Source organism: Cynocephalus volans, chromosome 9, assembly GCF_027409185.1.
Source record: "Cynocephalus volans isolate mCynVol1 chromosome 9, mCynVol1.pri, whole genome shotgun sequence".
Lineage (NCBI taxonomy): Eukaryota > Metazoa > Chordata > Mammalia > Dermoptera > Cynocephalidae > Cynocephalus > Cynocephalus volans.
The window spans coordinates 59050814-59191515 of NC_084468.1; the positions used below are offsets into that span (position 1 = coordinate 59050814).

A 140702-nucleotide genomic window follows, 5' to 3' on the forward strand; every position below is an offset into this window, starting at 1 on the left:
TTTTTTCCTACAGCATTTTGAATATATCATTCCACTCTCACCTGGCCTTCAAGATTTCTGATAAGATATTCACTCATAGTCTTACAGAAGTTTCCTTTATTATACTGAGTTTTTTTTTTTTATCTTGATGCTTTCAAAATTTGTTGTCTTTGAGTTTTGAGAATTTGACTGTAATGTTTCTCAGTGAAGATATATTTATATTTAGTCTATTCAGGGATCTTTGAGCTTAATAGATCTAAGTGCTCATTTCCCTTTCCAGATTTGAGAAGTTTTCTGTCATTATTTCCCTAATACTGTCTTTTTCTCTGTTCCTTCTGAGATGCCCATAATGCATATATTGGTTTGCTTGTTGGTGTCCCATAATTCCCATAATCTTTCTTCACTCTTTTTTGTTCTTTATTCCCTTTGTTTCTCAGACTGAGTAATTTTAGATGATGTGCATTTTTAAAATTTCTTATGAATATTCATGAGGTGCAAAGCTGATTGTCACCACTTGTCCCCAAGATTTGATGGCCAGATTCATACTGTCAGCATGCCCATTACTACAAATTGTGTTTGTGCCCTGTGTTCCCCACCCAATTATCCCCAGTTATCCTCAACCTCCATCCCTCTTTCCCTTTCCCCCCAACTCCATTTTGTATCCCAATGTATGTTCTCTCCCTCTGCAATCCCAGTGAACCAATGTAGTCTTTCTTTCCTTCCTTCTTTCTCTCTTAGCTCCCACTTATGAATGAGTACATGCAGTATTTATCACTCTGTGCTTTGCTTATTTCACTCAACGTAGGTTTCCCCAGACTCATCCATGTTGTTGCAAATGGGATAATTTCATTCTTTTTTATGGCAGAGTAGTATTCCATGTTGTATATATATCAGAGTTTCCTTATACAATCATCCATCAATGGACATTTAGGTTGGTTCCATGTCTTGGCTATTGTAAACACATCTGTGATGAACAGGGGAATTGACCTGATGATTACCATTCCTCTGGGTATATACCCAGAAGTGGGACTGCTGGATCATGTGGAAGATCTATCTGTAGTTGTTTGAGAAACCTGCATACTATTTTCTATAGTGGTTATACTAATTTACAGTCCCTTCAACAGTGCAGGAGCATTCCCTTCTCTCCATACCTTTGCCAGCATTTGTTATTCACAGTCTTTTTGATTATAGACAATCTAACTGGGGTGAGGTGGTATCTCAATGTAGTTTTGATTTGCATTTCCCTGAGGGCTAGTGATTTGAGCATTTTTTCATGTACCTGTTGGCCGTTTGTATGTCTTCATTTGAAAAATGTCTATTCAGTTCCTTTGCCCACTTTTTAATTGTGATACATCACATCAGCAAAGTCAAGGACAAAAAGCATATGATTATCTCAACAGATGCTGAAAAAGCATTTGACAACATTAAACATCCCTTCATGGTAAAGACTCTCAACAAATTAGGTATACAAGGAAAGTATCTCAACACAATAAAAGCCATCTATGACAAGCCAGTATCATTCTGAATGGGGAAAAACTGAAGGCTTTTCTCTTAAAAACAGGAACAGGACAAGAATGCCTACTCTCACCACTTCTATTTAACATAGTACCATAGGTACTAGGCAGAGAAATCAGGCAAGAGAAAGAAACAAAGGGCATCCTGATTCAAAAAGATGAAGTCAAACTGTCCCTATTGGTAGATGACATGATATTGTATATAGAAAAACCTAACAACTCTATCAAAATACCCCTAGAGCTTGTTAATAATTTCAGTAACATTGCAGAATACAAAATAAATTCCCTCAAAGCAGTTTCATTTATATTTTCCAATAATGAGCTAACAGAAAGAGAAATCAAGAAAGCAAGCCCATTTACGACAGTCACCAAAAAAAAAAACCAAAAAAGAAAACCTAGGAATCAATTTAACAAAGGGGATGAAAGATCTCTGCAACAAAAACTACAAACCACTACTGAAAGAAGTTAAAGAAGACACAAATAGATGGAAAAACCTTCCATGCCCTTGGATTGGAAGAGTTAACATTGTGAAAAGGTCTGTACTCCCCAAAGTGATCTACAGATTCATTATAATCCCTATCAAATTCCAATGACAATCTTCACAGAAATAGAAAAAAAAATTCTTAAACATTCATATGGAACAGTTAAAAGACCCCAAATTACCAAAGCAATCCTAAGCAATAAAGTAAAGCCTGAGGCATAGCACTACCTGACTTTAAATGATCTGTTTTTAAGCCTACTTATTCTTTCCTCTGTGATGTTGAATCTATGTTGAAGCTTTCTATTAAATTGTTTCCTTTAGTCATTGTGTTTTTTAGCTCCAAACTATTTTATTATTTCTGTCTCTTTGTTCAAACTTCTCAATTTATTTGTGCATTGTTTTCGAGATTTAATTGAGTTATCCACCTGTGTTCTCATATAGCTCATTGAACTTCTTTAAGATAACTTTTTGAATTTTTTTTGGACAGTTGTACATCTCTAATTTATTAGGGTTGATTACTGGTGCATAATTTCATTCCTGTGGTGATGTCATGTTTCATGTGTAATTTTTGATTCTTGTGGCTATGTGTTGGTGTCTGTGCATTTGCAGAAGTAGACACCTGTTTCAGTCCTTACACAGTGGCTTCAGCAGGAAAATCCCTTTACCAGTAAGCCAATTCAGAGATTCTGGCAAGCCATTTGGCAAACTCCTTGAGTGGCCTTGCTGCTAGAATCCTTAGGCAAACTCTTCTGGTGCTTGGGTCAGAAATTGAGTGTTCATGGCACATGGTCCATAGGGGTGACATGGTGTCTGGGTGTGTGGCATCAAGCCTGAAGCATCAGACCACTGGGACAATCATGGATACTGTGTCCACTGGGGCCATTCAGTGCCAGGTCCTACTGGGGTGTACCACTAGACTGTTGTGTGAGTGGGTCTGGAGCCTGGATCCATGAAGTCAGGCCTGCAGCCTGCATCAACAGGGCTCAATCTGAAGCCTGGGTCCACAGGGGCCTACCTGGTACTGGGGCTGTCCTGAGCCTGAGTTCACAGGGATAACCCTTGTTCCTAAATCCACAGGGGAGAATCCAAAGGGGAGGATCCACAAGGAAGTCCTGGAGCTTAGATCCTCAGGCATCAGCCCAGTGCAGGGGTTTACTGAGCAGGCCTGGATCCTAGGTTCATTGCAATGGGACTGGATCCTGTGTCAAGTAGAGCCTGGAGCTGCAAGGACTAGCTTAAAGACTGGTTCCAGACTGGTGCTCCAAAGGGCCTAGAGCCTGGATTCACTAGGGCCTGTTTGGAATCTGGGTTTACAAGTACTAGCTTAGTGACTGTAGCAGGTTTGAACACTGGGTCAACAGGTACTGTTCTTGAATCTAAGGATACTGAAGCTGGCCTGGAGCTGGGATCTGTGGAGTCATCAGCATACAAATGATAATTAAAAGTATTTCACTGAATGAGATCATCAAAGAAACGAGTATAGGGGTCAAAAACATAAGGGGTCAAAAACATAAGGGGTCAAAAACAAAACAAAACAAAATTGGGCCAATTTAAATTTAAGATGTACATAAGCTTTTAAATATGTTGGTATTAATGTTGGTATTAATACATTCCAACATTCTTAAATTATTAATCAAAGAAATTATCTTCTCTCTTTTCAAAAATATTCTAGATATATTTAACTTTTACAGTTAGAAAAGAATAAATTAAATAAAAACTTTAAAATTTTTAAAAAATATTCCAAATGGTTCTTAGTAACATAATTAATAAGCAAAAAAGGGAAAAAATGAAAAGAAAAACAGAGAAATAGAAACATATAAAATGTTTATAAAATAAAATGTGTCAGTTATTGTGGTAAATGTACAATTATTGCAACTAACAATAAAAATTTCCAAGTAAAGTTTAAAACGTACGTTAGGTTAAAAAAATTCAACTGAGGAAAATCTAAATATTAGTACATGTCATCTTCCAAATACATAGAAGTTACATTGAAAAAGCACAGCAAAACAAAAATCACTCAATCAGTTTTAAAGAACAAAAGGAAGATCGAGAAATACAATTAGAAAAATGGAAAGTTTATTAAAAGATGTTGAAAATAAAATATAGTAGCTTTCATGTAAATACAAGTAGATATAAACTTTGTGTTTAGAAATTACATACAAAAAGAGAGATGTAAAAAAATCTAATTATATTCTAGTTAAAAGAGACAACTTTAAAACATTGGAACACACAAACATTTAAAGTAAATACATAAGAAATATATCACATAGGTACTGGACAAATAATGTAGATATTTTCGTATTAAGATCAGAAAATAATCAATTATAATTTAAAAAGCATAACCAAAAATAAGATATCACTGAAAAATAAGAAAAATTCTCTTTTACTAGGAAGCTATGATAATTCTGCATATGAATGCAGCTAATATTACCAACTTAAAACTTATAAAGAAAACATTGACAAAATTTTAATTAGAATTTTAAACTGTCAACTTCAGAAGAGATTTTACCACACATCTTTTAAAACTCATATATCAAGTGATTTGTTGGATTACTATATGAAGGAATTGAATGGTAAAGCTAGCAAACTTGATCTAATGGGCATATGTAGCATTTTGAATCCAATAATTAGAGACTACATATTCTTAAGGAAAATATCATAAGTTTGTTGCAAGTTTCACTAATGCCTTTTGGGGAATAAAAGAAACGCAAAATTATCTGAGGAAAATTATTCCAGCCTTCTAGAACTTAAAAATTAAAATTCACAAAAATAGGTACATTCAATATATAGGTTCATAAAGAAGAGAGTAAGAAAGTAGAAACTATTAAAGTTCATTTACTTTATACACATACATCAAAAAGCACATATTTTACACAACCTAAACTGGAATGTTCCAGGTGGTTTAGAAGAATACAAATTTCCAGTTATTTTTTCCATGGGGACTACCAACTAGTTTGGTGATAACACATGCAACAATGTACTGTGAAGAACATTATGATGAGTCATATGACTGCTTCATTGTGCTCAGAAACCCAGAGAAAACTATGATTACTCCTCTATAAAGCAATCTGGAAAAGCTAGTATGACAGATAACATACAAAGTGAGATGAAGCTTTGGTAGGATTAAAGCACAGTGTAGCAAGAGAAGGGAATTCACAGTAGAGTAAGAAAAGATCATGATATTTAGAAAGCAATCCATTGAGTATGAATCTCAGAGTGAGTGTGGGTAGCGGGTTGTAAAAGGGAATTAGGTTGACTTTGAAGACCGTCTATAGCCTTGAATGCCATATAAGGGATTCTGTTTTAATTTATAGGAAAAATAATTTAATCTAGAATTTTAAAAAGACAGTCACAAGGTCAAAATTTTCTTTTACCAAACAGTTCTGGCAGCTTAAATTAGACCAACATGTAAAGGCACGAGTTTGAAAGCATAGAAAATTATTTAAAATGTATATTAGGAAACCAAACATGAGATTATAAAGACTGAGGCCTAGATTGATAACCACAAATGTTAAGAGTAGAGTTGAAATTTCTGATTACTGACTACATCTCATACTGGAAAAATGTATAAAAGCAAAGGTACTGATGATGTGGTTGTTGCCTGAATGAATAAAAGGCTGATAATGCCATTAAATAAAATATGATGCACACAATTAGCAGCAAGTTTGGGAAAAATATGATCTACCGGTGATTTATTACTGTGGTAAATGATCTAATGTTGATCACATATGGTAATGTTTATATGTCCCTTGGAGAATCATTTTTGGGCAAAGTAATAAGCTTTAAGACAGGTATAAACAATACACAGTATCTACTAAATACAATCTTAGATGATATATATATATATATATATTTAGAGAGAGAGAGAGAGAGAGAGAGAGAGAGAGAGAGAGAAAAGACAGTATGATATAATTATGGTGGGAATTAGTAGAGAACATGACACTTCAAAGAGAAAGGGAAAAAAGTAGCAAAAATGATACGAAGAAAACAAATTTCTTTGAAGAAAATGGAGTATTTTTCAAATGTTGGACTGGAAACATTCTTTCTAAGCTGGATATAAAACCCAGAAGTGATAGGAACTAGACTACATGACTTCTGGGAAAAGCATAAATTGAATGAAAACCCCACTAATAACATCAAAAAACCAAAGTAAAGCTGGAAAAAAGATCGAAGTAGTCATTGTATCAAATTTGTAATATGTATGACAAAAAAGGGTTAATTTCACTTAGGTGTAAAATTGGATCCATTCAGGTAATCCAAGCAGGTACTTATATATGATTTGTTTTTTCATGTTTTCTTGAGAATGAGTCTCTAATATGTAGCAAATTTGAGAACGTATCATTTCCAAGAAAGCTACTAGAAGACATAACGGAAAGAACCATTGAAAGCAAAATATCAGGCCCCAAAATAAGTGCATCCAACTAAGAACCGTGTCAAAGTGATACCGCAGGTTCAGAAATGTATGTGATGACTAGAAAGTAACAAGTTTATTATTTATTTATTTATTTATTTTTGTCTTTTTTAGTGACCGGCACTCAGCCAGTGAGTGCACTGGCCAGTCCTATATAGGATCCCAACCCGCGGCGGGAGCGTCGCCGCGCTCCCAGCGCCGCACTCTCCCGAGTGCGCCACGGGCTCGGCCCAAAAGTAACAAGTTTAGATTAAAGATTGTACATGAAGAATTCTAGGAAAAAATGACTCTGGAAATAGGGATATTTGCTGTATTTACATACCTGTGATTCTTGAAATAAAGATTAAGGTATAGCATATTATATAAGTAAAAGCATAGGCAATAAGACATTCAATGAAATACTAGCAAAACATAAAGCTGCAGGACAGAAGTAACCAAAATAAAATATTAGACTCTTCAGTGAATAAAAATTTTCAGTGACTTTAGAATATAATTGCTGATTGTTGCAAAATTATGATTTAAGAAAATTAAAGGAAAAAGTGGAAAGTAGATGAAGGGATTTAAGGGAGAAAAGTTCAGGCATGGGGATATAGCTCAGTCTGTAATATGTAAACTTAAATCAAGAAAAACCCATCACAACATGCTATGTACTGAATAAAGATAAGACTATATTTTTTAGAGTCTAGATGATTTAATAGTGTTTGTCTCTGTAGATGATCTCTTCAACACTTTGATTAATTAACAATCCTCATGTATTATCATGATAAAACATTAAGAATATGCATTAAAAATATTCAGGTCTTTCAACCAGAAGTCCCATGATCAGAAATGTACCCTAGGATTTACTTATGAAATACACCTGCCAAGGGTGTCCACTGGACCATTATCATTGAAAGCACAAATGTGAAATAACCAATATGTCCATGAGTTTTCCCTGGTTAAATTTATTATGGTAAGTCTATGTGGTGAAAACTACTTGCTTATGCTTATATGGAAGAGGAGTTCATATACAGTACTAAGTGAAATATTGAGGTAGATATTTTGAATATATCTACTTGGTCGTAGTAAAGAAAATATGGTATTGAAATCTTTTTTCAATTTTCTGTATAGATATATGCACATATTTGGCTAAATTGTAAAGTATTCATGCAATGGTGAAAAGAACAAAATACAATTACACTCAAAATTGTAAATAAATAGGAAACGTATTTCAGAAGTTAGACATGGAATATTGCGTAGTCAAGTTACCTTACTGACACCCCTGCAAAGCCACACTGACTTAGCCTTATTAATCAGAAAAGCTAGAACTGATCAAGTGTTACTCTTACTATTAGAGTAACATACAGACATTTGTCCTCCTAATGCTTAGCTTCCAAGCAAGATAAGAAGACATCCACTTTCTAGTTTCTACTCTAATGGTATTTGTCATTCCATGGCATGTACAAGTATTTAATTTGCTTTTCCAAAAGCTAATTGGTAGGACCAGCAGTTACATTAAAAAAAAAAAAAAAGAAACAGTATCAGATGCAGTTAAAAAAATGGAAAATTAAGATGTTATGAAAGTTTTTAAAAATATTATTAAGTTTTAACAAAAGTTCCTAGGATTATCACAGAAGGAGGTATGGGATAACACTGATATTTTAGTAAAGTGTTAGGAAAGAGGAGAGAGTATGTGTAAAGGACTCATTTTCTTTGCTTTCATATGAATTTGGTCCTTATTTCCAGAACTGGAAATAAAAAAAATAATCCGGGCCGACCCCATGGCACACTAGGGAGAGTGTGGCGCTGGGAGCGCAGTAGTGCTCCCGCCGCGGGTTTGGATCCTATATAAGGATGGCCGGTGAGCTCACTGGTTGAGTGCAGTACAGCCGGTCACAAAAAGACAAAAAAAAAAAAAAAAAAAAAAAAAATCCTCCTATTTCATATGCCCCCTCTTCATTTACTATGAGAGGTAACTGCTATTGAAACAATCCTTTTACAACACCGCATGAGGATGGCTGAATGTGGAGAAAGATAAGTATGTACACAGATGGAGAAGATGGAATATGAAATGGTTCACAAAACCTGGACACACTGACAGTAAAACAAGAGGGGAGGTCATTGCAGGGAGCAGAGAAGAAACATGGAGTTCCAAGTCTGACAGGAAGGTTTTAGAAGTACTTCCAGGTAGAATTTGATGGCAGATAAGATGAATTGTTTTGAGTTTGAGATGAGATGAAGTGTTTTGAATATATGTAAGATTATAAGTAGCACATGGCTTGAGTTTAAAACACTTGAGTCTGCACAGAATTTGAAAGTGAAAAAATTTATACTCTGTCTTATCTCTAGGACTCAAACTGTTTACTTCCTAACCTGAATGATACAAACTTTCCTGTAAGTATAATACCTTTTCTGCTCCTCTCCTTTTACACTGACTGAATTTCTATCATGAGGTTTACTCCTGTTAAGGCCCGTCTTTCTGAAGTCCTCACCATAACTCTGACTCCTGTACTTTTCTGTATTTTCAACTTGTCCCCCATTTCTCTATCACTAAAAAGCTGTCCATTCATAAATCAGAGATATCAAACATAATTTTTAGAATTATTGAATCTGGTCTTCATCTGCTTATAGTTAATCCTCCCCAAACACTGCTCACAATATGACATTTGAAAAATTGTTTAATCTATTTATGTCTTGGGTTTCTTATCCATAAAATGTGTCTAAAATAATATTCTCTTTGTGTAATATTGTAAGAGTTAATGGACTTAGTACATTTAAAGCACTTAGAATAATTCCGAACATTTAACACTATAAACAATATTATGAAATTATATACATACATATATAAAATATATATATATTCAATATGAAATTTTATATATATATATATACACACATGTGTATATGGAGGCATGTGTATCTTGAAAAATTATCTTCGAGTTTAATGTTATCTCTTTTTCACCATTCACAACTAAATTTTATGAGAGCTGTCAATACATTTTCTCATATTCCCATAACTTCTATCCATAGATAGATGATAATACTTGTAGGTAATTTTGCAGCATTTGGGTTAGGAAGTAAAAAGTTTAAGTCCTTGAAAAGATTAAAGTTGTAATTCATTTTCTACTTTTACCATTTTATTGAAGTAACTTATGCCAGGATAAGCAACAAAATTTTCAAATTAAATAAAAAATTTTCAGTTATTTTATTCACATGATCTAGAATTTGACACAATTTTGCTTCCTCTACTGAAATTTTTACTTTGGTTTCTGACTTACCATACACTTGATGTTTTCTCCTACCTTCTCTTTGCTCTCTCTGTCTCGCTTTTAGACATGAAAGCCTCTGTCTAGTAAGTGTAAGTATTCTTTATATATTCACTAATTCTGTTAATGGTTATCAGATACCTTCTATGTGCCCATGTGACCATTAGGTACAGGGGTATGGTGACAAACAAGATAAATGAGGTCCTTGCCTTTCATTACTTTTATTTATTGATTGATTCATATCTAAGATAAAACTAAGCAAGATAAACAAAGTAGTTAGGGTTAAGAAGGGAGTTATATATGGTGGAAAAGAATTGCTTTAGGTAAGACGAAATTCAAGCTGAAATCTGAAGGATAAGATAAGAGCTGAGAAAGGTATTCTAGGGAAAGAGAAAATGATATTAAAAGATCCTGAGTGTGAGCTTCTTCTTCTTCTTTTTTTCCCCTGGTTGGAGAGACAGAAAGGGTCTATATATTAGGAGCATGATGCACTAGAGGAAAGAGTGGTGGGCCAGGTAGACTAAGGAGACCAGAGTTCCATCATGCAGGCGGCTCCTTAAGAGACATGACAATGAAATGGACTCTGTGACTAAAGAATTTGAAGTTGAACCATGACAAACTTGATTTAAAAGTTAAACATCACTGTAGTTGCTAATGTGGAAGTAGAAAGAATAGTTAGGAGCCTCTGAAGAGGTTTCCTTGAAAGTTGATGATGGATTCAGAGAGTACTTTTGTGGAGAGTCCAAAAGGTATTGAAGCCAGTGGGCATGCAAGTGTAAGTCTGAAGGAGCAAGTGGAGACAGGGTCATCATAAAATATCAGTATTAGCCACTGAGTAGAAAGTACTTCCATTTGGAATGAGAACTGTAAGGAATGGAAATGTTGATGCTGTGGATTGATGCTCCCCCCAAATTCATTGAAACTTGACACATTATAATGGTATAAATGTAGAGTGAGAAATCCAATAATGGTACTTCAAAAATGGGTACTTTAAGAGGTGATTAGATTGTGACAACTTACACCCTCGTGAATGGATTAACCCATTCAAGGAGTAAAGAGTTAATGGTTTAATGGGTTGCCATGAGTGTAGACATGGGTATATAAAGAAAGGACATGAAAGTGCTCTTGTCTTCCTTGCCATGTGGTACCTGCAACAAAGTCTAATGTCCATGAAATTTACTGATTTTACTGAGTTCCCATTACCTAAGGACAGCTCTTTAACACCTTAAGGATATGAGATGCTGTCTTAAAGGATGTAGTATATGCTTTAATAATGGCCTGATATATGATGCCTTCTTTATTTTAGTCTGAATACATGGGTCCAGAACTCAAGGGGTTAAAAGTGGGAGTGGATCTTCTAACAAGTATTTATTACTCATTCCCCTAGACAAGTTTATTTTCATTATCACAGTAGGCAGTTTGGAGGTTATAGTTCTCAAGAGAGGAATAATTCCACTCAGGGATACAATTGTAATTTGGAGGACTGAAAGCTATGAATGTTCTATGATTATTTTGACCTCCTCTGATTCTGAATTCAGTTAGAGAAGCTGTTGCTGTTCTATTTGGTGATTCTCTTCAAAATACTGAAGATAAACTAGTTTGCTGAAACACAATAAGTGCAGGCAAAATTATGTCTAGTATCTAACAGACTACTTGGATATATCTTAATTCTCCAATGTCCAATAATAAAAGTCAGTGGAAAGCTGTGAGAAATCATTAAGACAAGACATGTTACCAAATTGATATGGACTTGATGAATTTTGGATCATTCTACCAGTTAAAGAATCCTGATGAAAGAGGATGCTGCCAGAGGTTAATGCATGGAACACTCATGAAGAAAGTGTATTGAATTTTCAACTTCAGCCTCTTGAGCAACATTAAGGGAGGAGAATGTAAGAGCTGTGAAAAAGCACTTTCATTAATGTGTCCTGGCCTCTGCTTTGTTAGGATTAAGTTTTCTCATCAGAACAGTTTCACAAATGACTGCCAAGGAAAGCCCATTCTCAGCGTTTTTTTTTTCAATTTAGATACATACAGCAGTTACACTAATGCAGTTTGTATCACCTGAGAATTTTTGCCAGCTACAGCTGCTTCTGATCATATTCAGGCAAAAGAAAAGAGAGCAGAATATCACAGAGCAGGAGAGAAATCCAGGAAGCAGGGGCTATTGAGTGGCATCAAGCTTCATGTGCCATGGGTGGCCAGTCTCAGAAACCAAGAAAGTGCCTTTTCCTATGCAATGCTCAGCCCCAGAGATGGCCTTTCCACCTCTCACTGCATCTTAGCCATTTGCTGACATTCTAATTGCAGAAAACAAACTGGGTAGATAGGAAACATAAACAGCTCTTAAAATATAATACAATTGTGAAACTCAAAGTATATTATTATGCATTACCTTTTAACACAATTTTTAACACTTAACAAATACATTTTCAGCCTTCACAATTTTTTTTAGCAATTTATTTGCACTTTCAGTAATATACATATTTAAGAAATATGTGTTTGTGTCACATAGTTATTCTTTACGTGGAACTCATTTTCAATATACAAACCATAAGCCAGACTGACTAAAAAAAAAAAAAACAGAGAGAGAGAAGAACCAAATAACAAAATTAGAAATGAAAGGAAACATCACAACTAATGTCACAGAAATGCAAAGAATCATTAGAGATTACTATGAACAACTATACACCAACAAATTTGAAAACCTGGAGGAAATGGATACATTTCTAGATGCATACAAACTACCAAGACTGAACCAAGAAGACATAGAAAAACTGGACAGAACAACAGTGAGCAACAAGACTGAAGTAATAATCAGAAATCTTCCAACAGAGAAAAACCCAGGACTGTATCACTTCACTGCTGATTTCTACTGAATTTTTAAAGAGGAATTAATACCAATTGTTTTCAAACTATTCCAGAAAATTGAAACAGAGGCCACTCTCCCAAACCCATTCTATGAGGCTGGCATCACCCTGATACCAAAACCAGACAAAGATACAACAACAACAGAAAGAAAACTACAAGATAATATCCTTGATGAACTTTGATGCAAAAATCCTCAACAAAATACTCACAAGCATAATACAGCAACACTTCGAAAAGATTATTCACTGTGATCAAGTGGTATTCATCCCAGGGATGCAAGTATGGTTCAACATAAGCAAATCAATAAATGTGATACACCACATCAACAAAATCAAGAACGAAAAACACCTGATCATCTCAATAGATGCAGAAAAAGCATTTGACAAAATTTCACATGACTTCTTGATAAAGACCCAAAACAAATTAGGTACAGAAGGAAGGTATTTCAACACAATAAAAGCCATATATGACAAATCCACTGCCAATATCATCCTGAATGGGGAAAAGCTAACAGCTGTTCCTTTATGAACAGGAACAAGACAAGGATGCCTGCTCTCACCACTCCTATTTAACATAGTATTCAAAGTACTTGTCAGAGCAATTAGACAAAAGAAACAAAGGAAGGGCATCCAAATAGGAAAAGAGAAAGTGAAATTGTCTCTGTTTGCCGATGACATGATTCTATATATATGGAAAACCTAACTCTACCAGAAATTAATAAGAATTTTAAATATTTCACTAAGGCAGTGGATGTCATTTATCTACTCAATTGTATATCAAATGCTGAAATTAAAGCTTTAGTTAGACATGTCAGTATGTTTATAAGGGGTTATAAAAGTGAAATATTTAATATACTTGTTAAATTGAGGCAATTTTTATTTTAATTCAAATATGAATATTTGTCCTTAATTAATGGTTTGAATTTATAAATATTTACTATACCATATCCTTGGTCAAGCTGGTAGGCTAGTACATGCTTAGCATAACAATTAATCAGTGAATTGAAATTTGTAAAAGATAAAGTTTGTAAAATAATACAATGTTCTCAAATTTCAAGTAAATGTTTTATTTTTTGGCAGAAGGTTAAACTTTTGATTATAAATAGTGATTATAGATTATGAGCATTACTGATTTTCAAAAATAACATTTAAAGTTATCAATTATACTCTGAAATTTTCATAAAATTCTATTTTTTTCTATGTTTCTCGTTGTTATTTCCTCTAAAAATGATCTGTTCACCTTTAACATACTGCTGATTTTCTTCTTGAGAAAAAAATGACTCAACCAATATCTAATTTTTTTGAAGACAGTGCACTATACTTTCCACTAGAGGACACACGAGAATATTTGTTGGAGAAAGGCAAGAAAGTAGACCACGATTATCAAGATGTGCCCATTGGAAATTTTATTGACATTTCCTACTGTGATGAACCCCCACAGTTATATATTCATGCTCTAATCCCCATAACACTGGGCAAACAAAAGTGTTTATTTCTTTTTTTATTATTGAAGCATAATTGATTTTACATATTTTGGGGGTACAGCATTGACTACCATTACCTGTGTACAACATGTGATGATCAAATCAATACTTTTAGCATATGATTATTACAAATCATAACTATTCTTTGCTCATTAAGCCAGAAGAATTTATTTTTATTAAAAAGAAATCATTACTCTTATACATGCTAATCTCCTGTGGTGGTTCCCTGATTTGTATGGTCTATGAGAACTTGCATTTGACTCTTTTGAGTTCCCTACATCCATCAAATTCCATTGACACTTCTTGCGTTCCCCAGGATTCAGCATATTGTTAGTCAGCATATCATTTAAGGTTAAAAAATTTTAAATGTTGGCATTATGAATAGAATATGTTTTAAATTAGTAGTGTCCCTGTGTCAGGAAAGTGAAAGGAGGAGGGTAAAGCCACCTGAGAAAAGACAAAGAAAGGTCACATTCACTAGCTAATGATCATGTTGAAGTTTAGGTATTATCTCTAGGCTAAGGAACAGGAATGGAAAATTTGAAAGCAGGGTGGAAATGTGTTTTTGTTAATCTCCTTGTCGAGGGAATTAACATGATTGTCCCATTCAAAACTTTGCCAGAAATAGAAAGACTTATTCCCTCTTTATTTTATTTTGTTTTTTGATCTATTCCCTCTTTTTCTTCTTTCCAGTTTTACAAAATTTTTTATAAGAAAACAAACAACATTTTGTGACTAGGAACACAGCGGTTGCCACACAGGCTAGCAGGAACCCAATCACATCCAAAGAGTGGTACTGGACCCAGTTGAGGTCGTGGGCTGCAACCCGAAGGTGTTTAGCTCCTTTGTTGCGCATGACAAACTCAATCCAGAAGACTGCTCGATCTAGAGGCTTCATGGGCTGATCATGATGAATTCTTGATAATCTCATAGCATTCTCTTTATAACTATAAGGAAAATTAGAGAGATTTAGTTTTCATTTTTATTAAAGGTAAGTGTTTGATATACGTTATTTGTTATTCAAGTTAAAGCCCATAGATATGTTGAGGAAAAGTTTAATTCTTGCATAAAGTTTGCTAGTTGTATAAGATATAAGAGTGTGGAAGAAATATATTCTGAACACAATGTGGATAAATGCAGGTATAGGAAAAACAGAATAAGCCAGTTGTGAATGTATGGCATAAATTTTCCAAGACATAATTTTGATACTGTGTGAACTTGACACTGTTTTAAGTATTCCCGTGCAAACATTTGTATGTCTGTGCTTAAAATGACTGTCTCTATTGGCAATATCAAGATTGAATGAAAATATGTGGGTAACTTAAGAAGTGGCACATCAAAGTACATGGATTTTAAGCTAATAGGAATACCTCCCTGAAATTAGAGTTCCTAATCAATTTGGCATCACAACAGCAACAGTTACAGAGTTGACATCTCTCATGGTTTCTCAGACAACACTGGATGGAGGCCTATGTACTTAAAAGGCATGTTATGTCTTCATTTGAAGTTTCCTTGTGTCGTGAGTAAAAGTTTCAGCCTGGATTAATGGAGATAACAGAGGGTAGCGGTTTATAAAGAGATATCCTGGTGCAGGCAAGACATTGTGAGGACTGGGGAGGGAAGGATGTAATCATTATTCACACCTCAACATGGTACGCTCCATCTAGCAGCAGGAGATTACTTACATGTGCTCTTTTTTTGTGTGTAGTGAAGAACAGTTATATTGTCTTCCAACTGGATTGAACCATAGGTAGGTTCAAACCAGCAATTTTACATGGTCCACGCTGATACACTTCAGGCAAACTGAAGTGGTGATAAAAGCCTTTTTCTCCAAATCATATTTTTGTTCTAGTTTTCTCTATTATACAGAGATTTAAAATTTGAAATACACATGTATTTGGTAGATAAATTTGTACGTGTGAATCCAAGTAAAAATAAAGTATGCTTTCCCATAATGAGGTAGAATAATCAAGACTATGCTTATAAATTCATTATTTCATATTTCATTATACACTAATGATTTATAACTGATATGTTATTCTGAATTATTCAAATTACTGTGATTTATGTGTTCAAATGTTATCTATTGTGTTTCTTAATTGCTTTAAAGGATAACAGAATAGAATACAAATACACCCATATATATGTATATATTGTACACTACATTCTTCTCTTCCCATATAATTTCATGGGTAATATTAGGTTTAGGGTTAATGTGAAGGCATTTTAAATTAAATAATTTTTAGATATTTACTTGGATAATTTGTTTGTTTGCATTAATAGTTTTAAATCAATAATAAAATTTAAGAAACATTCTATGTACTAGAGTTAAAAAGAATCACAGAACTTACTTACTATGATATTTAGTAAAATGAACCAAATTACTAAAAACCTGGTAATAGTGTGACCAATTAAACATTAAGGTCAACATTTATGAAAAACAAAAGGTGATACTGAGCCTTGTTAAAGCTCTTAGCCCCCAACGCAACTCCTGAATTATGATTTTTGTAATATCCTGAAGATGATGACTTATATGATGTGTATATATTAGTAAAAGTCAATTGATCAGAATGTGGATGGGAAGTGAAAATAGACAACCAGGGTTGACTGTTTAGTACCTATCTAGGCCAAATGTTTAGTGTCTTCCCATTTGGAAATAAATACACTGCCCCTTTTGTCTAGAAACCCTGGCATAACTTTGAACAGATGGTTTTAAGCAAACTAGTTCCATTAAAAAAAATAGTTGCACCAAATTCTTCCTGAGTTTACCTTCTCCTCTACTTCCTGAATTCCAACCTTCAAGTTTGGCATTACATAAAAATAATTGAATCTGATATAACATAAAAACAAGTTTAAGTATAAAGCAGCTATATAAATTCTGAGAAAATACTGAGAGAGCAAGAGGAAAAACATGGCATGGAAACCACTTACACATAATGTGACGGCAATAAATAAATGAATGAATGAATGAATGAATAAATGAATAAAATAAATAAATTAAATAAATAAATAAATAAATACCAAGAATGCAATCAGGCATGATCAATGTCCAAAAAAGAGAAGATTAGAAGTATAATAAGAATGTGAGGGTAATGAATAAAAGACAAAAATTAGATTATAAAGAAAGAGTAGTGACAAAGAAGATTGGTAAGGAGTTTAAATAAATTGTTAAAAATAACAATTTAAAGGATTAATAAAGAAATTAGAAACAGCAAACTATGCTTATGGTGAAAAAGTGAATTTGCTAATTTGTGGACTATCTGAGGCAATGTCAATGAATTAATAATAAAAGTTGATTCGAGCAATTAGAAAATATTACAGAAAAAGAACAAATCAAAAATATTTGAACAGAGGTGCACTGACAACTAATGTTCCTGAAGTAGAGATAAGAAATGGAACTAATAAGCATTCTAATAAATAATGAACAAAAAATTAATCTTCAAAAACAAAAACTGAATAATTTATTTTTTATTCTAGATTAACAGTATTGTAAGGACACAGTATAATTGAGGGAAAACGTATAAAATAATTTATTAGGATACATGATAATCAAGTTTCCGAATTTTTTTTAAAAAAGTGATTTTTTTTCCTAGTCTGAAAAGAAAATTCTTAAGGGTCTGAACCACCCTTCCTCAACCAGGCACACTGCTCCAGGGCCTCGGGGCCCACCGAGGGACCCGGGGCATGGAGAAGGGGACCGGAACCCCTCCCACAACCAAGCACACCAAGCCAGATCCTTTGGTCCTGCCTGGTGACCTGAGGCATGGAGAAGGGGACTGGACACTCCTCCTACAACCAGCTACATGGTGCCAGCGCCTTGGGGCCTACCCAGGGACCAGAGGCATGGAGAAGGGGACCAGACACACCCTAAAACCAGGCATACCACCAGTGCCAAGGAGTATACCAAAAACAGAACCTCCATGTGGGTGGCCCACCACAGCCCACAATAACCATGGCTGCTGCGAAAGCGGCTAGATGCCACAACCACCACGCAGATGGTGTGCCAGCCACTGGAGTGCATTCACACAAGGAGAGTCACCAGCAGAGACAAAGAAAAGAAGAGGATGTCTCTTTCCACAAAACCCATTTCAGAGTGACAGAAGAAGCATCTGCTGTATGATAATATTGGGGGACCTGATCACATCTCTCAGTATTGGACAGATCATCTAGGCAGCAAATTAACAGAGTAACCATTATTTTTTCAGGAGGACAGAAGAAATCTAGGGTAATTAGAGGGGGGAGTGAAAGGGAATGGGGGAAAGGGAGAGATTGGACAAGGGGCATAAAGAATAATTACGATTTGTAACAATATATATGCTAGTAATATTGATTTGATCAACATATCTCAATATTCAACCACAAAAATATGTATAATTGATTTAGATCCAATAAATAAAATAAAATTTAAAAAAAGAAGGAAAAGAAAATTTTAAAAAGAAAAAACTGATTAGATAGAACTCAAAAATCCTACAGCAGCATTTAAAGCTAGAAGACTATGAGCAATATTTTCATAGGCCTGAAGGAAACAAATTGAGAACTAAGTATATTAGGAGTCATTCTCATAGCAAGCAATGAGCAAATATTACTAAACATAATCTCAGGGAATTCAATATCCAAGAGCCTTACTGAAAGAAAATTCAATATGAGACAGCCAAGAAATAAATCCAAAATATTTTTTAATAAAGAATCTCTGATTCAATGGTGAAAAATGATTCCCTTAAAATATATCAAGAAGACTAAATTAATGTGATAAAAATAAATGACATAAATATTGATATGTTAAAATTACAATATACATAAGAGAAATTGGGGATGAGATTACTTCCAAAGCAGGAGTTCAAATCTTAGTGGCTAATATTAAAATACATCATTAAAAATAAATAATCAAAATTACATATATATATAATTAAAATTTTACATATAAATTATATTAACTCATCCTTGGTGAGATCTTTCAGAGCAAAAATGAAAACATGAGGATATATACATAAGTTCAATATTGCATATAGTTTCATTTCAATTTATCCTTTAATTAAATCAGATTAAGTTATATTTAAAATTGTATTGAAAAATTCACCTATAGTACCAATCAATATTTATAAAATTATTCACTACCCAACATCTTTCCTCTATGTATGCATACATTTACTAATGAATGGCATACATTCAATATTAATATTTATTCTGGAATGATTAATGTTGGGCACATTAGCACTTCTATTTTGTACCTACTGAATGGTTTATAATATTTACATATTTATTTATTTATAAAATTAGGCAAGTTATTTAGAAAGAATGTGAGAATTTATATGATCAAAATGTTGTTTATTTTGAAAATATATTGATAGAATATTTAAAATCTTAGTCTTATTTTTTCCAACTTCAGCTAATCATTAAATCAGTTAGAGAAATGAAATAAATGGTTTCATGTTGGTCATATTATGGTTGTTATTTGATAATAAACCAATTACAAAGGTATGAAACACTGAACATTTCCTGTTATGATGGAGAACATAATCAACGGTAGGTAAGCCTTTAGAAGCAGTAGTACTTACGAAGGTTCATTAATGACTGCTCTCAAGGCATTGAACAAATCTTCCCTTGTCATTGTGTTCATGTTCAACTCCACAGCTGCTCCTTTGGCCTTCATATGAGCGATGTTATCAGGCTGATCAGCAAACATGGGAATTCCCACCATAGGGACCCCATGATAAATAGCTTCATAGATCCCATTAGTTCCACCATGAGTGATAAAAGCTTTAGTTTTCGGATGACCTAGTTTGGAGACAGAGTGACAATTGGGTGTAGATTTCATTATAATATATTTGCAGAATTTCAAAGACAAAAGAGAAAAAAGCTAAGGTGTAACTCACTGAAGAAAGCAGCATCTTCTGCAAAGTTAATCACATGGGGAAACCACTATCTAATAAAACTGTGGTCCCATGAAAAGGAGGTATGAACTACCTCTGCATTTTCTGGGAACACATTATTGGGGAGGCAATATCTGAACTGAGACTGAAACTTGAAGCGTGATGAAAGTTTTAACTGGAGATGCTGTTTTATGAACCAGAGGAAGCATGAGTCTAAAAAATTAATGGACAATTATTTAAATATGTCTGCCTTAAAACTGGAAGTCAAATGTGAAAATTTTAAGTTACTAAATATTTGTTGAATTTATTGGCTATTAAATACTCACAAAACTTGTCTGTCATCCAACCGTACTGCTTTTATCCCCCCAAAGTCTTACCAAGAATATCATTCTGGGGTATCCAATCGTAGAGCCGAGTATTTGTTCCTAACGTGGCTGGTTTTTTTCCTTTGTATCTCCATAAAACCTGTGAAGACGAGGCTTTAATTTTGCAAGTAAAAACACACAATGAGGGTATCTTAAGGCTGTAGAATTAAATGGAAGTCACATAGCCACCCTACCTTAGGTAATACTTGATAGGGGGTACACAGGGGTAGCTTGCCAACACTGAGATAAAAATGTTTACCTATACCTCTTTGCAAAGGTTTGCACTAATAGTCTATTACAAGGTCAACAGCACATCAAAAAGATTAAAGACCATGATCAAGTGGGATTTATCCCAGGGATGCAAGGACAGTTCAACATTGAACATCCTTGTCATGGTAATGCATTCCATCCACAAAATGAAAGACAAAACACCGTATGATTATCTCAGCAGATGCAGAAAAAGCATTTGATAAAATTCGACATTGCTTCAGAATGAAAAAATCTTGACAAATTAGATATAGAAGAAATGTATCTCAACACAATAAAGGCCATATATGCCAAATCCACAGCTAACACCATACTGAAAAGGGAAAAGTTGAAAGCTTTTCCTCTGAGAATGGGAACATGAAAGTGATGCCCACTCCTATTTAATATAGTGCTGGAAATTCTAGCCATGGAAATTAGGCAAGAGAAAGAAAGAAAGGGCATACAAATGAAAAGAGAGAAAGTCAAATTTTTCCTATTTGCAGATGACATGATCTTATATGAGAAAAACCTAAAGACTCCACCAAAAAACTCTTAGAACTTTAATGAACTCAGTAAAGTTCCAGGATAAAAACTCAATTAGTAAAAATTGGTAGTGTTTCTATACACTAACAATGAATAGGTCGGAAAAAAATCACAAAAGCAATCCCATTTACAACACCTTCAAGAAAGTTAAAATACCTAGGAATAAATTTAACCAATGAGATGAACAATCTCTGCAATAAAAACTACAAAGCATTGACAAAAGAAATTAAAGAAGACACAAAAAAATGGAAAGATATCCATGTTTCATGGATTGGAAATTTTAATACTGTCAAAATGACCACAATACTCTAAGCAATCTACAGATTCAATACAATCCTTCACAGAACAGCAAAGACATTCTTCACAGAAATAGAAGAAAAAAAAGTATTAATTCATAAGAAACCACAAAAGATCCTAAATAACCAAACCAATCCTCATCAAAATGAACAAAGCTGGAGGCATTACACTACCTGACTTCAAAATATACTACAAATTATGGTAATCAAAACAGCATGGTATTGACATCAAAACAGACACATGGACCAATGGAACAGAATAGAGAACCAAGAAATAAATCCAGGTATCTCTAGCCAACTGGTTTTTGACAAAGATGCCAAGAATGTATATCAGGGAAAAGATAACCTCTTTCATAAATGGTGCTGGGAGAACTGGATATCCATACCCAGAAGAGAAACTAGACATATATCTATCCACCATATAGCAAAATCAACTCAAAATGGATTAAAGACTTAAATGTAAGACCTCAAACTATAAAACTAGATGTAAATGTAGGTAAAACACTCCAAGACACTGGTCTGGGCAAACGTTTTATGGAGAAGCCTTGTAAAGTATAGGCAACAAAACCAAACATAGATAAATAGGATACATCAAAATCAAAACTTCTCCACAGCAAAGGAAACAATCACCCAGCAAAGTGACAACTGGCTGAATGAGAAAAAACGGTTGTAAACTATTCATCTGACAAGAGGTTAATATCTAGAATGTATGAGGAATTTAAACAACAACAGCAATAAAATAAAATAGAATAAAATAAATCCCATTTAAAAATGGGCTAATGACCTTAATAGAGATTTCTCAAAAGAAGACATACAAGTGGACAACAGGTTATATGAAAAAAAAAAAAAAAAGTTCAATATCACCCATTATCAGGGAATTGCAAACCAGAACCACAGCAGAACATCATCTCACTCCAGTTAGAATGGCTATTTTCAACAGACGAAATAATAACTAATGCTGGTTAGGATGTGGAGAAAAGGGAACTGTTTTACACTGTTGCTGGGAATGTAATTTAGCAACCTAATTATAGAAAACTGTATGAATGTTTCTCAAAAAACAAACAACAGAACTGTGATATGATCCAGCAACACCACTGCTGTGTATTTATCCACAGGAAAGGATATTTGAACACTGAAGAGATATTGGCACCTATGTGTTTATTGCAACACTATTCACAATAGCTAAAATATGGAATCAACATAGGTTTCCATCAACAGATGAATGGATAAAGAAAATGTGGTATATATAGACAATGGGATACTACTCAGCTATAAAAAAGAAAAGAATTCTGTCATTTGTGGCAACATGGATGAGCCTGAAAGGCATTATGTTAAGTGAAATAAGTTAGGCACCGAAAGATAAATACCACATGATCTCACACACATGTGGGAGATAAAGAAAAAAATAGTTGAATTTATAGGAGTAGAGAGTAGACTGTGGTTACTGGAAACTGGGAAGGAGGGATGGGAATTGGGAAGAGTTGGTTAACAGATAATAAATCTCACCTAAATAGGACAGATAATCTGTAGTTGTCTATAGTAGTTCTAGCCATTTATAATTAAAAATAAGTTGTTTGTTCCCAGTTGGCTAGAAGTGAGGAGCTCAACTGTTCTCATGGGAAAGAAATTATAAATTTTTGCAATGACAAACATGCCAATTATCCTAATTTAATCACCACACATTGTGTAGATGTTTTGAACCTCATAAATATGTACAATCAATATATGTCAATTAAAATTAATTAAATATTTTTTAAAAAATAATTAAAAAGTATAGTGTTATTATTTTGATATTTATCAGTGAAAATATTTTAGGAGTAACACTGTAAGAAATAGAAGAAATATAGGACTAGTTTAATCAATGAGAATATAGGGATTAAAAATCTGCAAGACATACATAAATATTACATAAATTTACTTTTGTAATGTTATTCAGACATCCTAGCTGTCATGTTTCAAACGTAGTGTTTTTCAAAAATAAAAGTTGCTTTAGATTTTGTGGTCTGGTTTTTGGATGATTGGTTATCTTTTTACTCCCACTGTTTCCTTCCTTCCTTCCTTCCTTCCTTCCTTCCTTCCTTCCTTCCTTCCTTCCTTCTTATCCTTCCTTCTTTTTTTCTTTCTTGCTTGCTTTTCCTCACTCTTTTCTTCCTTCCTTCTTTTCCTCCTTCCCTTCTTCCTTTCTTTTATTATTTGAGAGAAGATGAGATAAGGGGTATGCCTATATTCCATTTTTCACTGAAGCATTTTAATAATTTAACCATTTTTTACATTTTTTTCTTTTGGGGAAATAAGAAAAATTTTAGATTAAATACTAAGAGTTGGCAAACTTTTTAACAGACAAGCTTAAAAATAAAAATCCAAGTTTTTAACATACCTAATTAGTATACTTACCTTTATAGAGTTTTATGTACTTTAACCAATTTATAAATATAAATAATCCCAGGATATTTCATGAAAAGGAGTATAAAAAGAGTTAAAATATAGAATTTTAGTGATAAAAATGTTGTTATATGAATGTCACCAATTAGAAAATGCATATTGTTTTAACAGTAATATTAGAATTTCAATTGTTTCTAATTGCAAAATATTTCATTTAGAAAGACTAAGTGAATGGCCTAAATGCACCATTTTCATATTTTACAATTTTTTATTTAAAGCTGGTGACAGTTATGCTTATGGTATAATGAGTTTCAATGTTCATCTGGAAAGACACCAATAGGCATACTCCTTCCCCACTGTGGAACAGCTGCCCACTAAGATTGGAGGTTGTACTGACCTTCTGTGGAATCTGGGCAAGGGCTGAAGCAATGAGATTAGCCTTTTCTTCTGTGAGGTTTTTGACCATAGACCCCAGAGAAAACACCACAACACCATCTTCACCTGAGCTCTGGACAAAGTCTTCCATTTCCTGCAGATGAAATATTCTCTCTGTCACAAAGGTGCAGCATCACAGGGAAAAAAAGTTCACCTACACTTCTAAATAGAAAAAGTCATGAGAAGTGTCAGAGACATTGTTAAACTGGTCTGTCTTCTCACATGTAGAGCCATCTGGTCTCTATAAGAGAAAACATATTTCTGAAAGTTATGGCTTAAATATATAATCAGTGATTACAAGTACAAACATGGAACCAAACCGTCATGGAAATGAACAGGCAATACAGCACAGCTCTTCTCATAGTAGATAGAATTGTCACTCTGAAAGCTTAATTTTACAAAACAGCAGAATGTTTTGCAAACTTGTGAAAATAACCCAAGAAAGGGTCCAGAGCTAGGCTTTAAAAATTATTAGCATGCCAGTTACATCCAATAAATTATTAGTAAATTGATCCATCTGTTCCTGTTAGACAGGCATTTAGATTCATTTTCTCAAGTTTCTGCCTTCCCTAATTAATAGGGCTAAGGGGAAATTTGTTAGAAACGTGATATATAATAACATGTTTTAGAAGTTAATCTCCTACTATACTCATAATGACATTTATGAGACAGTGCTTCTCTGCCTTCCTGATGTATAAACTCCCACATGAGTGTTCCACTAGCTGTATGGCCTTAATTTGAGCCTCAGAGCAGAAGTAAAATATAAATTCCTCTGCAAACAAAATTTCCTGGGTGCCTTGGATTGAATGTCTCCCCCAAACTTAATTCCCACTATAACTGTTAAGAGTGGGAAATCCTATTATGGTAATTGAAAGGTGGGGCCTTGAAGAGATGATTAAGCAGATGGTTTAATGGTGGTAATGGCATGGTTCTGACGGCTTTAAAAGACAGCCCATGAAGAGCCATCTCTTTCTCTCTCTGCTCTGCCATTTTCTGCCATGTGAGAGCCCCGCATTGCTGTAAAGCCACCACCAAAGAAGGCCCTTACCAGAAGTTTTCCCTGGATTTTGAACTTCCCAGACTCAAATTGTAAGGCATAAAAGCCATTATCTTACAAATTACCCAGTTCTAGATATTTTGTTATAAACAACAGAAATGGATTAATACACTGGGTCATCACTTACAATTTTACAAATTGGGCACTGAGCATTCTGGGATTGAGGCCTTTCACATAATAACCTATGTGAATGATGCTTTCTGGAGATGTGTCCTGCATTTCCTGTGCAGTTATTTGTACTTGTTTTGGAATTACTGTATTTCTCAACTTATGGCTAGTAAAATTGTTATGGGAGGAATATGTCTTAAATTAAAATAGACTGCTATTTTCAGCTTAGTTACTGTCAGAAAAATCTCTCTGAATTCAAAGGAATTGGTGTTTCATCATTTCGACTTACCTACTGAATAGATGTTGACTGAATAAAATAAAACACACACATACACACGCACACTCATATGCACTTTGGATTGTTGATTTGACTGTCTTCCATTGCATTTTCATTCTGTGTATCCACTGATTGGCATAATTCTTTCATCAGACATATAATATGTGAGTGGTGTTTATGTTGCCCAAAATCTGTTTCAATAGATCAGTTTGGAATTGAATAATTTCCGTCTCTTGAAACACATGTTTGAGTGGTTTTTATGAAAGTATATGTGTGTGCGAAAAGTGGAATTGGGAGGTGAAATACAAGTGTGGCATCGAACATTATCTAGTGAGCCATGGATATGTCAAATTTCGTTCTGTAATTTTATTTACATATTGGTACATTTTCTCTCGTAATAACATCACTCAGTAAAGCTTGCCTGAAGCTGTAACTTGACTGGCAAGAAAAGCATATTCAGAATCCTGAAATGAAAATTTTAACTTAACTATACCTCTTACCTTAAATAGAAATAAGAACTCTCCCGGAAATACCATTTAACCTGCAACCTTCTAAGGAGATTATGCTCATCTGTACACAAACCAAATTAATGATTGTCTCTCTCCTCACTATTGAGGAGTTAAATATAACATTCTTAACATGTTTTTCTCAAAACTCTCTGTTGCTTCTCAATACTTTTTATGTGCAACATTTCTGGCACTCCACATCTCTTCTTTGAAGACTTTGGAATATGGTATACAATTTTCTTTTTCACTTCAAAAAAAAAAAATCTGACATCAAGTTCATAAAGAACCAATACAACACTTGAGTCTCTTAGTTTTATTACTTCTCCTTTATGTTGATGACCCCCCAATCGATTTCCAATGCTCTCTGCTGAGACTGAGACATTGTACTACCCAAATGATTTCTAGAAATGACCTGAAAATTCCTACAGTTCCACAAAGTGAATAGGCCAAAAACTAAACTCATCATCATCAACTCAAAGGAATTTTTCAACCTTTTTTTTCATATCAGTAAAAATCACCACTATCCAAGAAACCCCAAAGATTAAAATAGAGGAGCCCTACATGATTCCATCTTTCCTCAACCCATGAAGTTTATACATCAGGAAAACAGAAAAGCACTTTCTCATAAATGTCATATCTCTCAATCACTTTGATAAATGTCCCTGTTTATGACTCTATGAGGCCTGTTTGGAAAAACTATAGCAGTCTCAGTGATTTCTATGGCTCTGGTTTTCTGTGCCTTCGATCTAGTATCTACGTGATAGACACACTGATATCCTTAACACACCACTTTAAGCATTTAATTTTTCAGCTTAAAATCTCAATGTAAAGTCTAAAACACCTAATATCACTTAGAATAGACGTCCTATGGTAAGCAAAATAAATTTGAAATGGCAAATTGAAAATATTCAGCAGCATTAGTCTGTCTTTGAGGCTATAAATTTTAAAGAAAAATCAGGTAATTAAGTATTAGGTGCATAAGATCCTTGACTGTCAAAGACCTACCTTAGGTAAAGGATTGGCAGGTTTGCAATGCAGTCCTCCAACAAATTCAAAATTAGGTAAGTATGGACGAGGAAATTCAAAATCCCAGTATGTTCGAATTAGCCAAATTTCTGCTTTCCCCATAGTCTCACATAATGTAGTGGATCTTCCTAAAGAAAATGAAGAAATTTGGGTGAAGGGAATTGGCGTACATGTTTGCTGAGAAACAAAAACAAAAACAAAAACAAAAAACAAATGTATCACTAATTTCCTGATAAGCTATGAAGGAAAAAATAATTTAGGTCTTTCAGAATATTTATCATGACTATATGTTAAAAGAAAGAGGAAGTTAAAGGAATAATGAAGGAAGATAAAAGGAATGTAGGAAGGAAAGAAAGAAAAGAAAGAAGAATGGGATGTGGGAAATGAGGGAGGGAGAGAGGATTTGGGGACAGTAAAAGAGAAGTAATATGTAAGTGTAAACAACCAGGAATTTAACTACAGCTCAAACTTCTGAAGAATTTAATACTAATTTTTTTCTCTTCAGTTAAATAGCAAATGATAGATTAGCCCCACCATATCAGCAACCAGTCACCTCTCAATAGTTTTCCAGTTTCAAGTCAAGAATATATCTCTGTCTTGTTACAGTCTCTGATTCACACAGATTGCTGAAGAACCTTACCAAGCTCAATCCATCTTTCTTTTCTGCATAAAATCCATCTCTTAAAATTGTTTTGCCATTATTTTCTCAGTACAAATTCCCTGAGTAATTTATACCCTTATTTGGGGTGTGAGATGCACATGTACGTATCAACAATATCACACACTTATTTTAGCATTACTTTCAAATGATGTTATTTGAAAGAGACAGATCCTAAGTTAAGTTTAGGAGTTTGGTTGAGAAGAACAAGTATTTATTTGCAAATGAACAAGTCCATCACTTCTACACTTAGAAAATATGTTCTGCAAGTAAGGAAATAAAAACTCTGATAAGAATCCTTTCTTATTAAGAATTCTAATCCAAACTGCTGATAACAATTACCCCTGCATGAATAGCCTCTTTTTACTTTACTTTTTTTAACTTAATTTATTTATTTATGTATGTATTGTAACATAGCTGATTGTACATATCTGTGTGGAATCCCACTTGTTCATGGTGTATAATTTTTTTGATGAGTTAATTTATCAATACCTAAGTGCAATATGTTATGCTCATATCAGGATAAATACTATATTCAACATTGTACAATGTAATTATTTTGTGTGTCCCTTTATCAATTCCTCTATTAACCGCCCCCCTCTCCCCTTCCCCTTTCCCACCTCTGGTAACCTCAGTTCTGTTCTTTCCTTTTGAAAGCTCAACATATTATTGTGTTTGTTGTAGCTTTCTGTCTTTTTTATGTATTTGTTTATTTCATAGTTCCCACTTATAAGTGACGACATGTGGTATTTCTCTTTTTGTGCCTGGCTTATATCACTTAACATGATTTTCTCTAAGTTCATCTATGTTGTGAATGGCAGTATTTCATTCTTTTCTATGGGAAAGTAGTATTCCATTATGTATATATAGCATGTTTTCCTTACCCAGTTGTCCATCAATGGGCACTTAGGTCAGTTCCAACTCTTGGCTATTATAAATAGAGCTGTGATAAACACAGGGGTGCAGGTATCCCTTTGACATGATAATTTTCCTTCCTTTGGATGTATAACCAACAGTGAAGCTGCTGGATCATATATCAGTTCTATCTTTAGTTGTTTGAGAAACCTCCATACTGTTTCCTGTAATAGCAGCACCAATTTACAGTCCCACCAATAGTGTAGGAAGTTTCCCTTTCTCCACATCCTCATCAGCATTAGTTATTTATTGCCCTTTTGATAACAGTCAGTCTAACTGAGGTGAGATGATATCTGAAAGTGGCTTTGATTTTCATTTTCCTGATGGTGAGTGATGCTGAGAATTTTTTCATGTATCTGTTGAACATTTATATATTTTCCTTTCAGAAATATCTACTCAATTCCTTTGCCCAATTTTTAATTGGGCTGTTTTTCCACTGTGTATTTCTTTGAGATCCTGTATGTTCTGGATATTAATCCTTTGTAGAATGCATAGTTTACAAATATTTTCTTCCACTCTGTAGGTTGTCTGTTCACTCTGTTAGCTGTTTCTTTTGCTGTGCAGAAGCTATTTAATTTGATATAATCCCATTTGTTTATTTTTCCTTTGTTGCCTGTACTTTTGGGGTCATATTCATAGTTTTTGTCCATTCCTACTTCCTAAAGTGTTTCCCCTATGATTTTTTGGGGGGGAAGTTTTATAGTCTCAGGTTTTATACTTAAGTATTTAATCCATTTTGTATTGATTTTGGTATATGGTGACAGGTACAGATCTAGCTTCATTCTTCTACATATGGATAGTTTCCATAGTACCGTTTATTGAAGAGGTCGTCTTTTCCCCAATGTATATTCTTGGTGCCTTGTCAAAAATTGGTTAGTTTGGCACTGATTTCTTGGTTTTCTAGTGGAATGCATTGGTCTGAGTGTCTGTTTTTATCTAGTACCATGCTGTTTTGGTTACTATAGTTTGTAGTATGATTTGAAGTTAAGTAGTGTTAGACCTCGAGCTTTATTTATTTATTTATTTTTTGCACAAGATTACTTTGGGTATTTGGGGTCTTTTGTCATTGTTAGCATTGTTTTTCTATTTCCGTTAAGAATGTCACTGTTATTTTTACTTATTTATTTTTGTGTGTCACTGGGAAGGGGATCGTAACCTTTGGCTTGGTGTCGCCCACACCACACTCAGCCAGTGAGGCACTGGCCATCCCCATATAGGATCCGAACCTGTGGCCTCGGCACTCCCAGCGCCGCTGCACTCCCAGGGCCTCTGCACTCCCAGGGCCGCACTTTCCCTAGTGAGCCATGCGGTTGGCCCGTCCCTAGTATTTTGAGAGGGATTGTATTGAATCTGTAGATTGCTTTGGGTAGTATGGACATCTTCACAATATTAACTATCCAATGTAACAGTATGGAATGTCTTTTCATCTTTTTTCCTCTTTAATTTCTTTTAACATGATTTGTTTTTCTCTTTGTAGAGATCTTTCACCTTCGTGGTTAAATGTATTCCTAGGTATTTTATTTTTTGGTGACTATTGTAAATGGGCTAGCTTTCTTGATTTCTTTTTGTGCTAGCTCATTGTTGGAATACGAAAATGCTACTTATTTTTCTGTGTTGAGTTTGTGTCCTGCAATTATACTGAAATTGTTTATCAACTCCAAGAAGTTTTTTGTAGAGTTTTCAGGCTTTTTTCTACATAGGAATAAGTCATCTACAAAGAGGAATAATTTGACTTTGTCTTTTCTTATCTGGATGCCCTCCATTTCTTTCTATTGCCTGATTCCTCTGGATAGTACTTCCATTACTATGATAAAAAGGAGTGGTGAGAGTGGGCATCCCCATCTTATTCACTCTTACTATCAGGATGATAACAGCAGTGGGTCTGCCATATACAACTTTTATTGTATCGATATACTTTCCTTCCATATTTACTTTGCTGAAAATTTTTATTATGAAGGGGTGCTGTGTTTTGTCAAATGCTTTTTCCGCATCTGTTGAAATAATCATGTTGGTTTTGTCCTTGATTTTGTAAATGTGTTTTATCACATTTATTGACTTGCCTATGTTGAACTATCCTTGCATCCCTGTGATGAATCTCACAAAATTTTGGTATATGATTTTTTGATGTGTTGTTGTGTGCTAATATTTTAGTGAGGACTTTTACATCTGTGCTCATCAAAGACGTCAGCCTATAGTTTGTTTTTTGTTGTTGTTGCCTCTTTGCCTAGTTTTGGTATCAGGGTCATTCTGGCCCTATAGAATGAGTTTTGGAGAATGGACGCTGTATCAATTTTTTTGGAATAGTTTGAAGACAATTGGTATTAATTCCTCTTTAAAAGTTTGGTAGAACTCAGTAATAAAGCCATCCAATTCTTGGCTTTTCTTTGTTGGGAGACTGCTAATTACTGCTTCAATCTCATTGTTATTGGTCTGTTCATGTTTCCTATGTCATTTTTGTTCAGTCTTGGTGGTTTGTATGTGTCCACAAATTTGTCTATGTCCTCCAGGTTTTCAAATTTGTTGGCGTATAGCTATTTATAATGGTCTCTAATGATTCTTTGTATTACTGCGGTAGCAGTTGTAATGTCTCTTTTTCATTTCTAATTTTCATTATTTGGGTCTGGGTCTTCTCTCTATTTTTTTTAGTTAGCCTAGCTAATGGTTTGTCTCTTTTGTTTGCCATCTCAAAAAAAATAATATTTTGTTTCCTTGATCTTTTGTATCATTTTTTGGATTTCTATTTCATTTAGTTCTGATCTGATCTTAATTATTTCTTTCTGTCTACTAATTTGGTGATTGGATTGATTTTGTTTTCTAGTTCTTTGAGGTGTAGTGCTGTTTATTTAAAATCTTTCTATTCTTTTGACACAAACACAAAAAAGATTCAGCTCAAGTACCAGGACCCATAGAGCAAGAAACCCTTAAAATGACTGAAAAGGAATTCTGCCTTAGATACACAATTAGGCCCAGAATTGCCTTTGGAATAGTGGCTCTAGAAATCTCAATTGCTTATGCTGGATACCAAAGTGAAAAATATTTGTTGTGCAATTGAAAAGAATGCCCAAAAACGTAACAAGAAGTAGAGGTCAGTGTAGAATATATGCCCAATGATTTGTCATTTTATAACTTTTGCTTCATTTGAATTTTTTAAACATTTATATCTGTTATTTTTTCATGACATCAAAAATGAAATTATACTCATAGTGCATTGCATTTGCCTAGTAAATAAAGAACACGAAAAACTGCAGGAATGAAAATCCTCATTGCAAAATCAAATGTCTATGGTCAAAACAGAGTTAGAAAAAAAGAATGTTTACTCTTTTAAGTTTTTGTGTTCTGACTTTAATGTAATATAGCATCACTCATTAACTATGAATTAAAGATCCTCTTAGATCTTATACACATTAACAGTGAACCTCTATATAGACAGGATCACATTTTAGCTCAGTCTAATTAAAATACCAAGATTAGGCAGGAGAAAAAAGGTGAAAATTAGGAAACAAGAGGCAGCAAACATATGGTGTTAAACACTGACATACAATGGGAGATTAGGATGAAAAGACAGGTCTTAAGCCAGAATGAATGAATTATGGAGAAAATGAACATACGTTCACATTTTTTCATAAAAGCAGTAGTAGTTCCAAAAGTTTGCTATCAGAAAAGAGACCTGGCTGTACAAAAATGAGGGTCACTATCTGTATACATGCTGCTGAGTGGAAGATACTTTTTTACCCATTATTATCTTATAACATTTCTGTTTTCTCTTGCTCTTGTGTGTTCCCAGAAAGCCTTTTTCATAACCCTGTCATACTAAAGCTTCACAATGATATGTTTTTGTTCTACCTCTTCAATTTATCTCTAAAGGCAGAATAGTGGCCAAGATCCTGGTCATATTTACCTTAAATTCAAAGAGTCTAACACACTTCCTTCCTAGCACACTGTAAGACAGTGCTTACAGGTTGTTAAAATATTTAATGCAGTATAAATTCAAAATCATGTCTAAAGCTAAGAATTTTTAAACTGGGCTCCTTAACATTAGTTCAATGAAACAACATATCTATTAGAAAATTAGTATTATGGCCTGAATTGTGTTCCCCCCAAATTCATATGTTGATGCTTGACTGTATTTGGAGTTAGGGCCTTTAGAGGTGATTAAGGATAAATGAGTTAGGGGTGGGGGCCTAACTCAATATGACTGGTGTCCTTCCAAGAAGAGGAAGAGAAACCAGGGATGCACATGTGCAGAGAAAAGAGCAATGTGAGGACACAAGAAGGTGGCTATCTGCAAGCCCAGAAGAGAAGCTACAAGAGAAACCAGCCCTGGCAACACTTAATCTTGGACTTCTGGCCTCCAGAATTGTGCTAAAATAAATTTTTGTTATTTAAGCCACCCAGTCTATGGTATTTAGTTATAGCATCTGTAGCAAATTAATACAATCAAGATAGTTAACTAATATTTTTAATATACAATGTCATCTTTTGTTAGTTCATGTTCCCTCAGGATTCTGAAAAATAGTTTGAGTGGAAGCTGCTTTTGACTCTCAGATTCAGATGAGAGCTGGGTATATGAATTACAAAGCGAAACCACAGAAAAAATGTAACAACAATCAAGCTGGAGCCACTGGAGCTCAGGGGAAGAGGAGGAGAGACCTAGGGAGTGCATGAAGGCAGGAGAAACCACCATGAGAGAAAGAAAAAAACTGCTCAGAGTGTTTTGGGCTGTGGCCACTTTAAGGCTGGAGCTGCTGAGCTCATGGAGCAGGAGCACCAGAAGCTGCAGCTGTGCCCTTCAGATGGAGTTACTTGGAGGCAGCAGGGAGAGAATAGGGCTTTTGTGCCCCCAGGACAGCAAGACCACTAATAGGTTTCCCAAGGACCCACGCATGAGCAAGGAGCCAAGACTGCTGAAAAAGGGGAGCCATTCAGAGGCCTGTGAGTCATTGCAAGGGACCAATGCAGGACCCATCCCATACAAAGTGTTTGGAGCATGGGTGGTGGGTAAGACTGGCCCACCAGGAGAACACTGGGACACAGCAAGGACAGCCAAACCATCCCCCAATCAGTGCAAGACCACTCAGAGGAGACTGGTCAGGAGTGCAGAATAGCATGGGGTGCAGTTTGATGAAAAAACTCAGGTCCAGATCAGAGTTTCTACACAACCCAGGTGCACCGGGTCTCTGGAGAGCCAGAAGTACCTATAAGGTCAACCATTAAACCCTGAGATGCACAAAAAGCTCTCCCTAGGGAAACAGCAAAGCAGCACTTTAGCTGAATCACACAGCTCAAGTACTGGTCCCCACAGAAAGTTCCCCTGTTTTAAAAGTAAGCAAAGGACACAAAATTAATTACAGTCCAGGCACACCACCAGCACCTTGGGGCCTGTTATGGGTCTGGGGCATAGAGCCAGGGACCAGATCCCACTTCCAAAACCAGGCACATCACCAGTGCCAAGGAGCATACCAAAAACATTCTCTCCATGTGGGTGGCCCACCACAGGCACCACAGTAACCATGGCTGCTGCAAAAGTGTCTAGATGTCACAGTCACAACAGATGGTCCACCAGCCACTGGAGTGCATCGAAATAAGGAGAGTCACAAGCAGAGACCAAAGAAAAGAAAAGGATGTCTCTCTCCAGAAAGCTCATTCCAGAGTGACAGAAGAAGCATCTGCTCTATGATAATATTGGGGGACCTCAACACACCTCTCAGCATTGGACAGATCATCTAGGCAACAATCAACAGAGTAACCATTACTCTTTCAGAGAGAGAGAAGAAATCTAGAGTTATCAGTAGTGGGAGGGGGGAGGTAGAGAGGGATGGGGAGAGATTGGACAAAGGGCATAAAGAATAAGTACAATTTGTAGCAATATTCATACTAGTAATATTGATTTGATCCACATATGTCATGTCAACACCGAATTCTAAAAATATGTATAATCAATTATGATAGAATAAAAAAAAATCAAAAGCACAAAATAGCAGAAAAGACCCAGAATTAAAAAGAGGTGGTATAAGTATAATCAATAAAGTAAAAAATTTACTATCTCTTAACCCCTAAAAATAAAAAAAAAAACCAAAACTCTTTTTCAGCTTTCCACTGAATTTTTCAGGTTCTGTATAATACTCCCTAGAGTATAAACCATACTAAGAAACTTTCCTATATGGACAGCCATAATGAAACCATTCACATAGGACTCAGTGAAATTTCATCCCAAAGTTATCAGAAATGCAATATTGGCAGTTACCCTTGTCCAACAAGAGAATGGTACAAAATTGAGAGTCATAATCTGATTCTCAAAAATCTGTGGAATAAACTCCAGGAAAAGTAAATCATATAAGAATTGTAATCCCATGGTTAATATAGCTCACATTTCAATTTATTACTGGCATCAGGCAAGAAGGAAATTTTCTTACTTTTATGACAAACATTATACTCTCTTTCCCAGTAATAGGTTGAACTTCCTCAAATATGAAAACTCAGCATACTGAATGTATTTGAGACAACCTATGTCTGACAAAAAATACATCTCCCATTGATTTGACGATTATTTATGTGTGTCATTTTGTTTGGTTTGTTTTAAAAACAATCTATTAAGTATCAAGGTATCTTACAAAATAGTTTGATAATTGTATAGAAAGAGTAATCATGTCAAGATATTTCTGATTCCCTGCCCCCAATTAGTTATTGATAAATAGTTCATTGCTATCACTTGTAGAGTTTTATGTGAAAATTGAAGTTCTGAAAATGTATTCCTTTCATTTTTCTCTAATTTTAAAAAAACTGTCTTTTGATAACTAGATTGTATGGAAATCAGAGTCTCTTACCTAATGCTCCACTGTAAAACTGATCCCAAAAATGAAAGTCAAATTGCTGGAGCCAGAAATTTAAATAAAGTTCGAGCATTACATTTTTCACTCTTTCCATGAAGGTCATTTTGTCTACTAGTCCCCCCATGGCAACAGGCACATAGGAAGGTGGAGTTGGAAGTTGCCCACAATATTTCTCTATAGTGTTACCAATAGAGATCCTTAGCGTGTACACAAAAGGGACTGCAAGAAATTCAGCCACCAGTTCTCCACCAACAAACATAGGGTCTATAAGCATTACATCATAGTTGCTTTCCTGGAGCTTCCTCATCAGTGACTGATTGTAGACAATATTCTCACAGAGAATTCTATTAATTTCAGTTATTCGAAGAAAGAATTCTTGCAGTTTTATTGCTGATTGCCAGGGTGATAATGTTGGCATGAGAGTAACAGCTACTTCTAAAAAATCATTCAGTATATTCAAAATGCTGTTTTTGTCGTATGTTACAGGGACCACCTCGAAGTTCAGTGCAGAAGGTTTGCTGTGGTCAACGAGGAAAGTCGCTGAAGGAGTCAACACTGTCACCTCATGGCCCCTGTCTGTGAGTTCCTTGAGAATGATCTCGACATTAAGCCAGTGGCTCATATCAGAGGGCCACACCAGGACCTTCCCACAGAGTCCACAGCCAGCACAGCAGAGCTGCAGCAGCAGGAGTGCAGAAGCCCACTTCTCAGACACCATGACAGCAGCTCCCTCACATATGCTTGGCGGAGGTAGAGTGCGTGCTGGGCACAGAGTTGGAGTGGCAATTTAGACACAGAAGTTAAATATTAATTTCCAGTGATAGGAATTGACCTTTATGTGCAGAGAACTTTGTCACTGTTGTTGGCTGGGCACAGTGCTATATAAAACTTGTTCAAAAGGAGATAAGAACTATTTAAATATTTGGGAGGAATTCATTCCAGTATTCTAAGAACTCTTTTAAATATGTTAAAATACAGAAAATTTCATATTTTTGTGTTGATAATTCTTAAATATAATAGAAGAACTTATTTAAGAAAGTCCAGTAAATAGTATGGTATATCTTGTGGAACATGAAGATTGATCATTTGTGGAAACATAAAGATGTAGGTCTTGCCTAAGGCTGGTTACATACTCGTATGTTGATAGGACACATGTGTCATATAATAAAAGGCAGAATATACTATTAACAGAAGTTACACTGTTTCAGGACCCCAGAAGAAGATGCTGTCACTCCTATGTGAAAGGAATTAGAAAAAGCTTCTGTAATGGAGCAGGCATTTCAGTTGAGCAGGCATTTCAATTTGGCAGAGGTTGTCTACTCAAGATGAGTGGGAAAACTTAAGATAAAATATCAACATGCGGAAATTATAGCACACAGTTATAGTTAGTTTGCTATGTATGGAGTTCAGGGTGACACAGGAACAGAGTAGAAAAGTAAAATATTGGTTAAAACAGGAGACTTTCGAGGACCTTGAATGCTCTGCTATTGGGTCAATTTTAATCTCCAAAAAAGATGCTCACTCAGGTTCTCAAATCAGGTTCAGGAGACGATCATATGTGTCCTTTAATAAAACTACTCAGGCATCTAAATGGGCTTTAATTTGTAGAGAATAGAGAACATAAATAGTGAGATAAGTTAAATTTATATCAGGAAAATTTGATGAATATGACAAGCAGAATACAATGTTGGCTTATAGATAGAAAGCATACAATGAGAGTTCATATGACTGATGAGAAGTGAGAGGTGACCAGCAGTTAAAAAAAAGGAAATCTCAGTTTGTACTTTGAGGGGCCAGAGTATGATAATGACTCTAGCAAAGATTCTAGCAAACACAAAAGTAGAAGTGGCTATGATGAAATTTTTGGACCTGCAGTGTGTGGATTAATAATTGGATATGTCTGTGAAGGTATCTATTGGGAGTGTGAATATGTCAATCTCAGAAGAGAGGAAAAATTTAGAAATAATAGATTCTGTGTCCATGCATCCATCCATATTTCAAAGCAATTCCGATTTCTCTTGGAATCCTTTATTATTTCATACCTTAAAGGAATAATGTTTAGCACTTGGTATATGCCAGTTTCTATACTATGCACAGGGCTTAAAGAGACAACTGTGATGTAGTTCCAATTTCAAATGAGTTCACAGATTATTGCAGAAGTTAAATCTGTTAACCAACATTTATTCTACAAACATAAGAAAGATGGGTCTTGGAAGGGAGGAATTAACTGAGGAGGGGCAAAGCCCATGAAGGAGGTTGCTTGGTGGAGAAAAGAAACAACAACATAATGCTTTAGCTAAGTCTTTAAGAATGGGTATTTCAGCAGGTTGAAAAGTCACATTTAAAACAAAAAGAGAATATTGATGTGTATGTGTTCTATGAAGTGTGACATAAACTATATCAAGGGTTACATTCAATCACAACATTTGGAGAAAAAAGACCAATTATTGACATTTCAAACTCTTTGTCCTTGAGACTATTTCTGTTTTTCTAAAAAGAAGATCCACGGTAGGTTTGTTTGGAAGATGCAAAGGTAAAGCTGGCATGAAAGAATGCTGCATAATTGATTTTGCCTAATTTCTGGTGGTACCTGGTAGATAGCAGGGCCAAAACAAACAAACAAACAAACAAACAAACGAACAAACAGGAATATATGACAGGGCCGTAAAAGTACTCTAAGAAAATAGAGGTAATTTGTTATAAGCTTAGAGGATAAAATTTCTTTTATACAGGATAAATAACTTAGAAGTGATAAGAAAAAGAAAAACAATTAATAAATTTGTCTACACACATAAGGTAGATAAGTCAGGTGATAAGTTTCACGATATGCTATAGAAAACTTTAAACAAAGACAGAGAGCTAAGCTACATAGCATAGCTCAGAAATTGATCTTGAAATATATGTGCATTTAGGGAAATATTGCTAAATTATTTTATTATCTGAGAAAATGAAGAGCTTGTTCAGATTATGTAGTAGAATTTATTTTCGTAAATTAAAAAGCATAGGCATATTTTCACTTATGGCAAACTGAAACAATTAAAATCCTTGATAAAGTATAAAATTATTTTTTCAAAACTCATTTTTCTTTAGCAAGAAAATAAAAATCAGCAGACTACCAAAGCAAAGCAAAAACAGGAATCCTGAAGTACAATCTTTTACTAGAATTTGAATTGTTCCTTTGAAGGATACAAAGAGGTGGGAAAGTAGGAAAGTCTAAACGCTAGCCCAAATCCCCCCACCACACACATACACACTCCACATGCACATTTATATTATGCTGGAATCCCAAGATCCACCCTCCCTCCTGCAAATGAATTCTATAACACAGACATTTACAGCAAGGACTGCCTGCCTTCACTTGGCACAGTGTGGATGAAAAAAATCTCCCCTGAGAATAATTAGCACAGTCATCCCTCATGTGTAGGTCCAATTCAGAGAAGCTAGAAAAGCCTCTTTGGAAAGTCTTTGGCCCTAGTTTTAAAATAATTGCACATGTAAAATTCCAAGGTAAATAAGTAACTCTTAATGACTAGAGGTCAAATTTCAAGGTAAATCAGAACCTCTTGATACCAGAAGATGATTTCACGTTTGAGAACCAGCAAAAGCAAGAGAGACTAGAAACATTAGCATGATGATTTCAAATATTAGCATTACTTGAAATAACATATAAAATGATTTAGTATGCCATGTTTAAAGGTATAATAGTGAAATCTGAAAATATGAACAAGAAATATTCTGAAAAAGAATCATAAAAATTTCATAAGAACCAAATACAATTCTAGAAATAAAGAATTCAACAAATGAAACTTAAAAATCAGTGGATAGGTTAAAGAGTAGTTAGACACAGCTATAGAAAGAATAGCGACCCAGAAGAAAAATCTGAAGTTATTATTTAGAATTAAATTCTCAGAAAATAACACAGAAAAGGAAGTATGATGAATGTTTAAGATACATGGAGAGTAGACCAACATGTTTTTGAGTCTAGTTCTTGGTTTTGCCTAGTTGGTGCCTCCTAGCTCAACTCTTCTTCCCCACATACAAGCTTGCCCCTTTTTCATGCAACCAGACTGCACAGCTAAGCCCTATGGTTATGTTCTTTCAGCCAAACCTCCCAATTATCTTTAATTTTTTAATGAATAATTTTACACATAAAAAAATTTGCAAATTAACATCCCTTACATTGATCATTTCTCTGAGGTTTGCTTAATGGTGATTTTCTATTTCTATTATTCTTTCTACATTTATTAAAATTCTATTGTATGGGATTATAAAAGTATGGGCAAACATATCATTAGTATAATTTGCATACTCTCAAGATTTCTCCCAACAAAATACTTATTAATTACAAAAGTGAAAGTAGGGAAAAACCTGGAAACACCATCTTTACTAAGTGATCAAAATTACTCTCACTAGTAATCACCTATCTACATCATGTACCTCCTGATATGCCACAGGAAAGAAGATCACTTCTGTAGTATTTTTACCAAAAATGAAATAATTTCACTGTAATAGTGAGAAAATATCAGATAAATCCAAATTGAGGGATATTGTAAAAAATAACTAACCAGTACTCTTCATAGATGAAAGACTAAGATAGGCTGTAGGAACCATCACAAACTGGAAGTAAGGAGACTGGACAGATAAATGCAATTTACCTGGATTGTAAACTTGATAGAAAAAAAGATATTAGAAGGATAATGGGCAAAATTTTAATAAGATTTCCTAGTTTGATAATTTTGTTATGGTTGTATAAAATGTCAATATTAAAGAAAGTGGTCAATTAAAAAATATTTATTATTCCTTCTTTATTAATTAGAATTTAAGGGATTGATTAACGATAATTGCTCAATTAATTAATAAATTAATTAAATAAATTGAATAAATTACATATTTATTAAATACATAGTAGTATCATATAAATCTACTCCATTTTACATGTTCTATTCAATTAGTATTGCTTATGTTGTTGCATGAATCGCTACACATTTTAGAAACTTCTTCACATTGGCGCCTGTGTCTTTTAAACATGGCCCTATCATTTTTGAAAGCTTTTTACTATCTGGCAGCGAAGATGTTTTAGACTCAATTTCTATTTTCACTTCCTCAAACTTGGAATTAACTAATTTTCCAAAGAATTCTGTTTAATTTATTAGAAAATGACATATGGGGCTGGCTGGTTAGCTCAGTTGGTTGGACTGTGACTTATAACACCAAGGTCATGGGTTCACCAGCCATAAAATTAATAAATAAGAAAATGACATATAAAACTCAAGATGTGTATGTTCAGTGTGTTTATTGCTCTTGGGTTCTAGGCCTTCTTATTGGACAATTTTAGGAAATATATTTGTGTATACTGACACACACACAAACATATTTATTCTCTATTTCTAAATCCTTTCTTCAACACTGAGAAAACTGTGTCACACTCAGTGTTTACTTATTTTATTAATCTTAGTAAACACATGAAATAGTTTCAGAATAACATGCCCATAGACCTGTAAAAGACAAATTTACTAACCAGAGCATATTATTCATCTTATAAATTTGTCTCTCAACAGCATTAAGACAATGGTTGAAGACACATTTGCCCAAAGATATTACTAGACCGATATAATTTTAAACACATATTCTAGCAAAATTTCAAACATTAAACCTTTCTTTTTTTCATAGGCTACAAAAGGAATGAAGGAAGGAAGGAAGGAAAGAAAAGAGAAAGACTCTTACGGCCAACATAACGTTATCAGAAATGGGCTAAAGGAGAAATAAATTCAAAGTCCATAATCACTCACGAGTACGAAGGTAAGTTTTTCTAAAAAAAAATGAGCAAAAAGGAATTAATGATGAGCAAGGAAACTTAAAATAGTACCAAATTGAAATTAACTCAAGGGTGTAAGGAGGGCTTAAGAAGAAATTTATAAATGGCATGTACAATATTAGCAGGTTAAAAGAAAAAGGAGAGAAAAGACACTAAAATTTTATTAATGGATAAAAAAGCGTTTGGAAAAACTAACCTTCAATTTTTTAAAAACCACCTTTTTGAGGTATGACAAGCTTACAGAATGCTACACATATTTAATGTTTACAACTTGATGAGCTTGAAGGTAAGTATTCACCCATGAAACCATCACCACAATCTGTGCCATAAACCTATCCATCACCTCTTTTCTTCTGCCCTATTATTACTGTTATTTTTATTATTTGTGTAAGTGATGAGAACACTTCACATAAGATCTTCCCTTTCAGCAAATTTTTAAGTGCACAGTACAGGATTGTTAACTACAGGCACTATTCTGTACAGTAGATATCTGGGACTTATCAAACTTTTGTAATTGAAACTTTGTGCCCTTTGACTAATCTCTCCCTGTTTTCCCTTTTTCTCAGCTCCTGGCAAACACTATTCCTCTTTCTGCTTCTATGAGTTTGACTATTTTAGATTTATTATGTAAGTGGTGTCATGCAGCATTTCTCCTTTTGTGCCTGGCTTATTTCACTTTGCATAATGTCCTCCAGGTTCATTCATGTTGTTGCAATAGCAGGATTTCCTTTTTTTTAAGTCTGAATAATATTCCATTTAAGTATATACCACATTTTCTTTATCCATTCACCCATGGATGGAAGTTTAAGTTACTCTCATGTCTTGCCTATTGTGACTAATGCTGCAATGAACATGATTGTAAACCTATCTTTTCAAGACCTCACTTTCAAATTCTTTGGATACATACCCAGAAGAGGGATTGCTGGCTATAAGGTAGTTTTATTTTTAATTTTCTGAGGAACCTACATAGGGTTTTCCATAGTGGCTGCACCAATTAACAACCTCACCAACAATGTATGTGTCCCTTTTACTCTACATTCTTTGCACATTATCTTTGCTTTTTTGATAGTAGCAACCCTAACAGATATGAGGTGAGAGCTCTTTGTGGTTTTGATTTTCATTTCCCTGATGATTAGTTGAGCACCTTCTCATGTACCTTTGGCCATTTGTATATTTTCGTTGGAGAAATGTCTATTTAGTGCTTTGGCCCATTTTTGTAATTGTGTTGTCATTGTTGTTATCATTACTATTATACTATTTAGTTGTAGGAGTTGCTTATATTTTGGTATATTAACCCTTTGTCAGATAAATGGTTTGCAATTTTTTCCCATTCCATAGGTTGCCTTTTCATTAGTTGATTGTTTCCTTTGCTATGCAGAAGTTTTTAGTTTGACATAATCCCACTTGTCTATTTTTACTTTTGGTGCATGTGCTTTTGGTGTCTTATCTAAGAAGTAATTGCCAAGGCCAATGTCAAGAAGCATTTTTCCTATGTTTCTTTTTATGTGTTTTATGGTTTTAGATCTTAGGTTTGTTTCAACCCATTTTAAGATGTTAAAGTGTTCACACTATCCAAAATGATCTAAGATTTAATGAATCCATCTTAAAATCGCAATGGCACCTCCATACTGTTCTCCATAATGGGTGTACTAATTTATAGTGCCACCAACAGTGCAGGAGGGTTCCTCTTTCTCCACATCTTGTCTATATACACAATGGAATACTACTCAGTCATAAAAAAGAATGAAATTCTACCATTTGCAACAACATGGATGAGCCTGGAGAAAATTATACTAAGTGAAACAACCCACGTACAGAAAGAGAAATACTGTATGTTCTCACTCATAACTGGGAGCTGAATCCATAAATAAACAAATGGACAATAAAGAGAGAGAGAGAAAGGAACAAACAAACAAGAATCACAGAAATATGCTGAACTTTTAGGAAACTAGAGGTGGAAAGGTGAGAGGAGAGGGAGCAGGAGGGGGCTATTGGGAAAATATAGAAATGTGGAGCATTAGAAATCTTGATTCTCATTTGATTTTAGAATAGGATTTTTCGATAAATACATATATGGGGCAAAAGCCCTCAGGTAGGAGGCAATGGCCTACAGCCAGAGGGCAAAAGCCCATCTAATCAACTCTAATCACTGCTTAGGTATGGGATTGTATACTTTAATGATTTTAGAGCTAGCAGGTGGTTGTCATACTGATCCTGTTAAGAGATTTTAAGAATTGCTGAAGGAAATGATGTGAAAAAAATGTTTTACTAGAGCAAGCTGTATGTTGGGGGAAACTTTAGAGATAATTGTACTTAGATTTTACTATAAGAATGTAACTTTTGCTTAAGGAGAGGTTATTGTTTAGATAATGAGCCAGTTTGACTAACTTAGCTTTTCACTAATTGTACTTTGGAATGTCACATTGTTAATTTTACTGATATTACTAGTTTCCATTGTTAAGCTATACTTAGCCATAGAAAACTTTTGTAACACTGCCCATGTCCTTGGGTCCTTTTGTAATTATTGAATCAACTGAATTTTCTTGTGAAACTTCCTTGTCTTTACAATAAAAAACAGCAGCTAACTTAGAATGGCAGCTGCTGCACCCAGTTTGTTCCTTCTAACAGAGGAGTTACTGAGGTACATCCCCTCCAGGCTTCTCATCATATTCATGGTGCTTTGAGTAATCCTTTTTTTGCATCTCCCTTACACAGAGAGAAGTGTAACAGAGAAAAATGGTAAGGGGCCCTCAGATGTTCAGAATCTTGCTGAGTATCTGTTGTGGGCAGGGCCTGCAGCAATGTTGTGCCCCCGCCTTTCCCTTCTGACCCCTTCTACTCTGGGCTGCAGCCACCGCTGGAGGTGTTTTGGGTTACGGACTTGAGTATAATGGACTAACGGACTTGAGTATAATGGACTAACGGCTCTGATACAGGAAGCTTCCAGAGACACTCCGGGAAGCCACAAGGGCGGCTGCTCCTAACTCTGAATAAAGCCTATTGATTCTTCACCCACAGCTCCCAGGACCTTTTCCTATTGCCTAGCTTGTGGACCTGCGTGTGGAGGGTTTGTGACCCACTTGGTACAACAGCCTCGAGGGGTCTGTGAGCCCTAGCCCTGGCTTTATGTATATATTTTGTTTTAGTAAATTTTCCATAATGTTTTAGTTATTATTCTATGAATGTCTAATTCCAAAATTAATATCTTAATAGTACATATAGTATGTAGTATCCAAAAATTAATAATTTAGTATATATACCATTAAAATATTAATTTTGGAATTAGACATTCATAGAATAATAAGTAAAACATTATGAAAAATTTAGTAAAACAAAATGTATATTATGATTTCAATGGAAATTTATGTAAAATATTTTCCCTTAATCCTAAATATACAAGTAACAATTCCAAAATACAGCATGAAAATTATTTTATTTGAATTTATTTCTCAGATTTAAATGTGAATGTAAGTAGATATTGAAGATTGTTAAATATGTTAAAATTATATAGCTTGAATCCAGCCTAATGAGTTAGAACTTTCAAGAGACTGTATTCTTGTAAACATTTGTTTTTCTCTTTGTTTAAAGAGAATTTACCAATAGTAGTAGCCTCGTCTACAATAGGCCACAGTATATATTTTTTTTCTCCTGAAATTTGTGAGACGTGTTCGGTGGACCACATGGAGCAGGGCCCTTAGGCAATTTTCCTCTCTTCAGATATGCAGCAGGTCATCTTCACTCCCTGTGAGTTTCAATTTCCACTTCTTCCTTGTTATAGTCTTATCCTGACTATGCCAAAGTATCCTTTGTCATTTCTCCTGCACTGCAAGGCATGGTTTTCTTGAACTGTTACTATGCCCTCTCCCACTTGTGAATACCTTATTAGAATTTTGCAGATTTTATGATATTTACAGGTTCTACTCTTAGCTCCTACAAATCAGTATGAATATTGATGCTTCTCCAAGAAGAAAAGAGTTATAACAGAAAATGATGAAATAAGCTTCTTAAGAAAACCCCAGAGAAATGCAAATTAAAATAAGACATATTTTCAACAATCAAACTGGTCACAAAACTAAAACCATTGATTATAGGCAAGTTGTGAAGGACATATACAAATTATACACTTCAAATAGTTTATTACATTAGTGAAATGGCATTAAATACTGAAGACAAAACCACCAATACCATCCTATAGCTGGAGAAATTCCTTGTGAACTGATTCTGCCGCAGACATGCACACACACAATTGCATTATATATCAATTACATATATATTATATATGCATATACACATGCAAAAATTATTACACTGTGGTATTTATTAAAGAATACATGACTAAGAGGTGGAGATGCCTCAATTCTCTCATACAGAGAACACTGGCATAACTTTCTTTACTGTTCCCTTTTGTAAACACACTACTTTCTTATTCTGAAAAAGTAAATTAGTGTTACCCTCTGAACACCAAATTATTTTCTTTTGACTTTCTATTGACTTCTTTTTCTAAAAGCAGAGAGCTAGGGCTTGAGTTAACCATAGAACCACAGAGACCACTATCATGTTTTTAGTGAAGTTATATAGGTGAAATTTGGAGGTCAATAAATCTACATTCACATATTGTACAAAATGACGTTTGTCAATAAGAGAGTTCCTAAATTTTTCACAGCTCTCATCACTCATAAAAATGGAGTTAATGATAATATTTTGATGATATATTGTGAAAATTAGTAATAATCTAAATGCTTAGAAAAATGCATCAGTGGAGAGTTGAAGTCATCATAGATTTTAATACCAAACTGAAGATTACACAACAAGAAAGTAGGCTGTCCGCAGATTGACAGCCTAGACACTGATACTGAGAAATAGGTTAATGACTTTTCTATATTCCAAAATATAACAGAATTAATAATACTGTTTTGAAAAGTGATATGATGGCTAAATCAACAAAAATTTACAGACAAGAAAAATATAAAGCTTAGTACAGAAATTGAGTGGAAGTTAAAGGTTGATACATATTTAGCTGGCTGAATTTGGAAAGATCATGAGTAAATATCTAGAAAAATGCAAAAAAAGTTGAGTTTGGAGGGTTCTATAAAATATTTTTTTGAATGAAAAATTTTGTCTCTATGCGTGTCCCAGATTGTCCTGAGTGAAGCAAAATTGGAGAGGCTATATGGCATTGTAGAAAAAGAAGTGTTTGTTGAGTCAAAAAGGTATACAAGTATTTTTAAGGAATATACAGGAAATAAGGAGAAATTTATTTAGTATTCTGTGAATAAGAATAATTTCATGTGTTTTGTAAGGTAGTTTAAAAGAATTAATTGATTATGGCAATATATGTTGAACACACATATCATGGCACCAAGCAGTTAGAAGATGCTCAGGATATGGTGTGAGAGGACTGGTTGAGAGAGTTTGAGAAAATAAGATTGCTATTTTAAAACCGTGAATGTGTTACAAGGCATAAGTAAAAGATCCCTTGGAAATACAGAGGACTGACTATAAGATGAGAGGCTATAACCTCAAAATAGTCAGATTTTTGTGTATCCCAACCTGCCAAGCAAGGGGAAAGAAAGAGCGTGGATATGGACATTGATGGTGTCCACTAATCCACTTGCTGATCATATTAAGGTTTCAGACATTTGGGGGGTTGAAGAGAATTGACATGCTACTAGACTCCACTGGGGCAGGAATAACAGATGGGAAAACAGATGATTGGTTAAATTCAATTTCTAATTCAGGACAAGGATACCATTAGACACTATTTTTAATTAGCATTTTCATAAGTAAAAGAGGCAAAATATCAGGAAACACAAATTCTAAAGTAACATTATTAAAGAGACAACATGCGAATAGCACTATTCATATGAATCCAAAATATGCCACATTATAGTCACTGATTTTCTTTTATTCCTAAAAATTCACCTATGTGATGTATATTTTTGTCCTTGTTTTCATAAGAGATTTAAAAAATGGACCATATATGCCTTGTTGCTTATTTGGATGAATATTTGATCTGTAAATCCAAAGACAATCACATTTAGAGCAAATTTTTAAATGTTTTAAGGTATTGCGATACAAATGCAAAAAAAAAAAAAAAATTACAAAACTCAAAATAGGTTTGTCAGGTTAAAGAGGTGCCTGCATTTAAAGGTCTAGTAAAGGTCTAGTAAAATTTGTCCCAAACTGGGGAAATTATTTTCTAATTTATAAATAGGATCGTTCTAATGTTGCACCATTAAACTTTAATACATGGATCAAACTATTTCAATAGCTTGATGGAGGAAGTCATGGAGCGAGGATTTACATCACTGAAGGTCCAAATTCCGTAATTTTTTTTTTCTTTTAGCACGGAGAACTGATTGTTACAGACTTATAGCACACCACTGGATACTGAAGGGTAGAAAAGAGAGTATATATAGGAAGTGAAAGCAAAGTAGAGTTACAGGATTTATCAAATTGAGTAATTCAGTGCTACAAGTCCTTTCATCAGTTTTCCATTACTGCATGAAAAACTACCCAAATCCTTATTGTTTTAAAACAACTTCCTATTTAGCTCATGATTCTACTCACGATTCTCTTTCAGGCTAGGCAGAGCTCTCTGCACTGGTCTTGCTCATATTCATGAGAATATTTGTCAGCAGGAGGCTATGCTTTTCCTAGAGGCCACTTGCATGTTTTGCTGTTGCCTAGCTCATATCTTTATGGTTTATATCATGGGGCTATGTGTCTCTCACCATCCAGTATATATCTTTAATCACCAACATAGGTTTCCAGAGTTAAAAGAGGTTACACGTATTACATTCACTAAAGTCACACTGGCCGAATCAAAATAAATAGCAAAGCCAGAGTAAGTGTGTGGAATGACTACATATAGACATAGATAAAGGGAAAGCAGAAAAATCCACAGTAATAAACAACTACAAAAATAACCATGTAAAGAGAGTAGATATAAAGAAAACACATAAAAAAAGCTATTTCACAACATTCTAAGAAAATATATTTGACAACTTAAAGATGAATAACATTGTATGATTGATCCATTTTCTATCTATCTATTCTATATAACAATAACCCAAACTAACACAAGTAGAAAGAGAAAGTTTCTAAGTTTTAGGAAGAATAAAAATTGTGAATGACTTTCCTGCAATGAATTCTACAGCCCAAAATATTTTGTAGAAAATTATACCAAACCTGAAAAGATCAGGTAATAACAAAGCTTTTAAAGTGTTACAAGTGTGAAAGAAGAAGAAAAACATTAAAATTCTTTTCATAAAATGTCTATGGTATGGCTTTAAAAACCTTAAAAAATTGCACAAAAATGGAATATGTTTTATTTTATTTCTATCCAGTTCTTCATATGTCAATAAAAATATATTTAGCAAAATAATAGCAATGTACAAAAACATGATTATCAAATCACTTCATGAATGATCCAATAATAGGAAATTCATTCATATAATTCATCTGTTAAAGCTAATTAGAAAATCATATAATTATTGACATAGGTGGAAAAAAGACCAGTTGATAGAATTTGATGCTTAATTTTGATTTATAGCAAAAGTACTATATGAATTAGGAATTCATTGTTGTTTTCTTAACATGGGTCATAAATGAGCAAGTTAATATATGAATAAAATTTGGAATAATTTTAGCTAAATTTAAAATAAGAGACGAAGGCAACTATCTTCACTATTATTAAATACGTCTTCAGAATGATCAGAAATAAAATTAGTAAAGAGAAGGTGACCAGTGACATAAGAATTAGAAAGAGCATTATAATCTATTTCTAACAGAAGTTCATATAAATGTGGGCCTGAAAAAACTACTGCATAGCACAAGAGAATATAGACAAATGGCAGAATAAGAAATTAAATTTGAGTGATATTTAGGATGCATGAGGATACTTTTAAAAGTTCATGGAAAACTGGAATTGAAAGATAACATGAATCTTTTCATGAACTCTCCAAAGTCCTCTCATATGTATACAATGAGCAAACAAAGAAAAAATGAAGATATAACCCGTTTATAATGCTAACAGCTAAAAAAATTAAATCAGCAGGCAAATATATAACAACAAATAGGCAAAACCTATATGAGACACTGGTTAGCGCCCTAGAAGACATACAAAAAAAATGTTTTAAGTAAAAAGAAATAATATATTCTTGAAATGGGGACTTAATGAAAATATCAGCTTAAGTTAATATTCTGATTTACTTGTGTCTCAATAAAAATAGCAATTGCTATTTTCTTCCTCAGGAACTAGTTAAGATTATTTTTAACTTTCTATGCAATGTAAACAAGCAGAAGTGGCCAAGAACATTCAAGACTTCTATGCCCTTCCCTGAGGATGTAGTCCTGTACGAGGTCAGGCAAAGTCCACAAACTCAAGAACACATACCCACGGTAACAACACAGACAGTATTTGCCCCAAAATATTTACTTACAAAAAATTGTGCCAAGTTAAAACGGCGCCACAGCAGTGTCCTCAGGCAGGTTGGATGAGAGAACACTCAGAGAGTGGACACAGCAGATCACAAAGCAGAGAGTGGGAAGGAGTTGGGCAGACTTGGGGATGAGAGAAATGAACCAAAGGGTCCAGGAAAAGGGGATAGAAATTGATTCCCAATCCAGAGGTGCAATAAATCTAAGCCAGTTTCATACACGGAAAAGTTAAAGCACTTGCTTCATCAGGAATCAGCAGGATACAGTGTGAGGGTAGATTTATCATAAAACATCTATGCAGAACTTGGGAGGAACAGGAAAGGGGGGAGGATCTAACTTCTATGAATGAGCTATAAGAAGCAGGGTGAAAGCAGGAAACCATCAACCAACTGGGCTACACATCAGGATTGGGTTGCATTCTCTCTGTACAAAAATATTTAAAAGTAAGGCTTTCTTTTTGTTTTATCTCTCCATATATCGTATTCATCTATTTAGACATTAAATGTTTCTCTTGCTGTTCTACAACTTTTCCAATTTTTTTTCCAGTCAATTTATTCCCTCACATAGCTACAGTTAATGAAATATATACTGGCAATTATTCTTAATGGTAAATCTCCTTTATTTAGAGATAATCATATAAAACATAGTTTCTTTTTCTGTTCCAAATTCAGTTTGTAGTCATTAGTGCATTTTATATTATAAATATAATTGAATGTATTTGCAAACAAAATATTGAGTGAGTTTTCCTCAAATTCTTCTTGACATTATACCTTTATATGATAGAAAAGGATAAAGGTTTATCCTTTTGTTTGTTTAGAGATATTTATTACAATAAAGTGCTTTAATGATTTAAGATGCTCTGTTTTAGAGAGCAGAATTTCTAAAAGCAGATGAAATTTTTCTACAGCTGAGATGCTGGTAATTCTTATTATTTCTTAATTTTATCTTAATAAAACTGATGGAGAAGGGGATATTCCCTTACCAAAAATAAAAAATAAAAAAGCTTTAAAAATGAGTGTTCTGAATAAGTTCTAACTAGTGATAGAGTAAAAATGTAACTCTGAAATAAGTCTTGAACCAAACCTATTATTGTACATATGATAAATTAATATAAAATAGGTTTAAATCACTTGAACAAAATCATATCAGAAGCAAGTGACCGAGTAAACTAAAATATTGAAATTTTGTAAGTGTGGAATTACAGATAGTTATTGGTAAAAATAAATAGTGCCAAATGTTTAATGTAATGAAATGTTAAATTAAAAAGGACAAAGCCTAAAGAGGACAAAAAGCACTTCTGTCCCAGTTTAGATTGATTGGGCCATATAAACTTGAATACATGTGACATATATTTAATAAAGTGAGTTTTTTCTGTATCTTCATCACCTCCAATATGTAGTTCCATATTGTTCATACAAACTGAAATTTCACAATATTGATATAAGGGGAAGATTTAGTAGCTATGCAATGCTTAAGAATGTACTACAAATGTAATCATTCTGTTCATTTCTAGAACCGCTGACTAACTTATATTCCACTTCTGTCCTCTTTTCTACAAGATCTAAAGGGTGATAAATACATCCAGAATGGTTATAATGAAAATTGAAAGCAAAAAGCACAATACCAAGTATTGGTAAGAATGTGGAACAACTGGAATCCTAGTATATCACTAACGGGATTATTGGTTGGTACAAGCTCTTGAGAAAGTGAATTGTAGTGGTTTCTACTGAAGCTAAACACACACATAGTTTTTGACCTAACAATGCCACTCCCATACATACGTTCACCAAGAGACATGTACAAGAATGTTCACAGCAGTTCTTATAATAAATAGCCAGAATTGAGACAGCCTAAACGTCTATCAACAGTAGGATAGATAAATAAAATAGGATGCATTAATTCACTAGAATCTGTATAGCTATGAGAATTAATAAACAAAACCTACATGTAACGACTTAGAACAAATGTCAAAAACGTGGCTATTAAACAAAAGAAACAAAATACAGAAAAGTATGTAATGTGTGATTCATTTAAACAATATGGTATCAGAAGCCAAGAAAATGATTTTCCCATGGGTTATAGGGACTGAAATAAAGAAAGACGAGGAGCTATGGGTTGTAATAGGGTTTTGTTTCTTGATGTGGGTACTTCTTGCTAGGTGGTGGGGTTCACTTTGTGAAACTTCACTGAGATGAAAATTTATGATTTATGTTTCCCTTCAAAAGAAAGGTTACACAAAATTTAAAAATCCCACAGTACTGACTACAGAAGTTTTCTCATTTCCTCCCACCCAGGGAAAGGGTGGCAAGCTGGGAATGGTAATTAGGGTGGGGGTGGGGTACAGAGAAAACCAAAAAACAAAACACAGGGCCCAGAAATGGAACCATAACTTAAAAAATAATAATACAAATTAAATCTAGTTTAGTTAATCTAGTTTAGTTCAGACAAGCTGGATAGAGGAGGAATGTTAAGAAGTTTGTTTGTTTTTTTCCATGGGCTGGGAAAAGGTAACGCTAGTTCAAGGAATCCATTTAAAACATTATCAGCAGGATAGCAGACCAATATGGTACTAACAGTTAAATGTAGACTACAACACTGGCCATGTGGTGTATTGATTAGTATTGGGCTTTCTACTTTCCCGATCTGCACTACACTGGGGAGGATGGAGAAAGACTGCAAACCCAAAAGACACAGGCAAAATGGAGCCATCCAGTTCCCTTACCTTTTTAAACATTTTCACTGCAGTGTTCAAGGCCCTAATATTCCTATAGCTGCAGCAAAGGCTGGTCCTACCCATGTGGGAGCCACTATACGCTGTGTAGCAGGTCTCCCAGAAGTTGCAGGAGAGACTAGGCTCAGTGCAATTGAAGGTGTCATGCATAACACTTGGCATCAGCAAGATGCATTAATAGATTTACTTCTCGATATGAGTAGCAATGATTTTCTTATTTTCTGATATTCCTGTTTCACTAGGGGCTGGAAGCATATTTTAAAATAGTGATTATTTTTATTCACTTGTCCTGTAAGATTTAATATCTCACTGATATAGAAAACTGGCTTTCTGACAAGTGCAGTTAGATATGTCCTTGCTACTTACTTCTATCTCCTTTAAGAAATTTAGGGTTTTTCTTTACCACAGTTTGACACGTTTTTTGGTCTTTTTTTCCGACACAGAAGTGAATAAGAACCATTGAAATAAAACTCCACAGAAATGTGATGTTATTAAGTCTCCTTTGTTCAAACATAATAATATAAAACACAAGGTATCTGCCTTCTTTCAGTATCAATTTACACTAACCAGGTGTAGCTAATTTTCTAAGAATGTATTTGAGCACAAAAGACAAATTGGATTTTACCAATTTTTTTGACAGAATAACTCAATTTGAAATAAAATATTCAAGGTAGTTGTTTGTTGTTCAAATACATTTAGTAACATGAGAAGCATAAAGGATTTAAGTAAATAATCTATTTAATTTCTCAAAAGGTAGGATTTCTGAAACTAGAGTTTTATCCTGTAAAGATGAGAGGTTGGGAGTGTTCTGCTTTACAAAGGCTTTTTTACATATTATGTAATTATTCATGCCTTCCATTGAGAAGGATGATTTAGTACATGCCAGAGACCATTTATTTTTTGTAGATAATTACTGACTATTTTCTACTTACAGAGCCTCATGATATTGTAATCAGGGCTTTGCCATCACAGAGTGCCTGAGTAGTTTTCAGAATTCCTGAGTAATTAAATATAAGTATAATTATTTTATAATTGTCATGGCATACTTATACAAATTGTGTCGTACAATTTTCTAGAGAGTACTTTGAAATTATTAACGTCATTTTATAGAGGAGGAAACACAGTGACTTAATGAGTGTAAGTTACTTATCTGAGATCACACAGCCTGCAAAATCTGCACCCAGAACTTCATATGCTTTCCAAGACCCTTTACCATCTTACAGTTTGTAATCCCTACTATATAAAGACAATTATATTCTTTATTAAATAGAAAGTATATTTTCTTTTTTTAAGAAAAATTAAAAAGCACAGATTTTTACTTACAAAGTTTCAAATTACCATATCTTCAAAGACATAAGCCAATTTTTATTACCATGCATATGGCTTATTTATATGTGTGGTATTTTCAATATCTTCCCTCTAGACCAAATCTGTGAAGAATTTTTAAAGTTTAAGGGTTGGAAAATTGGACGAAGACATTTTCAATATCACGAAAAGAAAAATGTACATATACAAATTGCACTTGTAAAAAGTTAGATTAAGTTCAAGTTATAGTAACGGTATTTCTGTACCTATAACTTGCCATAGGTGATTGCCCTTATTCTTGCTTGTTCCTGAAATGCTTTTCCTCCATGAATCCTATTGCATCTCATCTGCACTTCACTCAGGTCTCTGTTCAAATGTCACCCTTTCATTCAAGAACTTCCTGGCTACTCCATTTAAATGTGAAACCCCACTCCATTTATCAGAACTATCTATTCTTCTTTTTCTATATAGCATAAATCACAGTCCAACATCCTATATATTTTATATACTTACTTTATTCATTGTCTCCTGTTATTAGAATAGGAATGGAATACAGATTTTTATCTGTTTTGCTTATTGTTATATTCCTAGTACCTAGAAAAGTCGCAGGCATTGGGTTGGTGCCAAATAAATACATTTTTTTCACAGAGAAAGCAGGAAGGAAGGAACAGAGGGAGGGAGGGAAGCCAAAATGCCTGTAAAAGGACAACATTCTGCTCTCTACTTCTGTGAGAAAGTATCATTCATAGCACCAACTGTTAATTCCAGCTATGAATGAATGCCCCTGGGTATTACTGACAGATCCGAAGGAAAAATCATTTGGGAAAGAAGAAAATAGAAAAGTAAAGGAAGACAGGCTCACAAGAGTCAGAAAGAGAAGTAATAAGAACAACCAACCAGAAATAATCTTGACAATTTGCATTATTTTGTTTGATCCTCAATAGGACTCTTCAAGGCAAGGAAACTTGAGGCTTGCCAAAGGATACAGAGAAATTAAGTTGAGAGGCAGTGCTAGCCCAAGCACCCAGAGAAGCCTAAAGATAGAGAAAGAGTGAGGGTAGGGTATAAACTCAGGGTTTCTAAAGCCTAACTCAATGTTTTTAAAGTGTTCTCCAGACCGAAAAAAAAAAAGAAAAGAAAAAAAAAAAAAAAAGCTGGGGACGCTTCCAGCTCAGGCACCGTTCAGTGGTTTAGGATGGTGGGGCTCCTCGTCAGAACTAGCTGCATCAGGACCATGGATGGCCTCTCTGAAGGTTAGAAATCCCAATAAGAACCTACAGGTTTTAGGGGCCCCACTCCCAGAGTAGTCCTCAAAGGTGGAAGTGAAAATATTCGAAATAAGGAACGGGGACCTCCAGAGACCATATTCCAGTCGTGGCTATGTATGTCCCAGTCAAAGCAAACGCGGAAGCACATCTTTTCAAGTATAGCATTGCAATTCTTAAATAAAATATAAGAACAAAGTGTAAAAAAGAAAAAAATACCAAAAACGATGAACAAAGGATGGAAAGTAAATCATGTATCATCTCAAATATTTGCCAGGGTATTTGGGGGCAATGTTATAATTTATCCTAGTAAAGGTAGTTTCATTTATTTTTGAAGAATGATTTACACATTGAAAAGCTATTGTCTAAATAGACCTGAGATTATTTGCATTGAGACAATAGCATACATATTCATACCACCATTTCATTTTTTAGGAATTTATCCAAGAGAATAACCAAGGGATTGCACAGAGATGTAGTAAGTACATTTACTACAGCTTGGCATATGCAGTGGAATGGAAACATTTTGAAGAAGAGGTATGAATAAGAATAAATAAGGTATCTGGAGTCATTAATAAGAGAAAATTGTAGAGACTTACCTAGAATTTTGCTGTAGTATGAATTCCATTCTCCCCAGTAGGACTGAAATATATAGTCTTGCAGAGGATAAGATATTGTATTTTTAACCCTTTCACCAAAGGTCATCTGGTCAGTGAGCTCTGACAAGGCTGCAGGAACATAGGAAGCTGGTGCTGGGATTTTCCCACAGTGTCTCTCCACTGTTGAGGCTGGAGAGAACCTCAACGTGTATATAAATGGAATTCCTAACTTCAGAGCAACTAGATCACCACAGATTGTTACTGGGTCTGCTACCAACACAGCAAAATCTCCTTTCTGAAGTTTTGCCATTAACTTGGAGTTGTTTAATACACCATTGCAGATTTGTATATTAATTCGAAAGAAAGTATCTAGAAGTTTTCCTAGTTCTTTGTAGAAAGTCCATAGTGTGAGAGGAGTTGGTCTATGATCTATCCACAGCATTATCATATGTGCAATTAAGGAATCTATATTGCTCTTCTTGTAGGAAACAGGTATCGTTTCAAAATTCACAGGAGAATCAAAATTGGAGTTGATGAATAGAGTTGCTGATGAAGCCAGTACTGTCACATTGTGATTTCTTTGAATCAACTCTTCTAGAATGATCTTAATATTTAACCAATGGCTACCATCTGTAGGCCAAATTAGCACATTCCCACTTAGAACAATTTCAGTCAGAGCCAAATGAACAATCAGCAGCTTGACAAACTTCTTAGGCATGGTAATATCCTCTAAGGAAACCATTCTACTGTAGACCCTTTAAGATGAAAAGAAATCTTCAAAGTTGATTTGGGTAGATTTTTTTTCCCAAATAAAATAATATTTAATGTGATGCTTACACTTATTCACATGTAGATTAAAAGGAAAAGAATATAATTCTAATTCTTCCATGCATTAACATGATTATGGCAACAACAGAAATGAAATCTGGTCCTATTGTAAAGAAAAAGAAGCAGGGAAGTTATAAGCCTAGAAACTCCATGCTCTTTGATAATAACTATGATTTATAAAATGTCTTCAATGTATCATTCCCAAAATAAGGTTAAAAGAAAAATAAAATTCTTTTACTGCAAAAGTCACTTTGTCAAAACTTACAGCACTTTCAAGTCAGATGTCTTCGTTATAAACTATTTTTCCATGCATTGTCTTATTCAGTCCTTTTCACAATCTTGTTTGGAAGAAGTTATTTCCTCCATTTCACGAATAACAAAACCAAATTTCAGTTTCATACCCAAAGGCATTTGACAAAGTAATATAATTGGGACTATAATCATAACATTATCTGACACATAGCTGGACCAACATTATTATCACTTCCTTTTGGCTCATATTAAAAAGAAAAATTTAAAAACAAAAATTTTAATCCTTCACTTAGAGAAGGTTTAGTCAAACATTCCAAGATGGTTTACATTAATTGGGATATAGAGTAAATCACTACACATTGCTAGAGGGAAGTTTTATTCCCTGACAATGCAAATTAATGATTGTCTCCCATTCCCTCGTTACAAGGAATTTTTCACTTTCTTCCATATAACATTTTTATACACAAATCAAGGAGACAGGGCGTGGAAACACAGACTATTTTACTCAAAACCGTGCAGTAGATGAAGTTAGGTGGACACTGGAGTTCAATGGCTCAAGATTCAAAAACTGTTCTTGAAGATTTGTGATCCTCTCAGCCTCAGTTTTCTCAAGTGTATATGAGAGGTAATGACACGGATTTGTTATAACACTTTGTGGGTTAGCAATAATATCTGCAGAACTACGTCACAAACTGCTTGATTCAGAACAGGGGTGTAGTGATGTTGGTGGCTTAACGAATTTACCTAAAGATTGATCAGTAAATCAGTGGGCTAGCGACAGAACAACTGGCCAGACATGGACATAATGCTATCAGTTGCAATTCTTAGTGACTCTCAAATTGAACAAGAGAAACTGTAAAATGATGTGATCTTAAAAATCACTGGAACCTGCCATTAAAAAGAAAAACAAGAAAAAATAAAGTGAGTTAAAGGATAGAAACCAGAAATTAAGAATGGCAATTAAGTGGTGGTCCTTCTCTTCACAGTAGGTTGTCCTTGGATGTGTAATTTCAGGGCCGTGTGTAACCAAAGGACAGGGAAGACAGAGAAAGGGAAAGAGGGGAGAGAGAAGTGATGCTTTTAGAATTAATGCATTTGTGTCTTCTCAGGAGTCAGCCTCAATTTGGATATAATATCAGCACCTTTACATTAATTAGATTTTGAAACAAAACAGCCAGAGAAGAATGGGAAGAATCGTGATGGCCATTAAAATTGGCCTACTTAAGAGATTTTTTAATATTGATAAAGAAATCTGTTGCTGTCATGTACTTCCAATGAAAAGGAGTGAAAGTACAACATCATACAAGATATAAACAAAACTTTCTCTACAAAATATTTAAATTTATCCAATTATTGAAGTCCATGTAAGTAAAATATAATAATTAATTAAAGATTACTCACTAAGGATCGTTATGATAGCGCTTAATTAATAGCTTATCAAAATATATCTCAGAATCTCAAATGCATGTAGGTACCCCTGGATTACCTGAAATTTTTTAAAAAACGAATTTCAAAGGGTCATATTGCCATTATTAAATGATCACTGTGGGGCAAGAAAATAATTATCTAATTTAATGAAGAACAATAAAGTGTGTATAATTTTATTAATTTGAAAATCCTTAAAAGAACATTTTTGTATGAAAGCTCTTCCTTAATTTTTTTTTCCCCCATAGTCAAGCCCTTGACTGAAGGTCTCCTCTTCCTGTGCACTCCCTGAGTCTTGCACTGGATGGCTAGGATTTAACTGTGCTGACTTTTTAAAATTTTCTCTCATATTAGAATTTAACTGTGCTCATTCTCTTTTCTTTTTATTCTAGAGGCCATAGAAGCCTGGAAACAAGCCTTCATACTGTTTTAGAAACATGAATGAGCAACTCCTTACTAACCTTAAAATTTTCATCTCACATCAGGATTTCAGTTTAGTTTGAGTTCCTTGATTGGTATTTAATTAATTCTTTGAAAGTTTGAAATAAGAAGTACTTTCATTTTTTTCATGTGTTTTGTTCTATAGAAACTGAGTATGTCCTAGAGCTTTCTATTTAGCTCAAGTCTGACATCAAATGATTCACCACTTTCTAGATTGTAACCTCTGGCGAGTCACTCAGCCTCCTCATTTTCAAAATGGTGAGAACATTGGCACCTCCTTCCTACAGCTGTGAAGACTGAGTGAAATAATGCATGTAAAATTATACAGAACAGCATCTGTGCTCAGTACATGTTAGCTGTATACGATATCACAGAGAGCAAATATTACTTTTAAAATGTTCAAATTAATCAGATCTCATCATCTTGATCTCCTCTCTTCCCTTCCTCCTACGATGGCAGACTGAGGTACCAGGGCTTTGGTGCAGGATTCCCCAGCACTGAGAGCTACCCTGCAAGAGTCAGTCACACTCAGTCTTAAGGCACATCACACATGATCTGTTAGTAATAATATATTGAGTACCAAAGTTCACTAATAGTGTAAGAAATACACATAAAACTCAAGATCCTCCTCATAAAAATGATAACTGCCATTCCCTTTTATTCAAATAATCTTTTCATGAATTTGAGCAAAACAGATAGAATGATAGCTATCCCTGGGAATTTTGAATGACTCACAGCCAATTTCATCTTGGATGTCATGCCTGTGGCTGTCATCTGGTTTATGAGTTGTTGTGGAAAAAGGAATGCCATGAGAGGGTTTTTGAAAGATTAATTTAAATTAAAAAATGGAGGAAGAAAGAAAAGGAGAGAGGGAAGCAAAAAAAAAAAAAAAAGATTAGGAAGAAAGAGAAAAAGAAAGGAAAGGTCTCCAATACATTTTTTTCTCCTTTAAAATTACTACTGGAAATCAAGCACCATGGACATATACACACTCAAAGGTATTTCATTTCTAGCACTTTATTTACATTAATTTCTCATGCTCAGTGAGTATCTAGTTCATGCAAAGATCTGAATATTAAGGTCACTCTTTTTGAGGATCTGCTGTTATTCCCTCTTAATATAATATATATGCAAGATTGTCTATTGTTATCATAGATGGCATTAGTTCTCAGAGATTATTCATTAATTATTCACATATAATAATGTCATATTATAAGTTTATATAAATCTAATACATAAAAATTTTCACAAGAAAGCCTGCTTATTTTTATAGTGCTCAAATAGGAAACCTGGTGGTAACAATATGTAATGTTAATGAATTATAAACATCTGTACAGTAATAAAAATGCTACATTTTTGTTGTTATTATAAAAATAGAAATAAAATTTACCTGGCTTAATTTTAAAAACACATATTTGAAATCTGCAGAAGCCTTTTCTTACTTTCAGTTAAAGATTGCTGATGAAGCTCTCTTAGAGTGAGAAAGATGTCCTCAGACAAGCCACCTGACAACAATCATGTAGGGACCTATGCCTTAAGGAATAGTAAATCGCCTAGTAATTACATGGCCCAATTAAACTTCATTCAGCAAATTAAAAAGAGGCAAAAAATAGAATAGCAGATTTCAAAAGCTAAATACATTGGAAGGAAGAAAAATACCCAAGAAAGTATAAATCTAAAATATGCTGAATAATTGATAGATTTCCACAGGCAATTTAAAAAGGAGAGGGAAAAGAAAAAGTCTAGAAGTAGGAAATATGACATAGAAGCTTGATGTGAGAAAGATTTTCATTTGAATACTTTTCCTATACTAGTAGCTGTATGATTTTATTTTAACTTGCTTGATATTCCCAAGCCTCAATATTCTCAAGTGTGATAATAGTTTTTTCTTTGCAATAAGCTACAACAAATTCATTTCAAGTATTAAGTGACAGAACATATGTACAGAACTCATCACGCTGTCTAATTCATTGGAAGAGATTAATAAATGCTAACTGCTATTGCCATTATAATATCCAAGAGTCTGAGCCAAATACCCATGATCTGAAATAAAATAAATAATTTCGACATTGTAATTCCAATTCCTAGCAATCAGCAGACATTAAGGACTCACTCTGGGGTTCTTATTGCATTCCATGGCAGAGAAGTAATCTTCAGGAAAGTTCTATTATTTACTCAGGTAAATAATTTGAGACCTGAGTGGACATGGATTTGTTGCAATGCCTTTGATTAGAGCATTTTTAAGCAAAAGTAAAAGGTCAATTCAAATTACCAATTGGAAAAGAGTTATTTTTAAAATTCAGTACCATTTATCATTCTCATTTATATTTCTATATCTACAACGTCTTGCACAAAAACGAGTTACTCTATCATGTCAGTACTTTTGCTTCTTACCTGGTCTTTTGAATATGAGTGTTCATGTCCCTGGCATCAACAAGAATATTGTGTTTTTGTAAAGAAAAACTTAAATAGTCATTCCAAGTCAGAAGAGTGTAATTTGATTAGAAATATGATATATCAAAATCGGAGTGTAAGAACATCTTTATAAATCTTCATTACGTTCCCATGAACAAATTAAAAAAGATTAGTCGCGTATCTTAAGACTAGGAGAACAGTGTGCTTTTGTTATGAGTATTAACTTACAGGCAAAATACATTGGAGCATGTAATTCTGAGACTGACAACCTTGGGAAGGTAAACCGGCAGATAACCTCACAAATATGAATCAGGAGCATCGTAATCGTGAGAATTATAATCCCAAGGATGAAGATGAGTGTTGATAAAAACAGAAGTGATGGTATAAAAATCTTAACATATACTGTGACCAAGGAATTCTCCATATAAGTTCTGCTCGTACACTAATGGCGATGCTGCATGTATTCAGATGTCACTGTTAGTTATTATATTCAGGAAAACATGAAGGAGTTTTTGAGATCTTGACAGCTTCATTGCTTCACAAAATTTCCATTTCTTCTTCTTTCCCTTCATTTTTATTAATATCCAGTTTTAGCCCTACGATGTTCACTTCTTTCTTCATTTCTGTCTTCACAGGACATCTGTAGGTTTATCTATAGTCTTTGTAGCTATGCTTGTTTTCTGTGAATCACAGAACGAGTTGGTCTTCCTTTATAACCCAGGATATAAAGATTTGTTTTTGAATTTTGAGCCATCTAGTTAATACTCCCAGAAGAGATGATGACTTTAACTATCAGTGTTAGTTACAATTGGCTCACCAGTTTTTTGTCATACATATCCACCTTTAGTATATCGTATCCTCATCCACACACTAACCTACTTGTACTTATTTTGATTAACATAGATCAATTTTATAATTATTTTAGAAGATAGGTTTATAGAAAAGAAGCCCAATTGTTAATAGTTATCACTACATAGAAACCTCAAATTTTCTCTTTTCAACATTCATTCAACCCACTATTTTGCACATTGCACTTTATCATCTTTATTTTTATTTATTTTTATTTTTTTGTCTTTTTCGTGACCAGCACTCAGCCAGTGAGTGCACCGGCCATTCCTATATAGGATCCGAACCCGTGGCAGGAGCGTCGCCACGCTCCCAGCGCCGCACTCTCCCGAGTGCGCCACGGGTTCGGCCCCACTTTATCATCTTTAAATGATTTTTAATGGCATTTAGGATTTTCATTCATTAGTAAACTTCTCTAGACTTTAAAAACTGCTAAGCAGACGATGCGATCTCTACAGTATGTGTATAACAATATTCAATTCTTTGAATATTCTTTGAAACTTTACTTTAGTATTTGGCTAAAATGAGTAAAAGCACAAAAATGAAGTGTTGATGTTTATGGTGAAAAGTTAAAGCGTCAAAACTTAATAGCAATTAGACAAATACAACTTGCCAGTAATGATAAACAGCTCACCTCTATCTGATTATCTCTGGATTTAGGTCTGTGCTTATGAGGTTTACCATGAAATCAAAGTAAAATATTGAATACATAGCATCTAAGACTAAGTACAAAGTATGAGCTGTAACTATGTGTTGTGAAATAAACTTAGCTTCTTGGGAGGATAATCATGTTTACAACGTGTAAGTGCATAGCTTGACTTTAAATCATTTGATTGCTGACAGTTTCCAGAATATATTATGTATGAAAGCAGAAGAATAGCAAGAACATGCATGTAACAGGAAAATAGAAGACACGGAAATGAGGTTACCTTCAGAGAGACAAAATTATTTACATATCATCCTTAGGTGGATGACACTTAAATCTCTAACCTATGGCAATTCCTATCTTTCTGGACTTCTGTACCAAATCTTCCTAAAAGCACTTCACACACAACATGTCCAAAATGAAATGCATTATTCCCACTTCCCACTTTTCTCTCTCCCATATTTACTATCTCAGGTGACTGTGCCATTTATGATATACTGAAGTCAGTAAACCCTCATCCCTCTTAACACTCCTCACAAATCAGCCATCATCTTCTATTAATTTTACCTGATAAACAACTAACACTAATTTAATGGCTGCTCTCTCCCAGACACTCTTCTAAAATCCTTTCATTTCTTAATTTAGTCCTCTTACTAGCCCTATTACAGATTAAATAAATGAAATGCAGGCTCAAGGAGATTGAATTACTTTTCCACTGCTGCAAACTGGTAAGCAGAAATTGTGTATCAAGAGCCTGCTCTCCTCTATGTATTCTCGCACAGCATTATTTTTCTCCATTTATTAGCTACTTCCCTAGTACATGCTCTTACCACAGTTTGCCTGGAGTGAAGGAGTAGCCTAGTATCACCTGGCTCCACACTACCACCACATCTGTCTAAGTGTTTTACGTAAAATGGAAATCTAATCATAATATATCACTTTAAATGATTCCCAATTGATTATTAGATAAAAACCAAAGTTCTTAGCCTAAGATACAAGAGACTTTGAAAATATATATTGAATTAATTTATTCATTCTTTCAATCCTGACATCACCACAGTTTTTTGTTGTCCTTTTCCATGCCTCCCAACCTTACACTTCACCCTTCAGGACACTAAATCATCAGTAATACCCAGCACACCTGAGCTATTTCAAGTCTTCAGCTATGGGCACACTGCTTCCTTTTCCACATTTACTTTGCAGAAAAACTTATATTCACTGTTTAAAAACTTGCTTATGCATCACGTCAACTCTGAAGTTTTGCAGAATGCCTCTTTCTCCTGGTCACACAGTGCCTTTCTCCTCTACACTATATCTGAACTTTGTACATATTTCCTTTACTCACATAATTCACATTATAAATATTCCTTTTCATGTCTGATATCTCTGCTTGTCTGTGAAATCCTCAAAGCTAGGGACTTCATCTTAGTCTTTACAGTACCCTTCCTAAGAGAACGCCTAGTAAACAGTAGAAAGTCTACAATTAGTGAAGAATAAAAAATAAAATTTAGAGACATGAGAAATGGACAAAGCCAACTTGAATTTTAGACTAATATGTGCATAAACATATCAACATGACCAATATAGATTTTTTGATGCTAATAAACACTGGTTATATTTCTATCCATCAAGTAAACACTGTATCACACTTAAGCAGTTCAAATAAGCTTAACATCAATAAATTTTCCTGATCAATGGCAGTGTTTTCTCTTAAACTCATGTCTTACAAGTAAAGGTGATACTGCCTTAAAGTATTTTTGTTTACTTCTTAGCATTAATCTTTATTAAGCAGTGATCAGAGATTATTCATATACATGTATGTTCTTAAACATACACACACATATATCTGTAGTGATAATGGGCTTACAGAAAGTTTAACCTCTTCCAGCTTTCTCCGTAAAACACTGCAATTTCTGGGAAATTTCAACTTGTGCTGTAATAACTAAATAAGATCCAGTCCTATTTTAAAACTAAAGTATTTGTAACTATATTTTAAGCATAAAAAAACTTGGTTGGTATTTTCAAGTTCATAAAATTAGAAATTGGCACACTTTAGTTTTGAAGTATAATGTCATTTATGTTATTTCCTGCTATCAAGTGATAGTAGCAGATAGTATATCAATCAATACACAGAACTGAAAAAAATAAATGTAGGGAATTAAAGAGGTGACAAAAAGTTCTTTTTGTTCAAATCCAAATAAAACACACATTATTACATACCTAAAGCCTCACTGTAGTAGGAATCCCATGATTTCCAAAGAGTTTCAAACATGTAGTCCTGCAGATGGTAGGAGATGAAATTTCTGATTCTGTCAGAGAAAGTCATCTGGTCGGTGAGTTCTGACAAAATAGCAGGAACGTAGGAAGGAGGGTATGGTACTTTTCCACAGTGCTTTTCCACTGTTGAGGCTGGAGAAAACCTCAAAGAGTACATAAATGGAATTCCCAGTTTTAAAGCTACTATATCACCACAAGGAAATATTGGATCTGACAACAGGACCTCAAACTTACTCTTCTTCAACTTTTCCATCAGCTTTTGGTTTTCAAGAACAGCATCACAGATCTCTCTAGACACCATGTGGAAGTCCTTGATGACTATGGCCATCTCCTGATAGAATCTCCAAATGGTTGAAGGAGATGGTCTATTTTCCAGCCATGTCAAAACAAAGTTCCTGATCACTCCTTCTATTCTTTCTTTGCCAAAGGACACCTTATATATTTCAAATGTCAGAGATGAGTTAGAGGTCGGCGTAATGAAAAGTGCACCAGATGCAACTAGCACAGTCACATTATGCTCTTTTTCAATGAGCTCATCAATAATTATCTTAATATTCAGCCAATGACTACCTTCCATTGGCCAAATTAGAACATTCCCACCAAGAGTGGTTCTTAGGAGGCTTATCTGAAGAGACAATATGAGAATGTTGTTTAACATGATGTGGCTTGATGCAGAAGATGATGAGATGTGAAAGAGTTCTCTGCTGTCTAAACAAAAAGGAAAGGCAAAAATATTTCTCAGTTTTGTTGCAAACCATTGAAACCCTTAAGAGCCTTCTCTTTGCCAAACGATATTAGTCATAGTAGCTCCATATTTTACAGTTATTGTAGGTTTCGGGGTAATGCGTCTTATGTCTCCAACTGTTGCTTTATCTTTGGTTGAGTTCTGCTCTCTAATCCTCCCTTTGAACTTGATCCTTCAATCCTTTCTCTGTGTCTCATAGTTGTTCATCTTTTACCATTAAATTGTTTGAAGCCACTGTATATCTCAACTCTACACTCAAGTCTAGTTACTGAAACCTCATCTAGGACCAAAACTCCCTAAGAAATGTTGGTATGCTAATTCTATGGGTTTTTTTCTTTTTAATATTGAATACATTTAAATAATTCTATTAGCAACAATTAAACTACTATAATAGCTATTTATAAATCAGATTATTACAAAGAATATTTATAAAATGTAAAGTACAAACATATATAGTAAATGTAATATTTATTACTACTTTAATAATATGTTAGGAAAATGTTATTCACTGAAAAAATGTTACAAATAAATGAAGAAAATATGTATAAGTAATATACACAAGAGATTATGGATAATGTTATTAGTGAATAGGGGCTATTTGAAGAGAACTGCTAATTCAAGCCTACTTCTACCAAATGTGCTTCTCAAAAGCCAGCTATCCTGTGTGAATAATAGCTACTGTACATCTAGAATTAGTCTTTAATGTTTGATAGCATTTATTAAGTCCTGGCTGTATGTCAGACATTGTGCAAAGAGTTATACATGTGTTGATCTCATTTTTTCTCATTTTAAAAATATCCATTTAGGTAGGTACTCCAATTTATTTCCACATCAAAGAAGAAGGAACCACTGCATAAAGAAGTTGAGTAACTTGCCAAGTACATACAGCAAAATGATAAACTTGTGGTGGCAATCTTAAGGATCTCTGCCCCCCAGAGCCTACTGTATTAACCACTAGGATAGATTACCCCAGTAGAGTTCATCTTATCCCTTATCCACTGTAAGAGACTGACATAAACCACAGACTGCCCAAAACAGGTTGACACAATATAAAATTGTGCAGCAGACATTAGGTAATACAGGATCAAGTGATACAAGCAGATGTTCTGTATGAAAATCGTGCATGCCTATGCATATGTCTATGAATAAGCAGAGATGACAGTTTTTTTGTTAATAAAGCTCTTAAAATTAGAAATTCTATACTTTTTAGTGTTGCCTTAAAATTGTCTCTTCTGAACTCTCCTATTACCAAACATAATCTGTAGTAAATGAATAGTTTCATTAAAAAAGTTACTTGCACAAAATACTGTTCAAAGCTTAGCAGAGTGGTCTTAAAATTCCTGTGGATGGGTTTTAATTCAAAGCTCTCTGCAGAGAGGGTGCAAAATTTCTGCCTGCTGGTGCCATCCTGGTCAATAGTTACTTGGCAGGAAACTTTAAAATAGTTGTCATGATCCACTAGGATGGACAACTGGTCATGATTCACTGTTATGATTTTATTCATTCAATTACTATCATGAAATCAGATCTAGTTGTTGACAATTACAATGTAGTGTTTTTATTTAGCTACTATGTGTTTATTGGGTACCTACCAGGCACAGAGCTTCCTACAAGGTGGAAGATAAATTCAAGAGATATTTCTTCCATTCATTTTATTGTTTATCAGTGAAAGATAAGAAAAGTACACACATAAGTGTAACAAAAATCAGCACTGTTTATTAGAGTTAACATGATATTATGAAGAAAAAAATTAGTTTAGAATCAATTAGACCAAGGAATCCTACCTTAATGTTATGCTGCTTAATGTTTATGAGACTCAATTTTCTCATCTGTAAAATGGAAATTAAAAACAACTTGAGTTCTTGTGAGTATAAATTAATACTATAAAATAAACAGCATAACCATATTCCTTAATATACAAAAATGAATGACTATATAATAAATACAACAAATTATTATATAATAATGCATATACCATATAAGATAAATATATTAAATTAAAAATTTATATTTAAACCACGATTATAACTACCGAAGTAAAAGACATTTCAAATTTATTGTCTTTCTCATGTAATCCTCTCCCTTTTTCTACCTAGAGAAAGTGGCAAGTGCCTTCAAATAAAATGACACAGGTTAGATGTTTTCAGAGTAATAGTATGGAGTAAAGATTTCTTTCAGCTTGTTAGGAGAGACAGAGGACTGGAAAGGGTTCATGAGAGATGTGACATCTGCCATTTGATACTCATCTTGGAGTATGGTGTACCTGGACATATGTGATGAGTAGTGCGCATAAAGGTGAACAGTGTCATGCCACAAATACATTTTGATCTTTTTGGAAACATCTCAGAAATGTGACCAGTATTAAGAAATTCCTCAAACTGTTGAGGTTGAATTTTAGATTGATTTGTGTTCTTGAATTTAATAGAAAATGAAACAAAGAAATCACATTGACAATATAGACTGAAAGATGTTGTAAAATAAATTTTTGCCCGAGAATGAGGGTCTGAATATGTGATTTTAATAATTCTGAACTTAAGATCACTGAAAAATTAATCTGTTCTTTCCAGAAAATTTTTGAGGCTATCGCTAAATATGATTAATATATCTGTGAATTCTAGTGAGTTCAGAAAAAAGCAGAAATGTTTGAAACAAATCTAGCATATTCAAATATCTTTATGATAAACAATGACAAAAAATATATACTTTGCTTAATTTCAAACAAAGTGAGCAAGCATGCTATCTACATTAATAAAGTTGCTTCTTGCTTATACAGTAGGATTTTCTTTAGATAAACATTGTTTCCTTTCTCTTACCAAAAAACATTTGACTTTGCAGAAGACTTATTTGATATATGTTTAAATTATATAAATTTTAAAATATGTAAATATTAAAAAAGGAATTACACAATATTAAGAAAATAAAATATCCACCAAAGAATGACATCTCGTATCCACTTATGTACACGTTATCCTACAGACCATAATGGTCACTCCTGAGAATCATCCTGTCTTTGCACACTTCATTACTATCAGTATAAATCTTCAAATTTGTTATTTTATGTGTCACCTAATGAAGAAACACATTAACGCTCCTCTAGTAGGAACTACATGTATAAGATCAAATTTTCAAGAGGCCAATAAGCTCATACTCAGACGGAGCTCTCAGTTTGCTGCTCTATAATTCAGTTCCCTCAGCGTCTATAAAATTATTCTGAAGTATAGACTCTGGAGAGAAAGAAACCCTAAATTATTTTAAAATAGAACTAAAAACTTTTTTCAAGGGCAAGCAATAAAGCAAACTAAAAGTTAACCCACACTCTTGTAATGATTGGTTTTTCTTTTAGATTAAAATATAAAATAAAACCAAGTGTACGTTATGTATTGACTCTCGTAGGTTTTCAAATTTCTTACCTGGAATTTCCAGCAGAAACTTCAACAGCACTTATTTGCCATTCAGAAGAATTTGAACATAAATCCTAACGGAGTAAGAGGAATATTATGAAGATTCTGATCTTAAATGGAGAATAGATTATGCAGGTTTGTTTACACTTAGCATTCCTCACCCATTAATATATGAAGCGGATTAATCTTTTGCTAAAGGTGCTTTAATCCGTTGTTTGCCAGGCATCTGTTTGCACTGAATGTTGTCTTTGCGTCATGGTCTCTGCTGCACACCCCCAACTACCACCAGCACCACCAACCAGCCACGTACAGATTTATCTGAAATAATGACTGATAACAACTAATAATCTTGGGATTATTATTAAAAAGTATGTGAAACTAATATTTCTCAAATTCATGCAGCATAAAATTATAATTTTATTATTAATTATAAAAATATTTTTTAAAAAATTAAAGTTTCTTTAATTAATTTATTTTGCTGAATGTTGTAAGATGAGAATGGGTGTTTTTATTAATCTTTGTCATTTATATATAAATATAAATATAAATATAGTTATGAATATATAAATAAAGATAGTAATATAGGTCACTAAATAAGTGTTTTAAAGTTGTATACCTTCGTTATTCAGCATCCTTGGATATGAAACTTACCGTTATGTTTCTTTACGAAACTGTTTTGAAGAAGTAAAAAATAAATTGATTTAGTATGTATTTTGGCATGGTGTGCCAAATATGTCATATTTATTAATAACTAAGTACTAGTGTAGAACATTACCAGTCATTGTTTTATTGATAAACAAAAATGACAATAAAATTCACACAGTTCGTAAGTAGGGAATAGTCCCTCAGAGGCGCACTTTGTGTGATGATACTGGAGAGGAGACGGAGGAGAACATGGAGGCACCACACAGCTCAAGTCAGCTTGGACTGCACACACGTGACTACAAAGATTGCTTGGTAATTCATGAGGTGCAGATTCAGTTTAGATAAAAGAGAATCAGTGCCTGTTTTACAGAATGATTTCTCCATCTTTGAATTGCTAGTATAATTTACTTATTAGCTAAATAGTATAAGTCTTTAATACATATTTCAGCACGAGCCCTCAGATAAAAACTTTTCTGAGTCTTTGAACATCTAGTAATCTATCTTTTGCTTTCACACCTGGAAGCCAGCATGAGTGATAAGTAATTTCTTTGATCCCTATATTTTTCACTGAAAATCTGTTAGACGATACACTATTGATTTTTTACAATCCCTATCTTTGTGATATTGAAGTCAATAACTTTTTTTCTGCCAAAATGCCAGTGAGTGTGAGTGTTTGTGTATTTGATTTATATTACTGCTACAAATTCTTTCTGTCACAATGTGTCTAGGTAATAAAACTCATTTGATACTTATGTATCCTTTTTTTATTATTGGTTATGAATAATCATGGGGTACAAAGCTGACTGTCACCATCGTGCCCAAGATGTGATGGCAATATCCATACTGACAGCATGTCCATTCCCACAAATTGAGATTATTTCCCATGTCCCCCACCCAATTATCCCTGATCACCCTCTCTATCCCCCTTTCCTCCACTCCACTTTGTATCCCTAGTTATGCTTTCTCCCTCTATAAGTCCAACACACTGCTATGGTCTTTCTTTCCTTCCTTCTTTCTCTATTAGCTCCCACTTATAAGTGAGTACATATGGTATTTATCCCTTTGTGCTTTGCTTATTTCACTCAAGAGTCTAGAAGCTCATCCATGTTGTTGCGAATAGGAGAATTTCATCACTTTTTATGGCAGAATAGTATTCCATGGTGTATATATACCACAGTTTCTGTATCCAATCATCCATCAATGGACATTTAGGTTGGTTTCATATCTTGGCTCTTGTAAACAGAGCTGTGATGAACTTGGGAGTGTCAGCATCACTTCGACATGATGATGTCTATTCCTTTGGGAATATACCAAGAAGTGGGATTGCTGGATTGTATGGAAGGTCTATCTGTAATTGATTGAAAATTCTCCATACTGTTTTCCATACTGGTTGTACTAATTTACAACCCCACCAACAGTGTAGGAGACTTCTTTTCTCTCCACATCCTTGCCAGCATTTGTTATTCTCTGTCTTTCTGATTGCAGCCAGTCTAACTGCGGTGAGGTGATATCTCAATGTGGTTCGAATTTGCATTTCCCTGATGACTAGTGATGTTGAACATTTCTTCATGTACCTGGTGGCCATTTGTATGTCTTCCTTTAACAAATGTCTGTATAGTTTCTTTGCTTAGTTTTTAATTAGGTCATTTATTCATTTATTATATATATATATATTTATTTATTTATTTTTTTACTGTGTAATTGCTTGAGTTCTTTTATATTCTGAATATTAATCCCCGGTTGGATGCATAGTTAGCAAAAATTTTTTCCCACTCTGTAGCTTGTCATTTCACTGTGTTGATTGTTTCCTTTGCCATGAAGAAGCTTTGTAGTTTGATATACTCCCGTTTGTTTATTTTTTTCTGTTCCTTATACTTTCAGGCTCCTGTTCATAAAGGCTGTGCCCGGACCTAGTTCCTGAAGTGTTTCACGTATGTTTTCTCTTAGTAATTTTACAATTTCAGGTCTTATACTTAGGTCTTTAATCCATATTGAGTTGATTTTAGTATATGGTGAGAGTTGCCTGTCAGGTTACATTCTTCTGCATATGGATATCCAATTTTCCCAGCACCACTTATTGAAGAGGAGGTCTTTTTCCCCATGTATGTTTTGGTAGCCTTTGTCAAAAATCAGACGGCTGTAAGCCTGAGGGGTGCTTTCTGGGCTGTCTATTTTGCTCCACTGGTTCTAGTGTTTATTTTTATGCCAGTACCACGCTGTCTTGGTTACTATATAGCTTTGTAGTGTAATTTGAACTCAGGCAGTGTTATGCCTCCAGCTTTTTTGTCCTTGTTCAGGATTGCTTTGGCTATTTTGGATCTTTTTTTTGTCAAATATGAATGTTAAGATTGTTTTCTCCATTTCTGTGTGAATGCCATTGGTATTTTGATGGGGATTGCATTGAATCTATACATCGCTTTAGGGAGTACAGACATTTTCACAATGTTAATTCTTCCAATCCAAGACGATGAAATATCTTTACATCTTTTTGTATCTTCTTTAATTACTTTCAGTAGTGGTTTGTAGCTCTCACTGTAGAGACCTTTCACCTCCTTGGTTAATTTGATTCCTGGGTATTTTCTTTTTTTTGGCAGCTGTCGTAAATGGGCTTACTTTCTTGATTTCTGTTTCTGTTAGCTTATTATTGGAGAATATAAATGCAACTGATTTGAGGGCATTTACTTTGTATCCTGCAATATTACTGAAATTATTAACCAGCTCTAGTAGTTTTTTGATAGAGTCTTTAGGTTTTTTCTATATATGGTATCATGTCATTTGCAAACAGGGACAGTTTGACTTCATGTTTTCCAATCTGGTGGCCCTTTATTTCTTTCTCTTCCATGATTGATCTGGCTAGAGCCTCCAGTACTATGTTACATAGAAATGGTGAGAGTGGGGATCTTGTTCCTGTACTTAAGGGAAAAACCTTCAGTTTCCCAATTCAAAATGATACTGGCCATGGGCTTACTGTGGATGGCTTTTATTGTGCTGAGATGCTTTCCTTCTATACCTAATTTGTTGAGAGTTTGTATCATGAGTTTGATGTTGAATTTTATCAAAAGCTTTTTCAGCATCTATTGAGGTAATCATATGGTGTTTGTGCTTGATTTTTTTTGATGTGATGTATCACATTTATTGACTTTTCTATGTTGAACCATCCTTGCATCCCTGGGATGAATCCCACTTGATCATGGTGTACAATTTTTTCGATGTGTTGCTGTATTCTGATTGTTAATATTTTGTTGATGATTTTTGCATCTATATTCATCAAAGATATTGGTCTGTAAGTTTCTTTTTTTGTTATGTCTTTATCTGATTTTGGTATCAGAGTTATGTTAGCCTCATAGAATGAGTTTGGGAGAAAGGATTCTGTTTCAAATTTTGGAATACTTTGAAGATAATTAGTATTAATTTATCTTTAGAGATTTGATAGAATTCAGCTGTAAAGCTTCCAGACCTGGGTTTTTCTTTGTAGGAAGATTGCTTATTACCTCTTCAATCTCATTGCTTGTTATTGGTCTGTTCAGGTTTTCTATCTTTTTTTGGATCAGTCTGGGTAGTTTGTATGTGTCCAAAAGCTTATCCATATCTTCCAGATTTTCATATTTGTTGTCACACAGATGTTTATAATATTCTCTAATGATTCTTTGTATTTCTTTGGTATCAGTTGTAATGTCTCACTTTTCATTCCTGAAATTTGTTATTTGGGTTATCTCTCTTCTTTTTTTTTTTTTTTTTTTTTTTTTTTGCTAACCTAGCTAATGATTTGTTTATTTTATTATTCTTCTCAAAAAACCAACTTTTTGTTTCGTTGATCTTTTGTATCATTTTGGGGGTCTCTATTTCATTTACTTCTGCTCTGATCTTAATTATTTCATTCCATATACTACCTTTAGAATTGGATTGTTATTGTTTTTCTAGTTCTTTGAGCCATAGTGTTAGGTCATTTATTTGAAGTATTTCCATTCTTTTGATGTGAGCATTTATGGCAATAAACTTTTCTCTTAGCACTGCTTTTGCAGTATGCCCAAGGTTTGGTTTGATGCATCTTTATTTTTATTAATTTCAAGAAATTTTTGGATTTTGTTTTTAATTTCTTCTTGTACCTATAGGTCATTCAGAGCCTATTGTTTAGTTTCCATGCATTTGTATAGCTTCCAGGGTTTTGCCTGTTATTAAATTCTGGTTAGTCCATTGTGGTCTGAAAAGATACTTGGAATGATTTCAATTTTTTAAAATTTGCTGAGACTAGATTTGTGACCAGGAGAATGTTCCATGTGCTGATGAGAGGAAAGTTTGGTTGTTGTGTGAAATGTTCTGTATATATCTGTCAAGTCCAATTGGTCTAAGGTGTAATCTAAATCCTGTGTCTCTTTGTTGATTTGTTGCCTGGAAGATCTGTCTACTGAGAGAGGGGTATTCAGTTCACCCACTATTAATGTATTAGGTCCTATTTCTCTCCTTAGTTTTAAGAGTGTTTGCTTTATATATCTGGGTGCTCCAGTATTGGGTGCATACATATTTATGATTCTTATGTCTTCCAGTTGGATAGATTCCTTTATCATTACATAGTGGCCTTTTTGTCTCTTTTTGTATTTTATGTTTTTTGGTTTAAAGTCTATTTTATCCAATATAAGAATAGCTACTCCTGCTCATTTTTGGTTTCCATTTGCATGGTATATATTTTTCCATCCCTTCACTTTTATTCTGTGTGTGTTTTTACACGTGAGTTGGGTCTCTTGAAGACAGCATATTTTGGGGTCTAGCTTTTTAACTCAATCAATAAGTCCATGTCTTGTGAGTGGGGAATTTAATTCATTCATATTTAGGGTACTTATTGACAGGTACTGTTTAACTGCTATCATTTAATTCCTTTCATTTAGATGTTTTAAATATCTTTGTATCATTACTTCCCATTTTATTTCTCTTCTTCAGTGTTAGTCTGAATTTTGAGGTGGCATTATTTAGCTTCTTTCTCTTTCTCATTAGTGTTTTTGTTTCAATGGCAAGTTTTGCTCTTTTTTGTGTGTCAATGCTAGTAATCCTAATTATTCAGAGTCCAGATGAAGGACTCCCTTGAGGTTTTCTTGCAGGGCTCTTTGTGTGGTGGTGAACTCCCACAATTCCTGTTTGTCTGGGAAATACACTATTCCTCCCTCATTTCTGAAGAGTAACCTTGATGCCTCTTATCCCTCTTAATAAACTTTCTTCCTGATTAATTTGTCAATTCTTTTGTTTTAGAAAGTGTATTTACTACATTATATATATATATAATATATTATATATTGTATTATATTATATATCATATTATTCTTATCTTATTGCACTGACTAAAACAGCCAATTCAGTATTAAATTGGATTGATTTGGCTGTTTTAATCAGTGCAGTAATGTAATAAAGAATAGTATATTTGAACTCATAAAACCTTGTCAGCACTATCAGCCAGTGGCCACAAGAGGGCAGCACATCCTAACACCAGATAAATAAAAAGAAGTCCTGAGTGGATCCAGCTTTAACCTAAATCCTAACATCTACAGCTGTCAAAGGATACACATTTGTATATTATGATTTTTAAAGGGCTTTTACACACAGTTTCTAGTTGAATCCTTGCAAAATTTATGTGACCCTATTTATTTTATCGATGAAGAAATAAAGATCAGAGAAGTTGAGAATTTCCTGGCAATTTATTTCCCATGACATTGTATTTTGACTCCAAAATGATAGTGACAAAAGCATGGGAAGAAATTTCTGTGGATATTTCTCTAATCCACTGCCGTGAATTAGAGATGGCATCTATACAAAAAGCAATTTTCAGGGGAAAATGAGACTTGGAAACTACTATTCAAAACAACAACAAAAAAATCCTGGTCTGAGAAATTCCACGGTGTCAGTAGCTTTTGATTTCTGCTGTAACAGGGCAATCCCAGCTACATGAAGGAATGTATTGCTCGCAGTTTTCCATTTCTTATCCCTCTTAATAAACTGTCGCATTACCCAGCCAGAAGATTAAAGGATCCGTTTTCTGCCTTCATTTCTTTCCTGAACTCATTGGAATGAACAGGCCAGTAGCTTTCCAGCAAATGTTAAACTGCAGGTTTCAAACACTTGAGTTCCTTGTGTTCCTGAGGACTTTCACCATCGTTCAGCTAAAAATAGTATCACTTAGGTGAACAGTCCTTCTATTCAGGCCTTCAATTGCAAAAGCATGATGTATTCTGATGTTATGTGAAAATCAGGTTAATGATTATCGCCAGCAGTTCTAATGAAAAGAAGCCTTAAAATATTCAAATTAATTGTTTCAGGTAGGAATCATATCTATAGGAATAGAGAAACTTCACATTTGGAAGGTAAATTTACAGTTTATTTCAGAGAAAATTGAAAACTTCTCTTTATTAAGTTGTGTATTTCCTAGGTCATTTTCTACCTAAATCTTATATTTTCCTATGCAAATACTCATGGCTATAGAACTTAACAACTCTTCAATCCGTCTTCTTATATAGTTCAGAAAAACAATATTGCATCTAGGCATGAAAACTGGAGAATACTTGTAAAAAAAAATGATATTTTTACATTAGTATTACAAGATTTGCATATCCCAAAAATAGATATTTGAAGACAGATCATTTCTTCATTTGTTAAATTTCAAGGTGAAGGTGATTTTGCTTCCACTTTTAATAATTCACGTTTAATAATATTGCACTCAATCAGAGAAATATAGTCTTTACTATTTCTTAATTTAGAATATATTTTCATTTTATTTGATTTCAGAATTATCATAAGATTAGTTTAGTAAATGCTGAGTGGAAGGACTGTGTATTCTTCTTAAGAAAGTTTTATATCATTGAATTGTGTCAAGCACATTACATAATATTATTAGATCTTTAATATCCTTATTTTTATTTTTGGAATTTCACAGTATAATTTTAGCTCAAAGTTTCATGTTTATGACTTCAATATTATTGTGTATTTTCTGTCATTAAAAATGCTCGTTTTATCTGTTTTTAATACTAGCTTTTTCTCTCCTTCTGTCTCTCTCTTTCTCTCTCTCCTTTGTTTTTCTTTTTTTCTTTCTGCCCAGACCACTCTTCTTCCTTTTTAGCTTGCCTAGTGTTTTAAAAAGTATTTTTATTCATATATTTAGTTTTTAAAAATTATTATTTATTGCTTAATTCATTTTGTTCGTCCAGGTCATTTGTAAATTCCATTGCTTTATGTTTCTTTCTTTTTATAATGCAATTTTTATTTTAACATTTACTTGTACATGTCTGTGGGGTATGGTGTGTTTCAATACATATTTCTACTTATATGAATATATAATGCAAAAGTTTGATTCAAATTAATCAGATATATAAAATTCCACCCATCAAATAAATTATTGACCTCCATGAGAGGAAATTAGTATAATTTTACTTCTTTATTCATAACTGCCTCTTTCATACAATGACAATGTTAATATGATTTTTCGTCTCATTTTCCGCCCCTCCTCTAACTCTTGGGTTTTATTGGAAAACTTGGGGATTCCTGGTCACAGAATATAATTACGTTGTTTCTTAGGCCTATAATTTTTTCTTTTTTTTTTGTTTTCATATTTTACTAGCTTTCTCATTCAGATTTGATAAGTTTTTCTTCTCCTTTTGTCAAGGTTTTTCCATTCCTCTATCCCCCTGGCTAATGTTCATAATTTCTCATGTATTTTTCTTCCCTTCTTTTCACACTTGTACATATACATATGTGTATATATATATATACCCACACACACTCTAATATGTGGGTGTGTATGTATGTAAACATGTGCATATTTATACACACACATATATACAATACATTTCTAATTTGCTGATGTTGTTTCTGTGTATGACATGTTTTTGTAAAAATGATATCACATAATGCAAATTAAATTAAGAGAATGGTAGCCCTGACAGCTGTCAGCTAGTAACTCTGGCACTGTCACCTTGGCCAGCGTCTCAGAAGGAAGAGAGACAAAAAATATTTGAAGAAATAATGTCTGAAAATTATCACATTTGATGAAAAACATATACCCACAATTTCAAGTAACTTAATGAAGCCAAAGTGTGCACACATGCACACACACACACACACATGAAAATAACCACACCAAGGAACATCATAATTCAAATTGTTCAAAAGTAGTGATGAAAAAAAATCTTAGAAGCAGACAGAGAAAACAGAGGCATTACCTACAGAAGATCAAAGGTAAGAGTGAGAGATTTACTGTAAAAAAAAAAAAAAAACGAGGTACAACTTCACTGATAATGATGAATGATGGATTTATTTTACCTTAAATCAATTTTCTAGCATATTTCTGTGAAATTATTTTTAATTCAAAGTAAGATGTGAATTCTCACTTTTTTCCAAATCTTTCACTAATGACCTTTGTACTGCTTGTCACTGAGCTAATTGCCGCTCTTGCAAACTACAGCTGTAGTCCCACAAAACTGCACTTTGTACTTGGATCTCTGTGTACTCAGTATGTTAAAGTCATTTTTACTTTGTGTCATATTGCGGTATCTTATAACATTAGTTACTCAAATTCTGACTTTTATTCTTTTAATTTTTCCGTGGTTTGATTGTTCTTAAATAGTCTATTAAGTATTTGTAAAATCTGGTATAAAAATGACTTCCCCAAAAGATGTCCTGAGAAAAAATCTGAAGATGGTTCATGGCTATCCCATGATCTATATTTTTGTGACCAACTGGGAAAGGATTAAACAGTTCCTCAGCAGGCCAGGTGACACTGTGATAGGCACTTACTAAATCAAGTGAGTTCTGTGGCCTGACAAATACAGATCTGATTTCAACTTTTGTTCCCTGGAAATAAATTCCTCTATAAAATCACTATCATCCTAATTAGTGTTAATATTCATATCATTTAGTGCAACCATATACTTCTAGTGCTACATTAAAATGGAATATAGAAAGGGAACTTGCAAAATTGTATTGCTTCTAAGAATGCATTAAGATGGCAGGCTTCCAATTGATACTCCTCCCAAGATTTGGGAGATGATTATAAAAATGTTGCCTTTTGTCACAGGTAACACTTCAGTTAGTGAAATTGTCGACATGGTTCTTAAATGACGGAGATATTGAAAAATCTAAGTGAGATTTTATTCTCATTAAAGTTCCAAAGTCGGAAGTGGCTGTCCCTGGACTAAGAATATCAGGTAAATTTAAACGACCTGGTAATTACAGTTTTGTAATATTATTTAAATAACATAAGCACTATTGTATTTTGACTTCCATTTAATGAAAATGGCATAGAGTTGGTAACATAAAAATGGAAGTTTGTTGGCAAGCAATACAGTAACCAAGGCATACAATGAAACTATAGTTTGGTTCATTGCATATCTAGATATATAGGTATGACACCAAAGATGAAAGAGTTTTCTTGTAGAAAACAACTGAAATGTGGTTAATAACATAATGTTCCTTATGTTTTATTGTATTTTGTTGTGTAAAATTTGGCAGATAGAGCAATAAGTTCCTAATTTGGGACATTGTTGTAGTGAAATAAATGAGTAAAGAAGTACCAACTACTTTTAAAACACAGAATTTGTTATTAATATAATTAATATAATTCACTTTTTATTCCATAAATATTTATTATGTGCTTCTAGATATGATTAGTAAATTATATATCCTATCCCTAGGGAGCTTACAGTAATAATTAAAAAAGCAAATAAACTAATAATGTCAATGTTAATGGTCTTACGTATACAAAGAAAGGCTCTGCAAAAGAGAAAAACAGGAGAGTTTACTTTAGATTGAATATTGTGGGGTGTGTACTCTGAACTGAGACCTCAAGCCATGAACATAGTTGAGGAAAGCATACTCCGGGAAGGTGAAGTATTAGTTAGGAAGGCCATGATGCAGGAAAGACCTTAGCGTAGTCCACAGACTGAAAAAGGACCAATGATAGAAAGGAAAAGCGGGATGCAAAACAGTTGGAGACTAGGCGAAGAAAAATTACGTAGGGCTTGTAATTCTCAAAAGATTCTTTAATGTTACTCTAAGAACAGTGAGAATGACATCGAAGGACTTTAGGCAAGGAAGAGTTAGAGAGTTTTTTTTTTTTTTTTTTGATGTTGTTTTAAATACAAAGACTCCACTAGCTGCTGCGTGGAGATGGCATTGGGGATGCTAGAGAAGATATATTTTGGACTTTTGAACAGACTGTACAAGAAATATGAGGAAAATGAAAGAATCAAGGTAGACCCCCAGAATTTTATTTTGATCAACCAGGTGGACTATGGGTCTATTTACTTACATGGAAAATGCTTGGAAAAGAATACTTTGGGGTATAGGACTATAGATATTTCAGCTTGGAAATATTAGGTTTGAGGTGCCATTGAATATCATAATCATTCAAAATTATGATATTTAAAGCTTGTTGAAAGATATCCATTAGGCAACTTTCAGCATAATTGGACAATGGAATCAATGCGATTACTCAGGGAAAGCCCGTAGAGAAAAATGAGAAGAGCAGGACTGAACTGTAAAGAACCCCAGCATGGAGAGGCTTGGTAAAGCTCGCAAAGGAAACTGAAAAGAAATAGTGAGCTAAGAAGTACTGAAGTACTGAAAGACTATGGCATCTTGTAGGCAGGTGAGAGGGGTATTCGAGAAGTGAAGCTTGGCTCCCAAATGCTACTGGAAATCTGGGATAAGTAGATGGAACAATGGTGGTCAATCGGTTTATCAACTTAAAGAGCAGTATTCAAATCCTCTCCTGTAGTGGAGATGCCCCTCAGCAGACAGGCTGAACTAGTCACTTTCCTAGGCAGAGAGGGATCAACTGAGAGGGTGTCAGTCCTTCTGCGTGGTGGCCTGAAGTCAGAGAGCAATGCTACAGTTTGAAACCGAAGGATCATGCTAGTGGTAAGCAACCAAAATTAATTCAAGAGTGAGTTAAGCCTTCAGACCCACAAAAAAGTATGAAATGAAAAAGTGGTAGAACCAAAGTAATCAGGAACAGGGAGTCAGGGATTACTGGTGAGAGGCAGGGTTGGGGGTGGACAGGGAGGTTGCATAGCAGTGCCAGAGAGTGAGCGCCTGAGGTCCAGCAGGTAGACGAGGATAAACTGTGGCAATTATATTTATTCTACAGCCTGAATAAGAATACTTGTGATGTCTTTATGTATTTCCAACATTCATACTTGCACATATAAAAGGTTCATTTAAAGGGCCTCCAATAGCAAAATGATTACAAGACAGAGGAGGCTGAGAAATCTTTCAGAGAAGCTGAGGAAAGGATGAGGAACAGCAGATATGGGAAGGACTTCATAAAAGAAACAGGCATAAATTTATGCCATGAGCATTGAAAGTAGTGAGTTTGAAAGGTTACAATTTCTCATTTCCATATGCTGGGTAATGTAGCTGTATTTGTTAGCTAGCAGATCAGTAGAAGAAAATGAAATCCTTGGTGAAATTTTATAGGCCTGTAATTAATGTTTCCAAATAAAATATAGGATACCCAATTAAATTTCAAATTTATATAATCACCTTATTTACTACAAATATGTCCAAAATATCACATGGGATATACTTATACTAAAAAGTATGTTATTTATATGAGATTCAAATTTAACCAGGCATCTTGCATTTTTATTTTCTAAGTCTGCCACCCTATCTATATTGATATTAAAAGGTTCTTAATACTAACCATGTACTGTGCTCTGTTCTCTACTAGATGTTCATTGGTGAACAAAACAAACAATACCCTGCTCTTATGTAATCTCCATCTAGTGTGTTTGGGGAAGTGGGTGGGGAAAGTGCGTGAGAACAGACAATAAAACACATAAGTAAATAAACTATTAAACAGAAATAAGTGTTATGTAGAACATTAAAAAATGTTATAATAGCTATAGACTGAATCGTCTCTTAGCAAATAGAGTAAATTGTTATAAACAATTGAAAAAGATGATTGTTTTGAATGGGTATCAGATAGAATTAGTGTGGGTATGCATTCTTATGCAGAAAGTGGCAAGATTATGTAGGACTAGTAGGTAATCTAGAGGTTAGACTACCGCTGGATATAAGTAATATTGGGGAGGCGGAAGAATGCATCAGACTTTAATATATATTGGAGGAGAGACCTGAAGGAGGAAACAACAATAATTGAGATTTTAGGGTTTGGTGACTCTAAAGGTGATGACATTATCAACAGATATAGCTTAGTTGTGATACTGGCCACTGAATCCATTGAGAGAATACGAAGTTCATAGGGTTACCCCAGATCTTCCTAGTTTATGTCAAAAATTTTCTGAATATTCCTTTATCCCCAAAGTGCCTTCAGACTGGCCAACTGATGATGTAGTGAGATCCAGACTTTGAATGTAGAAAGGAAATGAATACTTTCTGCCTCGGGGAAGTTCATATATTCCCCTGTTCAAAGACCTTAGTTCAAAACCAAGTCTACAACATATTAATTGTATGAATTTGGAGCTTTTGGCTAGCACCTAAAGATTACACATTTTCATTTTGCACACACACATATCTGAGTGTATGCATGTGCATATTTATATACAACAATAAAGGAAAGAGTGAAAATGCAGATGCAACAGTTGTTACTATATACAAAGATAACATCCTCTATGCTACAGTAGCTGACACAACATAATAGCCAATGTTAGAATTACTAGTTATCAATATCTCTTTGGCATATAGAAGACATTTTAAAAATCATTTATAGTAATGCACAGGTTTGAGAAAACTCCACATTACTAAAGTGGGTATTATTATCTGCCATTTTGTTGATGGAGAAAGTGAGCACAGTGACTCTGAGATACTTTCAAAATGTCTCATAATAAGTAAATGATAGAGTCAGGATTTGAACCTGGGGAGGCTAGCACAGAACACATACCCTTAAATATTACACAGTATTGCCTCTTGGAATCCAGAAAAATGCTCGTGATTGGTTCCAATTTTAACTGCGTTATGTACTGCTCAAAAATGTCTTGAAAAATTGTTTGGGAAGATGAGAAAGTGGAAGATCCTTGGACTGTAATATTTCATTACACCAAACTAAAATTTTCCAGGTATAACACAATTGGAGAAGAATCCATCATCGTGGATTGTGAAGACACATCCACTAATTGATCTTCTTCCTAAGTCTTTGTGGGAGGACAATTTCAAGGTATACTTCAGACTACAAGTCAATTTTTCGCTATGATCCTATCCCTTTACCCACTCATAATGTATGTAAGTGAATCTTTGAACATTCCATTTACTTATGACCATGAGAACTGACCTACATAAGTAAGTACCTCAATCAAAAAAAAAAAAAAGTTTTAGTCTGAACTTAAGTACTCATTTTCCACACTTGAGTAGTGATGGAATCTTCATCTCAGCACAATATTGCTACTCTTAATCCCCAGCCGTCTCTAGATATACTGGCCTTTTATGAAAACGCAACATAAGGATGTCAGTTCTTACTTGAATGTTCGGTAAAATTCTTCAGTGAAACATTCGTGCTTGCTTATTTATTTGCTTTTGGGGAACTTTAAAGTTTCAAGTTCAGTTTCTTCAATAATTATACTGCTACTCATATTAACTAATTTTTTTATCTGATTTTTGTTAGTTTGTGATGTATGAGGAATTTTTTAGGTTGTTGAATTGCTTCATTAATTGCTTTATTTAAGCATACAAGAAAATAAAGACTTTACTGACTGATTAGGTTGGAAGGGTTTTACTACCTTTAAGAAGCCTTAGGTAGAATAACACACTGAAAGCACTTTCATCCAACCAAATGAATAATGATCTCTTAATTAGCAGAGAAAGTGGTAAATTCATTAAATTAGAGACGTACGCTGCTTCACTCAGCATGGCCCAGCCAGCAGCACCAACATCAAAACGAGCAAAACAGGAGACAGCAGTTTTCAGTTACAATCTCAGAAAAGATCAGAAGTTTTGGAGAACTGACTGTAAACATTTCCATTTCTCCTCCCAGCTTCGCTCAACTAGAGCCACCCCAAGACACTTTAAAGGGGACAGGTTTCTAGAGGCTGAGCCCAGGGATGCCAAGAGAGAGACTTTTCTGCTGAGCCTCTCTCTAAGGGCACACCTCAAGCAGGGGAGAGACTTGACTGGGTGATTGTTACCTCCATGGAAGGAAGGGCCTGACATGCCTACAGACAACAGCTGTCTGCAGGTAAAGGAGTCCATCTTGTTCAGAGAGAAAGAATTATCCTGACGTACCAGGACATGATTATTAACTTTCTCTTACTTCTTCAAATGCTACTGATTTATCTCCAGGTACAGACTCAACAGAAATATAAAGTGGTTTGAGGACCAACAAGTTGGCACACAGGCTCTGGTGCCAACTCTAGGATGCGTCTGTCCGTTTCCTGCTTTGGGAAACCCATAATGGCAGCAGACAGCTGGGTCTTTAGCCATCACTGCACTGGTTCCAGGAAGAATGGGACAGTTCCCCCATCCCCCATATGATCTTTAAAACAATTTCTAATCAGATCTATTATTTTACCCAATGTGCTGGGGACACAAAATCTAACCCTAATCACCCTATTGGAGTAGTGACGGAATCCTCATTCGGTGAAAACAAGCATAAATAAATGGTGATTCCTTCTTAAAAGTCACATTCCTTCAAGGGTTCGTAAGACTGAGTTATTTTAAAAGCTTTAACAATAATCTAGTATTGCCACTGTAGACTACTTTTGATGCAAACCTCCGAATTTGAACAGCCCCACTCCTAAGAGCAACTGGTCTAACTGCGAACATCTTAACAGTTGGGTTAAAATGGGGCTAAAGAACTTACAGTGACTTTCAAGATCTGTAAAAGCCCCCACATTTCAGAGGTGATTGGGGAGGCACTGATCCTTATTCCATGACCTAATAAATGTTTGTCAGGGAATACCATATTATTTCCTGAAATTCCAGAAACACCTTTTGGTCATTATCATTCTACAGCCACATCAGTAGTAAGAAAACCAGTGGCTGCCAGGAGGTGAAAACAACTTGGGAAGGGGAGGCTGAGGCAGGATTTTGGGCATTATGCCCGTGGTCTGTTTTGACAACTTGAATATCTAGACTTGAGTTTAAATTTCTGGAAGAGCCAATCAATCAAATCACTGGTGAAATATTTTACTTTGAAATGGAGTGATGTTTGGTTAATAATTTGAGATCCACGAATGCTAAATTGAGTGACCCATTTAAAATGGCCTCGTGTAAATTCAGTTCATTAAATGGAGTCTGGTTTGAACAGGTCATTATGTAGTTAGTATATAAGTAATGAATTGAGCAAGGATAACTAGGGAGGACCACAGGGACACATTGGCTGAATCTGGTGACTTTCATGACACTGTCAATCTTCCTTATAATGTGAGGTTCATTCAAATCATCAATTTTTAAATTTAAGAGATTTTGTTTAGTAGCTCATTTGTTTAGTAAAACATTTTGTTTTATAGTAGAAAATGCAGTGTAAAAATTTTTAACAAGGAATGCTCCATTTACAATTAATTTAAACTTATTAAGCTATTCTAACTGGCCCATATAAATGTGTTAATAAACATCAATGCTGGTTTCTTATTTTTCACACTTTGTTACTCTGATTATTAACAGTGATGGAAAAGCTAAATTAAGTTAATGGGGAACAGATTATCAATTCTTAAAGGACTTTGTTTTCAACTGGAAAATATATAGAAAAAGATGAGGAGGCATTTTTGCCTCTACTCATACATTTTTGGCACCAAATTTCTTGAAAAATAATAGATGATTTTAAAAAATTTCCAGAAATTATTTTAACATGCTGCTCAGACAAGACTGCTAAAAAAAAAAATAGAGTATACACATGCAATACTGTACAGCTCCTGCAGTGCCTATAAACTCTCAACTCACTTTCTCTTTCTAAATGTATATGTATGTATTATAATTGATCACAGAACTCAATCTCTATTCTGCAACAGTATTCAAGGTCCTTAAATTCTCAGCAGTGAAGGAAAAACAAAAGCCCATTCTCCTTGCTTACCATGATTGGAAGGATTCTGTGGAAAGGTTCACTGCCCTATGCCATGGATTCTGGGGACAGCACTTCTGCGGGCAGACAGCTAGGTGCCTGTCACACCCAGGAAATCCATGTGTGCAGCACACCCGAGAACCCAATGCCACTTAGCCAGACCATGCCAATGAGGACAACAGTGAAGATAATGATAATGACAAATAATGTTAAAATCACAAGCATCTGCCCATTCTTCTTTTGATACTGCTCTATCTTGTAAAGCTGTTTCAAGCCATCTTCGGTTTTGATACAGGACTGTTCAACATTGTAGTCAATTCTATCAAAGACTGAGCCTTATTCTATATTCATTATGCCTAAGTTTCTCCATCCTTCATTCAGGTCAGAAATGGACTGTACGACGTGGGGAATCTCTTTCTCCCTCTCTTCCATCGTCACTGTATTCAGCTCCACCAGCACTAACTGGTCATCTGTAAAACGCCGATCTTAAGGAGTATTATCGTCTCCATCATCCATTAGTGGTACTGATGTATCAAAAAAAGGAAAATAAAAAAGCGGCTGGGATCTTGCCTCTTCATTCTTCATGCTTTTGAGGTAGCCCGTCTGTGTGTGCTGGAAGCTGGTGCACAGCTCCTGGAGAGCCTGCGCCAGAGGCCACTACTTTTGGAAGCAGCTGCTCCTCCTGCTTGGAGCAAGCTCTGTGGGCCCTGCTGCACAGGAACTATATGGCGCAGCATGCTGGCACCTGTGAAAGATCTACACGATCTCTTATTTTAATGGCATGCTCCTCCTTACTGCTGTCATCCACGATGGGTCGGTTTAAATGCTTATCATGAAGGCTGGCTAATTCATTCATCTTATGTTTAATCCAGCCAACATCATACTTTATTTCGTCCACTCTGTCCATGCATTTAGGAGGTGACTTTTGTCATACCAGTTGTTGCTTCTGGACAAAAGCTGGTGCCTGACATCAGTGCCACATGGCCATCAGTAAGCTGTATTACAGACTTGCTTTTGATACTGCTAGAATTTCGAATTGTTTTCTTATCTTTTCATGCACTGGTTCTTAATTTCTTTGGACATATCTGAGAACATGAATTTAGCTCAATCTGGTTGCTCAGCTAACAGCTGTGGGTTTTGTATGGAATTATTCCACAAAAACAAGAAAGCATAGGTTAAATGTCTGATGGCCATGTCTCACCCTTTGTGACTTCCCTTCTCAGGGGTTCCCTGCCCACTTATATTCCGCTCATAATAACTTAGATTTATTAATTTCTTTTTCCTGGCCTGGCCTAGCTGGCCCACCCTTTCATAGAATCCTCTCTTGACAAGCCCTCAGTTCTCAAGCCGAAAAGGTGCAGCTATGCGCTTTGTCAAAGCGCAAAGACTCCTCCCCAAATGTTTTAGTCCCTGTTTCTTATAACAAAATACATGGAACTGGGTGATTTATAAAGAAACCAAAATTTATTGCTTACAGTTTCAGAGGCTAGGAAGTCCAAAGTCCAGGGAACACTGGTGAGGTCTTCTTTGGTGGTGACTTCAGTGACAGCAGAGTATCACATTGCAAAAATGGTGGAGCAGAGAGACACTAACCTCCTTTATTCACTATCCTTTTAGAGCCCTCCAACCCATGCCCGGGACCACCATTTTTAGTCAATTCAACGTGGCATGGTGCTACAAACTAATCACCTTTTCAAAAAAGGCCCCGCCTTCCAATTACCATAATGGGATTTCCCACCCTCGTAATAGTCAAAGTGGGGATTAAGTTTTGAGGGCACATTCAACGCAATGCACCAAATAACCAACTAGGCTTTCCCATTGTCTCACTCCCCCTACCCAAGCCCTCACTTTGATCTCTAAGCACTTGAATCTCCCTGATTCTTGCTTAGTGAGCCAATGTTCTGGAGACCCCAAGCCAATCCAGCCTTAGATCCACAAGCCTCTAACTCACTAATCCAACTCAGGACTGGGAGACTCTGAAGCCTCTTACCTCCATTAGTCCCTGAGACCCCTCAAATTTATTTTCTCCCTACCCCTAACTTGGCTCTTAAGCATATATGCCCTTCCCTGGGGCCTGGCTCTGACTCGGTTCCCCCACCAGTAGCCAGGCCTAAGCTCTCTTTGGACAATCCAAGACAGGCCTGGGTTATGGAGTCAAAGGCACCAGCAGCTCCCTTCCTAGACTTTGTGTGAGTCCGCTAAGGCGTGGCCTGACCTCCTGATCCATTCGCTTCTTGGGTGGCCTGGTCCTCCATTGCCAACAGTCTGCTGGCCTCCAGAAGGACAGCAGGGCCTGCCTCCCCTACATTTTCACTCCTCCTCTCCAGCTCCCGCCTTCCCTGGATCTGACTGCAGCTCAGCCCAGCCATGTCCATCTAAGTTGCTGAATTTATGAATGAAAAGTTGTTCATATTATACTATATTATTCTTTCAATGGCTAGAGGATTTGTTGTTACATTCCCTGTTTTGTTCTTGATCTTAGTTAGTTGTGTCTTCCATCTTTGTCAGTCTTGCTAGAAGTTTATCACTTTATTGATTTTTTTAAAAAGAGCCAGTTTTTTGTTTCATTCATTTTCTCCATTGTTTTTGTTTTCAGTTTCATGAATTTTTGTTTATTATTTCTTTCCTGCTAATTTTGGGTTAATTTTACTCTTCTTTTTCTAATTTCTTTAAGTAGAAACTTAGATTATTATTGATTTGAATCCATTTATCTTTCTAAAGAAAGCCTTCAGTGCTGTAAATTTTCCTTTACTATTGTTTTAGTGCATCCCATAAATTTTGATAGGTTGTGCTTTCACTTTCATTCAACGCTATGCATATTTTTATTTCATTTTGAAGTTTCACCTTTTAATGTAGGATTATTTTGAAGTATGTTGTTTAATTTTCAAGAGTTTTAGGATTTCCATGTTGTCTTTCTGTTACTGATTTGAAGTTTGATTCCATTTTGATCAAAGAGCATACACTATATAATTTAAGTTCTTTAAAATTTCTTCTGGTTCACTGTTTCTCTCCTCTCTCATTGCCACTGTACTATTGTCTGTCCAGTGAGCTTTTAATTTCAGTTGTACATTTCAGATCTTTAATTTTCATATGTATAATTTTCCATATATAACATATTTCTTTTCTGTTTTTTCATTTGTTTCAAGATAATTTTGATTGAGTGTTGAAGCTTTCTTACGACAGCTGCTTTAGATTCTCTGTCAGATAACTCAGCACTTGATTTGTCTCAATACTGGTGCTTGCTGTTTGTTTTTTCACATTAAAATTGTGTTCTTTTTAGTGTTTGTTTTGACAGATAATTTTCATTTGTGTCCTGGATATTTTGCTTATGATGTTAGGATTCTTAATCCTATCTGAATCATTAATTTTAGCAGGTAGCCATCCTGTTTTGGTTAGCATATAGGTTCTGACCTGCATTTGGGGGCCTCACTTCCTATAAGAGTTTCGTTTTCTGAGTCTGCAGTGTTTTTCTAGTTGCTTTGATATTCTAGAGCTGCTGGAGATCCTGCTCCATCCCTGCTGATGCCCTGTGTACTTCCTTGGAGGACCTGCTACTGCTGCCTGACCTCCTGGAGGGAGGACAGAAGACCTAAGGTGTGGGTTGTCTTATGCCACTGGGTAGAGGGCAGCGAGAAACACAGCTTTGCAGCTGTTGCCACTGTGGGTGAATGGGCCTGGCATAGCCCAGGACTTCCTGGCACTACTGCCAGTAGATCAGGTCACTAGAGGAGACCTAGGTGGGAGCAGAGTTTGAGATTCTCCACTATGCCCCTGTCAGGCTTCATTTTTTCCTGATCCTTTGACCAGGGAGAGCAGGCTTTTGCTGGCAGTTTTGTTTTGTTTTGTTTATGACTGTTAATGGTTCCAGATCACAGGCCTCTTTATTGCTCAGTTAAAGGATGTATAGGAGATAAAAAGAAAACCCAGAGGGAACTCACCGCACTGACATTACTCAAGTCATGAGGCCTCTCATCCAGTATGCCTTCAGAGTTTTTGTATCAATGTTTGTTGAATAATTTCCAGGGCTTTAGTTATAATAAAAAAGAAAAACAGGAAAAAATGACTCTATGCCTTCTAGTTTTTGAACTGAAATCTCTCCTAAACTTTGTTTAATGCCTGTAATGTCTTCCCATTGCCTTCTTTTCCTTTCTCTATTTTATCCAACACTTAGAATTTTTTTCAGGTATTTATCTGGTGGAAGGGAGGCCATTTTTTCCCACCGCAGTTTTGTTCCTTTAAATTTTATTAGTATTCTTTTTAGTCATGGTGACATCTTGATAGTAAGGTACATCCTGGGACCCTCCATTTTCTATGATTTGTGGTCTATTTGTGGTTCACATTGTCAAGGGAGCCAGAAACTACCATATTCTTCCCCAAACCTCCATACCTCTCTGGCATTGCCCTAGTGAAAATCATTTAAAATGATTCTATATTTAAGGTGCTGATGGAGAATCCTTCATGTTCCACAACTTCCAGGTGAAAGCATACTCTGCTATTTTAGTTACCTATAGGTTAATATTTTTTTCCTAAATAAAATACTTTCCATTTGATTTTCTTCCTCCTCCCCCCTGCAGATTGTTTATCTGGCTCAAAATACCAAGGCTATTGCAGTCTCCTATTACCATTTTGACTTGATGAATAATTTAGAATTTCTTCCTGGAAACTGGGTAGAATATGTGGAGAGATTCATGACAGGAAAATGTAGAAAGATATTGGCTTAAAATTGATAAATAATTTTAAATTTATTTTTATTTAAAAAACTTTTATTTTTATAATTGAAATAATAATTGTATTTATATTTAATATTAACCATTATTGGCATGACTTTTCTTTTCAAAACATTTATTTTTCCAAGTCAGTGACAAGTATATTCAAATACCATTTTAGAAAATTAAATCAAATACATCTAATATTTTACTATAAGTTTCAATTTATAAATCTGGTATTAATCATTGGCATAATAAAAGTATTCTAAAATTTCTTGTCTGTTGCTAGAAATCTGTCCTCAGTCCCTGGTCAGAATAGATATTGTTTAACTTGCCGAAATCATTAGTTAGATCTTTTAGAAATATGTTATATTTATAGTACTTACATAAGTACTTGACATGAGTCCTTTGTAGGAACGGTTTCCTTCTGTGTAAGGCTAAGTATAACTTTTTGGATTTCAATGTATTCTTATTTGAAATTCCTCCCTTGCCCTTTATATTTTTAAAAATATGATTGTATGTATATCTGTAAATCACTGATTTTATTTTCTTTAAAAATTAGCCCTTTATCTTCAATTGCCTTGATTACCAAATTCCACAAAATGTTTTTACTATTTGACTTATTGTCCAGAAAGAAAGCTTTACTTTTATGAATGTACTATGAAGATATGAGAGACATAAAATTGTAGATATTGATTCTAGCTAATTTCACACTACAGCCTGGGGTGAAATGATTAATATATATTTTTCAACTTAGTCTATGAAGTCCAAAATGATATGTTTGCTGTGCCTACCCTCCTTGCCGGCTTTCCCATATTTTACCACCTGAGATTCTTAATGACTTTCTAATTGTGAAATCAATGACTTTTTTATTCCTCTTATCCCTTACCACTGTGTTATATTTGACCACCCCTTCTTGTTTGAAATTTCCTCCTACATTTACCAGGATATCACACTCCTATGGTTATCTTCTGGATGTCTATCCATCCACTCAGCCATTTTTCTTTTCACAATTGTTTGTTATTTTTAGCCTATGACTTTCATGCCCACAACTATTGTATTAGTCCGTTTTGTGTTGCTATAACAGAAATACGTGAGACTGGGTAATCTATAAAGAAAAGAGGTTTATTTGGCTTACAATTCTGGGACAGCTGCATCTGGCACAGGCCTCAGACTGCTTTTACTCATGGCGGAAAGCAGCAGGCAGCCGTCGGGTACGAGCAGATCACATGGCAAGAGGAAGCAAGAGAAAGAGAGGAGGTGCCAGGGTCTTTTAAACAACCAGCTTTTGTGGGAACTAATACAGCAAGAACTCACTCATTAATCCTCCCTCCCCCAGGGAGACCATTAATCCATTCTTGAGGGATCCACCCCCATGACTCAAACAGCTTCCAACACTGTCACATTGGGGATCAGATTTCCGCATGAGTTTTGGGGGGACAACACATCTAAACTCTATCAACTATTTATGTGCTAATGGCCCCCAGATCTGTACTTCCATTTTGACTTCTAATCTGAATTTCAAACCCATGCTTGTATTACATTTAACAAGCTCAAAACTAAACACATTTTATTTCTCTCTCCAACATGTAATCCTTTTCTTCTTTTATTCTCTCTGGCTAATAATTTTATTTGTCAAAAGTAAGTTGTCTTTATTGGCTTCATTTCCTAAATCCTGGACATCTAATTGGTTCACATGACTTACCTATTTTATCTCAAATGTGTCTTCTCTTTTACTTTCTCACTACCTCTCCATTAATGTAGAGATTCCATCTAGTCTTCTGTATGAAGTACTAACAGTTTAATACCAGTGCAAAATTTCATGCCACTATTTTGGGGCTATTTTACATAAATTTGTCAACCCCACCAACCCCTGCCCCAGAAATATGTAGAAACAAGTCCTATTAGTTATAGAAGTCTGGATGTACAAATTAAAATATGACTACTTTTCCAGATCTGCAATGGAAGGTACAAAGTCTGTCATCTGTGTAACTGCATCCCTAATACCTAATGTCATGCCCATCACATAAATAAAAGTGCTCAATGGTCATTTGTTGCATGTATCATTGTTTGCTAGAATGAATGAATAAGTGAGTGATAACCAAAATTTTAGTGGCATCAATCCTACTTTGCCTAATACAGAAATTATGCCCCACGTGAAATATTCCTGACTCTAAGTATTTCTCAGAAACTACAGGAGTGGCCACTTTGCCCCCGGCAGGAGAGGCTGCCTCATTTACAGGCAACAGCTTTGAAGTGTGGAGCAGGAAAAGAACTGTTTCTTAGCTGCAAAAGCGAGTCTCGAAACAGGGAACACGGCGCCAGGGCTGCTGTGGATGCAGCCAGGATCCCGGAGGCCGGGGCCGCGCTGAAGGCGGCCAGCTGCCCTATTCAGGATTCGAGGTTTCAGGCCGGCATTAAAGAAGATTCCTGGGAGCGCCCGAGCCGGGCCGCGACTGAACAGCCCGAGGCGGCAGCGCCGAGAACACGGAAGGCGACAAACCAGAGACAGAGAGCGAGCACCCGACCTGGCACAGCACTGTGAGTGATCCCTGGCACAGCTCTGTTCGGGGGGTGGATGCCCACGCGGCTCCCCTGCACCACCAGGCCACTCACTGCCCCGGTGCTGCCTCCATTTTCCCAGGTGCGGGCAGCTCCGCCCTTCTCGGCCATCACTGAGCCCATTTGCTTGGCCTGGCGCGGGGCTTTCCGGAGCCTGCGGGCCGGCCTCCTCTCCCACTCCCTCCGCGGTTCTCTGGCGGGGCTGGGGGCATGGGGCGTCCCCGACCAGTGCTGGGAGGGCAAGGAAGTACGGGCGGGCCGACTGTTACTCCATCACACCCTGGACTCCGGCCCCGGTAAACTTCCTGTTACTGGGAGGCAGATACCATCTCTGCGACCACCAGTTTGGAAAAAAGCCTAACGAATTTCTGGTTGGGAACAGTGTGGTAGGAGAGTTCCCAGGTCCGCTTGAACCTGCCCGAGAGCAGGCTGCAGGCGGGCACTAGACTCGGTTTATACTGGGGGGATACAAAGGTGAACAAGACCCAAGAAAGATCTACACAGTGCTACAAAGGCACCCAGAGAGACCGGTCGTCTGTGCCTAGCAGAAACCTGGTAGACTTCCTGGGCGAGGCGGTGCCGAGCAGGGTCTTGAAGGCCCAGCTGATAGACGAGGGGTGCAGAAGACACACCCCAGCCCAGCACAGTGTGCACAGAGGGGGGAGACGTGTGGCCAGGGAGGCGGAGTCTCGACAGAAACCACACAATGCACGATCTAACAGCCTGGGCCAGAGCACACGGAACGGGGAGAAGTCCTGTACAGGAAGTGAAAGCTCAACAGAGATCACACACCCTGTGGTACGTGATCCACCAGCCCAGCAGAGTCCAAGCTGACCAGAAAGGTGGATCCCCGGAGAAGCCCAAGACCCGAGGCAACCACACACACAAGACACTAGAGGCCAACTGAGCAGTCACGGCGGGAGCCATACCAAATTGGCAACCACAGCAACATCCGAGTTAGTCATTAGTCTCAAACTGGTGGACTGTGAAACCCCCTGCCACAATGAATAAACACCAAAAAAAAAGACACCAGAAATACAAAAAATCAAGAAAGTACACCACCAAAAGTTAATAAATCTCATACTCTACATCCTATAGAACAAGAAGCCCTTGAAATAACTGACAAGGAATTTCGAGTGATAATTCTAAGGAAACTGAATGAGATACAAGAAAACTCAGCTAGACATCATGATGAAATGAGGAAAAGTATACAGGATCTGAAAGAGGAAATATACAAGGAAATCAATGTCCTGAAAAAAAATGTAGCAGAACTTGCTGAACTGAAGAAGTTATTCAGCGAAATAAAAAACACAACGGAGAGTTTAACCAGCAGGCTTGTCGAAGTTGAAGAGAGAACCTCTGAACTTGAAGAGGGGCTGTTTGAAATAACACAAGCAGACAAAAAGAAAGAAAAAAGAATCAAGGTCATGGAAGAAAATCTGAGAGAGATATCAGACAACCTCAAGCGCTCAAATATCCGAGTTATGGGTATTCCAGAAGGGGAGGAAAATGGAGATTCCATTGAAAACATATTCAACAAAATAGTGGCAGAAAACTTCCCAGGTATAGGAAAAGTCACAGATCTTCAGATCCAGGAAGCTCAACGATCTCCAAACGTATTCAACCCAAAAAGGCCTTCTTCAAGACATGTCATAGTCAAATTGGCAAAACTCAGAGACAAAGAGAGAATCTTAAAAGCTGCAAGAGAGAAGCGTCAAATCACCTATAAGGGAGCCCCAATCAGGTTAACATCAGACTTTTCATCACAAACCCTAAAAGCTAGAAAGGAATGGGATGATATTTTCAAAATACTAAAAGACAAAGATTGCCAGCCAAGAATACTCTACCCTGCAAGGCTATCCTTCCGAAATGAGGGACAAATAGTATATTTCTCAGACAAACAAAAACTGCGGGAGTTCACTACCACACGACCACCCTTACAAGAAATCCTCAAGGGAGTACTGGGTTTGGTTCCTGAAAAATAACTACCACTGCCATAAAAACCCAAGAAAAATCTAAACCCGCTAGTACAATAAAAATGGCATTCATGAAGAGAAAACAAGCTAACAAAAACACTAACTACAACCTAAGGAACCAACAAACAAAGAAACCAAACAGTAAATCAGAAAGCAAGGAACAAAAGACACCTAAGACAACCAAACAACCAATAAAATGCTAGGAATAAATCAACACCTTTCAATAACAACTCTTAATGTTAAAGGCTTAAATTCCCCAATTAAAAGACACAGACTGGCTGACTGGATCAAAAAGCAGGACCCAACTATATGCTGCCTACAAGAGACCCACCTCACCCATAAAGATTCACACAGACTAAGAGTGAAAGGATGGAAAAAGATTTACCATGCAAACAGAAAAGAAAAACGAGCTGGAGTGGCTATTCTTATATCTGACAAAATAGACTTTAAACTAAAAACCATAAAAAGAGACAATGAGGGACACTACTTAATGATAAAAGGACTGATCCATCAAGAAGACATAACAATCATAAATATGTACGCACCCAATGTTGGAGCAGCCAGATTTATAAAACAAACTCTATTAGACCTAAAGAAGGAAATAGACACTAATACCATAATAGCAGGGGACCTGAACACTCCACTGTCAATATTAGACAGATCATCTAGCCAAAGAATCAGTAGAGAAACACAAGATCTAAACAAGACTCTAGACCAATTGGAATTGGCAGATATCTACAGAACATTCCACCCAACAACCTCAGAATATTCATTCTTCTCAGCAGCACATGGATCATTCTCCAGGATAGATCACATATTAGGTCACAAATCAAGTCTCAATAAATTCACAAAAATTGGAATTATCCCATGTATCTTCTCAGACCACAGTGGATTAAAACTAGAAATTAATAACAAACAAAACTCTGGAAACTATACAAACACATGGAAATTAAACAGCATTCTACTTAATGACATATGGGTCCAAGAAGAAATCAAGCAGGAAATCAAAAAGTTTATTGAAACTAATGAAAACAATGATACATCATACCAAAACCTGTGGGATACTGCAAAAGCAGTATTGAGGGGAAAATTTATTGCATTAAATGCTCACTTCAGAAGAATGGAAAGATGGCAAGTGAACAACCTAACACTTCACCTTAAAGAACTAGAAAAACAAGAACAATCCAATCCTAAAGTTAGCAGACGGAAAGAAATCATTAAGATCAGAGCAGAACTGAATGAAATTGAAAACCAAAAAACAATTCAAAAGATCAACGAATCAAAAAGTTGGTTTTTTGAAAAGATAAATAAAATTGACAAACCATTAGCATGGCTAACAAAAAAAAGAAGAGAGAAGACTCAAATAACAAAAATTAGAAATGAAAAAGGCGATATTACAACTGATTCATCTGAAATACAAGGAATCATTCGAGACTACTATAAACAACTATACGCCAACAAATTTGAAAATCTGGAGGAAATGGATAAATTTCTGGACACACACAAGCTCCCAAAACTGAACCGTGAAGACGTAGAAAATTTGAACCGACCAATAACAATAAAGGAGATTGAAGCTGTTATCAGAAGGCTCCCAACAAAGAAAAGCCCAGGACCAGATGGATTCACAGCAGAATTTTACCAAACATTCAAAGAGGAATTGACACCGATTCTTTACAAACTATTCCAAAAGATTGAAACGGACACAAATCTCCCAAAATCATTCTATGAAGCAAACATCATCCTGATACCAAAACCAGGTAAAGATATAACCAAAAAAGAAAACTACAGGCCAATATCCTTGATGAATATAGATGCAAAAATCCTCACTAAAATACTAGCAAACAGAATACAGCAACATATACGAAAAATTATTCATCACGATCAAGTGGGATTCATCCCAGGGATGCAAGGTGGGTTCAACATACGCAAATCAATAAATGTGATACACCATATTAATAAACTCAAACACAAGGACCATATGATCATCTCTATAGATGCTGAAAAAGCATTTGATAAAGTTCAGCACTCATTCATGACAAAGACCCTCTATAAGTTAGGTATAGAGGGAAAGTATCTCAACATAATTAGAGCCATATATGCCAAACCCACTGCCAATATCATCCTGAATGGGGAAAAGCTGAAAGCTTTTCCTTTAAGAACAGGAGCTAGACAAGGATGCCCACTCTCACCACTCCTATTCAACATAGTGTTGGAAGTACTAGCCAGAGCAATCAGAGAAGAGAAGGAAATAAAGGGCATCCAGATTGGAAAAGATGAAGTCAAACTGTCCCTGTTTGCAGATGACATGATCCTATATATCGAACAGCCTAAAACCTCTACAAAAAAACTGTTGGAATTGATAAATGATTTCAGCACAGTAGCAGGATACAAAATCAACACACAAAAATCAGTAGCATTTCTTTTCTCCAATAGTGAACATGTAGAAGGAGAAATCAAGAAAGCCTGCCCATTTACAATAGCCACCAAAAAAATAAAATACTTAGGAATTGAGTTAACCAAGGAGGTGAAAAATCTCTATAATGAGAACTACAAACCACTGCTGAGAGAAATTAGAGAGGATACAAGAAGATGGAAAGATATCCCATGCTCTTGGATTGGAAGAATCAACATAGTGAAAATGTCCATACTACCCAAAGTGATATACAAATTCAATGCAATCCCCATCAAAATTCCAAAGACATTTTTCTCAGAAATGGAAAAAACTATTCAGATATTTATATGGAACAATAAAAGACCACGCATAGCCAAAGCAATGCTGAGCAAAATAAAATAAAGCTGGAGGCATAACACTACCTGACTTTAAGCTATACTACAAAGCTATAATAACCAAAACAGTATGGTACTGGCATAAAAACAGACACACTGACCAATGGAATAGAATAGAGAATCCAGAAATCAACCCACACACTTACTGCCATCTGATCTTTGACAAAGGCACCAAGCCTATTCACTGGGGAAGGGACTGCCTCTTCAGCAAGTGGTGCTGGGATAACTGGATATCGATATGCAGGAGAATGAAACTAGATCCATACCTCTCACCGTATACTAAAATCAACTCAAAATGGATTAAGGATTTAAATATACACCCTGAGACAATAAAACTTCTTAAAGAAAACATAGGAGAAACACTTCAGGAAATAGGACTGGTCACAGACTTCATGAATACGACCCCAAAAGCACGGGCAACCAAAGGAAAAATAAACAAATGGGATTATATCAAACTAAAAAGCTTCTGCACAGCAAAAGAAACAATTAAAAGAGTTAAAAGACAACCAACAGAGTGGGAGAAAATATTTGCAAAATATACATCTGACAAAGGATTAATATCCAGAATATATAAGGAACTCAAACAACTTTACAAGAAGAAAACAAGCAACCCAATTAAAAAATGGGCAAAAGAGCTAAGTAGGCATTTCTCTAAGGAAGATATCCAAATGGCCAACAGTCATATGAAAAAATGCTCAACATCACTCAGCATCCGGGAAATGCAAATCAAAACCACATTGAGATAACATCTAACCCCAGTTAGGATGGCTAAAATCCAAAAGACTATGAACGATAAATGCTGGCGAGGCTGTGGAGAAAAAGGAACTCTCATACATTGTTGGTGGGACTGCAAAATGGTGCAGCCTCTATGGAAAATGGTATGGAGGTTCCTCAAACAATTGCAAATAGATCTACCATACGACCCAGCCATCCCACTGTTGGGAATATACCCAGAGGAATGGAAATCATCAAGTCGAAGGTATACCTGTTCCCCAATGTTCATCGCAGCACTCTTTACAATAGCCAAGAGTTGGAACCAGCCCAAATGCCCATCATCAGATGAGTGGATACGGAAAATGTGGTACATCTACACAATGGAATACTACTCAGCTATAAAAACGAATGAAATACTGCCATTTGCAACAACATGGATGGACCTTGAGAGAATTATATTAAGTGAAACAAGTCAGGCACAGAAAGAGAAATACCACATGTTCTCACTTATTGGAGGGAGCTAAAAATTAATATATAAATTCACACACACACACACACACACACACACACACACACACACACACAAACCGGGGGGGGGGGGAGAAGATATAACAACCACAATTATTTGAAGTTGATACGACAAGCAAACAGAAAGGACATTGTTGGGGGGGAGGGGGAGGAGGGAGAAGGGAGGGAGGTTTTGGTGATGGGGAGCAATAATCAGCTACAATGTATATCGACAAAATAAAATTTTAAAAAAAATAAAGAAAAAGAAAAAAAAAGAAACTACAGGAGTGATTCTTATATCTTATCACGAAGTCTCTCCTCAGTTCTTCTGCTCTACTCAGGTTTCCACCCTTCACTGCAATTATTTGTAGCCCAGAGAGATTCTGTGATTTAAATTTTATTATTGTCCCTTCATCCAGAGCTTGAGGTAATTAACGCCAGTTTGCTGTCAGTACACAGCTGCAAAACCTAACATGGATTTATGAAATCACTTTAACAAGGTGATGATGTCCTTTGAGTGTTTGCTTAGCTGTAGTTAAATTGTAAAAAAAACCTCTTTATTTCCTGGACACCAGAGCAGCCTTTGCCAGCTTTATGAAAAGAACAGTTTTAGCTTCTGACACCTTTCTCCATAAGACCAAGAAATACATTTGCTGGGCAGGGCTGCTGTCCAAATTCTCAGTCAGACATCACACTGTCCCTCACTTGACACTCTCAAAACCATTTCTTCCCTTATTCATTTAAAATGCTTTATTCAAATCAACTTATTCATATTGATTTATGGCCTAGCCCAGTCAACTTTTTAAGGCATATCCAGATATTTTAAGTCTTTCTGAAACCTGCTACACACATTGTACTTAACAGGCAATGTTTTTCTCCTGCCACACAGTCATTTTTAGACAATGTTATATAAAAAGGTCTAATACAGCAAGAATAGGACAAAATTACAAAGTATACATCAAGAATGAAATTTAGAAAAACAGCCTAATAATTTACAACATGTTTACAAGTGTCTGCATAAATTTAACAAATGATATGAAAGAGAAATACAGCAGAGGAAGGTAAAACATGGGCCATCACTCTTTGCTTTAACTTCTACTGGTCTATAGACCAAGATTATCATTGATATGTGGTGGCCAGATTATTCTCCAAACACTTTGGATCTCAAACAGAAAATGTTCTCTATTTGCCTGTCCATCTATGTGTTTTCCTAATACCATTACTAACTTTTCTTTTAAGCTTTTATCCACCGTTTCATTCTAACCACTGACACCCCTTAAGTAGCCACCTCATTCTTCCCTCACAAAGGTTTGAAACATAAAATATAGCCAGAGCTTCCCTTAGAAGGAACCCTGCCAGCACACATACACATTTAATAATGCACGTTTTTCAATGTTGTTGCTTCCCTACTGCATAAAAGATACAGTCTAAACCCATCATCAAGACATGCAAGCCATTCTGAATTTTGCCCCAACTCAACTCATCTTTCAGTTTTATAGCCTCTCACACTCCCATGAACAACTCAACCCTAACTCTAATCACTTTGCTTTTTTTCTTCCTCGAACACTGTGAGATCCTTTACATCCAAGGATTTGAACTATAGTCATGCATCACTTAACAATGGGGATACAGCCTGAGCTATGTGTCTTTAGGTGGTTTCATTATTTTGTGAACATTGCAGAGTGTGTGTACACAAACCTAGATGGTATAACCTACTACACATCTAGGGATTTATGGTATAGCCATTATAATCTTATGGGACCATTGTCGTATATGCTATCTATTATTGACCAAAACCTCGTTATGCCATGCAAGACCATATTTTCTCTGCTGGAAGTTCATTCTCCAATACCTCAGTATACCATGCATCTTGATAAATTTTGACTGATTCTTTCAACTTAAGTTTGGATGTCACCTCTCCCTTCCCCAAATCTTTCTAGACATATCTATGCAGCTTTAGTTTCTTTTTTAAAAATTTATAAATATTAAGTTTATGTCATTAGAAATTGAAAAATGATTCATTTCCCAGATTTTGTTCCTTTTATTCTCAATGGCTAATGAGTAATTTAGGCCTTGATATCTTGCACCTTCATTGGAAACCATTTTTTTAAATAGTTTATGTCCAAGCAAACATGTGACTTCAAAGCAAACATGTTTGAAGTTGTCCATGAGTTTATTTTTTTGCTTAATAAATATTTTTAATAAAAACAAGAAATAAATTTTGATTAAGAACAGAAAAGTAAAGGTAAAAAGAATCAGAAGATACTGGGTCCCCAAAACATTAACAATTCAAATCTGATTCCAAATTTAACTTAAAAGAGCTGTAATGATTTTGATTCTTCAAATATTGTTAATATTTAGCCTAAGGTGTGCTCTTATTGTATTTTGAATGTGAACTAAAAATTTAAAACTTAGAATAAACAAGATATTTCTGTTATAATTTTACTAAACAGATATTAATTTTTTAAAAATTTAAGATTAATTTCTTTAAAAATATGGAAAATGACCCAACCAAATATGGATTTCCTTCAATATTCAGAGTCAACAATTAAGAAAACAGATTACAAATGTTTTATAACTTTTTACATTATGTCAGTTATTTGCTTGTTTGTCATTTTCTCGGGTATGTCTTTTTACCAACTGATAGAATCCAAAGAAAGAAATCAAAAAGATCATTATATTTCTACAGAAGAACATCTTGGAGAGCATTATCCATCACACCTCATTTGTAAATGATGAAGCACAAACCTGTGGTGAATTATATACATCTACCAACTATACAGCAAATCCCCTTTTATGTGCAAAGGTAAATAAATGACTGGGTTTAATTTCCCTTTTTACTTTCTGGTGAATTACACTAAGTATTAGCTCTGTGCTCTTTGCCAAGTTACTTAGACTGCTTAAACTTCAGTTTCTTTATCAGTAAAATGAGGACACTAAAAATGCCTACCACTAAAAGTTGCTGAATTAGATTAGAAATTATTAATTAAAATTATATGTGTAAAGCTGTTAGTAGAATAACATTGATAAATATTTCTCCTCCTATTTACTATTCTGCTGAATGAGAATGCTTTTGACAATTCTGATGCGAGTCATTCCAACTTTGTCATTCTTATTCCCTTAAATCTTTGTTTAAATTGGAAAAAGCCTCCTTCTGCTCCTCACTGATATACTATTTCAACTCAGTATGGTGCCATCTTCTTTAAAGCCCTCATGCAATTTAGAAAACAGTGGTCATTTCATTGAGAAGGAGTCACCAAAAGGAAGAATTTTTTTTTTTTACTTTTTTTTTTTTTTTTCCTGTGAGAAGGTTTTGTTCACTACAAATATTGTCTGAATTACAGGAAACAGAGTTCAAATTTAAGTTAGAAGAATACGGCATTTACTGTTGAAATACTTTACTTCAATTTAAGCAATCCCTGCATATTGTGCCTTATTACATATGGTGCGTGTCAAAAATATGTTATTAATAATTAAAACAATATATTTAACAAATTATTAACTTAAATTTGAGAATTTACCCATCTAATAATGTCACTCTCTGTTTTCGGTATTCTTTACTGAATTGGATGGATGGGGGTAGAACTTCAGTTAGTACACAGGGAAGTAAGCATAACCCTAGAAATGCATTGTGCACATGATCATGTGAAATTCTATGATTAAATGTTCTTCTAACGGGTGTTTCTTTATTACTTATTAAAATAGCAAATAATCCTATGCTTTCAAACTATGCTTTTTTTTTTCAAAAATGCTGCATTTAACTTTTAAAACATAACCTATAGTGTAAGGGGGTAAGGCAAATATTTCATTTTAAATGGTGCATTATAAAGTTGATCAAAGAAAAGTGATATATATAGATATATATAATCTCATATATGAGCATCTTCAAAGAGTTCATAGAAAGATTCATAATATCTTTATTACTATTTTTTCCCAAACTTTTTGAAGTACCCTTGTATGTGTGTATATGTGTATGTATATACATATTCCTGACAGAAAAAGTAGAAAATATCTCCCTTATTAAACCAGGCAAATTCTCATTGTGCCAGATAACCGAATATAATTTTTACAAAATTTTTATTTCCAATCATGTGAAAATTGGTGCCCTCCCATAATATCTCATTAGGATATGAGGGCAGAGGAGACAAGCTCAGTATCTAGATTTTATGGCTTCCCCAACTTCAAGAGAAAAGAGTACATATGCTGGTCTTATAATGGAAGCCGTCTCTACATTCCCTCTGGAGTTAGTACAGAACATACCTTTGTGGTCAGATTGATTTGAGGTTTAATCAGACTACACCACTTTCCAGATCTATGATATAATGCATTAATTAACCAGACAAAAGCTCTGCTTATGTAACTGTCAAAATGGGGAAGATAACAACATTTATGGCACAAGTGTTTGGGGAGAATTATGGCAAATGATATCTAAACGTTTAGGGTATTTTCTGATTTTCAATAATATATACAAAAGTAACAAGTATTACTAGTCTAACTAATTCAAGATTCATGATTCATTCATTAATTCATTTATGTATTCAATAAACATTTAAAGTACTCAGTCATTCATTAGTTCACATATAGGAAAAGTTCTTCATGAATATACAACACATATTCTTGAGAACATGCAAGAATGAATGACACATGCATTTGCTTCAAGGAGTTCACGATGTAGTGCAAGAGACATATATAAAATGAATGCTGAAAATGGCTAAAAGTAAAGCATGAACAGATGTACCAGGCACACTCAGTCTTGAAAGATAATTCTATTTGCTGGATAAATCGATGTCATCCTTTAGTCACACAATAGTAAAGGTAATAGGGAAGGGATAAATGATGTCCAGTGCATATACCTATGTCCTAAATTGCAACAAAATAGCAAAAATCTGAGCTTTAACCAGCATTTATTGTATCAAAAAATCTCCTGTGAAGCAAATGTGTTTGTGTATCATATAATTTATGTGCAGATTGAAAGATCGTTGGAATGAGTTATGTATAACTCTTTATTGCTTACATCTGGGTTCTCTTCTGTTTTTAATGAAATCCTTACAGATGCACTACCCCAGATATGTTTATGTTGACCCCTCCATACATTCCGAAGAGCTATTGTCATCTGGTGAACATAAAACAAATTATACTAACCATGAGAATCAACCTTGTAAATGTAAGTTTATGTCACGGAAGTTTTACTTCTAAGAAGATGGTTCCGGGACATTATGTGTTTGCCTTTAATGTTATTCTTCTTACCTAAATTTCAAGTAAAATATAAGTCTAGTGAATTCAGAGAAAACAAGTATCCTCCAAGTATCATAGCGTACTCATTTATGAATTCTGAGAAATAATGCTTATCAGATTAATATTTCAATTTGGTTGTGCTAATGACCTGTTCTTCGTAGTTTCCAAAAGTAACTCATGAAATAAAATATAGGTTTATCAGAGTGTTCATTGATAACTGCATGACCCAGGACAGTTAGAAACAGTAAAAGAATTTCTCTCAGGAAACTATTGTAAAGCCCATGAATTTAGACAAAAACAAACAAACAAACAAACAAACAAACAAACAAACAAAAAACGACCCTTCTCAGAAAGCCTCTTTAAAAGTCAAACATTGTGTTAAGTTATAAGCCACCTTTCAAGATGAAAAGAATTATCCCATTTAAAAAATGGTATTTTAAAATATTCAAATACAAAGAAAGTCTTTTTTTTTTTTTTAAGTATTCCAAACTTTTCCATTAGTATGTATTACCTTTTCCTTCATATGGGTAATATTTTATTCTTTCACATATTTTCTTACTTTTTATTTTTAGGGATTGCTGGTGACTGGAAGAATTACTTCACAGTGGCCCCAAATGTTGCCATTTATAAGAAGGAAATGTCTGGAACTGCACTTCAATTTCACACAGAGATTTAAAGTGCCTAACTCAGAAAGCTGAAGAAAGAAGAAATGACCTGTAGGTTAATGAAACGAGGGACGTTATGACTTACTTTGAGCATTCAAATGTATTTCTGAAGGAAAAAGATGTCTGTATGAATAGGATATGTATATAAATATATGAGGGGATTTTTAGGGGAATTGACTAGCAACATTGTGAAGGCTGAGGCATCCCGGGATAGGACTATCGAGGGTGGATCTTTCCCACCCAGTCACTCAGGCCTGTGTGCTAATCTCTTCTGAAAACACCCTCATGAACACACCTAAAAAGGTAGCTTTAGGGCCGGCTCCACGGCTCACTTGGGAGTGTGCGGCGCTGGTAGCACGGAGGCTTAGGGTTCGGATCCTACGTAAGGATGGCTGGTGCGCTCACTGGCTGAGCGTGGTGCGGAACACACTGTGCCGAGGGTTGCAACCCCGCCACCCCTCCAAAAAAATGGCTTTAGCAGATTTCTAGGTATTCCTTTATCTAATCAAGTTGCCACCTAGAATTAGCAATCATAATGTACTTATAAAACTTGGATTTTTCAGTGTCATTAATCAAGTCCCAGTTTTGTTTCTCTGACTCTGAGCTTCCCGATTCCCTAAAGCTAAAGTCCATTGTTAACTTTTTGTAGGCTACCCCTGCCTTTTCCTACACTAGTACTAACAAGGGAGAAAATACTTAGCCTACTCAGTCTTCTAAATATTATGATTTAGAATTAAGCTCTCCTGCCTTTTAACATGGTCCAAGAAATGCTGTTTGGACACTGAAGATAGTGTATTCCTCAGCTCTGCCCCCAATGTCCCTTTCCTGAAAATTTGACCCAGTACACTGTGCTCCACTGCTGTGTACTGGGTTTCAAGTTTTTCCCTGAGTCATAGCTCATCTTCCTGTAGCACCTCTATTTGGATAGCACAGTTCATATTCCAGATCATGTGGTTCACATTTTGCAAACGTTGTTGCTATACCATGTCTAATTTCCAAGTCTCCAAGAAAGCAAAGACCTACATCAGTCTCTGTAGGATTCCTCCCTGGGAACTGGAGCTCTGCTTTGAGAGTTTGCCCTGAAGGCTGGGACCTGCTTCTTATGCAGAGTCCTCCTGTCCCAACAGACACTTATGAACTTCTGAGAAATCCCCTATTGCTGTGTTGTACTCACCATCTGAGAACTTCAGTTACTTCGTCTTATGTCTGAACAGATTTGGATCCCTTAATAGCACCTTCAACACATCAGATAAGATCATAGCTGCTGCTGAAAATTTCCCAATCTGATGCCTAAGGCTGAATCTCCACTCTGCCCTCCTGACCCAATGTCCCTTCTACTTACTATCCCACACTTATACTCGAGTATGTTTATTTGCCTGGACTCTCTGATAGATATTTCCTTGGAACATTTGTTTTTCAAACTACAGCTTTGGCTTAGATGTACTAATTTATATCTCCATGTGTAGCAAGATCTTTGCCTGCAGGTCATAGCAGCACATGCCAAATTAATTACATGCCAAGCCGCAGTTCCCAGACTGAAGCTGGGTTAGAATGCCCTGAGCCCTCACTTGTTCTTAGGGGTAAGGGAGGGGAGTTATTTTCTGACACATAATAGACCTCCCTGGCCCATAACTGAGATAGCTATGGGTTACAATGTTTTGCTTTCCCAGGTGAATCTCTGCTGTCAGCCTCAAAAAACTGGAAAAGCCCTTTAAGCCTGTAACTTCTCTTCTTTCCAGCCTTTGCAGAGGGTTGCTCTAGTGCCAATTGCAAGCCCTACAGAAGTGATACACCTGTGATTCTGAAGATAGTTACTTCTATAATATGCATTATAATATATTATAATAATCTGTATTTATTTTAATGTGTATTATAATTTATCATATGTATTATAAATTATTTGGGAAAACATATTTTGTAGAGTTAATCTTGAATACCTAGGGGTATTGTGAACTACTTCTTGCTTTCTAGCAGGCTCTTGTTAATAAGAAAGTAAATTTAGCCAATCATGTATTTATTTACTTTATCATTTGTATTAATAATAAACTAATGTGACCTGAATACATATAGACTTCTGATACTATGGTCTATTATTAGAAAAAAAAGTACTTCTGAATTAGCCTTTAATCTGTGTAATAGATTGGCTGCTGCACTAACTGCACTAGCAGGATAAAATAATATCCTTTAATAGCAGGATAAAATAATTGCCACTCTAGTTTTTTTTTTTTTTTTTTTTTGGTAGAAATAAGTTTCTGCAATTGGACTTTATTTGACAATGAATTTGTAAGTTCTAATTGTGCCCAAGGTATTTTTCTGTGCAACTATTGCAGAGTGGAGGGAAAAAAAATAGAATTGGGATTTTTCTTTAATCCTTGTGCAGGTTGTTTCCTCTTATCCATTCTTTATTCTATGATCCAAATGCCACCATCCTAACTCATCACTCACTCATCAGTTCATGTTTAACACCACACAGTAGCACTCCTACTGGAATTGAAAAGTACTCGATATCCTTTAAAATCATTCAGAAAACTTCCACCAAATTAATTTTCTCAAAAGATTGATTTTATAATTATTTCTCCTATTCAACCATCATTGGTCTAATTTTAAAAAAAACTGTAATAATCTCATTCTAATGAATTTTTTTTTTCTAACTGAAGTACCCTGATGTAAGGACAGTGATAGTGAATATCAGAAAATAATATGATTATTCTCTCATTCATGGAAAGTATCACTAATCAATTTAAGGCTGTTTTCCAAGAAGCCAAATCATGGCTTAAAAAAATATTTTCAGCACAGCATAGACAGACACTCACAGATTCAAAGGAAAGTATCAGCTATGCCCTCTCACTTCACCATGTTCCCATGTGTTCTGTTCTTAACTCATTCATATCCATACCTTTCACTTCCTTTTCCCACTGACCCTATGTTTCATCTGATAAAATTACATTTTGGGGGCTTTTAAGTATTGAGTACTGTGTCACATTTCACCATTAGTCATAGTACTGTCCTCCATAATTTGTAATCCTTTCCATATACAGAAAAGAAGGTAGTAAAATCTCTTCCAAGTGTTTGATACTAACAGACTGTGGGAAAACAATTATTTTGCACAGAGATCTTCAGACAACTGGGAAAGACCAGAGGAAAACAGAAAAATGCTGATAGACATCAACAGACCTACATGTAGGTTGTTTTTAATATGAGGTCTGAACAAAATGGCTCATTGATCATTTATGATCATTGGAACTGTTATATATATATATGTAAAATTTCCGCATTATTGAGACTTTATTTTCAGCAGCAAAGTAATCTTTCTTAGCTGCCATGCAATGAATACAATAAAATTTATTGTATTTTTCTATAGTAGATTAATTATTTTATTTGTTTTGCTAGTCAAATGTGGTTGTGGGAGCCATATCAATGATTACTTGGTGGTGGCTTTTTGTATGTGATGTCAAGACTTTTAACGGGTTTATATTTCAACATCTTCTGCTTTTTGTAGCTATTTTCATTTTCCATCCTCAAAACATAAGGACTTGAACATCTTTGTAGAAAGTAATCCCCCAAATTTACACATTCTGCCTCATGAATTAGTAACTCTGCATATTCATTTTTGTGCATGGAAAGGGGGCTAAATCAGAAGGGGATTGGAGGCAACACTGAAGCATAAGCAATATAGAGCAGAGGAGAAGAGCACAGATTCTGGAGTAATAGAACCTTTTTGGAATCTGGTCTCTGCCACTTCTTAACCATAGGACCTTGAGCAAGCAACTTAACTTTTCTGTGCTTCCATTCCTCATCTGTAAAATGCAGACAACGGGTAGTTCTTGCAAGGATGAAATGAAATAACACATAAAACAATTAGAAAGATGCCTAGCATAACTCAATGTGCTCATTTAATATTAACCTTTGAAAAAAATTAAAAGGTAAGTTAGATACAGTCACATAGGTGGATTAAAATTTCTCAATGGGAATTTGATTATGTGGGGAAGTCTTTCTTAAATTTAGCATTTGAATGATATATATATACATTTGCATATATACTCTAGTAATAATGCTTTGTGATTATCTTGGTAGTGACTGGGAAATGTCATGCTTCAACATTTTTCAGAAAATTTCAGTGAATACGTAGAAAGTGAATTTAAATGTCTTTGAAAGTCTTAACTGTAAATTTTCTTGGCCCTATGATAATCATGAGTTAATGGAGAGGATTTGGGAAATGGTTAAGGACAAATGGGACCTCTCTCTGAGTTTGTTTATAATCTTACCTAAGAGAAATGGTCATACCTCTTGTTGACCACAGCCTTCTCGTTACTTTGCTAGAATAAATACTTTTCTCAATAACTGTAGAATGTAGTAGTAAAATAACATATATGTCAATTTAAAATTAAACATTAATATATGTGGGATAGTATATAATTATATTTTATGGTTTATTCTCACTTTTATTGATAAAATTTAAGATGTCAGACAGTCTTTCAGAAGTAGTAGTATACCCAGTTTAAAGTGAGCAAACTGAGACTTAGAACTGGTATTCAAGTCTAACTCTGTTTGACTGCAAAATCTCATTCTTAATCATTGCATGACACTATGGAGAATTAGCTATAAATAAAGTCCTTATTGGATATGAGATATTAGATTGTCTGTTAAAACATTGCTATAGAAATAATTAGATAGTGGTACCTAAGCTGACAACGTAAAAGTTCCAAGCTCTATTAATTCTTGGAGCCCTAGTGTTGCAGGGATACTTGCCAGAGAACCTGTGAAGCTTAGATTTGTGAACGTTTCCCCTCTATAAACTATGTCTTAATTGGCACTTGTTCATAATGTTAAATAACTATGGCATAGTTCAAACTCTTCTAGGTAAATTTGAGTTTCAAATGTTGATTTTCAAATTTGGTAATTAGAAAAGAATGTGTCTGTTAAAATGCAAAGTCCCAACAAATGACTAATAAGATAGTTCTGGAAGTGCAGCCTATTCATAAGATGGGCACTGACTGTACTCTGCTCTGTTCTGTCCTATTCAGGAAGGAAGAAAACAGGCTGTCATAAATCTAATGGAGAAACTTCTCACACAACTTTGAATATGAGGAACAAAGGAGGAAAGAGAACAAAATATTTCCTCACAACTTGCATCCTATATCCCCACCTTTCCTCTAGTCCTATTAGCAGGAAGACCAAAATTGCTAGGCATATCAGAAGCATTTTTAAAGAAAGATTCTTGTGGTTTTCTGTAGAGATCCTGGTATAGAAAGTCTGGAATGGGGACCCAGATTATGCATTTTTATACAAACAACATAGTTGACTCAGTGGCTATATTAGCTATTGCTATTTCCAAATGATGACTATGAACTACTCTTGTTTTCCAAATAACTGCCAGATAGATAGATAGATAGATAGATAGATAGATAGATAGATAGATAGATAGATAGATAGATAGATAGAGACAGAGAGAGAGAGAGAGAGAGAGAGAGAGAGAGAGAGAGAGAGATGACAGCAGCTATCAAGGCACCCCTTTTGTACTGATTGAATTCTATTTACAAATGCAAGGAAAATAATAAAACATAAAACCAATGGTTTAATATTTTTATTTTTTAAGAAAAGGAAGTCTAGTGAATCACACAGCTCAACAGTGGGCTTTTAGCTAAATATACACTGTTCTGCAAAATAAAAGAAATGGGGAACTTTGCTCGTACAGTTGGCTTTCTATGTGAACTATTCATTAGCTTAAACAATTAGTATAGATTGGATTTCAGATTGGGCTTCATTGAGAACATTTTTGTTTATTTCCTGGGTAGTTATTTCTTCCATTGTATGAAAGCTACACTTCTGAATAGATTAGTATTTGTGAAAACTATACCCCCCCATTGTTTTGCCTGAATTGTTCTTACCATCAGACTTTCGGGTCTTAGGCTTGAAGCATTCTGAGCCTCTGCAGCAAAGCCAAAATGCAGGAAAAATAATCTGGAAAAAGGCAGGAATATATAATAAAATAAACAGATATAAAGTAAAATCTATTCAAGCATCGCAGCTGTCAAGGCATAGTACTGAAGGGTTCAAAATTTCTGTTCTAATATCTGAGTTTCCTATGGCCATAGCGGTTTTACTCTGTTTTTTTTTAAAATTATGACATATGCACAGAATAGTGCACAAGTCATAAGTATCCAGATAAATCTTCCCACCTCCTTTGTTTATTATATACATTTAGAATACCTTCTGCGACTTGGGTTTTGGTCACTTAATAATGTTTTTTGATATTTTTAGTCTTAGTATGGTCCAATTTACTTATTTTTTTCCTGGATAGTAAGCATTTTCTATCCTATGCAAGAAATATTTCCTTGCTACAAGGTGATTAACATGTTCTATTTTATTCTAAAGGATTTATTGTTCACCTTTCACATGTAAATCTAAAATACATCTGGAATTAATATTTACATGTTAGGACTCCAGATAAGGTTTTTCCTCCTTAGATGTATCTAGCTGACTCAGCACAATTTACTAAAGAGACCATCCTTTCCTCTCTGCAGCAACATTTATTATTAATAGGTTGTCATTATATATGTGGGTCTGTTTCTGGACTTTCTATTTTATTTCATTGCTCTATTTTTTTTATTCTTCTGCCAGCACCATATTCCGTTTATAAATATAGCTTAATAATACAACCAAATGTCTGGTAGTAGAACTCATCCAGTTTCACTTTCTTTCAAGATTGCCTTGTAAATTATTGGCCTTTTGCATTTCTATATACTTTTTAGAATCAATTTGTCAATTCCCGTTTTAAAAATCCTCGCTATGTTCTGTATAGAATTGCATTTAATTTGTTGATCAATTTGTGAAGTGACAACAAACACACATATTTGGGACCTCTTTAATTTACCATCATAATATTGTTTTGTTTTCAGTTTAGAAATCTTATCCAATGTTGTTATATTTATTCCTCCATATTTGATCTATATTGAACATTTTAAATCATATTTTTACATTTTATTTCACACTTTTTGTTGCTGTTACATAGAAATGCAATTGAGTTTTGATTTTAATCTTATATACAGAAACCTTACTGAATTCATTTGTTAATTTTAACAATTTGTGCAGATTCTGTCTTTTTACATACACTCTCCTGTCATTGATGAATAACAGCTTTTAATTTTTCATTTATAAACTTTATATTTTCTCTTTATTTCTTATTGCGCTGTTAGATATCTGATACAATATGAATAAAAATAGTGAATTGAGCACGTAGGTCTTTTGCCCCGTCTCAGGAGGAAAAGCCCTCAATATTTTATCGTTAATTCTATTTATTTGTTTTTAAGTAGAAAACCTTTAATATTTTAAAGTTTTCTTCAATTTTTGGTTTGCTAGAATTTGTACCATTTCTGCCTATAATGAGAAGATTATTTTATTTTTCTTGCTTCTTGTGTAAAGAAGGTGAATTACATTAACTTAAAAAAAAAAAAAACCCATAAAGCCAATATTACATTCTTGGAATAAGTCCATCTGGTTGTTATGAATTATCCTTTTTCTGCATTTCTGCATTCGATTTGCAAATCGTCGGGATATTTTTATTTACATTCATGAGGAAGACTAATCTATTATCATTCTTTTTTATATCGCTCTTGTCAGATTTTACATGAATTTATGCTGGCCTCATAAATTGAAGAGAGTTGGAAAGTATTTCCTCTGCTCTGTTTTGCCAAGATTTCAGACAAGATTGATACTATATCCTCCTTAAGCTTTTGGTGAATCCGTCTGAGCCTGGGATTTTCTTTGTGCAAAAGATTTTAATAATGGATTCAGTTCTTCAATACATAAAAAAAATTCTCATTTTCTATTTCTTTTGTTAGTTCTAGTAAGGTGTGCTTTTTGAGAAACTTTTCCATTTCATTTTATTCTATCAATTTATTCTTCTTTCATTCTTTGATTTTTATATTATCTATAGAAATATTAGCAATGTCCTCTTTTTTATTCCTAATATTGATGATTATTCCTTCTCTCTCTCTCTTTTTTTAATATGCCTTGCCAAGTGGTTGTCAATTTCATTACTTAAAAAAAAAAATAACCATTGCCCTTTTTTGACTTTACATGGTATTTCATTGAATTCTCCTATCTTTATTTTCTTTCTCATTTAGGTTTGTTTTTCTGTTCTTTTCAAGTTTCTTGAGATGGAAGCTTTGATTATTAATTTTCGGCTTTTTAATTTGATAATAAGCATTTAAATGTAATTCACTTGAAAATTTTTTATCTCCATCCTCAACTTTTGAAATGACATGTTTTGTCATTCAGTTCAAAAATGTATTTTATTATATTTCAATTTTTTACATTATCCTCCCCTTTGGAAGATGAGAACACTGAGGTTCAGCAAGATTAAGTGACTTTCACAGAATTACGGAGAGTACCTGACACAGCTAGGGTTAAACTCAGCTCCACTGATACTAGAGACAGTGCTGTTTACACCAGCAGTGGGAGCAGGAAGCAGACATGCTGTGGTAATCACTACACAGTGTATATCTATATCAAATCATCATGTCGTACACCTTGAATATATACAATTTTTGTTGGTCAATTTTTTTTAAAGAAGAGGAATCAGAGAGCAGGGCTCCAGGCTTCACTTCCTGGGCCTTCCTAAACCCTCTGTCCATTTCATGACACTCACCCACCTTTGCTTGCTCACCTTGGTTTGGTGGTTATTGTCTAAACTCATTGTAAGGATCTTAGTAAGTTCAGTTAGCAATTCTTTTCACCTTTGGGGACAAGTTTCCCAGAGGCCAGTTGGAAAGAACTGAAACAAAGAAGAATTCAGCCTCTCTCCCTCAGCTCATGATGTAACTGCACAAGCAAATAGCTGCAGGAACCAAATTTTAATTTCCCTGCATGAGCCCCAAGCAGTTTTCCTATATTTGTTAGTGAAAATCTTAGCCAAGGTATCACCATCTTTTGAGGACACCAAATTGGACCAAGAACCTACATAGCCTCTCTCCTTATTTATTAATCATCCTGTATAAACCTCTCCTCTCCCCTTGGCCACTTGTCTCTTCATGGCTCTTGGCCAATTACATTCTTTCAACCTTGGAGAGGAGGCCAATGCTGTAAATAGGAAGACTTGCTATGTCCCTGAAGGTCAGGGATCCTTACTGTGTCCCTGCAGGTTTCCAGGGTTGCAGGTGTGTCATTTGGTAAAATAAAATGGCAGAGGGAGGTGGCATAGTGTGGAGAAAAAACACAGGATTTAATGTCAGATATACCAAGCTTTGCATCCCATCTCTACCGCACACTAGTTCTTTCATCTTTTGCAAGTTATTACTGTCTTCGAGTCTCACTTTCCTCAACTGCATGAAAACCAGGACAAATAATACCTCTATCAAGGATAGGTCACATCATAGTATTGTGGTGAGGATTAAATGATATAGTATAAGCCTAGCAGAATCTTACTGAAGGGAATAGTTCAATAAAGATTCCCTTCTTTTCCTTTTCTTGAAGGGAGGCTCAGCTACATACCAGCACCTGACCCAAGGAAGTCAGTGAGGATGAGGAGTAAGATGTGACTCCTCTGAAAGAGGCAACTCATCCCAAAACTCTGTCCAGAAAGCTTACCTTATTAAACTTATCTGACTTACCTGATTCCATCAGGAATTTATTCCTTTGGGTTAGGTATTGGTCTCCATCTAGGTTTAGCTGTCATTTCATTTCAGTTAAAAGGTAGCAGAGACGGGATTTGGCACAAGGTAGTCTAATACCTGAACATGGCCTAAACCATTGTGCGACCCCGCCTCCTTGTGGACGTCATAATCTCTTTTCACAGATTCATCTGGGCATAGAGGCTACTTTCACAACTCTCTTCGCCGGAGTACTGGAATGTCACACTTTCTCCTTGCTGAACTGAGTTTTGTCAGTCAAGGACTGCCCCTCTCTTGCTCTAGTATGTTGTAATTTTTGTTTTCTTTCTTTTTTTTTTTTTTGCAAGGGGTTACTTTCTTTTTCTTTCTTAATTGAGGTATAATGGACAAAAAAAAAAAAAAAATGTCCCCTGAAGGGTTTTGTTAGATTTCTAAATTAATTTCTCTGTGATCAGAGAGTATATTCTGTACAATTTTATTCCTTTACTATTTACTGACATTTTATTTATAGCAAATCAACCTTTGAAAGCAGGAAATCTCATTATGGCAAGACTCCAAGAAACCCAGATGAAAACAGTAAATAAAATGACAAAATGACAAAAAGAAGTTTTCTTAGGAGTGAAAAAAAAGGTTTCAGTACTAAGGGGTATCATAAAATTAAAGATAAAATTGAAACTGGCCCATAATGAAATCTACAGTCAAAGCTCCACATGATAAAGGGGAACAGCAAGCAACTTAGCTTCCTGCTATTTGAAAGCTCAAACCTTTGCAGACATTAACAGAACAGAGTCTCTGTACTGGATACTATAAGAAGACATATTATGGCTATACGATTAATAATAGCCATAAGGCCCACTTAAACATATCGCAGGGCCAAAACTATGTATCACTTAGCAGTTGAAACAACCTGGCCCAGGAATTTCCGAACCCTGACCTGGGGATTTTCAGGAGAGAAGGCCACAGATATAACATTCAGAAACGTTAAAATAAAGCTTGCTCTTACAAGAACAGCTTAACCTTCTTTTATGAAAGAAATACCTGGTAATTGACTAAGACTGGATACAGGTATAAAAAAAGGAGAAGGATTCTCCAAACTTTGAAAATGGTCTGCGGACAAAAATCTTCCTAGTAAGTTGGTCATTTGACCCCCTATCTATATCTATATCAAGCCCACTTGCCTACTCCTGCTATCAGTCTTGCGAGAGTGCTGTCAGAATAAACTGCCTGAGCATCAGATAGTGTCTAAGACTCATTATTTGGTGAGGATTGAACTGAAGGGGAGAAGCTGCCCCTGAAGAAGTGGATCAACTAGGACCACCCAAAACTCCAGATGGAAGAATTATGAAAAGATGCTCCAGGATCAAGAGGAAAATCAGTCAATATAAACAGCCCCACAAATTACTCATGTTGAAATTAGCAATAGGCTCATGATTAAGGTAAGGAAAATGACATGCTTAAAGCACAAAATTTAAAGTGGCAATCACTCTCATGGTTGTGTAAGTGCAGGTTTGGCACTCGTACAAACTTGAGAATGCAAGCCGCCTGAAACTTTGTGCACTAGGCATCTCACTTGCCTTGGTATAATCTCAGTTCTAGTTAGTACACAAGGGCTTAGAAATAACCATAATAAACATATAAAAGAATTTACAGAGTAAGAAGAGAACACTTGGAGAAGAGATATGACATTCTAGGAGAGGTTTTAAACCAAAAAAGAGACAAATGAAAATCCTAGAACTGAAAAATTCAATACATACATTTAAAAAGTGCATTGGATGCACTTAAAGGTAGATTGGACATGGCAGAATAAAGAATCAGTTAAGTTGAATTCAAGTCTAAAGATATCCAAACTGATGCATAGGCTGTTAAAATGGAACAGAGTGAGTGAGCCTCAATAACCTGTGGGAAAATATCATGTGGTTTAACTGCATAGGCAAAAGTTCTACTCTGAATGATATGTGAAGAAGTAAACTCTTTAGTTCAAGCATTTACATTTATTTGTTTGTTTGTTTGTTTGCTTATTTCGTATTTACCTTAACCAAATAGACACATTCAATGCCAGTACTTGGTGCTGGCAGCAGTCACTCCACGGAGTGCCTAGGGCATTTTTCTCTGACTCTCCATCACCATCCCACTACCTATTCCCACATCACGTGATTGTGAGAAGACTAGGCTTTTCAATAAAACTATTTTCAGCTTAAGTCAGCCAGAATTGGATTATGGTCTGGTAACTAATAATAAAGCTTAATAATTAGTATAATTGTTCTAGATATGTTGTGAATTTATAAGTTTATCTATTTCGTTATTAATAAAATAATTTTTTTCAGATGGAATGTAGGACACCAAGACTAAAAATTTAGGGTACAAAAGAAATTTAGATATATCAATTTTCTGTTCCTTAAGCTTTACTATATGGGAATATATTTTTGATGTTGGTACTTTAATAAGAATTATATTGGTCTAGTTTTGACATCTGTATCTGTATTAGTCGGTTTCTGTTGCTTATAGCAAAGTACCTGGAATGGGGTGATTTATAAGACAACAAAATTTATTGCTTACAGTTTCAGAGGCTGAGAATACCAGAGTCTAGGAGATACATCTGGTGAGAGCCTTGGGGGTGGTGACAGTGACCAAGTGGTCTCAGATTCCAAGACGGTGGAAGCAGAGAAAGTGAGAAAGAGCAAAGAGAGAGACAAATTCTCCTCTCTATTCTTTTTAAAGCTCTCAGAACCATGCCCTGGCCACCAATTTCAATCCATTCAGTATGGCATGTTCCCATAATCCAATCGCCTCTTCAAGGCTCCACCTTTCAATCACCGTAACAGGATTTTCCACTCTCCTGACAGTCACAGTAGGGGCCAAGTTTTTAATACATATAAGTTGGGGGACACAATTCAAACTTCAGTGAATTTTGAGGGGACATAATTCAATCCACTACACAAATGTAGCAGCTTAAGTTCCATTTTACCAGCAATGTTCTTTACTCTCTGCTGATAAGATGATCTCTTATTTTGAAAACAACTGTTCCTAAAATGACAAGAACTGTAATAAATGTATATAAATGTTAAAAAAAAATAATAAAAGTAGTTGAGTTTACTGTATGTTACAGAAATTAGGTTCTAGTAGGATCTAAACAGCAGTAGAACTACCACCCTAAATTTTATTCTGTGTTCAGTGCCTTGGAGGGAGCTATTGAAAGACTAACTTTGGACCCATAAGGTCCTGAACACAGACTCAAGAGATACCACCTCCCATAACATTATCTTAGGTTGGCTATTGATTTATTTAATTAGAAGAAGCTTAGATAGATTCCTCTGTTTATTTCCCTCTCTTGAATATAGCACATCTTGAGTCAAAAACCAACATCTTGCTGGGAAGTTGTTCACAACTGAATTTAAGTTTACAGGTCATTTTGTGAAGCTTATTTTTATCTGTCAATTTGGCTAGGCTATGGTGCCCAGATGTTTGGTGAAACACTAGTCTAGGTGTTTTTCCAAAAGTATTTTGTTGAAGTGTTTCACATATAGAATCAATTGACCTTAATTAAAGGAGATTACCCTTCATAATGCAGATAGGGCACATTACATCTAATCAGTTGAAGGCCTTAAGAATAAAAACAGTAGGCTTCCCCAAGAAAGAATTCTGCCTCAAGACTATGACATAGAAATCCTGCCTGAATATCCAGCCTGGTTCCCTACAGTTTTCACACCAAAGGCTGGAACATCAAAACTTGCCTGAGTTTCTAATCTGCAGGCCTACCCTATGGATTTCAGACTTGCCAGTCCCCACAATCAGGTGGGAAAATTTCTTCAAATTTCTTTACATGTATATACACACACATATTATATATGTGTTATATATATAATATGAGTGTGTGTGTGTTTAAGTATATGTGTGTATATGTATGCATGTGTATACATATACATATATACTTATGCACATATATTCTATTTATTATGTTTCTCTGGAGAACCCTGAATGATTCACCTGGTACCTGGACAACTGATATGAACTAATTGGCATCCTGGAGAAGTTAAAATTAGGAATATTTCTCCTTTCCACAGATAACAGTGAGTTTCTGCTACCATCATGAGGAATACTAAGTAATGGATACCAGAAGCAGAAGTTTTCATCCAAAAGTGACTTTGCAAAGTTGGTAGCAGAACAATCCTGATTAAATTGCTATCTCTTTCCTCAAAGGGAACTATCCCTAGTTGATCATAGTTTGATCATTAAGTTCAATCAATAAAGAGAACAAATACTGAGAGTGTGTTAGTGGGGAATATTTCCTTTCACTCTTCATGTTTCTTTCTGTGAAAGAAACTTTTGTAGTTAACTCCAAGTCTCTTTCCTCTACTGATGAACACTGGTGAGGTTAAGTCATATATGTCATTGGTGAATTTGGGGAAAATAATTGGGCAAGCTCAATTCAACTGCACTGTTCTATTTCCTAGCAGTTATTCTGGTCAAGAAATTCTGCTCTGTTCCTGCAAGTGTTGACTCCCCTTATAGACCTATGGATTTGCCCCAGCACAAGATTACTTGCAATTAAGTCTGCCTAATTGTGAGGACAGTATTAACAAGCCCATCTGTATAACAAACATAAAATTGTGTCCTCTGACTTGGCTTCATTCAGTAATAAAGTCATTTTGGCTCCCATATTTAACTTTTATGTTCTTTCTCAAATTTATCCAGAAGTTGGATGGAGAGGAGGGGTTCTCTTTATTGGTATTCATTCAGAAACCTTAAGATCCAGTTTCCATAATTACATTTTATTTCTAAATTGTTCCAGCTACAAGATTAAACTATAATCCCTACACCCCCCATAGCCTTCTTTCTCTACTTAGAACTTGTGGTTACATTTCTAATCCAAGAAATTTTTCAGGGCAACAAAGATAGCTAACTAATGGTCTCATTACCATTTTGTTGATTAAATACTTCTTTCCCATTGATTTATCAGCCTTATCTTTATTATGTTAAATGTCACACACACATACACAGAGTTCTGGACACATAGAAGGAAATAAATGGTAAAGTTAGTTTTAAGTCATGAAATCTATTGTATATACGCACTTAGACAAACATGTACATATATGTGTCTGTGTATATAATGTGTTTTTTGTGTTTATGATGTGCTATTACATTTCTCTGTTTAAAAACAAAGCACATTTATTAACTCTTGTATTTATCACCACCCTGGATTATGCATTGATACCTTTAATTTAATTTCATTTAATTGTGCCTAAATGGCAGTATATCTATTTTCATTTCTTCCCAGTTTCTAGCACAGTAAAGTCACAAACTAAGTATTAAGTAAATAGTTGGCACATATATTCATGAAAACTGTAAAGCTCTACACAAATATGAATTGGTGATATGGGTATTACTTATATACATTATTGATTCCAGTATGCAAGATGATTGTTAGTTTTGTTTTGTTTTTTCCTTAATTAAATCTTAGGGTAAAAAGAGTTTTAAATTTTGCATTGATGAGGATAACAAATGGGTAGGCTTATAACTTCCAAGTTGGAAAATAAATTCTACATTTTTTGAATTTGTTGGTAGGAGTTTTAAGAAAAGATGGCACTGAGCAATAGCCCTTGAAGAATCTACTAAAGGAGAATTCCAACAGGTGGTAGACAGTGAATTTAGACTAATCACTATGTTGTCTAGTTAAGTCTATAATGGAAGTAGTGATTTAAGCATGCCTTTGAATGTGCCGGTCGATACAGCTTTTTCAGGAGAAGAACAGAGTCACAGCACAAAGTTTGTTTCATAAACAATGGGCCATCAACTAAAGGTTGAAATCATACTTAGTGCTACGTGAAAACCATCGTTCAGATTTTCGCTATTCCTATCACTCAGCGTTTCCCAAAGAAAGGACAGATTAAATTGAAAAAACACCTTGGTTTCACTCATCAGCATACTGAACACAGAGACTGGCAGGTATTGATAATTTTAGGAGTTGTCATTTTTAGAAAGATACAGCAAATATTTGCCACTTTGTCACTAGCAGCAGAAAAGACAATACCTCTGTTAGCTGAAACAGCAAAGAGGAAATGAGAGGCTACCATGAGAGCCTGGAGCTCAACCACAAAGCACACCTGAGACAACCCCTGATTATTTCCAGAAAAATTCTGGAGGAATTTAAGGGCAAATGGAATTCTTGCAGAATACGTGAAATGAAAACAGAAAAACAGTGTTTTCATAATGTGTGTATAATACTGTCTTTACCTTTATGTTGCTGTGGCCTCAGATGTGTATAATCTATACTTTTAGTCTTCATTACATTATTTTTCCTTTGATAATTTACATGGCTTATTTTTGTTATTATTTTTTCCTTAATTTTTAAAATTTATTTTTTTTTTCGTGCCCCTTTACCCGTTCCTCTCCATTCCCTCCTCTCCCCCCCACATTGTATCTGTTCACTAGACTAAAATAGTTCAAGGAATTTTTGTGGTTATTCTGCCTTCTCCCCTCCCCCCGTTTCTTTGTTTGGGTGTTTATTTATTTATTTTTAGCTCCCACAAATAAATGAGAACATGTGGTATTTCTCTTTCTGTGCCAGACTCGTTTCATTTAATATAATTTTCTCTAAGTCCATCCATGTTATTGCAAATGGTAGTATTTCATTGCTTTTTATAGCAGAGTAATATTCCATTGTGTAGATGTACCACAGTTTCCTTATCCACTCATCAGATGATGGACACTTGGGCTGGTTCTAGGTCTTGGCTATTGTATATAGAGCTGCAATAAACATTGGAGTACAGGTATCTCTTTGGCGTAATGATTTCATTCCTCTGGGTATAGTCTCAGCAGTGGAATTGCTGGGTCATATGGTAGATCTATCTGCAATTGTTTGAGGAACCTCTGTATCATTTTCCATAAAGGCTGCACCATTTTGCAGCCCCACCAACAGTGGATGAGAGTTCCTTTTTCTCCACAACTTCTCCAGCACTTATCATTCTCAGTCTTTTGGATGTTAGCCATCCTAACTGGAGTGAGATGGTATCTCAGTGTGGTTTTGATTTGCATTTCCCGGATGCTGAGCATTTTTTGATGTGTCTGCTGGCCATTCGCATATCTTCCTTTGAGAAATGCATATTCAGCTCCTTTGCCCATTTTTTAATTAAGTTATTTGTTTTTTTGCTGTAAAGCAAATATTTGCAAAATATGCATCTGACCAAGGATTAATATCCAGATTATACAAGGGCTTATCACTTTTGAATGCCATCTTCATGCCTTGCAAAGTAGCTGACAGAGTTTATAGGAAAAAAGAAATTATTTTAAACAAATTCATGTTTCTATCTCTACTTTGAGGAATTTATGTACAAAATATATAAAAGTATTTATTCTACTCGTTTTTGAATCTCTAATACAATAAGTCACTTTCGAAAATGCAGTATTGATTATTACCTGCAATAAAGTGGCTAACTAGAATTTCAAATCTGGAATTTGGCTTTTGAAATATTTTGTTTGGTCAACAGAATTTTCAGTGTTGTTATTGATGCTGAGGTTTTTGTTTGTTTGACCTTTCCGTTTAAAAATATATGAATATCTTTAGTTGCAGACATATACAGTCTCCAGTTTAACACAAGCCCCATTACCCTCTCTTGGCTACTTTACACATTTATTTAACAAGCCTAGGTCACTAAAAGCATTTTAGTTTTTTTGCTAGTCCAGAAAAATCTCATCTAGATTCTTCTCTAAGTTACATGGTTGCACTCTAAGTAATGTTATCTGTTTGCATAATTTGGTATTAGATTCAAACTTTTTTTTGAAGCTGAAATGAACTATTTTGTTAAGCCATCTAAAGTTTTTCCTGTTATCATCAAACACACACATATAAAACAAGTAACAAATTGGAAAACAGCAAGCTACAAAAGTAGAAATGGGCTTAGTCTTTCAATACAAAAATAAAAAATTAAAAAAATAAAAAACTCTGGTTAGTATTTAGATGCTCCTAATTACTAGCTGTATGACATTGGCTAGTTACTTAGCATGCCAGATTCTATTCACACATTGCTAAAAAATATGTCATAGCATTATGAAGAGAATAAAATGAAATGTTAATAATATGATATGCAAAATCTCACATACAGTACATAAAAAGCATGTAACGAATAGTAATGGCTATTATTTACATTTAATTATTTTATTATATAATTATTTAATTATTTAATCATTCATTTATTTATTTAATCATTTATTTATTTACTTACTTACTTACTTACTTACTTACTGGTGGCTGGCCAGTAAGGAGATTCAAACCCTTGATGCTGGTGTTATAACACCACCATGCTCTAACCAACTGAGTTAACTGACCAGCCCTAGCAGAATTATTTTTGAAATTACATAATAAAATAGTATATTGGACTTTTTTATTATTTATTTTATTTTATTTATTTTACCTTATTTTATTATTTTATTTTATTTTGTTTGTCAATATACAATGTGGCTGATTGTTATGGCCCGTTACCGAAACCTCCCTCCCTCCTACCTCTCCCCTCTCCCTCCAAACAATGTCCTTTCTGTATGTTCATCGTATCAATTTCAAGGAATTGTAAGTGTTATGTCTTCTCCCCCACCCAGTTTTTTGTGTATTTATTTATTTATTTTTAGCTCCCACAAATAAGTGAGAACATGTGATATTTCTCTTTCTGAGTCTGACTTGTTTCACTTAATATAATTCTCTCTAGGTCCATCCATGTCATTGCAAATGGCAGTATTTCATTCTTTCTTATAGCTGAGTAGTATTCCACTGAGTAGATATACCACATTTTCTGTATCCACTCATCTAATGATGGACATTTGGGCTGGTTCCAACTCTTAGCTATTGTAAAATGTTCTGCGATGGACATTGGGGAACAAGTATACCTTCGACTTGATGAGTTCCATTCCTCTGGGTATATTCCCAGCAGTGGGATATCTGTGTCATATGGTAGATCTATCTGCAATTGTTTGAGGAACCTCCATACCATTTTCCATAGAAGCTGCACCATTTTGCAGTCCCACCAACAATATATGAGAGTTCCTTTTTCTCTGCAACCTCGCCAGCATTTATCGTTCATAGTCTTTTGGATATTAGCCACCCTAACTGGGGTGAGATGGTATCTCAGTGTGGTTTTGATTTGCATTTCCCGGATGCTGAGTGATGTTGAGCATTTTTTCATGTCTGTTGGCCATTCGTATATCTTTCTTTGAGAAATGCCTACTTAGCTCTTTTGCCCATTTTTTAATTGGGTTGCTTGTTTTTTCTTGTAAAGTTGTTTGAGTTCCTTATATATTCTGGATATTAATACTTTGTCAGATGTATATTTTGCAAATATTTGCTCACACTCTGTTGCTTGTCTTTTAACTCTGTTAATTGTTTCTTTTGCTTTGCAGAAAATGTTTAGTTTGATATAATCCCATTTGTTTATTTAGGGCATAATGCCTGAGGCAAAAATGGAGGATAGAATTAAATATGGAGACAGATGCCTCAAAACCTTCCATCCTTAACAGTATGTTAAAAATTTTCAAAAGGGCTTCTCTGGGAAGCATGGAAATAAAATGACCCCTGGGAAATTCTGGACCCTATGTGAATTAAAATGGACCATCTTTAGTGTTGGATGGCCTCCAGTAGGGACACTGGAACTTCCAAAGGTTTGAGCAGTTTATGAGGTCATTTCAGGGGAGCCAGGACACTGAGATTAGTTTCCATACTTAGACTCCTGGCTGACTATAGCCATGACTCTGCCACCCTAGGTCCAGTTCTATGTTCATAAGGGAAAGAGTAAGCTCCCTGTTGTACAAACAGTGTGGAAGTCAAAGCACAATCAAAAAGAAATAAAAAGTCCTATATATTAAAGGGACCCAGATGAAGAGTTCTGCCTCCATTGTACCGCACTTCCTCAGGGATGCTTGGCTTCAGGCACCCAGTGCCAGACAGTCTCCCTTGACCCTGCCACTGTCATTGCCAGAGAGCCCTAAAAGTCCTGGAAGTCCTGAACCAGTGGGGAAACAACTCTGGTCTGCTCAACAAGTTCCAGCCCTCCAGATGCCCCTGCAGGAGACCCAAGGCCCACAGCAGATCAATCCAGATGGCAGTGTACAGCCAGGAAGCCCTTTACAACCGCAGACCTCTTGAATTGGAAACACCATACTGCATCATATTCAGAAAATCCACAGGCTCTAATCAGTTTCTTGGAGTTGATTTTCCTTACCCATCAACTCACCTGGAAAAACAGTCGGCATTTGCTCCTTACCCTCTTCAGCACCGAGGAACCACAACATATCCTGAATGGCACTAGGCAATGGTTGCAACAGCAGGCACCTGCAGCCTCCATGGATCCTGAGACCTGGGAAGGAGAAGCTACTCCAGATACAGCACCAAACTGGGACTTCAATGAAGAAGAAGGGAGCAACCAACTCTGCCAATACAGAGAGGCTCTTCTCCAAGGGCTGAAAGCAGGTGTTAGAAAACCCACTAATATGTCCAAAATGACCATCATGGCCCAGAAATATGATAAGCCACCTGCAGAGTTTTATGAAAGGTTATGTAAGGCCTTCCAAATCTACAAACCATTTGACCCTCAAGCAGCTGAGAATCAATGATGGTCAATGCAGCCTTTATGATCCAGTCCTGTGCTGGCATCCACCACAAGCTACAAAAGCTGGAAGGTTAAGCTGGGATGAATACCACACAGCTCCTAGAGGTGGCCAACAAAGTATTCATCAGTTGAGACTGGGAGGCCCAGAAGGAGGCAGATAAATGCCTAAGGCAGAGGGTGACACTCTTGGCAGCAGCACTCAATCTGAACTGAAACTCCACATCAAAGAAAAAAGAAGAACCCTACTGAGAAGGAGGATGGGCACCCCTACAGTCTAACCAGCATGCTTTTTGCAAAGAGTTTGGCCAGTGGAAAAAAAAATGAGTGCCCTAAAAGTGGGGAACACCCCGTACTAATGCCCCAAGAAAAGGCACACCCTGGAAAGAAAAATATGAGCCCAAAACCCTGAGCCAGGAGTTCCAGAACCTCATTGGCCCTGAAAGGATAGATTTAGATTAGGAAAGACTGGGCTCCCTGTTCCTGGGCCCCCAGGAGCCCATGGTCAACATGATGGTAGGGGGCCAACCTATGACTTTCATGGTGGATACTGGAGCAATACATTCTCGTAGTCACCAGCCCAATGGCTCCATTCTCAGGTTGAAAGGCCATCGTTATTGGCACCACAGGGACACAAGCAGACCAGCTCTTCTGCTAGGCTGAACTTGCCACCTCAGGGGTCACAGGGTGACCCATGAAATCCTGTATTTACCTGATGCCTCTACCAGGAAAGGATTGCAGAAAAAAAACCTAGGGGCACAAATAACCTTCCCACTTGGGGAAATGACTCATTTAACTCTAAGTAATGGGTGGCTGTAACGGCGTGCAGGGAAGAAGAATGGTGCCTATACACCAAGACTGAAGAAGACTCAAACACAGGATCACCAGATGTCTTGAGATCCTGTTTCTTTAGAGACTTTCCCTCAGTCTGGGCAGAGTTGGGTCCCCCAAGTATGGCAAAGAACTATGCCCTGATAATTATAGAGCTAAACCCAGGGCTTACACCAGTCAGGGCAAAACAATGCCCAATCCTGTGGGAAGCTCAGTGGAATCCAGGAACACACCCACTGCTTACAAGCAGCAGGAAAGTTGATGGAGTGCCAATCATCTTGGAATATGCTGCTCCTGCCAGTCAAGAAGCCTACTGGAAAGGGGTATCATCTAGTCCAGGACCTGTGAGCTGAGAACAAGGCAGCAGTCATCCTTCACTCCATGGTGCCCAATCCTTACACACTCCTGAGTCTGCTCTGCTCTCTGTAAAGGCTCTCTTCTTTTGCCTCTGACTAGCACCCAGAGGTCAGCTGCTGTTTGCCTGTGAATGGGAAAATTCCCAAACTGGAAGAAAAACTCAACTAACTTTGACTAGGTTGCCACAAGGATTCAAAAATTTCCCTACACTCTTTGAAGAAGCACTGACTTTGGACTAAGCTGTCTTTCCAGGAGAGGGGTTGGATTGCATCCTGCTTCAATATGTTGATAACATCTTCCTGGCTAGTCACACACAGAAAAATTTCCAGGAGGGAACAAAAGCCCTACTAAGTCTGCTTTCTAAATCAGGGTACAAGGTGTCAAGAAAAAAGGCACAGATATATGAACAGAAGGTCAAATATGAGGGGGTATCACATCTGAAGGATGCCATTCATTGAGAATAGAAGGAAAGTGAGCTGTCTGTGCCATACCCTGACCAGACACCAAGACAAAATTCAGAGTTCCTTGGGGCTGCTGGCTTCTATCTCATCTGGATAACAGGTTACTCAGAAAAGCCTAAGCCCTTATATAAAGTAATTGAAGGAGCTGAGAAGGAGCCTCTAGTGTGGGGCTCAAAGCAAGAGCATGCAGTTTTAAATGATAAACCTCTGTTGACCCAGGCTCCTATCCTTAGAATTCCAGATATAACTTGAGACTTCGACCTCTTTGATCATGAGAGGGATCATATGGCTGTGGGGGTCCTCACCCAGAGCATAGGACCTTGGCAAAGGCCAATGGCATACTTGTCCAAACAGTTGGATACAGTGACAATGGGCTGGCCATCTTGCCTGTAGGCCCTGGCAGCCACCATCACCTTAATCCAAGAGGCAGAACAACTCGCTCTGGGACCAAATCTCCATGTAAAGGTCCCACATGTGCTGACCGCCCTAATGAACAGTTTGGGATACCACTGGCTAACTCCAGGATGATTCACTGTCAAGGACTCCTCTGTGAATACCCCCAGGTAGGCTTTGAAATATCATAGACATTGAATCTAGCAACGCTCCAACCTGCTGAGTCCGGCTCCCCAGACCACAATTATGAAGAACTGATAGATGAAGTATATTCCAGCAGGCCCAATTTGACAGACTTGCCCTTGACTGACCCAGACATGGAACTGTTCACACACAGGAGCAGTTATGTTGAAGAAGGACAATGAAGAGCTGGATATGCAGTGACAACTCACAAAGAGGCTATAGAGGCAAAATCCCTGCCTCAGGGCTGGTCAGAGCAACAGGCAGAACTGTGGGCACTTACTCAGGCATTCAGACTCTCAAAAGGACTACAAGTCAACACTTACACTGACTCTAAATATGCGTTTGCAACCTTGCATGTCCATGAGGCCCAATACAAAGAAAGGGGCCTACTAATGACAAGGGAGAAATTCTTCAGCTCCTCAAGGCAATTGGAGAGCCTACCTAAATGGCTGTTATACACTGTAAAGGACAAGATCAATAAAGGAAACCAGCTGGCCAATCAGATGACCAAGAAAACAGCTGCCCAAATAGAGCCTACTAAAGGCCAAAAAAAAAAAAAAAAAAGAAGGACTGCGAAAAGTCATATGCAATGATTCCAGCCAGCCCATGGAGTCCAGCCAGCCCATGGAGTCCAGCCAGTCAGGACAATGCCTTTCAAAGACTTAGTAATGAACTTTACTGAAGTAAAATCCTACAGAGACTATAAATACTTGCTGTTGATGATATGTACTTTCACTGAATGGACTGAGACATTGCCCACAAGGTCTGAATAAGCCTGAGAGGTCACAAAGACCCTTCTAAGAGAAGTCATCCCAAGATATGGGCTCCTTCTGACTATGGGGTTGGACAATGGGCTAGCATTTGTCACAGAGGTTCTTCAAGGACTGGCCAAAATGCTGGGAATAAGATGGAAGCTCCATACAGCATATAGGCCACAGAGTTCAGGGAAAATAGAGCACATGAACTGGACCCTAAATATCACATTAGCTAAACTCTGCCAAGAGACAGGAGCCTGGATATGCTTCCTTTGGTTTTGCTGTGGGTCCATTGTCTGACAGGACCAACAGGATATTCCCCTTTTGAGATTACGTATGGAAGACCATCCCCACGTTTAGCTAGATTACAGGGGGACCCTCACCAACAGGGGGAGGTGAAGATGTCACAATACTTGCAGTCCCTGGCTAGGACTTTCAAACAAATAACCAAGACAATTTTAGAAGGAGCTCCGATCCCTTTAGGAAGTTGGGCTCATCAGTTTAAACGCGGTGACACAGTATGGGTATAAGATTGGAAAAAGGCTCCTTTAAAACCAACCTGGATGGAGCCACACATAATTGTACTAACCACCCCTACTGCAGTTAAAGTTGCAGGCCTGAATCCCTGGATCCACCATACATGGGTGAAACAGGCACCCTCCCTAGATGACACCACCTCGTGGTCCATGAAGGCTAATCCCTCTGAACCGCTCAGGGTCCAACTCCGGAGGCATTCTGAAAACTGTCACTACCCTGCATTGGTCACACTGGAAGCTGACCAATCTATGCACAGCTGAAGCCTGAGAATTCAGCAAGCCCTACATCAGCCACTCTGTAGGCTGGCTGATCCTGTGCATGGCTCAAGCTTGAAGATTTTCTCACCATGGGACATAACAAGTGCACTATTTTATTTTTATGAAATGATAAGCATATGTCACCCTTTGCCTTTGCTTTTTGTTATATTGCTTGCCTTTCTTTTTGCCATAGGATTAACAGCAGTAGCCCCAAAAGATTGGAATAGGATAAAGAAGTTCTTATTAATACTCCTTTATCTCCTGACAATAGGGTGTTTCTTAGGCATTCATGATGGCAATGCACATTCATGCCACCACAGAAACTTTCATTGAAAGAAAACAGCCAGTAGTCTGGTAGTTTTAACAGACTGCACTTCCCTAAAACCTTTTGTAGACCCTGAAAGGCAATATTGAATAAAGTTATACTCACTCAATAGTTTAGAAAGAGCATAAAAGGGTGAAAATTTTGGAAAATGTAAAAGTAACTTTCTCATGAACCTGTTTTGTCCTTGAAAATGTACTTGCCCACTCCATTAGTTTGAAATAATTTTATCACAGGCCTGCTTGGTTTTAGAAGTAATATCTTGTCCTTGAAACTATGTTTGCTTGCTCTGGCTGTAAATCACTGCTTTCTCTTTTGGCTTTTGTAACAAGAGCTTATCTGCACAATTTCCTATGCTAGCTAAACTGCTAAGAAAAGAAAAAAATGTGTAAAGAGCCCTGGAACAGTCCACGTATAAAAAGCTCTGTCAGATTTAGGTTCAGAGATGAGCTTTTCAGGGCTCTAGCCCATCTGAGCACACTGTGTAGTAAACGACTGGCTCTCCAAACACCCAAGTGTTCAGTCGCTTCTTGCCTGGTCTGTTTTTCTACAACAGTATGAACCTATGGTTAGATAAGAGGAACAAGTTCTGGTGTTCTATTGCACAGTAGAGTGACTATGATTTACAGTTAAGTTTTGTGTATTACATAATAGTTGAAGGAGAGGCTTTTAAATATTTCACCACAAAGAAATGATAAAAGAGTTTGAGGTGGAGGGGTATGGTTATTTGAGGGGTGCTTATGGGGGTGATGCTCTTAGAGATAATGAAGCCAGCAAAAATGCTGCCAATTGTTAGGCATTTGATTGAGTTGGTAAGGTTGGGGTTGTTCTCATTGATGTTTACCAGAGTTGGGAAGTAGGGTTGTCCTAGCAGTGCAAAGAAGATAATTTGGGTGCTATGGGCGGCTGTGAGGGTGGGGGCAATGAGTGTGATTGTGAGGATTCTGGTGTTGGTATACGACATATTTGTGGTTTCAATAATTAGGGCTTTGGAGTAGAAACCTGTTAGGAATGGTATGCCCATGAGTTCAAGGCTTCTGATGGCAAGGGAAGCTGGTGTAAGGGGTATGGTCTTGTGCAGGCCTCCTATTTTTCAGATATCCTGTTCATTGTTTAGATCGTGTATGATGGAGCCAGTGTATATAAACAGCATAGCTTTGAAAAATTAGTGTGTGCAGATGTGGAGGAATGCTAGGTGTGGTTGGCTGATGCCAGTTATTACTATTATTAGGCCCAGTTGGCTCGAGGTGAAAAATGCAATGATTTTTTTGATGTCATTTTGTGTTAAGGCACAGATGGCTGTGAATAGTGTGGTGAAGTCACCCAGGCATAGTGCTAGTATTTGGGCTGTTTCGTTATTTTCTATTAGTGGGTAAAATTGTGTTTGTAGGAAGATTCCCGCTATGACTATTGTGCTGGAGTGAAGTACGGATGAGACAGGTGTGGGGCCTTCTACTGTGGAGGGCAGTCATGGGTGCAGGCCAAAATGAGTGTACTTGCCTGTTGCAGCGAGGAGGAGGCCTGCTAGTGGGAGAAGATTTGGATCCATGTTAAGGATAAGTAGTTGTTGAAGGTCTCATGTGTCTGAATGCATGAGTAATCATGCTATGGCCAGGATGAAGCCGATATCTCCAATGCAGTTGTAGAGGATTGCTTGTAGGGCTGCCCTGTTTGTGTCTGTTGGATCGTATCATCATCCAATAAGGAGAAAGGATATGATGCCAACTCCTTCTCATCCAGTGAAGAGTTGGAATAGATTGTTGGCAGAGACCAGGATTAGTATTGTAATGAGGAAGGTGAGTAGGTATTTGAAGAATTTGTTACTGTTGGGGTCTGATTGTATATATCATAGTGAGAATTCCATGATGGACCATGTGATGAAGAGGGCTACTGGGGTGAAGATAATTGAGAAACAGTCTAATTTGAAGCTGAGGGATAGTTTGAGTGTTTGGATGGTGACTTAATGTCAGTTAGAGATGATTATGTCTTGTCCAGAGTGGATAAATATGAGGGCGTGTTTAAGGCTGGTTAGGAAGGTGAATTGGATTGAGGTCTTCATGTAGTAGGGGCAGGTGTTATCTTTGTATGTGTTGGTGAGGGTAAGGATAATAGGGGTGATAAGGATAATAAGTTAAACTGCTGTCAAGGAGGAAAGTAGGCTTATTACTTTTATTTGGAGTTGCACCAATTTTTTGGTTCCTAAGGCCAATGGATCACTTCTATCCTTTAAAAGTAAGAAAACCATAGTTTTAAGTATGGTGGCAGGAGTTAGCAGTTCTTGCAGTCTTTCTTGGTAGATAAGAAGTTTTGAGCTTTTATTGCTAGGTTCACAACCTAATGTTTTGTTTAAACTACATTACAGTAGGAGGGGCCTAAGATTGTTTTGGGGTTGAGGGATAGGAGTAGGAATGGAATGATGTGTATGTGAATTAGAGAGTTTTCTCATGTGAGGGATGGTTTGATGTTATTGATGTGGTGTGTAAAGGCTCCTTGCTGTGTTGTGACTAGTATGAATAGGGTATATAGGGCTGTAATTAGTATGTTGAATCACATGAGAATGATTGTGATTCTCGATCATGAGAATGATGTTATCATTACAAATAACTCTCCAATTAGACTGATGGTTGGCGGTAGGGCTAAGTTTGTAGGGAGGCTAGTCATCACCACACTGCTATTGGGGGGAGGAGTATTTGTAGTCCGTGGACCAGGATTATAGTTCAGCTGTGGATACATTCTTAGTTGGAGTTTGCAAGGCAGAAGAGTAGGGATGATGTGAGTCTGTGGCTCCTGTGAATCCTCAGGGTTTTTGGATTAGGATAGCTACTATTACTAGGGCTATGTGGCTAATGGATGAGTAGGCGATGAGGGATTTTAGGTCTGTCTGTTGTAGACAGATGGAGCTTGTCATGATTATTCCTCATAGGGAGAGTATAAGAAAGGGCTAGATCATAAAGTTTATTAGGGGGCTTAGGGTGGTGGTGATTCGTATTATTCCATACCCTCCTAACTTTAGTAGAATTGCTGCAAGGACTATAGATCCAGTGATAGGAGCTTCTACATATGCTTTTGGCAGTCATAGTTGGAGTCTGTAGAGTGGTATTTTACCATAAATGCCATCATGCATGCTGTTCATAGAAGGGTGTTGGATCGTGGGGTAGGGGTGCTCAAGTTCAGTGTTGAATTAATAATAGTTTTAATGAACCGATGGAATTATGGACATAGATTAGTGTGATGAGTAGTGGTATAGAGCCGAGGAGGGTGTAGAATAGAAAATAAAGTCCTGCATTAGTTCTAGTTGGTTGCCTCATCAGGTGATAATAATTAGGGTTGGGATCAGTGTTGCTTCAAATAGGATATAAAATATGATTAGTTCTATGGTGGTGAATGTTATGATTAGGAAAATTTGTAGTGAGATTGGTATAAGGATATGTAGTTTTTTTCGTGTGGACGTTTCTTTGGAGAGGTGATGTGGGCTTGCCATAATTAATAGGGGGAGGAGTCAGGTTGTTAATATTAGAAGGGGATTGTGAGGGGGTCTGAGAAGAAGTTTAATGATGTGGTTGTGCTGTTCTCGTTATTGTGATTTAAGAAGAAAAAGGTGGTGAGGCTAATTAATAGGCTGTGGATCGTCGAGTTAATTCAGTTTATGCTATTGTTAGAATATCATGTAGTGGGAATGAGTATAATTGTGGGAGTAATGAGTTTTAGCATTGTAGGAGGTTGAGGTTTTGTACATAGTCCATAGGCTGTAAGTGTTAGAGACCATTAGAAGTGCCAAGCCTACAGTGGCTTTGCAGGCTGCAAAGACTATAAGGAAGGTGGGGAGGGTGTGGGACAGGGTGAAGTGTAGGTTTAGAGACAGGAGAGTGCTTAGGATGAATAGGGATAATATCATGACTTCTAGGCATAGGAGAAAGGATATGAGGTGGGATCGGTATATTAGTAGTCCTACGAAGGATGTGGTGTGTGCTAGGATATTGTTTATGTAGACTGAGGGCATTTTAGTAGTTGCAGAATATTGCAATTTAATGGGTCAAAACCAGTTGTTTTAATTAAACCAACTACTATATTCAGCTCATTCTAGGCCTTTTTGGGTTCATTTGTAGGCTAGACCTAGTGCTAGAATGAGGATTAGGATAAATGCTATTATAAGTATCAGTTTGAGGCTGTTTATTTCGGTGGTTCAAGGGAGAGGTAGTAGGAGGGCAATTTCTAGGTCAAATAGTAGGAATGTTATGGCTCCCAGGAAAAGTTTTATGGAGAATGGTAGGCGCGCAGATCCTATTGGGTCGAACCCACATTCATTTGAGCTCGATTTTTGTGCATAGATGTTTAGTCGTGGGAGTAAAAAGGCGATGGTAATGAGCAGAAGTACTAACGCTATGTTGGTTGAGAGAGTTAATATTAATTTGATTATTCTTTTCTGGGTTGTGACCAGAGCTAATTGATTGGAAGTCAATCGTAGTAGCTGATACTGAAAGAATAGGACCCTCATCAGTAAGTGGAGATGTATAAGAATAGTCAGACATCTACAAAGTGTCAGTATCAGGCTGCAGCTTCAAAGCCAAAGTGGTGGTTGAGTTTCTTTTTCTCCTTCTCCTTCTCTTCTTCCTCCTTCCATTCCTCCTTCTTTTACTATCTATGGTTATTTAAGGGATAATTATAAAAGCTTCAAGAACTAAGAATAATTGCCCTAGATTGTGTGTGTGTGAGTGTGGGGGTGGGTGGGTCCACATGCATACACATGCAGAAGGGTAGTTTAAAATGTCTAGTAAATATTTGAATTGGTTGATCACATCCATTAGTAATATTCCTAATTCCTAGTCCCTGAGATTAAACATTAAAAATATTTTGCATTTAATCATATGTGTTGTTTTGTGGTACCTATTTTTTTTATGTCCAACTTACATTACTTCAGCATTTTCTTATTTTCTAAAATTCTTCACTGAAGCATTTTATCAAGAACATATGCTGTCTCAGTGATGATTTTGTGATTAAAACTTTTGATTGGTTATATTTTATTTATATAATTTATAATAGTCCTTTTACTCTCTCAAATATATATTGTTTGTTAAGCACTGGGAGGAACAAACTTTATTTCTTATGTACATTAATAAAACATATTCTTAAATCAAAAAAAAAAAAAACAAAGTGGTGGTTGGATGTGAAGTGAAATTTTAGTTGGCGTAAAAAGCAGACTGTGAGAAAGGTGGAGCCAGTAATTACATGTAGACCATGGAAGCCTGTTGCCATAAAGGATGTTGATCTGTATACACAGTTGGAAATAGTGAAGGATGCTTCAAAGTATTCTAAGTCCTGGAGAAGTGTAAAGTAAATGCCTAGAGAGATTGTGATGAAGAGGGCTTGGAATAAATGTCTGTGGTTTCCCTGTATGAGGCTGTGGTGATCTCATGTGATGGATACCCCAGAGGCTAAGAGGACTGATGTGTTGAGTACTGGGACTTCCACAGAACTGAGGGGGTTGATGCCTGTAGGTGGTCAGCATCCTCCTAGTTGAGGAGTTGGGGCTAGGATTGAGGAGTAAAAGGCTCAGAAGATTCTGACAAAGAAGACTGCAGATACAATAAATAGGACTATTCCATATCGCAGGCCCATTTGAACAACGGTTGTATGGTGGCCTTGAAAGGTGCTCTCTCGCACTACATCTCGTCATCCTTGATATATGATTAACAGGCTGGTGAGTAGGCCTAGAATTAGTAGGGTGTTAGAGTTAAAGTGGAATCATATTGCCAGACCAGATGCTATGAGTAGGAAGGATAGGGCTCCTGTGAGTGGTCAGGGACTAGGGTTTACTATGTGGGAGGCATGGGTTTGGTTAGTCATTAGGTGCTGTTGTGTAGGTAGAGGCTCACTAGGAGGGTGAATATGTAGGCTTGGATCAGGGCCATGGCAAGTTCAAGGGCAGTGAGTAGGATGAAGATAATGGAGGGGGTTAAGGCTGGTAGGGGGCTTAAGGTTGCTAGTGCTAACATGGCACTTCTGATAAGGTGCATGAGCAGGTGGCTGGCTTGATGTTGGCTATTAATCCTACGGCCAGGGCTGCATGTTGGATGAAGAGGCTAATGGTTTCGATGATTACAAGTATTGGGTTGAGAGGGGTGGGTTTTCCTTGCGGTAGGAAGTGGGCTAGGGATGCTTTTGTTTTGTGGCAGATACCTGTAATTACCATTCCAGCTCATAGGGGGATTGCCATGCCTAGGTTTGGAGATAGTTGGGTGGTTGGTGTAAATGAGAGGCATTGTAGGCCTAGTAGGTTTGTTGAGCCAATAAATAGGATTAGTGAAATTAACATCAAGGACCATTCCCATCCTTTGGTGTTGTGGATTGTTATTAGTTGTTTTAGCATGAGTTGGATTAACATTTTTGTAGGGAGGTTAAGCGGTTATTGAAGATGCAAGAGGGGGAGGGACATACTATGTTGGGCAGAGGATAATGAGGATTACATAGGGCGCTCCTATTAGTGTACGGGCGATGAAAGAGGCAAATAGATTTTCATGCATTTTTATTCTCAGGGGTTTATGTGGTTTGATATTTTAATGGTTTTTTTCGGTAGGGTCAGAGGGGTAGGTAAATTTTGAGAATTTTAGATGAAGTACGTTGAAGAGTGTCAAGATTATGGAGGTAATAATGGCGAGTCATGTTGAGGTGTCTAGTTGTGGCATTTCATTGTGCAGAGGCCGATGCTGCCATCTTTAACTTGAGAGGTAAATGCTGCTTAGCTTCACGATGTGGTTATAGTATTAAGGTTGAACAAAATTTATGTAACCCTATTTATTTTATCGATGAAGACATCAAGATCAGAGAAGTTGAGAATTTCCTTGCAATTACATATTTCCCATGACACTATATTTTGACTACAAAATGATAGTGACAAAAGCATCAGCAGAAATTTCTGTGGATATTTCTCTAATCCACTGCCGTGAATTAGAGATGGCATCTATACAAAAAGCAATTTTCAGGGGAAAATGAGACTTGGAAACTACTATTCAAAACAACAACAAAAAAATCCTGTTCAGAGAAATTCCAAGGTGTCAGTAGCTTTTGATTTCTGCTGTAACAGGACAATCCCAGCTACATGAAGGAATGTATTGCTCGCAGTTTTCCATTTCTTATCCCCCTTAATAAACTGTCGCATTACCCAGCCAGAAGATTAAAGGATCCGTTTTCTGGCTTCATTTCTTTCCTGAACTCTTTGGAATGAATAGGCCAGTAGCTTTCCAGCAAATGTTAAACTGCAGGTTTCAAACACTTGAGTTCCTTGTGTTCCTGAGGACTTTCACCATCCTTCAACTAAAAATAGTATCACTTAGGTAAACAGTCCTTCTATTCAGGCCTTCAATTGCAAAAGCATGATGTATTCTGATGTTATGTGAAAATCAGGTTAATGATTATCGCCAGCAGTTCTAATGAAAAGAAGCCTTAAAATATTCAAATTAATTGTTTCAGGTAGGAATCACCTCTATAGGAATAGAGAAACTTCACGTTTGGAAGGTAAATTTACAGTTTATTTAAGGGGAAGTTGAAAACTTCTCTTTATTAAGTTGTGTATTTACTAGGTCATTTTCTACCTAAATCTTATATTTTCCTATGCAAATACTCATGGCTATAGAACATAACAGCTCTTGAATCCATCTTCTTATATAGTTCAGAAAAACAACATTGCATCTAGGCATGAAATCTGGGGGGAATACTTGTAAAAAAATGATATTTTAATATTAGTATTAAAAGATTTGCATATCCCAAAAATAGAGGTTAGAAGACACATCATTTCTTCCTTTGATAAATTTCAAGGTGAAGGTGATTTTGCTTCCACTTTTAATAATTCATGTTTAGTATTGTTGCACTCAATCAGAGAAATATAGTCTGTACTATTTCTTAATTTGGAATACATTTTCATTTTATTTTATTTCAGAATTATTGGAAGTTTACTTTGGTAAATAATGAATGGATGGACTGTGTATCCTTGTAAGAAAGTTTTATATCATTGAATTATGTCAAGCACATTAATGATATTATTAGATCTTTAATATTTTTATTTTTATTTTTGTATATCTCACAGTATAATTTAAGCTCAAAGTTTCATGTTTATTACTTCAATATGATTGTGTATTTTCTGACATTAAAAATGCTCATTTATCTGTTTTAATACTATCTTCTCTCTCTCTTTCTTTCTCTTCTTTCTTTCTTTTTCTTTTTTTTTCTTTCTGCCCAGACGTCTCTTCTTCCTTTTTAGCTTGCTCACTGTTCTAAAAGTTATTTTAATTTATATACTTAGTTTATAAAAATTATTATTATTGTTTTAATTCGTTTTGTTCCTCCAGGTCATTTGTAAATTGTATTGCTTTATATTTCTTTCTTTTTTAATGCAATTTTTATTTTAACATTTACTTGTACATATCTGTGGGGTGTAGTGTGTTTCAATATATATTTCTACTTATATGAACATATTATGCAAATGTTTTATTCACATTAATCAGATATATAAAATTCCACACATCAAATAAATTATTACCCTCTATGAGAGGTAATCTTTAGTACAATTTTACTTCTTTATTCATAACTGCCTCTTTCATACAATGACAATGTTAATATGATTTTTTGTCTCATTTTCCACCCCTCCTCTAACTCTTGGGTTAGCAGATTTGGGAGGTTAAAATAGAGAGTTTAAGTTGGGACACATTAAATTTGAAATGCTTATTAGACCTGGTGGTCATGCTGAGTATAGTTTTGGAGATAGAAATTTTGACTTCAGAGAAATAGTTCAAAATAGAAATATAAACTCGGAAGTCATCAGCTTACAGATGATTTTTTTTCCTGTTTTTTATTACTTCATTTTTTAAAAATTTTATTTTGTCAACATACATTGTGGCTGATTATTGCTCCCCATCACCAAAACCTCCCTCCCTTCTCCCTCCCCCCCTTCCCCCTCCCCCCCAACAATGTCCTTTCTGTTTGCTTGTCGTATCAACTTCAAGTAATTGTGGTTGTTATATCTTCTCCCCCCCCCCCCGGTTGTGTGTGTGTGTGTGTGTGTGAATTTATATATTAATTTTTAGCTCCCACCAATAAGTGAGAACATGTGGTATTTCTCTTTCTGTGCCTGCAGATACAGATGATTTTTAAAGCAGTGATATAGAATGAGATCATCTACGGAGGAAGTGTACATGGAGAAGCAATCCAAAAACTGGGACCTGGAAGACTTCAATATTTAGAAATTGTCAGGATGAAGATTATGCAGAGGGAGCAGCTAGTGCATTTAGAGGAAAATCATTGGGGAGTATTGTCCGAAAAGTCAGATGACATTTTCAAAGAAGAAAATGATTAATTTCGTCGAATGCTGATAATAAGGCAATTAAGACTTTCCCAGCATGGTGGAAAGCTTTTGGTGAACTTGGCAAGAGCAGTGTGATGAGGTGGTAAAGGTGAAAGCCTCAGTGGAATGAATGCAATGAGGAGAGACTATGGAGATAGTGAATATAATCAACACTTTCTAACCGTTTGCTGGAAAGGGAGTAGAGAAATGGAGTGGTTGCTGGAGCCAAATGTGGTGAAAAGAGATTTTTGTATTTTGTCTTTAACACAGAAGAAAAGTAACGTTTACAAGCTGAGGGAATGGTCATGCAAGAAAGAGAGGAATGTTAGTGGAGTGATATTTATGAAGAGGCAAGTAAACGTTAAAATAAAAAAATGCATTAAAAAAGGAAGGAAACATAAAGCAATGGAACTTACAAATGACCTGGAGGAACAAAATGAATTAAAACAATAAATAAAATAATAATAATAATAATTTTTAAAAACTAAGTATATAAATTAAAATAATTTTTAGAACAGTGAGCAAGCTAAAAAGGAAGAAGAGCAATCTGGGTAGAAAGAAAAAAAGAAAAAGAAAGAAAGCAGAGAAAGAAAGAGAGAGAGAGAGAAGATAGTATTAAAACAGATAAAATGAGCATTTTTAATGTCAGAAAATACACAATCATATTGAAGTAATAAACATGAAACTTTGAGCTTAAATTATACTGTGAGATATACAAAAATAAAAATAAAAATATTAAAGATCTAATAATATCATTAATGTGCTTGACATAATTCAATGATATAAAACTTTCTTTCAAAGAATACACAATCCTTCCATTCAGCATTTACCAAAGTAAACTTCCAATAATTCTGAAATAAAATAAAATGAAAATATATTCCAAATTAAGAAATAGTACAGACTATATTTCTCTGATTGAGTGCAACAATACTAAACATGAATTATTAAAAGTGGAAGCAAAATCACCTTCACCTTGAAATTTATCAAAGGAAGAAATGATCTGTCTTCTAACATCTATTTTTGGGATTTGCAAATCTTGTAATACTAACGTTAAAATATCATTTTTTTTTACAAGTATTCCCCCCAGTTTTCATGCCTAGATGCAATGTTGTTTTTCTGAACTCTATAAGAAGACGGATTCAAGAGTTCTTAAGTTCTATAGCCATGAGTATTTGCATAGGAAAATATAAGGTTTAGGTAGAAAATGACCTAGTAAATACACAACTTAATAAAGAGAAGTTTTCAACTTCCCCTTAAATAAACTGTAAATTTACCTTCCAAACGTGAAGTTTCTCTATTCCTATAGAGGTGATTCCTACCTGAAACAATTAATTTGAATATTTTAAGGCTTCTTTTCATTAGAACTGCTGGCAATAATCATTAACCTGATTTTCACATAACATCAAAATAGATCATGCTTTTGCAATTGAAGGCCTGAATAGAAGGACTGTTTACCTAAGTGATACTATTTTTAGTTGAAGGATGGTGAAAGTCCTCAGGAACACAAGGAACTCAAGTGTTTGAAACCTGCAGTTTAACATTTGCTGGAAAGCTACTGGCCTATTCATTCCAATGAGTTCAGGAAAGAAATGAAGCCAGAAAACGGATCCTTTAATCTTCTGGCTGGGTAATGCGACAGTTTATTAAGGGGGATAAGAAATGGAAAACTGCGAGCAATACATTCCTTCATGTAGCTGGGATTGTCCTGTTACAGCAGAAATCAAAAGCTACTGACACCTTGGAATTTCTCTGAACAGGATTTTTTTGTTGTTGTTTTGAATAGTAGTTTCCAAGTCTCATTTTCCCCTGAAAATTGCTTTTTGTATAGATGCCATCTCTAATTCACGGCAGTGGATTAGAGAAATATCCACAGAAATTTCTTCCCATGCTTTTGTCACTATCATTTTGGAGTCAAAATATAGTGTCATGGGAAATATGTAATTGCCAGGAAATTCTCAACTTCTCTGATCTTGATGTCTTCATCGATAAAATAAATAGGGTCACATAAATTTTGCAAGGATTCAACTAGAAACTGTGTGTAAAAGCCCTTTCAAAATCATAATATAGAAATGTGTATCCTTTGACAGATGTGGATATTTGGATTTAGGTTAAAGGTGGATCTCACTCAGGACTTTTTAAAAATTTTCTGGTGTTAGGATGTGCTGACCTCATGTGGTCAGTGGCTGATAGTGTTGACTAGGTGTTATGAGTTCAAATATTATACTATTCTTTATTACCTTACTGCACTGATTAAAACAGCAAATTCAATCCAGTTTAATATTGAATTGGCTGTTTTATTCAGTGCAATAAGATAAGAAAGAATAATATAATATGATATACTATATAATAAAATATGAGA

At 35.5% G+C, this 140702-nt stretch overlaps 1 protein-coding gene and 2 pseudogenes across 5 annotated transcripts; 1 reads left to right on the plus strand and 2 right to left on the minus strand.

Annotated features, from left to right (window-relative positions):
* Positions 1-14651: 14651 nt before the first annotated feature.
* Positions 14652-65443, minus strand: LOC134385971 (UDP-glucuronosyltransferase 2A1). Of its 5 annotated transcripts, XM_063107798.1 has the most exons (7): positions 64729-65443; positions 55656-56285; positions 27075-27223; positions 24084-24215; positions 20232-20319; positions 19540-19759; positions 14652-14931 (listed from the first exon to the last, which is right to left on the minus strand). In XM_063107798.1, the coding sequence occupies exons 1-7, from the start codon at positions 65441-65443 to the stop codon at positions 14652-14654; spliced, it is 2214 nt and encodes a 737-aa protein (XP_062963868.1). The 5 variants fall into 5 exon arrangements, with proteins under 5 accessions (XP_062963868.1, XP_062963871.1, XP_062963869.1 ...); XM_063107801.1 differs by lacking the exon at positions 55656-56285; XM_063107799.1 differs by lacking the exon at positions 24084-24215.
* Positions 65444-78210: 12767 nt separating this feature from the next.
* LOC134385716 (sulfotransferase 1B1-like) lies at positions 78211-90285 on the plus strand (annotated as a pseudogene).
* Positions 85667-86758, minus strand: LOC134386318 (syntaxin-16-like; annotated as a pseudogene).
* Positions 90286-140702: the final 50417 nt, after the last annotated feature.

What these genes read in the sequence shown, in the direction of transcription:
- LOC134385971 (XM_063107798.1), bottom strand. Translation starts at nt 65,443, where the DNA reads ATGTTAAACAACATTCTCATATTGTCTCTTCAGATAAGCCTCCTAAGA. An exon ending in CTACTACAGTGAGGCTTTAG is followed by an intron (nt 56,286 to 64,728) that starts GTATGTAATAAT and finishes TTTGGCCTACAG; the next exon opens with ATGGTAGCCATTGGTTAAAT. An exon ending in ACCCCAGAATGATATTCTTG is followed by an intron (nt 19,760 to 20,231) that starts GTAAGACTTTGG and finishes TCTCCAAACTAG; the next exon opens with GTCATCCGAAAACTAAAGCT.